Raw genomic sequence first — 144,179 nt, forward strand, 5'->3', positions numbered from 1 at the left:
TCCTGCTGAATTCAAGGCCTGGTGACAGTTATGTATTTTAAGTTCACTACTAGCGCTCTAGCCCAAGGAGCACAGTGTGACTGAATGCAGCTTTTGATAAAAAACAGAAAGTGAGAAGTCTAGACACACATTTCTTTACAAAAAAGAATTTTATTGTTGCAGCTAAAATGAGAACTGAAAGTCTGTATGAGAAATTGAAAAACTGTACAGTTTTACTGAAACTGTGAGGTCATCGCAGCGCCTTACACAAAAGACAATATACCTGAAAATGTATTATACCAAAACATTTAGCTTGTTTTTTTTTTCAAATTTTATTTTTTTAAAAAAAGATTTCTATGGCAATCTGTAAAAAAGAAAGACCTGATGAGTAAATATTTGCTTAAGGCATATAGCAGAGCAGCTCACTAACTTTCTAATGAGTTTAAACATGGATTCTTTTTTTTTTTCCATCCCGCCCCCCAAATAGGTTAACCAATACATCCACTTTGAAACGCTACTGTATATACACACCCAAACTACTACATACATATACAGGACATCAAAACAAAATACTTACAGTTCAGCATTATAAGCCTTATACACACCTCACTGGGCTTTACTAGGGCATTCGACTGTATGTTTTCACTGCAGTACATGTCTACCTTTAGTTCAAATAGGTACAAGGGCAGACAGTGACCCTAGTTAGCATAAGAGGGCACAGGTAGCCAGAGAGATCTTTTCATTCTTCCTGTTTGCAAATCAACTACAATCAAGTCACTGTAAAACTCTTGAGACACATTCTGAAATTCAATAGGTTCCTCCCTAATGAGGAAGAATGTTACAATGCATTCATCACCCATTGCTATTTTTGAGAGCTCTGATTTCTCTCTCTCTAAATCTCTTGATGTCTGTGGAAACAAAGAACATGCTTTTTAAAACAACTCTCACTTTGCTTCCAGAGGCCTTTGCAAAAAAAGCTATTTGTTTGGGACTTCTGAAGCCAGACCGAAGCACCTTGATTTTCAGCTGTTTTGCTCTAGAATACTTGTGTATGTACGTTGTGTGTATGTGTGAGGTGTGAATATGGCTTTGTATACATTCTGGAATGTCTGTACTATATTTAATTGGCTGAAATATGTGGTATACAACTGGGCTAACATGGCATACGTATAAAACTGAATAGAAAATTCATGCCAAGTAACTAGGCAAGATACAGGGTTCTGTTTTTTGTTGTTTTTGTTTTTTAAAAAAGAGAAAACACCAACCAACCTATTTGGCTGAATGAAGAAGACATCTCAGCAACACCCTTTGAACCACGGCCATTTAAAATGATCAGGTCATGCAAATATAATCTGGGCACATCAGGAAGCAGAAATACAAGTTTCTTTTCAACTTTTCAAACACACAAGGGGTTTTTGTGTGTGTGTGTGTGTTTTCTTTTAAATCAGGATACTTTTAAGAGACTCTGCATGCATTTGAATTAAAAAATGGGGTACAAATGCTGCTTCTGAACAATACCCTAGTAAGTGATAGGAGACCGACGGGACAAAGCAATCACATACTGTATTGCAAATCACACAGATGAGCCTTTATATATTATATCATTTTCTATACTCAGTATTTTTCATGTTTCCAATACTACTATATATTGACTGTTTAACAATATTCCTTTTCTTTCAAATTCTGGTCTGACCAACAGTCTCATAGGTAAAATTTTTATAAGATTCCCAGTACTACCTGAGGATTTATTATTGTACTTTTGCAAAGCCCTTGATGTAAGCATTTTAAAAAAACCCAAAAAACAAAACCCCAACATTCTCGCTCTCCTTCAAAAGACCTTTTATTAATACCTAATTGGTTCAAGGATAAAAAAAAGAAAAAAGGAGCCCCAGATTGAACAAGTGCGGAGAACAAAAATAAATATGGAGTGAAAAGTATATAATGCAATATATTTCTAAAAATTGAAAGGACAATGTCTAAGTGCTTTGCTAAGGAGAATACAGATTTTTCCCCCAAAGCCCTGATTAGCCACAAATGAGCAATTGTCATTGTTCTTTTCAAAACAGCTACAACTTTAATTAATGAATTTGTCTCTAACCTTAGCATTACAAAGAAGTATTCTTTTGATTTCTATAGCTTGTTCAATTTTTTTTTTTTTTAATAAAAAGTGGGTTTGACAGAGTTCAGCCTAACTATCCCCAGCCTTACCAGTATCTATCTGGCAAAAAACAAACAAACCCCAATCCCAAAACAAAGGACAAATAAAAAAATTCCCATAATTGTAATTTCTGCTGCCTTTTAGCAGCTATGGCAAGTTAACCTCAGTTCCCACATAACAAAAATACCTCAAATCTTCATCTAACGAAGCAACTACAATAGCTAGGACCACAAATATCTTCTGAGGGGGAGTGACCACTCCTCCTCCTTCCTGTGAAGATATGTTGCAGACACTTAAGCCTGGCTACTGAACGTACCACCCTGAGCCAAATGGAAACCAATCATGAAATCCTTATTTTCTTAAAAGCCCAACAAAATGCTAGAGCCACTAACCCAGTCACTTACATTTTGAAAGATGACTGGTTCTGCTGGCCACTTCTCTGGAGGAAGCTATTCCAAAGCCTTGGCTACATGCAATTTATGGAGAACTACTCCCAATAGATCTCTCTGTCCCAGAGGACCTAGTTTGTCTTTTGAATTAATGTTCTCTCATTTTCAGCTTGAACACAAAGCATTCTTCACAGGGCAAATACAGCATGAAATTGCTTTTTACATTCCAAATCACTGGGGGCGGGGAGACCTTGAATCCAGTTATTTTGGAACAGTTACCTGAAAGTCCTACTTAATGCTAGTAGAAGTGTTCTGGTTGCATCTCTCTCCTCTGACAGAAACCCCCTCCCCTCCAATTAAAACAAAGCCGATGCCACAGTGCAACAGGTATGCATCATGTGCAACAAAAGGGGCAGTGGTAGAAGGAAGCACAGTTCATCATTTCTGAAGAGGAGGTGAGAGGAGGGAACAGAAGTAGCCTTTGACCTGCTGGGGCATCCTGAGCAATGGGTGATGCCCATCGTAAGAGACATGAAAGAAAAGCAACAATCATTTCAGAACAGACCAACCAACAGATGAAGTAGATTTGTCACTATCTGCACTGCCCAAAAACAAACTGGGGGGAAATGCAGGGCACAACCCACCAAGAGGCACCACTAATTAATCTCTGTTCAACTCGGGCTCCTGAGCAGCAGCGGTCAGTTTACCTAACAGAGGATGCATGGAAGTGGTTCTTCACAGACTCAAGCCCCCAGTCTTTCAAAGGCATCAAGGAAAGAGCTCTCCCTTTTCAACATTTCATACATTCTTGGGTGTTTCTATGGGTAGTGGCGTTATTTATTATTTTAAAAACCTCTAAATCATGTATTTGGCTACAAACACATGAAGAATTGAAGCAATTTCTGTGCCTAAAAGTTCCTTTTCTGGAGGAAAAAAATGATAATAAAAATTTAAAAAAAACTGGTTTTTAAAAACACTAAAAATAAAATAAAAGAACAACAATGTGTTGTAAACTCTTATTATTCCATTAAAAGTAAGGAAAAAATAATAAAAAAACACAAGACTTATTTGGCATATTCTCTGCTTACTCCTGAATATCTCAAGGCCCTGAGATTAGAATATTAAATTCTTGGGACCACAGGGCTAAAAATTAAACCCTAGTGCATCATTTTTTCTCTTTTAAGCCCTAACCAAAGTTCCAGCTTCTCAAAATTAAGATAAACTTCCCACTGGGACAAGGCTTGGATGCCCCCCTTTAGCTTTCTTTTTACAGAAACGGGTTTAAACGCCAGCTGTGTTACTGGCATTTCTGGTACCGGCGCTGGTTATGTCCATCAATGAAAACATGCCCTGTAACAGAGGTATGCTCCGGCTGTGAGGACGGTGAACACACAGATGTTGACCAGAAATGGTTTCCAAGTGGCCACAATATTATCCTCCTCCTCCTCCTCTTCTTCTGGCTTCACCAGCTCTTCACTGTGTGGTGAAGCGTCAACAGTTCTCTTCCTAAGTTCAGTGTCTTGACTAGTGCTGAGAGACAAGAGTAAATAGATTCTGATTAGAATTTCATCAGTGTGGGAAAAGGAGCAACTACACGAGCCTGGGCAGACGAGGTAATTGGGTAGATATTTACTGTACCTTTTGAACAAAGTTCGAGTCCAGGGGCACCTTTAAGATCAACAAAGTTTAATTCTGGGTATAAGCTATCGCGTGCATGCACATGTCTTCAGATACCTTCTGTTTATACTGTAAGTTAGCCACTGTACAGAATGCAAAAGCAATATGGCCTTTCTCTCCTGAATGTTTAAAGCCAAAGGTGGCCTCACCAGTCAAAGAGAAAGTCAAAAGGGAGGGGTTGAAATAATAACAGGAGATAATAAAGAACAATTACTTGGTATCTGACAGTCAAAATGCTTTACAATGGTTCAGGAAAAGTCTTTGCAGTGCAGAAGAATACAGCTGGTAGGACAGAAAGAACGCAGCCATTCCACATGTGCAAAGCAGAATTTAGCAGAAGGACAAGGTGGAAGAAAGGAACAGAAAGCATTGTTTCATTTACAAGATGAACTACTAATACACACTGAGCATCACATTGCTTTCAAGAGGAGACTTAGAATTTTGGTTCCTTGTTAACTCTGATAGTCCTACCACTGAAAACCCAGTTATAAGGACAGTTAAAATTTGGCCAAAGCTGAACTCCATGTTTTGCTCTTGATGAGGAGAGGGGATTCAAAAGACCAAGCTATAAGTCCTCCTTTACTATCCCCCAGCACGGTCTTGGGAAAGTTGCCCCTTGTCTTCAAACATCTTGTTTTATCTTTGTGTGATGAAAGCAATTCTGTCTTGCATCTGGAGATGGGAATTCCATCACCAACATATGGAGCAGTGGTCCATCAGTGGCTATTAGCCACAGAGTATTGTTGGAACTCTCTGTCTGGGGCAAATGATGCTCTGAATTCTTGGTGCTTGGGAGGGGCAACAGTGTGACGACTTCTAGTGTCCTGGCCCCACTGATGGACCTCCTGATGGCACCTGGGGTTTTTGGCCACTGTGTGGCACAGAGTGTTGGACTGGATGGGCCACTGGCCTGATGCAACATGGCTTCTCTTATGTTCTTACGTTCATCTCACATTCCTGCCTAGCAGTACAATGGTCCCGCATATTACATTAATTCCCTGACCTGAGACACTCTATTCTTGCTTTAAACCTTCTTCTGACTTTACTAGGTGCAGCTGGCTACTCCATGCATGGTTTCAAGCATCAGTTTTATGCTGCACTGTTTTCCCTTTCTCTTCCCTGTAAGCCTCTAACCAGGGGGTGTCAAACATGCAGCCCAAGGGCTGTATCAGGCCCTCAGAGGGCTCCTATCAGGCCCGCGAGCAACTCACTGCCATCTGCTTCCCTCTTTCTTGATTCTTTCTGCATCACAGCTTGGTTCAGACCTTGGAGGTTCATCTTGGTTCAGACCTCCCCCGGTTTGCAAACTGATTTGGGTTCGTAAAACTCATTTAGAGGGAACATTCCCTTTAAATGAGTTCTACGAACCTGAAGAGAACATTCCCTTTAAATGGGTTTTGACATGGGCATAAAGTCCAAGTGGTGAATTCATGCGGTGCCCACTGTCAAAACACACTAAAAGTGCAAGCAGCAAATTCATCATGGGAGGGAAAGGGAAAGGCATTGCCTTTTGCTACCCCTGCTTTTACAGGAGGGGAGAAGTGAAAGGGATTGCTGAACTGGCTTCCATCTAACAGATGCAAGCCAGAAGTTCAGCCATGCTTTTGCTCTCCTCTACCCGCTTCTGTGGAGGTTGTGGTAACCCTCGCAAGTGAGCTCAGAGAGCATTTAAATGCCTCCTGAGCTCAATCACATCACGCTGGTGGCACAATCTGAGCTCACTGTCAAGCTGCACTGCCCAGATGGCCACAAACCAAATGAACCACCACAAAATCAAACCACTACGAAACTCCTGGTTCATAATTCAATTTGCACCCATCTCTAGTCGGGAACCCTCAAGGACTTCCAAGGGAAACATCAGTTTCCCCTCTATCCCCTTCTCCACACATTTTCCTTTTCCCACTCCTGGCAGCCCCTGTATTCTCACCTTTCCTTGCTTCTTTACAGTTTTAAATTTACCCATGATTGTGACCAGCTCACAGAACTTACCTAAGAACAGCATGCACATTTCACAAGGAAAACGGCATCAAAGGAACAGCAGTGTTTGCAACAAATGCATGAAAGCACTGAAAAGGGGGAGTAGTAGTTTTGTTAAGAGGAATTCTCTTAATTCCTTTTTATCACATTTCTCCCTGAGGTCCATCTATCAGTCCCCCACCCACCCCCTTTTGAGGAATGTGGAGTCTGTTTCAAATAATGTTTTGGCCAAGAGAGAAATTTGAAAAGAGGTTCTACAACCTTGCATGATTTTATTATGCAGAAGCTCAAACCTCCTTATCCTTCTGCTAAAGCACCATGTGATATGTAACATTAAAAAAAACAAACTCTGCAAGGACTGAAGTTACATAAGAGTATATAAAGGTGTAACAACTACGAAGAGAATTCTGTCTTTTAAAAGAGAAAAAGAATAAAATGAATCAATGGCTCTATTTTTTTTTTTTTAAGTAAATTTTGGGAAAGTAATTTCACTTCCCCTAACGGGGTTAGAGAGAATTCACTATCACGAATGAAGTAGCACCGCCCTCTAGTGTTCAGAGATGCACCTTTCTTTAGATGATTCAAGGGGTCTGTTTCTGTATCCTGACCAGAATAGTCCACACAATCCTGATTTCATCAGATCTCGGACTTGACAGCACCTCTCTCTCTCATACACACAACCACACCAGAAGCCTCTCCATTCAGTCGCTTGGACTGACAAGCAAGAAGACTTCTGGCCAAGAGTTTAACCCATACTAGAGTTCCTCAAGGGGTGTGGTAAAACCTTCTGCCATGTCTGGTGGTTGTGAAAAGGGCCGTCAAGTCAAAGCTGACTTATGGCAATCCTGTAGGATTTTCAAGACAAGATATAGAGGTGTTTTGCCATTGCCTGACTTTGTGCAGCACCCCTGGACACTTCCTTTAAACCTCCCACCCACCCTCTAACTGGAGCTGACCCTGCTTCGCATCTGAGATCTGATGAGATCAGGCCAGTCTGCCCTCTTGGCACTGCCCTTAAAGCGAGACTGGTATTTTGCAACTGCCATCTCTGAATGTTTCAGTTCCCCTGAGAATGTTTCAGTTCCTCTGAGAAAAAGAAACTGCTAAAAAGGTGACTATTTTGTTGAAGTCCAGAACTATGTTTTAAAAGGTGCTTTTGAAACAAGCGCAGATGAACTGCAAGGCACTGGCCATTCAAAGCACATATTTAGTGAACTGACCTAGTTTCCAAGCAGTGTTGCAGCATTTGCTGTTTCCAGACATTCTGAAGGCATAGAAAAATGTCAACAAATCAGCTGCTTTCAAAACTATTATTTTGACTTCTTTAAGAATTATAAATTTATAACCTGGTCAGGAATATAAAGAATACTGCTTGTGATGTTTGTTGGTTGAATTGTTATCAGAAAGTATATGCAGGACTTGTACTCAGAAATAAGAAAAGGTTATTATATCCTGCTTTCCGCTACCACGAGGAGTCTTAAAGTGGCTTACAATCACCTTCCCTTCCTCACAACAGGCACCTTGTGAAGTAGGTGGGGCTGAGAGAGTTCTCAGTTTGGTGTAGTGCTGAAGTGTGCGGACTCTTATTTGGGAGAACCAGGTTTGATTCCCCACTCCTCCACTTGCAGCTGCTGGAATGGTCTTAGAATCATAGAGTTGGAAGGGACCTCTAGGGTCATCTAGTCCAACCCCTGCACAATGCAGGAAACTCACAAACACCTCCCCCTAAATTCACAGGATCTTCATTGCTATCAGATGGCCATCTAGCCTCAGTTTAAAAACCTCCAAGGAAGGAGAGCCCGCCACCTCCCGAGGAAGCCTGTTCCTCTGAGCAATCGCTCTAACGGTCAGGAAGTTCTTCCTAATGTTGAGCTGGAAACTCTTTTGATTTAATTTCAACCTATTGGTTCTGGTCCTATCTTCCGGGGCCACAGAAAACAACTCCACACCATCCTCTATATGACAGCCCTTCAAGTACTTGAAGATGGTGATCATAACACCTCTCAGCCACCTCCTCTCCAAACTAAACATCACCAGCTCCTTCAACCTTTCCTCATAGGACTCGGTCTCCAGACCCCTCACTATCTTTGTCACCCTTCTCGGGACCCATTCCAGCTTGTCTATATCCTCTTAAAATGCGGTGCCCAAAACGGAACACAATACTCCAGGTGAGGTCTTACCAGAGCAAAGCAATACCATCACATCACGTGATCTGGACACGATACTTCTGTTGATACAGCCCAAAATTGCATTTGCCTTTTTAGCCACCGCATCACACTGTTGACTCATGTTCAGCGTATGATCCACTAAGACCCCTAGATCCTTTTCGCACATACTACTGCTAAGACAAGCCTCCCCCATCCTATAACCATGCATTGGATTTTTCCTACCTAAATGCAGAACTTTAGATTTACCCCTGTTAAAATTTGTTTTATTGATTTTAGCCCAGTTTTCCAGGATGTATCCTGTTTCTGTCTTCTTCTGTGTTTGCAACCCCTTCCAATTTAGTATCATCTGCAAATTTAATAAGCATTCCCTCTATTCCTTCATCCAAATCATTTATAAAGATATTGAACAAAACAGGTCCCAGGACAGATCCTTGAGGCACTCCATTTGTCACTCCTCTCCAAGAGGATGAGGAACCATTCACAAGCACTCTTTGGGTGCGATCTGTCAACCAGTTACAGATCCACCTAATGGTAACAGGATCTAAACCACATTTTACCAACTTGTCAACAAGGATATGTGGAACCTTATCAAAAGCCTTACTGAAATCAAGATAAACGATGTCTACAGCATTCCCCTGATCCAGCAAGGTAATCACTTTCTCAAAAGGAGAGATCAGGTTAGTCTGACATGACTTGTTCTTGAGAAATTCATGCTGGCTCTTAGTAATCACATTCATTCTTTCTAAATGTTCCAGGACCAACTGTTTGATGATTTGTTCTAAAACTTTTCCAGGTATAGATGTCAAGCTGACAGGTTGGTAGTTACCTGGATAAACAGGTTGCTTACCTGTAACTGATGATCTTCGAGTGGTCATCTGTGCAGTCACACACATGGGTCTTGCCGCAGGCAACGGATCCATACCTCGGAGCTCCAATAGCTCGCCTATAACGTCTTTTGGCGCGCTTTCCTCCCGCTCTGGGGAGCAGGCAGCGACCGCGCATGCCTGGAGCGGGGGGAGAGCGCCCATTCCACTCAGTTTCTTCCAGCCGCCGCCGGCGCTGACACTATACAAGGTTAAGCAACAATTACAAGAGGCCAGCAGCGGGGAAGGCTGGGTGGGCGTGTGTGACTGCACAGATGACCACTCGAAGATCATCAGTTACAGGTAAGCAACCTGTTTATCTTCTTCGTGGTCTCTGTGCAGTCCCACACATGGGTGACTAGCCAGCTGGATGACCTGGAGGAGGGTGCTGGTAAAGAAGAAAGTTAGTCACAGGAAGCAATCAGATCACATGCAAGCAATCAGATCACATGCAATCACGCAATCAACCATCATGGTATGCAGCGTAAAGATGGAAGCGGATGCACTCACCCCTGGCTTCAGTGGAAGATGGATCTGAGGACTGCTTGACCGAAGGAGGCGTCACGTCTCGCACGAACGTCCAGCGCATAATGGGAGACGAACGTGGATGGAGAGGACCAGGATGCAGCCGCACAAATGTCCTCTAGAGAAACGCCTTGTAGAAAGGCTGAAGACGTCGAGACCGCCCTAGTAGAGTGGGCCTTAAGGCCTTCGGGCAAAGGCTGTTTAGCCAGTTCGTAGCACAACCTGATGGCACTGACTACCCACTTCGACAGGCGTTGGGTAGAAATTTTAAGACCCTTGTGAGGGTTTCCATAGGCCACAAACAGGTTAGGGTCCTTACGGAAAGGTTGTGTACGGTCAAGGTAGAAGGATAAAGCCCTTCTAACGTCCAAGGAATGCAGGGCTCGTTGACCCTGGTCGGATGGGTTGGAGAAAAAGGTTGGTAGAGAAGTTGAAGTTGATAGGTGGAACTGGGAGACAACCTTAGGCAGGAACGCAGGGTCCGGTCGCAAAACAACTTTGTCCTTGTGGAAAATGGTGTAGGGAGGATCGTAGCGGAAGGCGCATAAGTCACTTGCCCGTTTGCCCGAGGTAAGGGCTACGAGTAATGCTGTCTTCCAGGAAAGAAGGTTGAAGTCTATGGTAGCCATAGGCTCAAAAGGGGCTTTCATCAGGCAGGAAAGGACTAGCGATAAACTCCAAGTCGGAACAAAGGGCTTAACAGGTGGGTTGAGGTGCAACATGCCCTTGAGAAAGGACTTTGATAAAGGATGGGAGAACACAGTCTTGCCATCAATCGGATTGTGGAAAGCAGAAACCGCAGAAAGGTGAACCTTCAAGGAGGAATAACAGAGTCCCGATTTCTGTAGAGAAAGCAGGTAGTCCAGGATTAGGGGAAGTGGAGCCGTTTCCGGCTGCAGATGAGCAGATGTCGCAAAGGAACAGAAGCGCTTCCATTTACGTTGATAAGAAAGTCTCGTGGAAGGCTTTCTTGCGTTGAGGATGACATTGGCTACCTCTGTTGAGAGGTAGGTGGCTGTATTCTCCAGGCAGCCAGGGCCAGGACTCGAGGGTTGTGATGAAGAACCTGACCGTTGGCTTGAGAGAGGAGGTCGCCCGCAGGAGGAAGCCGGCAGTAAGTGTGGCGTGACAGTTGAAGCAGCCTCGTGAACCACGGTTGCCGAGGCCACCATGGCGCAATGAGGATGCAGTCTGTGCCATCCCGAGCTATTTTCACCAACACACGTGTCAGAAGGGGGGTCGGTGGGAAGAAGTAGTGAAGGGGACCTGTCCAATTGTGCAGAAATGCGTCGTTGCCCCTCCTGCAATAAAACTGAGGACACTTGGCATTGTCCCTGGATGCAAAGGCGTCCACCTTGGGTGTTCCGAAGCAACGGAAGATGCGCCGAAGGTAGATCGGATTGATGGACCATTCGTGGTCGTCTATGCGAAACCTGCTGAGGGAGTCGGCCAAAATATTCTCCACACCGGGAAGATGAATGGCAGTCATGAATATGTTGTGCTTGACACACCATTCCCAGAGCAGTACGGCTATACGGCAGAGACGGAGGGATCTGGTGCCCCCTTGCTTGTTTATGTAATAAACAGTTGCCATATTGTCCGTAGAGATCTGAACATGCTGGCCCTTTATTAGTGGAAGAAATGATTGAAGAGCTCTGTGCACCGCGATCAGTTCTAAGCAGTTTATATGCATGAGGCTCTCGGTGGGCGTCCAGAGCCCTCTGACAGTTTTGTCCTCTAGGTGGGCTCCCCATCCCCACTTGGAGGCATCTGTTGTTATTGTGGCCGTCGGGGAAGTCGGTAGAAACGGCTTGCCCTCGAGGAGATTGTCGGGTACAGTCCACCACGTGAGAGATAGAAGCGCTCTCTGTGGAACAGTGAGCAGAGTAGCTTGCGGTTGCGTTTGAGGGTTGTAGGCTCGAACAAACCAGATCTGTAGTTGTCGCATTCGCAGTCTGGCAAAATGAAGGACAGATGTCGTAGCGGCCATAAGGCCCAGCAGGCGTTGGATTGTGAACGCAGACTGACGAGGTTGTTGTTGAACTGACTTGGCTAGGGAAATAATGGTGTGTGCCCGATCCTCGGGGAGAAAGGCTCGATGCAGTGAGGTGCAGAGAAGGGCACCTATAAACTTGAGGTCCTGGGTAGGTGTGAGGTGCGATTTTGATGCATTCACGCGAAGGCCCAGGGAGCTCAGAAGAGTGAGAGCTGTGTCGAGGTTGTGCTCCAATTGCTGTTGTGTCGGGGCCACCAGGAGCCAGTCGTCGATGTATGGGAAGACTGGGATGTTCCGAGTGCGAAGCGCAGCTGCCACAACCGCCATGCACTTGGTGAACACGCGGGGCGCAGTGGAAAGGCCGAAAGGTAGGGACACATATTGGTAGTGGTCCCGGCCCATGGCAAATCATAGATACTTCCGATGTTGAGGTCGAATGGTCACATGGAAGTAAGCGTCCTGAAGGTCTAGGGAAGCCATCCAGGAATTCCTGGGAATAAGGGGCAGGATGGACTGCAGGGAGATCATTCTGAACTTCCTGTATGCGATGTGCTTGTTGAGCTTCCTTAGATCTAGAATGGGACGCCTTCCTCCATCCCTCTTGGGAACTAGGAAGTATCTTGAATAGAAACCTGTCCCCCGATGTAGGGGGGGGACGGGCTCTATGGCTTCCTTGTGGAGCAAGTCCAGAATCTCCTGACGGAGGAGAGAAGACGGAGGGGTAGCTATGAAGTAGTGGTGGCGAGGTGGAGAAATGAACTCGATTGCGTAACCTAGACGCACGATGGTCAGCACCCAGGAGTCGGTTGTTATCGAGTTCCAAGTGGGAAGGAATGGTGACAGACGTGTGTGGAAAAACGGTTCGGGAAAGTCAAAGAGACTGTTTAGAAGGAAGGGAGGATTTTTTAGGCTGTTGTGACCGCGGCCTTTGTTGAAACTGAGGTTTCTGCTGGCCAGTCTTTCTCTTCCAGAAATCAGTACGCTTGGGTGACCTTTGACGCCTTTGAAATGATGGTCGCCAGGGCTTTGCACGGTTGAAATGCTGGGAGAACGGTTGGGAAACTCCCAAGCGCTTAGCACGCTTGCGGCCGTCATCCACCGAGGCTAGGACCTCGTCAGTAGAAGCATGGAAAAGGCCGAGGCCATCGAAGGGGAGGTCTTCGATCTTTTGTTTAATGTCCGGTTGTAAATTTGTGGACCTCAGCCAGGCGTGGCGACGTAGGGCAACAGAGGACGCAAAGACCCTGGAAGAGCAGGAGACAGCATGACGTATGGTGTTGATCTGTTGCTTCGACACTCTAGACAGCTCTGATACCAAGCCAGAGGCCGTTCTTTGGGAGGGTTCAGGAAGGGCGGGAATAAGAGGCGTAAATTGGTTGGCCAAGTTGAAAACATAAGCCGAAAAGTAGGCTAAATAATTGTTCAGTTTTGAATTTGTGGAGGCAAGGTTGAAAATCTTCCTTGCCAGGGTGTCTAATTTCCTGCCTTCACGGTCAGGAGGTGTCGGGTGTCTGGATGGCTTAGCCTTAGTGGCTGAGTGCACAATAATAGAGTTGGGTGCCGGATGAGAGGCAAGAAATTTAGCCTCAGGAGCGTGAACTCTGTAGAGAGAGTCAAAGCGTTTGGCGGTTGGTGGGACCGAGGCAGGTTTGTCCCAGGTTTCGCGGAGGCCCTCGAGGTGCACCGGAAGCATAGGAAGCAATGAGCCAGGTGGAAAGTCCGTTTGCACAAGGTCGTGTACAACGTCAGAGACCTTAGGTGAGTCCGACGGAAGAGTAATGTTGAGGGCTTCGACCATGGTGGTAATTAGATGGAGATAGGCCTTGGACGCATCAGATGGAGAGAGTCGGGGCTGTGGTACCGAGTCCGAGGCTACCGAGTCAGGGCGGTCCTCGGAGTCTGACGATGCTGACGATTCAGGTTCGGAGCGGGAATCCTCACCCGAAGGAGGATGTGGAGGCCGGATCGGGTCCGAAGGAACGGTCTTAGGTTTCACCGGCTGAGCAGGTTGGTCTGTAGGAGTGGAGACCGGAGGAGCAATAGAGGCCGAGGCTGATGGAGTGCGCGGTCTAGCGTCCTCTGCCTGGTAGTGGTCCCGGGATCGCTGTAGATCGGAGTGACGTACGCATTCCCGAAGCCTATCACGGAGTCGAGGGGAATAGCGAGAGTAATCAGGCTCTCGGATCCGATCCCGAGGAAAGTCATGTTCTCGGGTCCGATCTTGATCACGGGATCGAGAAGAGAGGTCACGGTCGAAACCACGGGTGCGTGGCTCTCGGATCCGATCTCGAGAGTAATCACGGGGTCGAGGAGAAGAGAGGTCTCGGTCGAAACCACGAGCCCGTGGAGAATCGCGGAGTCGTCGGGAGAAGTCACAGAGTCGATCACGGGGTCTAGGAGAGTCCTCGTAGCGGTACGGGGAATAACCTGAACCCTCCAGAGATGGAGACCGAGAAGGACGATGGAAGCGAGAGTAGTGCCGGTCGTATCTGGGAGTGGCATAGTAATCGCGATAATAATCCGAGGAGTCGGAGTCTCGGCACCGACGTGGTGATCTGGAGCGGTCCTTGAGGAGCGGCGACCGGGATCGGACCCGACGTGAGGGTGAACGAGAGCGACCCTTGTTTGAGGCCTGAGCGGCCGAGTCCTTGTACAGGGGAGAAATCCCGATGTCTCAGAAGTCCTTATACAGGGGAGAAATCCCGATGTCTCGGAAGGATCCGATTCGAAGCGGAGGTTTAAGGTAGGTCTGGGTAGACTCGGTGGTGAGATCGGGTTCAAGAAAGTCGGTCGGGACCACGCTGTGCACCGAAGGCGAACGAGAGTGGACTGGTATAACCTCCACTGCTGTGGATGTGTGAGGTGTCAGTTGGGGCATGTCGGTGATGACGTCCGACGGAGTCGACAACTCAGGCGGAAGAGTAGGTTGTGTTAGAGTCGCAGGATCCATAGACGTCGATGTCGAGATTGGAGCTTGAGGCTGCTTGGGAGCCGAGTGCGAGTGGAGTTTTCTCGGAGCCGAATCGGCCGATGCGGAATGACGAGATTTTTTGTGCGCCGGATCCGTAGATTCCAAATGGCGCGATTTCTTCGAAGCCTTATGGCCGGTCTCGGCGTGCTTCGAAGACTTTTTATCGGACTTGTGTTTCTGTTTGGAGAGAGACACGTCCGTAGAAGCCGAATCTCCCGCTTGTTGTTGGGGAGGCGGCGAGTCCGATGCGGGCATAGCCCTTAAGGACAACTCAATCAGGAAACTCCGGAGCCTTGCCGCACGGTTTTTCCGGGCCTGCTTTCCGAAGTTCGCACAATGAGGGCAGGAGTCAACTCGGTGAGATTCCCCCAAGCAAAAAAGGCAGTGGCTGTGGCCGTCTGAAGTAGGGATTTTGGTCCCACAGCGCGTGCACTTTTTGAAGGTAACTTTCCCTTCCATGCGCTCCGGACAAGGAGGGGGGGGAAGGGAGAAAAGGGGAAAGATAGCGCAGAAACGGGTTTTTTTTTTTTTTTTTTTTAGATTTTTCGGGACGAAAGGCGAAGATATAAGAAAGAAAATACGATACCAGGTGAAGGAAAAAGGTCGAAAGGATGAGGTAATGGACGAGCTAAGGAGGAACGCAGCGAGGAAGGTGTTGTCCGGGCGGCGGTAGGAAAGAAACTGAGTGGAATGGGCGCTCTCCCCCCGCTCCAGGCATGCGCGGTCGCTGCCTGCTCCCCAGAGCGGGAGGAAAGCGCGCCAAAAGACGTTATAGGCGAGCTATTGGAGCTCCGAGGTATGGATCCGTTGCCTGCGGCAAGACCCATGTGTGGGACTGCACAGAGACCACGAAGAAGATCATCTTTTTTCCCCTTCTTGAAGTTGGGGACAACATTCGCCCTCCTCCAATCTTCCGGCACCTCTCCTGTTCTCCAAGAATTCTCAAAAATAATAGCCAGAGGCTCAGGTCTTGGGTCAGCCATAGCTTTTGTAGGAGTTGTCCTTGAAAGGGCAGCTACTGTAAGAGCTCCCTCAGAACCACCCACCTCACAGGGTGTCTGTTGTGGGAGGGGGCGGAAGGTAAAGGAGATTGTGACCGCTCTGAGATTCAGAGAGGAGGGCATGATATAAATCCAATATCTTCTTTAATATCTTCTTCTGAGAGAACTGGGACTTACCCAAGGTCATCCAGCTGACTTCATGTGGAGGAGGAGTGGGGAAGCAAACCCAGTTCTCCAGATTAGAGGCCACTGCTCTTAACCACTTAACCAAGTTTTGGATTGCAGCCACCAGAACTCTTCCAGCTTGAAATCCTTCCCCCCATGCATTTTGAGTTGCAGTGGGAGGTGAGGAAGTTATGCTCAATGGGTGGAAATCCTTGGACCCAAGGAAAAACGTGGAGGCACCCAAGCCATTGCTGTTTGTGAAAGACACTCACCCCTACACACACACACACAGCAGGGCCAGGTCACTACCCAAGTAGGTGCCAAATGTGCAAGGCAGAAGATGGCAGGTGTGGCTTACTCTTGCTGTGGCCTCCTGTGCTGGTGCCACTGCTTGCCTAGGGTCCAAGGGTCTTCCTCTACAGCTCACCTAGGATCCTGCAGGGGTGGTAGTGGCACCAGTGGTGGCTTCCGCCTTCTCTCATGTCTCTGCTAGCTCAGACCCACCCTAGATGAACTGCAGAGAGAGGCAAGCCCTGTTCTTCCCCATTGGTTTCTTCAAGTAATAGTTTCAGCTGGGTAGTTGTGTTGGCTTGCAGTGTAAGAGCAAGATTCGAGTGCACTAGGACATTCAAGACCACATGTGGCTCTTTCGCACATTTTGTGTGGCTCTCGAAGCCCCCACTGCCCCATTGGCCAGCTTGGAGAAGCCATTGCTCTCTTTAACTCATTTGTCCAAGCCAAGCCAGCTGGCAGCTTGGAGAATGCTTTTTAAAGTTGCTTTCTTTCTGCCTCTCCCATCTATTTGCCTGCCTGCCTGCCTGCCTTCCTTGTCTTGCGGCTCTTACACATCTGACATTTATTCTATGTGGCTTTTACATAAAGACAGTTTGGCCACCCCTGTTCAAGACCAACAAGATATCCAGAGTATTAGCTTCTGAGAGTCAAAGCTCCCTTTGCCAGTCTCTAATGAAGGCTCCTTCAACCCTTGAAAATCTTGTTGGTCTTTACGATGAAACCGGACTTGAATTTTGCTCCTCAATAATATGGGAGCTTCTTTTTTATTAGAAAGCTTAGAAGGGTTTCTTTACCCCCTTTACCCTACTGGTGATCCCTGGCCTGAGAGAGAAATCCAGCTGTCCTCAACCAGGAGCATGGCCTTTTCAGCCTTGGCCCCAACCAGGTGAAACTCTCTATTGGATGGAGCATGTAAAGCAGAGATGTTCTGCCAGACATTTGGTTGAGGCAGTGATGGCATACAGAGTAGTCTTCCACTCTCAATGCCCACCCCCCCTCCCCCGGTCTCCATAAGCTTCCCTCAGGAGGCACTGAAGAAATATTATGTTCGCCACTTTGTAATATAAGGAATAATTTTACTATTATGTTTTAAATTTAAGATATTGTATTGTACTATGTTGTCAGCTGCCCTGAGCCCTGCTCACAGGGAAGAGAAGCGAATATAATAAAAATAAAGTGAATATAATAGAATAAATTCTTCTCAATCGTCTCATCTCTGTTTCTGTGCACTGGCCCCTGAGCATGCCTTCATTTTCATTTAGCCAAAAAACCAGAACACAATTCCCCAAAATTCATTTGAAGCATTAACCTGAGCTTGGAATGCTACAAAGTCAAGGCGACACATCGCCTGCGAATCTGCCCTCTGTTTTCGAAGCAGGCCTCAACGGCATTACCTCTCTACGTCTAGCGGCTCCCCATCAGGCACCTTCTCGTGAACGCCGGCGACTGTACACTTGACCTCCACCTCCATCACCTGACGCTTTGGAAGGATGGGCTCAGGCACTCTCCCGTTTTCTGAACCTCGTTTGGGAGGTCTCGGTGGTGGGGGAGTATGCTCTGGTGGTGGGTCCAAGTCCTCATTGGAGAGCTCTTTCCATTGCTCCTTCGATGGATTAAAATGAAAGGAACTTATTAAGGTTCTACAAATGAAAAGCATTACAAACAAACAAGATGCCCCAAGGGATTAGGAGTCTGGCATGATGTTAATGCTGGTATTGGTGGAAAGGACCATCAAGTCACACCTGACTTCTGCTGACCCCATAAGAATGCCAGTTTGCTGTAGTGATTAAGAGCGGCAGACTCAAATCTAGAGAACTTGGTTTGATTCCCCACATGCAGCCAGATAGACGACCTTGGAAGAGGAAGAAGATACTGGATTTATATCCTGCCCTCCACTCCGAATTTTAGAGTCTCAGAGTGGCTTACAATCTCCTTTACATTCCTCCCCCACAACAGACATCCTGTGAGGTGGGTGGGGCTGAGAGGGCTTTCACAGCAGCTGCCCTTTCAAGGACAACCTCTGTCAGAGCCATGGCTGACCCAAGGCCTTTCCAGCAGGTGCAAGTGGAGGAGTGGGGAATCAAACCCGGCTCTCCCAGATAAGAGTCCACGCACTTAACCATTACACCAAACTGGCTCTTGGGTAAGCTGCAGTTCTCTCAGAGCTGTTCTCTTAAAAGCAGTTCTCTCAGCCCTACCAACCTTACAGGGTGCCTGTTGTGGGGAGAGGAAGGGAAGGAGATTGTAAGATGCTCTGACTCCAAGTGAAGGGCGGGGTATAAATCCAACTCTTCTTCAAGATTAGAGACGTTCAGAGATGGTTTGCCACTGCCTACCTCCGCACTGCAAGCCTAGACTTCCTTGGTGGTCTCCCATCCAAATACTAACCAGGGCCAAATGTGCTTCGCTTCTGAGATGTGATGAGAAAGGCCTAATCTGGGATATCCAAGTGCGGGCATCTTAAGTGTAATTTGAATCCTGAACAATATTTATCCAGTTAGGATAGGATGCTGCTGAAGCAGTGGCCTGCTACAAAGCAAAAAACCCTCTGGCTCAAGTCTTAGGGTCAACCAAGATGTGATGGCGTTCCTGATGCTTGCCATTTTAAAGCCAAATGCTGGTTGTTTAATAATGCTGTGAAGGCCTAATCCTGATCAGGCTGGCTGTGCCACAGGATGAGGCACTCTTGACCTCCTACATGCTGGAAGGGGGGGGGGAGTTTTGAAAAGACACGATGGGGGGGGGGGGGCGAAGGGAGGACAAGAATGCATCACCAAGCTGGGCTGTGGGCTGCACTGCTATTTTTAAATCGCTAGCATTAACTCTTCCAAACGGTGGTGATGTCCAGCTCACACCTCTGAAAATGAGTCACTGGAGGATCACAGCAGGAGCTGGCATCCTGACCCAACATTTTGCAACCCTAGCTTAATGTGAACTGTTTTGAAATCAGGACCTGAAAAACCCTTCATGTGGCATCCAGTAATTTAGTTTACATTGGGACTGTTTGGTGTACACATTCACCTACAGCAGAGGTCCCCAACATGGTGCCCACCCAAGTGTTCTTAGAAAGCAGGTAGGAGACCGGTAGGAGACTCTTGCCTTCCAGGGCTTCTAACCTGCTGGTGAAGAACTGATATAGATTACAAGCCAGTTTGGTGCAGTGGTTAAGTGCGTGGACTCTTATCTGGGAGAACTGGGTTTGATTCCCCACTTTTCCCCATGCACTTGCTGATGTGACCTTGAATCAGTCACAAGTTCTCTCAGAGCTGTTCCTCTCAAGAGCAGTTTCTATCAGAGCGCTCTCAGCTCCACCTACCTCACAGGGTGTCTGCTGTGGGGAGGGGAAGGGAAAGGAACTCTCTGTCTGGGGCAAGTGATGCTCTGTATTCTTGGTGCTTGGGAGGAGCAACAGGGTGAAGGCTTCTAGTGTCTTGGCCCCACTGATGGACCTCCTGATAGCACCTGGGGTTTTTTTTTGGCCACTGTGTGACACAGTGTGTTGGACTGGATGGGTCATTGGGCTGATCCAACATGGCTTCTCTTATGTTCTTAAGGAGATCGTAAGCTACTCTGAGACTCCTTCGGGTAGTGAAGGGCAGGGTTTAAATCCAACCTCCTCCTCCTCTCCTTCAACAGCAGTACTTCAGCAGCAGCTGTCTTCATTCTCCCTCCTCATTCCCAGTGTCATTTTGCATGGGGGTGCCCTCTGTGTGTGGGTCTGCCTCCTGGCACAGCAATTTTATAGCTGCAACCATCACCCTGCGCCAGAATTCCAAAGGTGCCCACAGGTTCAAAATGGTTGAATATAGACTCATCTCATCTTATGAGAAAGAGCTGGACTTATATCATCTCTGGAATCCTTTTAACCCCATGACTGCACTTGATTCCCAACACACCTGAGCCAGGCCACACATCTAAAGGCAGCCTGGCAAGAAGGAACACTCACCTGCACAGAAGAATCTCCCATAATAAATTTTGCTCCCTCTATAACAGCCAGATAAGAGAAACGAAGTTGGTCGGCGGTCTGTATTAGTCCCATTCTGTATTTCCTCATTTCTAAGAGAACCTGCTTGATGTCGACAGAAGAAGGGTCTTTCCTTTTGTCCATCTGCACAGAAGAAAACATGAGAGACTGAGCGTGTGCTCCACTCATACCTCCAAAGCGACATCACAACGACTCACTTGCAGAATTGCTGGAAGATGTTTTGATATCGCTGCACCTAAACTATCTGAAATGCCCAGATTATTTGAACTTTTACCAGATCCACACAGTTCAACAGTTTCAGAATATCTGTCAGTGTTGTTGCCACCAGACCCATGCTCTGATTGTCACCCCAATGCTTTAAAGGCAGTCTAAATTATGCAACATGAACAATCAAACTCTGCAGCCCCATAAGAGCCACAGGAAGAGACACAACAACTACTGAATACCCCCATTCTTTTTCCAAGTCTTGGCTCAGCTTTCCAATTTGCCTTTCAAGTTTCAAGCAGGTACTGCCACCAACACAGCCAGAGGGGCTAGAACAGGGATGGCCAAACTTGCTTAAGGTAAGAGTCACACAGAATAAATGTCAGATGCTTGAGAGCTTCAAGACATGAACCTCAGACATTTGAGAGCTGCAAGCAAGGAAGGAAAGTAAATAGAAGATGACGACATTGGATTTATATCCCGCCCTCCACTCCGATCTCAGAATGGCTCACAATCACTTGTATCTTCCTCCCCCACAACAGACACCCTGTGAGGTGGGTGGGGCTGAGAGGACTCTCACAGCAGCTGCCCTTTCAAGGACAACCTCTGCCAGAGCTATGGCTGACCCACGGCCATGCCAGCAGGTGCAAGTGGAAGAGTGGGGAATCAAACCCGATTCTCCCAGATAAGAGTCCACACACTTAACCACTACACCAAACTGGCTCTCAAATGGGGAGGGAGAAGTGGAAAGAAAGCAACTTTAACTTTAAATGTGTTCTCCAGGCCACCAGCTGGCTTGGCTTGAGGAAGTGCTTTAAAGAGACAAATGCCTTCCCCAAGCTGGCCAACTGGACAGTGGGGGCTTCAAGAGCCACACAATATGTGTGAAAAAGCCACAGGTGGCTCCCAAGCCACAGTTTGGCCACCCCTGACTAGAACATTGCAGAATTCCAAGCACTGCCAAATGGAAGGTGCTGGTGAGTCTTTCCTGTCTTCTCCTTCCTGCAGAGGCCTAAAAATAAGAAGCTGAGGGCCAGGAGAATCTGCATGGATAGAAGGCTGCTAATTAGTGGACAAAATTGCCTCTATCACTTAACCTAGTGGATCTTTTTGTGGTAGCACAACAGGTAAAGAAGCCATTTTGCCCGGCTTTTTGTCCACACAAACCCCAGCATTGCTTTTTTGGCTTGGGCTGGGAGAAGGGGGTTGGGCTGGGAGAAGGTGAAAAACACACCAGATGGATGTGCATAAGATCCAACTCCTTGCCTTTGCTAATGCAATCTCAGAAATGTGTAATAGACAGAGACCTATCAAAGATATATGGTACTGGTCAAAGCACATTCTTCTGAGATTCATCCAATCCTCTGCACCTTGCAGGTAAATTTTCTTGAATGCACTCAAGACTTCCTTCCAAGCAAGTGTGCCTGGGACTGGTGAGAGGTTGAGGACCACGGAATGCGATTCTTCTGCTAACAAGGACGGCACTGAAATTAAAGTTGGGAGCAACTGTACAAAATCACTGCAAATACATGAAAACGGAATAAGTATTTGGATTTAAAAGGACAGAGCTCTACATCTTCGCACTTCCACTGGCAAGACAAGTGACGTTTATTGAAACAAGGCAGACGGCGGATTGGGGCAGGGTGGGAAAGTTGACTAACAAACCACAAACCTCATTGACAGCTTGATTTCTTCTAGGATTTGAAAAGGAAATTTATTATTACTGGGGGAAACTGAGATTTTGGGTAGCACTCAAAATATTTATTGACAGCTTTTCAACAACCGTTTGAACACGCCGCTCTGTTTGTTAGGTGCCATCCCTTTCTTTGATCAGGAACTGGATGGCCTCCACATGCTACCCAAGAGCATGTGCTTGCTCCACTGATATGCTGACTGTGGCCACCCCAGCACACTTCTAAACTGGGACTGTGGTATAGTAGAGTGTGACAATAGTGTCAGGGCAGAAGTCCAAATGACACCCCCTACAGAACTGAAGTTTCTGAAAGATGTTCAGCTCTCTGCCCACTCCCACTGAGCCACTTTATTACTGCAGTAGACGGCTTCCAAAATTTCCTTTACATTTAGCTATGAGCAAACGGATCTTACCAGGAGGAGGCAAGTATCAACCAAACAGAACGTTCCTGATCTTCCGATTCCTGCACTGCAATGAACTACAATGGGTCCGTGTTCGGGGTTCAGTGACCCCGATTCTCTCACTTTGAACAGGAAGTTGAGGAATGAAGCTGGAGATTCGGGGACTCCAAAGTCAGGCCACGTTGTATAGTGAAAGTGCAGAATCTCTCTGGTTTCATGTGTCTGCAAAACATTTTGGTGAAGCTATTAAGACGCTTGCTTGTTAGGAATCCAACATTCATATTTACACAATCCTCGTTAAACCTGCCTCCACGCAGAATATTAACACCTGAAAGATGGGGACAACAACTTTTTCAAAGGCTGATGTTTTTATAGCTTACAGATTCACAGTCGAGGTTGTGTTCAAATGGGTTTACTGCAAGAAGTACTACCACCACTAGTTTGTTTATATTTGTCCTGAGATGAGGCGTTCCACAAAGTACACTACTATGGACCCATTTGGACTGGTTTCCTCCCAGTTGCTCGTGGGTCGGATAAGAGTCCTGAACGGGCTGCTTCTGGCCCCCTGGCCATGTTTGATATGCCTGGTCTATGCTGCTGTGTATGGTACCTATTATCCGTTTCTTGTAAGTATTATCCTGCTCTTATTACATTGTTGCCTACTTTTGAAATTCAATTCTCTGCGCTGTTTGGCATATTGTGTCATCTTCTTTGCACAGTTTCTAATTTTTTGTAATCCAAGTCCTATTGCACTGCTTATTAAATGTCTCGTCATTCGATTGCACTGTTTTATACCGTGTAATTTGCTTTGAGCCTCACTGAGAAAAGAGGTCTTATAAAGTAAATAAATGAATAGCATTTTGCAGATGGGAAGGATCTCCACCCACAGACTGTGACTTTCTCACCTCCCCTTTCCCATGGCAGCACAAGCTGCAGAGAAAGGGAGGAGGTGAGAAAGCCATACTCTGTGGGCAGAAATCCTTCTGTCTGCGGAAATGCTCCAAGCAAACCAAGTCAATGGAATGCAGAAGAGCTGAACCTTGAGGTACTGATACAATGCGGTTCCTTAAATGATCTTATTTGCCAGTTATATTTAAAACACTAAAATCTTATCATTAAGTTCATTCAAAAGAGAATACTGTATTTTTACATTTCTAACTGCATCCATATCAGACATGAGCACAGTCCAGTGGCACACTTAAGACCAACAAAGTTTAATTCTGGGCACAAGCTTTCGTGTGCATATAAGTGTGCATGTACATGAAAGAAGACGACAACGACATTGGATTTATATTCCGCCCTCCACTCAAGAGTCTCAGAGCAGCTCACAATCTCCTTTATCTCCCTCCCCCGCAACAGACACCCTGTGAGGTGAGTGGGGCTGAGAGGACTCTCACAGCAGCTGTCCTTTCAAGGACAACGTCTGCCAGAGCTATGGCTGACCCAAGGCCATGCCAGCATCTGCAAGTGGAGGAGTGGGGAATCAAACCTGGTTCTCCCAGATAAGAGTCCGCACACTTAACCACTACACCAAACTGGCTCTGAAAGCTTGTGCCACTGGACTCAAACTCTGTTCTATTGCTTCAACCAACACGACTACCCACCTAAGTCTATAGTCATCAGCAGAGAATGTCTGTGTCCGTTCATTCAGTACACCAACTGCTCAAAAATGAAATTTGCTTCAAGAGCAAGAATTTTTATATTAGCATCTTGGGTCTCCTGGAGCAATGACCACTGAGAGGGAGGGAGGGAGGGAGGGAGGGAGGGAGGGAGGGAGGGAGGGAGGGAGGGAGGAAGGAAGGAAGGAAGGAAGGAAGGAAGGAAGGAAGGAAGGAAGGAAGGAAGGAAGGAAGGAAGGAAGGAAGGAAGGAAGGAAGGAAGGAAGGAAGGAAGGAAGGAAGGAAGGAAGGAAGGAAGGAAGGAAGGATGCGAGAAAGAGAGACAGAGCGCGAGAAAGAGAAAGAAAGAGAGGGACAGAGGAACAGAAGGAAGGAAGGAAATTAGGCATCAGCTTTCCCATAACTTACTGTCAGGTTTTCCAATTGTAACTGTCGTACTGTATAGTAGGATTTTATATCTTCTGATATCAAGATAAGCTTCAAGTCTGTCTCTTCAAAGAGCATTTCTTTCTCTTCTTTTTGTGGCCAGTACTGTGCACATTTTATCTAGAGATAAAAAAATAAAGCAGAGGACAGACCTATTCACAAGCTGTTTATTCGTCATTAAATCAACCCTATAACACTATTATCGGGGATACAACACTGATGGCGGAAAGTGCTGTCAAGTCACAACTGACTTACGGAGACCCTGTAGGGTTTTCAAGGCAAGATTTACTACTGCCTGCCTCCACACCATGACCCTGGTATTCCTTGCAGGTCTCCCATCCAAATACTAGCCATGGCTGACCCTGCTTATCTTTCAAGCTCTCAAGAACAAGAGAGAAGTCACTTCAGGATTAGAACAAACACAACCACAAAGGTTACAGTGACCCAATAATGAAATGATATTAAAGTACAACAATCATAATATACACAAAATACAATTGAAATAATAAAGAAAACGGAGTCCCAGTGTGCAGAGAGTCGACTTGAAACATCCCGTTTCGCTCTTTCTTCAAGCATGCGGTGCTCCTTCCATAATAGTTATACAAAAAGTTCCTACTTCAAAAAACTTAATGATTCATCCAACGCATCTTATAACTGTAAATAATATAAACACTTTCAAAAAGGCACTACAAAGGCCTTGAGCCTGTACGAGCATTGTGCCTGCCTTGAACTTTTGGAAACTTTGTAGTGCCTTTACGAAAGTGTTTACATTATTTGCAGTTATAAGACGCATTGGATGAATCAAAGTTTTTTGAAGTAGGAACTTTTTGTATAACTATTACGGAAGGAGCACCCCATGCTTGAAGAAAGAGGATGTTTCAAGTCGACTCCCTGCACATTGGGACTCAGTGTTCTTTATGATTTCAATTGTACTTTGTGTATATTATGATTGTTGTACTTTAATATACTTTTATTATTCATTCACTCTTTTCATTATTCATTCACTATAACCTTCGTGGTTGTGTTTGTTCTTATCTTTCAAGCTCTGGCAACATTGGGTTAGCCTAGGCTATCCAGGTCAGGACTGATATAACACTACTGGAGATTTATATTCCCAGAGTCAGTCTCTGGGAGAAATCCCAGTGATCACTGGAAGAATACCATCCCTGACAATAGCAACCCAATACCTTCGCACAACGAAAATATTTCCATTTCTTGGATATATTACTAGCTACCCCCTTCCTGGAACTCTTCTGGGATTGCAAAACACGGGCCATTTATGCAAAACTGACCAATGTAACAAATCAACAAAAACAACCCTAATGACTGATGTGGCTTTATTAGGAGAACTGTTGGAAACTCAGCATGCACAAAGCTTTTAGCCTTTAATTTGGAAGCAAAAGACAACTGCAATTGAATTGTCCGGTTCACCAAATCCCCTCCTCCAAAAATCCCAGTCTTATGAGATCATTTTGAAGCCATATGGGACAGCTTAAAAGGTTATGTTTTATTCTAACTGAAAATTGGAGCTAGCAGGCATTCCAATTACCAAACATCTTGACAGATCATAATAATTTTCTCAATAATAATTTCCTAGGAAATCCAGTGTTTGCATCATTAGAATGCATGCACGGTGCAAACTTTAGTCAGTCAACTGTACAAAGATGGCATCCGGAGCTTGAGGAGAGAATCATGGAGTTAATAATATACATGAGAAAGTCCACAACTGTAATCACCAAAAACATGCTCACTGAGAACTGCATCTCTGTGGAAGTCAACACCGTTTCTCTGGCTAGGATTATATCAGTGATGCACGAAGAGGGAAATGTTATTTTTAATGTTACATTTTCAGTGTCTTTTTGTCAAATGGGAGAAAAAGCAGAAACAAAGGCATGGGTTATTACACCACTTTAACTGATCAAAAGACATTATGAATCGGATGGTAATGCTGGAGACCTTTTATAGAACTGAAACCTGAGTGAATCACAAAAGAGTTTCAGGCAACAGGCTATCAGCCCTAAAAGCATTTTATGCAGAGACAATGATCGAATCCCACATAGTTCAGCCCATTACAGAGGTTTACCAATGTCTTTCTTCCTTCAGCTCCCAAACAGCAGGACAGTGCTGGATATAGCAAGAAATTATAATTTTCTGAAACCTCTTTTTTAATTATAGTTGTGTAAAGAACAATTTTCCCCAATGTTCAGTATTTGCACCCAACGGCTCAGCAAATAAAGACCTGCCAAGTTCCTATTGAGTATCTCCCCTCCCCATCCCCCCAGTTTCTCAAGAAGCATTTGCAGCCTGCCCCGGGGGACCTTAATAATTCTTTGCTTTGTTCCTGCTTACTGGCAGTGGAGAATGGGTAAACGGGGGTGGACGGGAGAGGGAGGAACGGCTCAGCCTGTGGTTACCACACTTCTCTCTTTTTAGATTTATTTCACTACTCATATTCATGTAAAACTGGAAACGTCCATTCAGCGAGGCAGAGATCACTTCTGAACACTCTTCCTGGAGGAGAGAAGTCTTCCCTCCATAGTGTAAGGAGCATTGTTCACTTGCCCCTTAGGACCAGTAACCAATACTTCCAAGAAGTGCTAGCCTCTGGATAGGTAGGTCATTTACTGCAAGCAAGCATTATGGGATGGAAACAAGGGATGCACATATCTGGCAATACCTTTAATGGTGAAGAAGACCAGGGCTTTTTTGCAGCAGGAACTCATTTGCATATTAGGTCACACACCCCTGATGTAGCCAGTCTTCCAAGAGCTTACAGGGCTCCCAGTGCAGGGCCTGCTGTAAGCTCCAGGAGGATTGGCTACATCAGGGGTGGGTGGCCTAACATGCAAAGGCGTTCCTGCTAAAAAAAAAAAAGCCCTGGTGAAGACAGACATATTATTGACAAAGATATAACTAGCAGCAAAGGGTGTCCCTCCCAGAAGATCAAAAATCCTGGTTGGTGGGTGGGTATACAGGGCTAGGGTACACGTTATTGCAAACTTCCTTATGCCAAGGTTTGCATAGAAATTATTAACAGTTCACCCTGAAATGGATAAGCCCAGGTGAGCCCAATCTTGTCAGATCTTGCAAGCTAAGCAGGGTTGACTCTGTCAAGAACTTGGATGGGAGACCTCCTTGGAATATCTGAGCTGGGAAGCAGCGGCAGGTTTTATACATTCTGCCTTTCAGAACATCCTGCAGACCCCCAAGAGGGGCCAGTCACCAGAGGTTGCCATGATTTCCAGGTGCGCACACACACACACCTATCTCTCTCACAGACACACACACAAAAAACACCACCCCCCCTCCAAAATTAAAGTTTTTAAAAATGGGAAATAATAATTTCAAAAAGAATGGACATATGAAGCTGCCTTATACTGAATCAGACCCTTGGTCCATCAAAGTCAGTATTGTCTACTCAGACTGGCAGCGGCTCTCCAGGGTCTCAAGCTGAGGTTTTTCACACCTATTTGCCTGGACCCTTTTTTGGAGATGCCAGGGATTGAACCTGGGACCTTCTGCTTCCCAAGCAGATGCTCTACCACTGAGCCACCGTCCCTCCCCAATAAGTAATACCTGCACATAAAGATGTAGAGCAAAAAACACCTGGCCAATGTGTTGGGAGTACAGAAATCTATAATGCTGCACACATTTCCCCCCCCCCCCCCAAAGGGCCTGCTAATCAGGTGTTTTAGGGATGATGGAAGAAATGAACAATTGGGCAGGAGACAAAAAGAGGCGGACAAGAGGGAAGGAAGCAGGGACTCATGGGAGGGAATGGGATTTCCCCATCCCTGCAAGTCCTCACGGGTCCTCCCTTTTGTTGTACTCAATCATCATAATCATCTCCTGGTGCATTCTTTAGTCATTGGATGAATCCACTCCATTTCACAACAGAAATGACAGACACACGGACCTACAAACTGAATGCCAGTGATGCTATTGACTGTAGCTCTTGCCTAGGCTTTTTAATTTTTTTACATATGCCACATAAACACGTGTTCTCATCTATTCACTCCCTGCCTTATTTAATTCTTTTAGGATTTCTTTTAAAACTGCAGTTATTATTTTCCCCTCCCCACACAAAAAACAACTTGCTTGATGACATCATGGGGGAAGCTAATTACTACTTGCAGTTCTGCCCCAAAGAACCATTTCTTTTTTCATCGCTTAATTCTGGAGAATTGTTTGGACTGAACGCAGCAAGAGTGCTTCCAGACTAATACCATCGCTCAGTACATGCTGTGTCTGCCTTCTCCCTAAGATAAATGGAGCAGAATGGTCTCTTAACTAAGACTGGACAATGGCACTCCACCAGCACTTCTTTCTCAATAGCCTGCGGTAAGATTTTAAAAAATGTTCAAGGAAGTAATAGACAATAGGGAAGTCCATGTACAGGAATACAAAAGGAAGTCATGGCTGAACTAGAGCTAGCTAGCCAAGGCACAGAAACCTCCAGTGATTCTGAAAGCTTTCTAGTTGAAGGGAGCCTTTGGCCACATTCACTGCTGAGGTACAGGACCAGATCTTGGGGGCGGGGGCAGAGGGGGGTGCTTGCCCCGGATGCCACTGAAGGGGGGGTGCCAAATTAGGTATGGGGTCCATTCTATTCTATGGGCCCATAAGGGGGTGCCATTTTTTTAATTTCACCCCCCCTCAAAAAACCCAGGTTTGCTGGGTCACGCTATTGCCTTGTGTGATCTAGAACATATCTGACATTCTCTTTGCTTCAGGCCTGCTGTAGTAGGAAGAGATTCAGATTGAAAGGGGAGCTGTTTTTCCATGGCAACAGTATGTGTGAAAAAAACTAGGGGTTTTAGTGCCATGCACTGAACATGAATAAGCTGTGTGATGTGGTAGGTAAAAAAGCAAATGTGATTTTGGGTTGTATCAACAGAAGTATAGTGCCAAGATCACACTAAGTGATGATATCACTTTATTCTGCTCTGGTTAGACCTCATCTAGAGTATTGTGTTCAGTTTTGGGCACCACAGTTTAAGAAGGATATAGACCAGCTGGAATGCATCCAGAGGAGGGCAATGAAGATGATGAGGGGTCTGGAGACCATGTGCTATGAGGAAAGGCTGAAGGAGCTGGGGATGTTTAGCCTGGAGAGGAGACAACTGAGAGGTGATATAATAACCATCTTCAAGTACTTAAAGGGCTGTTATACAGAGGATGGCGTAGAGTTGTTTTCTTTTGCCCCAGGAGGTCAGATCAGAATCAGCTGGTTGAAATTAAATCAAAAGAGTTTCCGGCTAAATATTAGGAAGAACTTCCTGACAGTTAGACTGGTTCCTCAGTGGAACAGGCTTCCTTGGGAGATGGTGGGCTTTTCTTCTTTGGAGGTTTTAAAATAGAGGCTAGATGGCCATTTGACAGCAATGCTGATTCTGTGAATTTAAAAAAGGTAAAGGTAGTCCCCTGTGCAAGGACTGAGTCGTTATCAACCCATGGGGTGATGTCTGTGAATTTAGGTGGAAGTATTTGTGAATTTCCTGCATTGTGCAGGGGGTTGGACTAAATGACCCTGGAGGTCCCTTCCAACTCTATAATTTTAAGTCTGTTTCCCTTTTCCTGACCTTCTCATTCAGATAAATGGGTATCTCAGGGTACAATGGAATATGGTTTTGGAAAATCGGTCCTGAAGCAAGTTCTCAACCAGATCACACGAATCCCAAGTGGTTAAAAAATCAGCAATAATCGAAGAAAAAGAATACAGATTTACACCCCGCCCTTCTCTCTGAATCAGAGACTCAGAGTGGCTTACAATCTCCTATATCTTCTCCCCCCACAACAGATGCCCTGTGAGGTGGGTGAGGCTTTCAAGGACAACTCCTGCGATAACTATAGCTAACCCAAGGCCATTCCAGCAGCTGTAAGTGAAGGAGTGGGGAATCAAACCCGGTTCTCCCAGATAAGAGTCCCCACACTTAACCACTACATCAAACTGGCTGCAGAAGAAGAGTTGTAGAAGAGCTGGTTTTTCTCTCTCCACCTTAAGAAGTCTCAAAGTGGCATACAATCTCCTTTGCTTCCTCTCCCCACTTCAGGCTCCTAGAGTTCTGAGAGAACTGTGAATGGCCCAAGGTTACCCAGAAGGCTTCATGAGAAGGAATGGGGATTCAAACCTTGTTCTCCAGATTAGAGTCTGCTGTTCCTAACCACTACACCACGCTGGCTCTCAAAAGCAAATGCTGTGAAAAGTCAATATCTGACAACAATCCACCACATGTCAGATTGGCTTCCATGGTAAAAAATGTAGATGATTTTTTTAATACAAGACTTTTCCCACACCATGTCTAGCACTTCTGAGCACAATTGCTATAAAAATTGAATATATGCTTTACAGAGGAACATGATTTCTCCTTAAGGTTCCCAGGGTAAAACTTCCAGTCAGTAGCATCCTATGCATACCGCTCTCTTGACAGTGCAAAGGGGCTAGCAAGAGGACATGTATTTGGAAATTAGCAGAAAAGCACAGATGATGAATCAGCATGAAGCCTAACTGCTGCAAACACCTCTTTACCGACAGAAAAGGAACTATACCAAATTCTGTTTATGTTGCATACATGTTATATGTTTGTCATGCAAACTGTAGAGGACCATTTGAAAGGAAACCAAAAAAAGATCAAAAAAGGCAACAGCAGTATTTGTTCCATATCTGGCCATCAAAAACTGCACTAAGAGGACTTCTGTAGTACCGTATTTGCCGGCGTACAAGACGACTTTTTTGCCCAGAAAAACATGCCTCCAAGTGGGGGAGTCGTCTTATATGCCGGGTGCAGCGGCAGCCAGGTCTAGGATCTGTGGTGAGACGCCATCAGATGAACAGCCGTAGCGAGGCAGGGACAGGTGTTGCCGGGCTTCTTCAGCGCGCCCCCTTTCCCGGCAAACGGGGGAATGGGGTCAGGCAGGGCAGAGACTGAGGGAGGGAGGGAGCGAAGAAGGGGAATCCGAAGGTCCGAAGAACGGCTCTAACTCGGAGACGTGGAAACCCGCCCACGCGTTAGAGCAGATCCCGGGCTGCGAGGCGGGAAGCCGCCGACCTGTGCCTCTCCGTGGCGGTCAAGACGGGGGTGCTCGGGCTGGCTGAACGCCTGGTGCATGGAGGGAAGAGGTCAGGAAAGCAACCCGGTGCCTCTGTGGAACAGACCCTTGCGCCTTGGTTACAGCGAGAGAAGAGCAAAAGAAAGCAGCCATTGACTTTGTGTGAGGCGCTGTCGCTAGGAAGGCAGCTCGGCGAGGCGGCTTCCGCTGGAGCTCTTCTCCAGCGGAAGCCACCTCGCCGAGCTGCCTCCCTAGCGACAGCGCCTCACGCAAAGCCAATGGCTGCTTTCTTTTGCCCGCGCGGCCAGGCGGGGGAGCTGCTGCTCTCGTCGCCCTGTTTGGATGCTGCCGGCAAGGAATTCAAAAAGATACTCTATATTTTGAATGGAAATGTTGGGGGGTCGACTTATATGCCCAGTCAACTTATACGCCGGCAAATACGGTAGCTAAGATATGACTCTTCCATTAGTGCTGCACTGATTTTTTTCTCTCTCACAAAGATTGACTTTTGATACAAAAGTTGCCTTTTTATAAAGGCATAAAGGGTATATGGCCCACCCACCCTGTCCCCTTATGCTATCTGGCAGTCATTTATCCTTAATAAACAGGTGCCAGAACATTAGCATACTTTTTAAAAAACTGGAAACAGCTTCTTCTGTCAGTGATCTCAGTCAGTCTGGAAGCAAATAATGAATGCAATTGCGTTGCTGACCTCTGACTGCAGCCAATCAGAACAGACTGTGGAGAGGACATGCTAAACCCTTACTCCTTTTTCCAGCTCTACTGCTATGCACGGCAGTGTATAAAAAAAATCTGCATTTAAGAAGCCAAGCAGACAAGCATCAATATTTGGATTAAAAGAAACCTCTTGGATTAAAAGAAATGCCCACTACTGTACTCATATTTCACACCTTTACAAGAATTGTCATCCCCCTGGAATCACTGGAAATGAAGGAGAGTTGTGCATAAAATAGTCATGGAACTTGGCCCCTTTTCAATTTAGCCCTGGCTTTAATGCCTTAGTGCTCATCTATGAACTAACTAAAAACCAGGATGGAGTGGGATGAAGCCCAAACAAATATCCTCAGTCTAGCTATACCCAAATGCTGACAAAGCAGAGAAGTTAAGTAAATAAGATTCTTGAACTGGGTTGCTGTGTGGTCATACTGTACTCACAGCACAAACTTTTGAGAGCTTGGCATATTCCATCTTATTCCCACACGACTTAACCTAAATCTATTCTATTTTTTTCTTAGTCTTTAGCAGATGCATTACTGGATAAAAATTCTTAAAATGCATTTCTTGGGAATTGTATTTGCAAGATTTTTAAAAACATACACATCCACAGCACACTTACACACACAGACACACAATACTTACTGATCCCTTTTCCATAACTCTGTTGAGCATGACAACACCACGGCTTTTCTGTTCCCAAACCATCTCCCAAAAGTGACCACAAGTATTTGGCAAGGGACCCTGCAAAGATACAGAACCTTCAAGAATAAGCAGTACTGATTATGGCATACAAGTTCACAGTGTAGCCCAGCAACAGTTCTCTAGTACTAAACTCAAACACAGTTAGTGGCTTCTGTTTTTAGGTTTTTGAAACACAACATGCTTTAAGTGATTTTTTGTCTCTCTCTCTCTACTGTGGAGTTGCCAAAATGAATGCTTTATCATCTCCAAAATTTTCCAGTTTCTCTGCAACACATATGGAGTTCAAGGTCTCCAGAGGAGAAATTAAGAAGAGTAGTTCTAAGAAAACTTGGGTATGATGCTCTACAGGATGAGATGCTTGCAGAATCGGTGGGAATTTCTGATTTGCAGAGAAGGGGAACATGAGAACGATCTGCTAGGAAGTTTATTCATCTTTAGCATCTCATGAAAAAATCCTGGCATTGCACTGGTATGGAAGGTCAAGAACAGTTTGCTGTTCCTGCTAGATGTTTACCCTATCCATTTTCAAAGTAGCCTCTCTTCTAGGTCAAAGGTCCTTCCTTTCCCACCAGTCTCTCATAGATCAATCCATAATGCCCAAGGTATTAAAACGTATCTACAAAAATTTGCCCAGGATTCAAACATTACCCAGAGATCGGGTCGCTCCCACAAGGCTTGCAAGTGCAGTGACTTGACCCTTGGAAAAAAGCAAGAAGGACTGCTGAGTGGCCGAATGTCAATTCCATTAGACCACAACTGATGGTTAATATCAACCGTATGTAAGTCTTATCCTCTAGCAGTTAAAATAAATAATCCAGCTATTGCCAGGAAATCGCAGCCAGAGGGACTTCAACTGCCAAAGCTGAACTTAAAACTACTACAACTGAAAAGTACAGAAACTCAGACACAAAGCTTTTTAGGCCCCTTAACTTGTTTTACAGGGGATGGTCACATGACTCACTCTTGACATTACAGCATGTCCAGTGTGATGAGCTAAGCAACTACAGTGCATTTGCTTTGCTACTGCTTGCACCACAATGGTGTTCTAACAGATTTATTTGACTTAGAATCATAGAGTTGGAAGGGACCCCCAGGGTTCTCTAGTCCAACCCCCTGCACAATGCAGGAAATTCACAAATATCTCCCCCACCCCATACACAATGACCCATGTTCCATGCCCAGAAGATAGCAAAAAAAAATCTTCAAGGTCTCTGGCCAATCTGGCCTGGAGAAAAATTGCTTCCTGACCCCAAAAACTGCTTTCTGACCTTATGCTCAGCAACCCCAACTGTGACCCTGTGTTGTCCTAAAGTAAAGTCTGATATAGAGATGGAACAATTCCCCTCAGCTCCCCGATTTTACTCGAGGATTCAATCCAAAGACATTTCATTAAATTGCAAGGATCTTTGTAGCGCAGAGCCAAGGAATAAAGTAAACTTCCCCCTGAAAATCTAATGAAAACCTGGATGTGCTTTTCTGGTGATCCCAGAAATGCATGCACAGGGGTCTAAAAAAAGAAGTGTTCAGACTTGGCGGATACTGAGGAACTTTTATATCTGAGTGTATATTGACGTTGACTCCTCAGTTGCAGGATCCAAACAATATGCAATCTAGTCACTTAACAATCCTCAATGTGTGAGGTCTCTGTTGACACAAGGGAGATGCTGTGGCTCAGTGGCAGAGCATCTGCTTGGCATGCAGAAGGTCCCAGGTTCAATCCCTGGCATCTCCAGTTATAAGAACCAGGCAGTAGGTGATGTGGAAAGACCTCTGCCTGAGACCATGGAGAGCTGCTGCCAGTCTGAGTAGACATTACTAACGTTAATGGACCAACAGTCTGATTCAGTATAAAGCGGCTTCATTTGTGTTCATGTGAGCAAATGGGGGGGTGGGAAGCACAAACAGGGGTCAGGCTGCTAAGAGGTCTCATGAATTTGGATTCAACTCAACAAGCATGCAATCAAGGGGCACTCAGATTCGACTACAAAATCCAGACATGATATTCTGATCATACCTAGTCTGAAAAATATAAAATTTAAGTTAACAGCTCCCAACATCAGATATCAAACAGTCAACTATGGCTATACCATGCAGATTAAAAAACAGCAGCAGCAACAACACTTCTGTTTTTAGATGTTTATGCAAACTCAAGGAAAGTTCCAGGTTTGAACAATCTTAATATTAAAAAGAGAAGATTTTTTAAAAATCCGTATTTCTGTAAATTGAGAACAGAGTGGCTTTGCCTAAGGTCACCTGGTGAACCTTGGTGAAACTGAAGGATTGCTGTCTCCTTTACGAACCCACACAGCCACTATAACCATCTTTGGCCCACAGCTTTAGGTGCCCTTGCCATCTGAGATTAGGAGGGTGGCAACCTGGGAGACTGCCTTCTTGGTAATGGCACTAAAACTATGGCACTCTCTCCCCAGAGAGATTTGTGTGCCCCCTTTGGTTGCCATCTTCCATTATCAGAAGACTTTTTTGTTCCATCTGGCATTTCCTCCGTGATACCTCCTTCCTGACCAATGTTTTAACTGTTCTTATCTTTGTATTTTAATTCTAGTTTTAATTGCTTCAATGGTCTACAGGGGGGGGTTAATAGTTTAAAATGTGATTTTATTATGTATATTTTAATTTACTAGCACCTTGGATGGCCCTTTGCAAGGGTAGAAAGGTGGAATATAAATTTTGTAAGCTAAACCAGAGATCTAAACCAGAGACCCCATAATGACAAAATTTTCTGAACCACTAAGCTATGCTATTTCGTCTAAGGATTCTACTAAAAGGAAATGGCTTTGGAAAAAGAAGATTGCTGAATGACCAAACAGTGACCATTATCAACAGGAAAGTGGGGGCAGCATAACATCCTGGATTGTGCTACCCAAAAGTAAGCAGACTTGATCCTCAAGGACATGGAGGCAGCACTGCTTAATAGAAAGGCGATTTATAAATAAATGTTCTTCCAAGACTTTGAAATTCATACTCCATGTCAGAAACTATCCCAGGTTCAGCCCACAAGATCATTTACAGACCTTCTTTCATAGACACCTCCCCCACTATTTTCTTGACCACTCCCAATCCCTGTTCTTTTTCTCATGAGGTCCAATGGCAACCCTCCTTGTTCCCACCAATCTTAAATTTATCTAGTAGTTCCACATTTATTCCTTACTTTAGCCCACTCCTTTGATTTGGTCAACATATGCTAACTTAGCTCTACTGTTAAGGTGTGATATTAATGCTTCTACATAACTAGGAGTACAAGAAAAATTCAATTGGATAAGGTTTCCCAGAGATGTGCATATACATTTATGATGTCTACATATACAATGTGTTTCCAGGTAATACTGGTGGAGCCAATTAGCACATTAACAAAGGTACCAAGTACTAGCAGCTATAAAGAAACTTTTACAGTAGCAAAATAGCAGACAATAGGAGAAAGAAGTGTATCGTTCCCTTCTTCTCATTCTAAGTTAAAATTATGGGCTAATCAGCTCCAAAACTGAAAAGAAAAGAGAGTAAATTGATCTTCTCTTCTTCCTCCTCCCCCCACCACACTATTACCTGTGTAAGGATGTAGCTCCTGTGTGCCTCTTCCATTTTAATCAAACTAGCATTGATATAATCATTATCATCTTGCTGCAGCTTAATTCGACTGTGGTCAACTATAGAACGGACAATTAGAAAACACTGTTGAACACCTATGCGGTAAGACATTCATTTCATACCACTGACCAACTTACTCAAGAACCATGTCTAAACATTGTTCATTTTCAAATAACGGAGTACAAAACAGCATCCATTAAATATGATTCTGGAAGAATTCTTCTGAAGGAATCATGGCTTTCAGAGCAGCTGTCTCATGCTGTGATGCCACTGACAGATATTACAATCACAATTTCTTCTGCATTCTGGGTAGTTTTAAGGTAGCTCTATATCAAACTAGAGTTGCATATGTATTGTAAGAACAGTGCATTTTTTGATTTTAAAAGTAACATTTTTTTTCAGGGAAGAGATCAGAATACCAACACCTGAAACTGAATCTCTTCACTTACATTGTCATATCATTTATCAAGTTAAAGTGTCTCCCAAGATACCCAGTTATCATCAATATCCAAACCACTTTGACAGTAATTCCACTCCATTTTTAAAGATCTGAAGTTGGCCCTATTTAGCCTACCCAGATATAGAAGAATCCCCACATTTTACAGGAAAACCAAACTGACTGGAAGCCGTATAATCTAAAACAAACAAAAATCAATGGTGGTTACCACAAAAAGAACCCCTAAAACTGATCAGTAAGCAAAATTATGTGCAACATTACAGCTTCTATTGAGTTTTCCTGGAAGACTCAACTGATTTTTAGCCTATTAAGAGATTGCAGAGGTTTTCCAGTACATGGAGGTACTGAATCTTCAGTTTTAATTTAGATAGGAGACTTGTGACTGCTGCACATACAACAACCTCCCTGTTTTAACCTTTAGTGAAATACTGGTGGTCATTACTATGCACTTGGAGAGGAAGCAGCTATAAAAACTGCTTCATGATTTGCTTCAGAGCATATGGGAGAGGAAGGACTTGGGAAACAGGGAATTGACACCACATCTTCCCAGTCTTTCTCACAGCCTTACTTGTAAGAATTGTTCTGATGATAAAATGAGATACAAGCAGCACTCTGCTCCTTGGAGAAGGGACAGGGTCCAGAGATGATATACCAAGACATCAAGAAGAGGCATAAATAGGAATGCCAGGTAACCATGATTTAAATTGTGAAGTGACCACAACATTTTTTTTTAAGCAGAGCTTGTTCCTGCCTGGAAACTTAACCTACGTATGTGAAGACGCAGAGTTTATTCAGTGGTAAAAAAAAAGACATCCTGAACAAGCTAGAGCTGCAAAACTCTGAACTAACTGGGCTCATCTACCTTTGCTTATGAATTGCATTTGCCTCACACATGATTTTATCTCCACATTGTATAAATACCCAACCTCAAAAGTTGGTTACTTAAACAGACCAATTGTGCTGTTTTGGGTAATTATCAAAAATCTATCAAGCAACCTATCTTGAAATTGTTTTAACAGGGGTTTTTTAATTGCTTTCAAAAAGAACTGTGTACATTTTAGGAACGAGTTTTAACGTTATAGCCATGTTAGGATGTTGCAACATATACAACAAAAGAACTCTAAAGGCACCTTGAAGGCAACAGATTTTTGTGTCATAAGTCTTCACAGACTAGAGCCCTCTTTTCCTTGAAATGCCTGATAGGATTATTCAGATCCAGGAAAACAGTCATAAAATAGCTAAATGAGATAGCAGCAGGCATTCCAGTAAGAAACAAGCTCTTCAACTTTGGATAAGCTTAACTTATTTACAGCAGCTTATCTGTACGTCATCCTTTTCCTATCCACCCCCCCCCCAACAACTCGAACACAGAAGAACACTGTTCTTTACAAGCTGCATCTACGGAAATGATGTCACTAAAGCCCTTTAAAATTCTACCAAGCTTCTAAAAAGTAGCACAAACCAACTGTGGGGTCTATTCCAGCTAATGCAATGGAAGAGCTCCACATCCTACTCTCTCCCTTTAAGTGTTTGGTTAAATTAGTGATGTTGAGTAAAGTTAGTTGGCAGGAGGCATGCTGACACAGATGTCCCATTCAACTAACCAAATCTTTGTACTGTGCTGGAGTTCAAGCCCTTATCACCTAATGTTAACCTACCATGACATTTTAAAGTTGCAAGCCTCCCCATCTGTTAACACACACAATGAAAGCTTTATTTTCTAAAAACCACTTTATGAGAACAGTAACCTTATAAGAGGTTATCAACCTATTAGAAATAAATTATACTTACAAGGGCTGACATCTCTGTACCTGTTCCGATTTTTGTTTTTGGGAAGTTTAGCCACTTTGCAAGGGAAGTCACCGGCTTCATGTCTTATGTCCTAGAAAAAAAGAACAATTAAAGACAATTTGTACCTGCTGCCAGTATACAAGGAGCAGCCAGAGTTTCATGTGTTTGTGTTTTGCTGTGTTTTTGTTAGTTCATAAAAATCACTGGAAGTGGTTGGGGTAATTGTGGAATTTGTTCTTTTTAGAAAGTGCGCACTGCAACTATTCAGAGCAAGCATTTTGTTTTATTCATTTATTTCAGATTAAATAAACTAAGGATGGCCTCTGGATGACACAGGCTAATATAACTGGCTGAAGTCGGTACCATCTACAGAAATTGAACCTGGACAGTACAAATAGTGGGCTGCGACCATGTGGTCTGCTAGACACCTCTGATGTAATGCACAGCCCCAAGTATTCTTCCACGGTCAAAACAAACTGGATCTATGCTGGTACATTTTAACTGCAGAAAGTTCACTAAAAGAAGGTAGGATAGTTAAACAGGGATATCTGGAGTAACACATTTGTTCATCGATATTCAGCACACCACCACTGCATAAATACATATTAATAGCTGAAGGCAACACATGTCTGGTGGAGATAAGAAGCCAAGTTTTTCCTTGAGTCATCACCAAGCTGTACTGGTGCTGCAGATTTAAAGAGGACACTTTGTACTCAACACATTTTTGATACCAAGACAGGAACACCGTTTCAGGCCTTTCACAAACAGAGCTCTCCAGCTTGTGTTCCAGCTGCTCACCTCTTCTGCATCTAACAAATCATTCATCCACTGAAATAATATAAGGGTTGCCTCAAAAAATTAACCAGAGTCTCATTACATACAACAAGAGCACACTACAAAAAGGGTACAGCCTAAGAAAAGAAAAAAAAAACCTTGTGCAGACTGAGAAAAGAAAGAAAGAAAGAAGGAAAGAAGGAAAGAAGGAAGGAAGAAATAAATAAATAAATAAATAAATAAAATAAAATAAATAAATAAATAAATTTTATTTTTATATCCCGCCCTCCCCCACCAAAAGGCGGGCAGGGCGGCTCACAGACATGACTACGTCATGATTCAATTAAAAGCAGATAAACATTATGAATACAATACAATTACATATATAGATTAAAATACATAAAAATAGGTGCTATAATTTCTGGTGTCACAATTACATATTATCAGCTTCAGTTACAACATAAGATGGCTAGAGTTAGAATGATTTTATCGAGTTAGTCTGGTCCTAATTCAAATGCGAGTTGGAAAAGAGAGGTTTTGCAAGCCCTGCGGAACTGGTTCAGGTCCCGCAGGGCTCGCACCCCCTCTGGGAGTTGATTCCACCAGCGCGGGGCCACTAATGAGAAGGCTTGCTCCCGAGTTATCTTCATTCTAGCCTCTCTTGGCCCAGGGATTTGTAGGAGGTTTTGGGAGCTAGATCTTAACGCTCTCCTGGGGATATATGGGGAGAGGCGGTCCCTGAGGTAGGCAGGTCCTCGGCCATATAGGGCTTTAAAGGTAATAACCAGCACCTTATACCGAACGCGGTAGACGACCGGTAGCCAATGCAGATCCCGCAGCACCGGCCGCACATGTTCCCACCTAGGTAGTCCCATCAACAGCCTGGCCGCTGCGTTCTGCACTACCTGAAGTCTTCGCGTTCGGCACAAGGGCAGCCCCATGTAGAGGGCATTGCAGTAGTCTAGTCTTGAGGTGACCGTTGCGTGGATCACAGTTGCTAGGTCGTCGCGTTCCAGAAAGAAAGAAAGAAAGAAAGAAAGAAAGAAAGAAAGAAAGAAAGAAAGAAAGAAGCTGCACGGTTGTCACTCCAGGTGCTACCTAAAACCAGCTGTTATAAGGAAACAGAAGAAATCCCAGGACAAAAATCTTGCTTGTGTAGAATGAACAGTAATGCTCAGCTTGGAAAAGGCCATCCAAGACAATTAAACAAAATTCTGGGCCAAATGCATCATTTTCCACTAGGACTGGACTGAAGCCATTTTAAAATTTATTTTAACTAAATATAAAAAAGACTTTACATGGGTACCATGCAAGCCTATTTTGTTTTCCCTAGTCTCTTTAGACATAATAGAGATTGAGTGCCAAATCCCAGTCAAAGCAATTTTCATGGAAAACACACCATGGAAGACCATACACAGCCCTGTCAAGAACTGAGCTAATAAATGGCACTGTGGCATTATACTCGTGTTATAAAATTCTCTTAAAAGATCGTCAAGTCAGACCTCCAGCACATATATAAAAAAGTGCTCTAAGTATAGACATATGAAATGCTTCTGAAAGAGATTGTGCAATCTGATTCAACTAGGGTGGAACTTACTTCTCGAATCCTGCAGCCGCACTAGCTCCTATATAGTCACACCTCAGCCTTCCCGGACCACAGTATCCTGCTTTCACTTCAATTACAGCATCCTCAGTTCTATCTGTACTGCCACTTAAGAGAGGATGAAACTACTGGAGTTCCTCTTATACCATCCTCCAATACTTCCATGAAAAGAGGATTCAACTATTATCTTGCAACAGGGCAGCCAACCAAAAAACGGGAGATCACAAACTACAGTAAGTTTTCTGAAACATCAGTTCTTGGTCCCCAGAGTCCTAAGACACTTGCCAATGTTTTTAAAATCCTCATCCCTGCAATAAGAAAGGTGGCATATTTAACTCTGCTCTGTCAAGGAACAGAAAACTTGAAAGACAACAGGCAACAACAGTGCAAGATTTTCAAGCTTAGATATGTGTGCTTTTGAGTATGAGTCACTCAACAGCAATAACCTCATGTGCTCCGTTCATTTCGGAAAAACAGATATGGCAACAAACGCGACTTGTGAATTGGGAGGAAGTGGGAGCTTACAAGAGACAAATCACTTTTTCCCTTGAATCTTTATAAGCAAATCTAGATGTAAGTTTCTCATTTCCTTTGTAAGAATTCTGCTTAATATTTCATACAAAGGATCTTTAGATTGAGATGAAAAGAGGTCTTATTCTCTTATATCAGTTCCTTCAACCAGCCCTACTTAGCTGTACCAGCACTTCTATTTATAAATAATACTACCAATGTATCATAATGGGCCATCACTTGCATAAATATCTGGTAAGAGTTCAGGAAACAATCCTAAAATGTGTTGCTAGGTTGGGAAATTGTCCTTTCTGCCAGTACTTAAGTGAAATCCTGTACACAATTTTGAGTGGTCAACTGTGTCTCCCTAATTCCTTAAAATTAAGTCACTAAAGAGGATACTCATCAACATTTTGTAAATGGATGCAGGGATGTGCTTGGAACACCAGAATTCTAACTGTCCAGTAATCCTCCCACACACTAGTACACATCTGCAGAAAACTTTATTCATCTGTGTCTTCCTCCGCATTCGTTTATTCTCCATTTGCTTAAAAGCCAAGAGGAGATTTTTCCCCCTCTCAGTTAAAGACATAATTGTTTGATAATATACTAACATGGTTCAAAATATACATTTGCACATCCAAGACACCCCACTGTTTGTATTATGCATTTAGATAGATATATGAAATAGACATGACAGAGGCCTATAAAACATTGCATGGTGTGGAGAGTGGACAGGCTTCTCACTCTCCCCCAACTGGAACCTGGAGTCATCCGATGAAGCTGAAAGGTAGGAGATTCAGGACAGACAAAAGGGGTGATTCTGGGGTAAGGAAGGAGTTTTCCTCCAGGTCAGATTGGCCCGGGGACCCTAGAGGGTTTTTTGCTTTTTTCTGGGCATAGAACAGAGGTCACTGGGAGTGTCAGGGTGGGGAAGCTGTTAATTTTTTGCTTTGTTCTGAGAGATGGACTTGATGACTCCTGGGGTCACCTCCAGCTCTTTATGTTTCTAACGTACTTCTTCACACAGTGCATAGTTACAACTGTGGAACTTGCTGCCACAGGATGGATAGATTTATTTATTTATACAAATTTATAACTCATCCTTCCCAAGTGGGCTCTGAGTGGGTAACAACAATCCATCAATACAGAGTTAAAATCAGATTCATATAATAAAACAATATAATATTCTAAAAAACAAACTCCATTTCTCCAGTGTAGTGATGGCTGCCAACTTGCAAGGCCTTAAAAGGGAACTGGGCACATTCATGGGGGACAGAGCAGCACACCTCTTTATGCCAGCTGCTGGGAAGCACAGATGGGAGGATGCTGTTTCAATCTTCCTGTTTGTGGGCTTCCTGGAGGCAGCCGTTTGGCCAATGTGTAAACAGAATGCTGGACTAGATGGGCCGTTGGTCTGATCCAGCAGGGCTCTTCTTATGTTCATTATCCACAGATACTTTTTTTTTAGAACCTGCGCAGAGACCTAAACTTTAAAGAATGACAAAATATACAGATGGGAAGAAGCAGCAATATTTGGAGTGTCCTACTACCGTTACTGATATCTTCTGCTTGGAAATGACCCGAACATTTTCCATAGAGATTCAACACCATTGTGAAGTATAGTACTTTTTTAAAAGTCACTACCTCCACATTCACATCAGTGACGCAGTTAAATACCAGCAGCACAGATTTCCATTAAGCAGACATGCTTTATGACGGCTGGCTTTATAGAACTGCAATGTCTTCTGCATTCACACAGTCATCAATTGCAAGAAGAAACCAACAGAATCACACAAAGTATGAAAATGGCAGCATTGTAAACTACATACCACCAGACAGATCCTGGTGAGTGGCTGTGTTGATGTGAAGCAGTAGAACAGATTTTGGGTCCAGTGGCACCTTTAAGACCAACAAAGTTTATTCAAGGTATGAGCTTTTGTGTGCCTCTGCTTTTCTCTTTTCTCGGCTTGACTTCGCGAACGAAGATTTAAGAAAGGTGCATGTTAGCTTCCATTTCTACATATCTGAAAATTTGTGCATGCACACGAAAACTCATACCTTGAATAAACTTTTGTTGGTCTTAAATGTGGCACTGGACTCAACATCTATTCTACATACTATCAAGCAAAAAGCTTGGTAGCCAGATCATAGATGAACAAAATGAAGCTTCGACCTTAATTGTGGTCACTAGAAAGAAAGCACAATTTAGCATGCAGCAACCAACCACTTCTTTTCTTACAGAAGTACACTGCTAGCTACCACTGGTGACCAGACATAGCTTTAATGCAAAGTTTTAAGGAGACAGATAGTATCTTGTACCTTGTGATTTAATGACGTGCAAGTTGGAGAACAAGCATTTCGGTTCTTGCAGATTTTCTTTATCAGATTACTTTTTATTAGCCTGGCTGCTTAATGTGGAGGGGAATTAAATAAGCAATTGTAGTCTCGCTGCTATAAATGTACCCTTGCAACATAGTTTTCCTAGAAAGCCCCTTGCTGATTCAGTCCTAAAGAAGTAATCTGACACAAATTGCAGTGAAGCAATCCAAGCAGTACTCCCATGAACTAGTAAGCAGCCGGCAAGAGTCGTGCTGAAATACCTAGCTGTCAATATGTAAACTAGGTAGGAAGGGTTAAATCTTGTCAGCACTTGGAAGTGGCTTATGTGGAAAATTCTCTCCCTCCTCCTACTCACCAGCTCCAGACACTTGGGAGGCAAGTACTCATGCTGAAGTCTACCAACTGTTCCTGTCAGAACTGCAAGGGCACACAGATGGGTTATTGACACCTACCCCCTCAGCTGCGAAGTAGCCCCCTCCCCAACACTGGAAGTGTTCCAAAGCATATTCTGGAAGCCTTATTTTGCCTGGTTTTCCAAGGCCACTAATGAAATGATACTGAGTTTTATTTCTCCATAGTGCACTATTTTCATTCATTGGTTTCAAATTAATATATTACTAACCTACCTGCACTAACGTGATTTCTTCACAAGTAACAGAGTCAATCCAAGTAATACAACTGGGGTCATAGCTCAGGGCAATGCATGTGTTTTGCATACAAAAAATTCCCAAATTCAATCCCAGCAACTCCAGCTAAAAGAATTTCAGGTAGCGTGGCTGAATAAGAGATTTTGGGGGGCAACTGTTGCAGGCTGGGTACTTAATCATCTCCTTAAAATTAACTAGGACAACCAGTTGCTACCTGAACCCAATGTACAGGGCAGACTGTAACTTAGAGTTGTAACATTAAGAATGACAAAAGCTGTGGCCAGGCCTTTTTTTGTAGCAGGAATTCCTTTGCACATCAAGCCACACATCCCTGATGTAGCCAATCCTCCAAGAGCATACAGGGCTTTTCTTACAGGGCCTAGTGTAAGCTCTTGGAGGATTGGCTACATCAGGGGTGTGTGGTCTAATATGCAAAGGAGATCCTGCTACAAAAAAGCCCTGGCTATGGCTATCTAGACCATTATGGTACAACAACCTGTTTTCCTTAGTTCGAGTAGACTGTCACAAGGAAATCTGTCTGTGAAACCATCAACGAACATCCCTTCTTCCACACCAGATAAAAAACAATCACCAAAATTGTCCTTTGAAAGTGGAATGACATTGTAACCTAATTGGGATGCAGGAAGCAGAGGACACATTATTTCCAGACTTTTCTGTATTCTTCACCAATGATGGCCAAACTTTCAAGTGCGAACTTGAAAGAAAGAGCTCATGATTACTTTCCCAGTCTCTTTTTCTGACAGGAAATTTCCAACTGCTTCTCACAACTTCCTCCAGTGAGTCAGCCATTCCTCATGCCATGCACAGATACAAGGGCTTGTGAGCTGCAACTCCAGAAGTGGTGTCTTTTTGCATGCTCTCTGAGAACTCATAGGGGCACAGTGGATGTCACTGCCTGAAAAATCATGTTTATATATGTATGTTTATGTGTGTATATATAGATGGATGGATGCATGCCTTCAGCTGTCTTTGACTGCCTACCTGAGCAGAAAATTGTTTCTGGAAAGTGGAAAAACAGCAAGATTTTTCACTGCCCTGACCGGAAGAAACAGGAACACTGTGTGCTATGGATGGCATAATTTTGGGCTTGATTAGATGTTATAAGAATAAATTAATATAGTCAACCATGCTATTGAAGACACAGGAAATTGCAAACCACGTTTCTCTGTTAAATGTATTACCCCCAAAATGCTGCTCATCAGATTTCAACAATATCTTCTGCTGGGCATGTTGCTAGCATTGAGAAAAGTTTATAATAAAAAGTTGGCAGTGATCAAAAAGGGGAAAAAATAGAACCTGTAGCAGTTTATACATCTGTAATAAACCCCATTCATTACTAGACTTCAGAGAGTTTCAAATTAATGGAATATCCTACCCAGCTGTTTAAAAACTAACACAATTAGCCTTAAACTAGAACTATAAAAGAACTGCCTATACACAACAGAATTCAGACAAGAGTACATGCACGGAAATATGCAAATTATTCCTTAGCTGCCCCCCTTTGCTAGGTACAGACTTCCTTGGGGATCGTACTACTAAAAATACTACTTTACACATATTGGTAGAAAACAAGGGTGGGAGTCTTTATTTAAATGAAGTTACATATTATGGCTTGTTCCACTTCACTGAAGTATAGTTTGGATTTTATATTCTGAGGGCTGCTCCTTTTTTTGTTATGGTAACACCACAGAATCCTTAAGTGTCAAGGATTTTCTTAGTTTTAAGTAAATAAAGAAGGTTAAGCACAACCCAGTCCTAAAAGAACAAGGAGTACAAGAATCTCTCAACTAGCAAGAACAAAACACATCCTTAGAACATTCCAGTAGGCCCAAGGGTGATGAAATACAAGTGAACAAACATCCAAAATATAACCCTACCATTTCCTCTGAGCTGCCAAAAAGTCAGATGCGAACAGAGAGGGGACAGGGAGGGCAGAATGAGAAATTGGCAGTGCTAAAAAAAACTACCCACAGAGATTGGATTAGGGACCCTCCCTCTTGTAGTAGTACACAATTGAAGACAGTAAGGAGACAACACTTGAAGAAGACTGCAGATTTATACCCTGCCCTTCTCTCTGAATCGGAGACTCAGAGCAGCTTACAATTCCCTATATCTTCTCCCCCCATAACAGACACCTTGTGAGGTAGGTGGGGCTGAGAGGGCTCTCATAGCAGCTGTCCTTTCAAGGACAACTCCTGCAATAGTTATGGCTAATCCAAGGCCATTCCAGCAGCTGTTAGTGGAGGAGTGGGAATCAAACCTGGTTCTCCCAGGTAAGAGTCCGCACACTTAACCACTACACCAAACTGGCTCTCTAATACTCTCTTGAGTATTAAACGGTTACCAATTGCAAAAAACTATGTAAACTCTCCTCTATACATGCAAAAGGAACAACACTGTACATTCTGAGGTACCAAGCCAATCAAATGACAGACTGTTGCTTGAAAAAAATTGACCAGTTATTTGACTAGTGAAATCTGGTTAAATTTAACGTAAAACAAAAAATGCCCCTATTTAGGTGAAGGTTTCCTTTTTGCCCTGTGGAGCAGAGTGGTAAAGCTGCAGTACTGCAGTTCAAGATCTACTCATGACCTGAGTTTGATCCCAGCAGACGCTGGGTTCAGGTAGCTGGCTCAAGGTTGACTCAGCCTTCCATTCTTCCGAGATCAGTAAAATGAGTACCCAGAATGCTGGGAGGAAAGTGTAGATGACTGGGGAAGGTAATGGCAAACCACCCTGTAAAAAGTCTGCCATTAAAACGTTGTGATATGACATCACCCCATGGGTTGGTAATGACCCAATGCTTGCACAGAGGACTACCTTTATTTTTTCTCCCTTTTTGCTCATAAAGGCACAAATTAAGGCTGTTTTCCCTCAAATGAAGGGAGATGATACTGAGGACAAACTTGAGATGCTGCTGGAAGTAGAAGACCAGTAACAGCTGAAAGTAATTGAAGAAATGGCCTTCTGCCATGTAAATACTGTTTGTATAATTGCTGTCTCAATGTAGACTTTTAAATATATGTTGGTGTGACCTAAACTGTAGACCTGTAGAGTAAGAAAGAGGGAGGCTGGATGCGTGAGAGAAAGTATAGTTGTACCATATGGGGCAGAGTTGATTGTTTTGTTCTGAGAGAAGCTTTTGTGTGGGAGTGGGGGGTGGGGGGAAGCAGAACTTGGGTGAAGTGCTGAAGAGCTGTAAGAGAAATCTGTGTTCTGTGTGGAAGTTATTCGCCTGGGTGGTAAGTTGGGATGTTAAGCTGTATGGAAGTAATTGGCCTAAGTGGCAACTGAGAAAATAAGCCTGTGCGGCGAACTGTATTTGAGGAACCATGAATTTGCTGGGGGCCTTAGGTTCATCCGTCCACTGTACCTCCTCTGATGGGAATATTGGGGGAGTATGCACTGTGTCATGGCCCAGCAGCCCCACGGCGCAGAGTGGCAAAGCTGCAGTACTGCAGTCCAACCTCTCTGCTCATGACTTGCGTTCGATCCCAGCGGAAGCTGAGTTCAGGCAACTGGCTCAAGGTTGACTCAGCCTTCCATCCTTCCGAGGTCGGTAAAATGAGTACCCAGCTTGCTGGGGGGGAATTGTAGATAACTGAGGAAGAAAATGGCAAACCACCCTGTAAAAAGTCTGACGTGAAAACATTGTGATGCGACATCACCCCAGAGTGCACAGAGTGCCACCCCCAGAGTGCTTGCACGGGGGACTACCTTTACCTTTATGCACTGTGCTGCTTTTGCCTGTTTGCTTTCTCTTTTGTTTGTAAACACATGAAGTACTCGCTCTACCCTGTTACATCTGGAATCCAAGGACATGATACCTCCTAGGTTCTCTTAGTACCTGGTAGAACACAATGGGGGGGGGGCTAGGTGAGAAACTATTACTGTTGCTTTGTGTGGGCTTTTTGCTCTGAATTCTGGTAGGCTGATAATGGCCCAGGAGAGGGTATATAGATCTGGCTCTCCCAGGTATAGCCAGATCTGACATGGAGAGTCATACCTGCTGCAATGTGTCTATCAATAAACCATTTCTGAATCTCAGGAAGAGGCCTGATTATTGTGGACTATTCAGGAATTGACTTTACATACCTATCTGAAATCGTTACACTTATTAACCATACAGAAACCAGCTGATTGTTGTCTTAGCACACATCTTGTACTTTGAGTCCAAATAAGAATTTAAAGGCAAGAGCCTTTGGTAGCAGTGAAAATAAGGAAGGCAAAGGAGGCAGCACAACACACGTCACCTCAGAATGCTACAGAGAGGTGCCCTTTACAGAAGTTATGCATAAAGGGCTTACACAAACAAAACAGCAAAGTTAACATGCTATTTAAAATGAACTTTCATTTATCTTTTAATTTTTGGTTTTTTTCCTAAGAAAAATTGTAATGACCATTAATATTCCAAGAGAGAAGTAGGAGGAAAGAAATATGGATCATCATGTTCCAAAACAGAAGCCAAAGAGGGGAACTATACAGAAAATGTTCACATTTATAGAAACATTGTTAAAAGTTGTCAAAGCTCAAAAGATTTTTTTTTTAAGTTAATGCAGCTTGGCATAATTCTCTCACTTGAGCAAAGTAACGTGAGTTTGAAGAGGCTTTAGACCAGAAGCTAACTACTAACCCTGATTTTGAAGGGGAAAGGCCCTGTAAGAAAGAGGCAGTTGGGACCATTCACTCCATGTGTCTCAGAAACTCCGAGTCCCAAAGAAATTTAGAATCCAATCATTGCAAAGAGGGCAGATCCCTTGGTTTGCATAAGGAGTGCATCTTCTCCCTATCAACTAATATGCTAGCCTGAGAGGCAACATAGTAAGCAAAACAACTGTGTACTACAAAATAAAGAAAATAAGGGGGAAAATTGTTAGTTTTTCTGTCTCTATTTCTTATGTAAACAATACAACAGTAAACTACAATGACAATTTCCCACTAGCTATCTGAAGAGACCACAGACCAGGTAAACCACTTGCCATCTAACCTATGAAGGGGAAAGTCCATGCCTTTTTTCAATACAGCCTTCAGCCTGGGAAGGTCAGGCTCCATTTTCTAATACCCTTTTCTAAATAGCAACAATTTATTTATTGCCTGCCCTTCTCATTGAAACTCAGGGTGTTTTACATAGAAGGATGCAATAATACATTATACGACATCCATTGAACAAGATAATAGGACTAGGAATGCAAAATTAAATGACAATCTGAACAGCAAATGCTCCATGGAGGTATAGTGTGAGCTGTGCAGAAAGCGGGATTACAAAGCGACTAGGCAATTTAGTACTCACTCCCCACTTCCATATAAAAATCACCCACCACTACTAATACAATTTACTATTAGATCAAACAGCACCTACCATTGTTGTATGATATTTTCTATGATGTATTCTATATTTTAGTGTAAGACTTACTAATACTGGTTTTTATGACCTTTCAATGTGAGCCACCCTTCGGTGGGGAAGATGGAATACAAGTCAAATAAATAAATAAAATGCCCTTCCACTTCATTCTACCTCACTACAGTGCTAACTCCATTACAACTAACTAGTTTTTTTTAATTATACAAAAGCTCTTTTTATGCACACGCAAGCATCAAAATAATACAGAGGTCAAACAAAATTCTCCATTTTAATTTCAAATATTTCCAGAACGAAGAAATACAGTAATTGGTAGGTCATTAAATACAGCTCTAAAACCAAAGAGGTACCCCAAAACATTTGCTAACGTGACACACAAGACATTCTTGGATATAAAGGCAGGCATTCTTCTTGGGCAACAGCAGACTATAATGATCCACAGAGCCTGATGGTGATTAAAGACCACCCTAGAGTGGCCCTAACAGCCAGGAAGCTATGACAGCGGTCCTCCTTCAATATCATCTTGCTGCCATTTCCCAGCAGTTGTACAAGATGACAAATTTGGAAGGGGTTGTGGCTCAGTGGTAGAGTATCTGCTTGGCATGCAGTAGGTACTGGATTCAATCCCTGGCACTTCCAGTTAAAAGGACCAGGCAGTAGGTGATGAGAAAGAACACTATCTGAGACACTGGAGAGCCACTGCCAGTCTGAATACACAATACAGGGGTTGGACTAAATGACCCTGGAGGTCCCTTCCAACTCTATGATTCTATGATAATACTGACCTTGATGGACTGATTCGGGATAAGGCAGATTCATGTATTTAACATTTGACACAACACATTTGGCTAAATTTAGAATACTGTTAACCTAAACAATCTTTCCTATTACTTGTTCTTTGCATAGAAAGTCAGGCCATTTGTCTGATAGGACAAAAGATTCAGTTTCAACTGTATTAGTTAACATCACTATACTAAATTTTGAATTTGCTCTTTTTAAAAGAAAAGATTTATTATAATACAGAGTATCTTTAAAAATATCAGCCCTCAATGCTTCTAAATTAGAAGCCCAGAAAGTACATTATAGAGGAAGAGGAAAGGGTATAAGATACGAATAGACAACATAATTTAAATGCCCAAATGTCACACAAAGGACTAAATATTTTGTAAATGAAAGCTGCATGTTGGCACTTGCAACATCAACCAGGAAGCTCTGCCAGGAAAAAGTCAAACTTTTCTTGAGTATCAAGATCAAATACAAAAGAAACATCTAGATAGACTAATGAAGTCCAGAACTGAGCCTGAAAATGCCTGCTTGGCTCTATGATTTAGTTAACGCTGCAAATCTAGCGGACATCTGAGAACTTTGTTTCGTTTCTTTGTTGTCACATAACATATCCTCCAGCAGCTATGCACAAGTTTAAAAAAATTATATCGGCAGGGAACACTGCTGTGTCATCACTTTTGGCATAATAGTAATAACAATAATAATAAATGCCATCAAATCACAACTCCCAAGCCAACCCAAAGACCAGAGGGCAAGAGATGAGCAGAGGTGGTTTGTCATTGCCTTTCTCTGAACAGCAACCTCTGTTTCCCCTGGGGATCTCCCATCCAAGTACTAACTGTGGCCAAGCCTGTTTAGCTTCCAGACTCTAATGAGATTGAGCTAAACTGCGGCTATCAAGCTGCTTCTTTTGGCATAGTCTCTAGAATAATGCTGGTATTTTCTACTCTTTTGACTATTCTAGTAAGTCCTAGAATACAATAAATGAAATTTCAGAAGGTAAGCACTGTTGATCTTATTCAATGTATTTTCTGGGTGTCCTCTCTTACGATTGATGTATAACCTCTTAGAAGAAAAATATTTCTCTTTATTACTTAAAACAGTGATAGCACACATCTACTAAGAATCCTACTCAGGTCTATACAATGAAACTTACTCCCAGGAAAGCGCTCTTAGGATTGCAATGCAGGTTCTTAGGACTGCAATGCAAGACTAGATAATATAATGTCACAGGTCATGGTTATTTAAATACCAGCTTAACAGTAAACTGGCTGGCTTTATGTGGATAATCAAAGTCGCACAATGCTGTTATCCAGAGAAAGGTAGGGTCTGTACCTAGATAGCTAGGACAGCCTACCCACCCCCCTAAGGAGAAAAATGGGGCATTGTAAATTAACTAAAAGGATAAACCTCTCAAGTTCTCAAACTATCAAGGAAGGAAGGTGTTCTAGGAGAAACAGAATCTAGAGAACAGTGAGGAGTTTCAGCTAAAGGAAAAAAGTGAGGAAGGAGAAAAATTGGCCTGTTTAAACCCCATAATGATGATGATATTGGATTTATATCCCACCCTATACTCTGAATCTCAGAGTGGTCACAATCTCCTTTTACCTCCCCACCGCAACAGACATCCTGTAAGGCAGGTGGGGCTGAGAGAGCTCTCACAGCAGCTGCCCTTTCAAGGACAACTCCTACAAGAGTTATGGCTGGCCCAAGGCCATTCCAGCAGCTGAAAGTGGAGGAGTGGGGAATCAAACCCAGTTCTCCCAGATAAGAGTCCATGCATTTAACCACTACACCAAACTGGCTCTCATGAGGTGGTAGGGAGGATGGGGTACAAAAGTATGTCACATGGTGATGCTGGTGGAAAGTGTCGTGTTGTTGCAGCTGATTTATGGCAACCCCACAGGGTTGTCAAGGCAAAAGATGTTTAGAGGTGGTTTGCCATTGCCTGCCTCTGTCATGACCCTGGACTTCCTTGGTGGTCTCCCATCCAATACTAAAACAGGGCCAACTCTGTTTAGCTTCTGAGATCTTATGTGATCAGGCTAGCCAGGTCTACCCAGGTCAGGGCAGGAATATACTGAAAAGGTGAATGGGGGGAGGCAGCAAAAAAACACAGTAGCAAGAGACCCTGAAGGATAAAAGTCGAATGGGTCAGGTTAGAACTTCATTTGATTATTAAAACAGGTTAAAAAGCAGAGAGGGAAAGAATGGGAAGTACATCTTGACCAGCTGCAAAATCTTGCTAAGCTTTTGGTTTTCCTTTCCTATTGTAGATAAAAGAAAGGTTGGGCATGGCCAGAGGTGCCATGGCTCAGAGATGGTGTCTTTGGGTGAGCCAACTTCTGCATCTCAGACCAGCCCAAGACACAGCTTGTTGTTTCAATTGTCAGATTATGTATACTGAACTTTCCTCACAGCTTTTTTGGTTCTCCTTTGGAAGAAAAGCGGGATACATATATTTTAATAAAATATTGTTAATAAAGTGACAAAGAATTTGATGTAGAAAAAATTAAGACAAATGTTTAGCAACAAAGGTAATTGCTTCAACAGCATCATTGATTGGGTCCAGTTACAGAACAAAGGCAGAAAAATGATACCATTGCTAAATCAATTCCATTTTTGTAGTCACTGCCACAACAGCTATCCAGTTTCTGTATGAAAGAAAATCTTCGGTGATTTTAGAATTCTCTATCTGTAAATAGTCACTCTCCCCGCAATACATTCTATTCTTGCACAATACCAAACCAAGAACTCTAGTAGAAAGCCAAATTCAACAGTGTCTTTAGCTGAAAATCATGGCAGAGCACTCTGCAGCAGCCAGAGATGTTTCCAATAAAATCCATGAGGATAAGATTTAAACCCTGCCTCCTTCCATTATTTGTGAGCAGACAGAGAAAGGGAAATGGAGGAAACAAACAGAACTACAATAAATTAAAAGGTCCACTGATATAAATCTCTACAGTTAAGTCTACAATTAAGTGTTTGGTTTTATTAAAGGTAAAGGTAGTCCCCTGTGCAAGCACCAAGTCATTACTGACCCATGAGGTGATGTCACAGTATGACATTTTCTTAGCAGACTTTTTGTTATGGGGTGGTTTGCCACTGCCTTCCCCAGTCATCTGCAAAGTCTTCAGTCTTTGTTCTACTTGTCTGGGTTGGGGGAGATGAAGGCTACAGACATGCCTAAGAATAAACCATTATTCTCATTATGAGCAACCTGGAGTTTGAGACATCTGAACGCCATCATTGGGTCTTCATGGGGACTTAAGGAGTAGAGCACTTCCTTAGACATGCTGTTAATTAACTTCAGATGTAGTCATACATCCTGATTCCTGACACTCCTGGAATGTGGCAGAGCTATATCCTCATCAAACGATGGTTAAATTTTATCTCTAGACTGTTAAGCTCATCTGCCTTAGTGCTCTCAGCCTGCACCTTGATTCTGGAATATGGCAAAGCATTCAAAAGCAGTGCTAAATTTTCAGACAGTAGCATTTGGCAAGATTCTAAGCAGAGATTACTTTTGTCTACAAGAACCATGGCAGCTGATCTGCAACTGTCCATTAACAAAGGAGACTCTGAAAGCTGTACACCAACTGTAAATTGAGGACTTGACAATTGTCTCTCTTTTACAGACCATTTTCCTTCAGCAGTGAGAGAATAAATTTTTACAATGCAAAATATATCCATGCAACAAGGAGCGTTTGCCTATTTCACACTGCAAGAAACAGCTGGTATGTTTAGTGTTAATACTGCACTAATGAAACAGACCTAGCAAGTTCAGACCCAGGAAGGCAAAAGTTAATGCTTGCTAAATAGTTCCATAGTTTTGTAATTTATTCCTATAACTACGGGTGAAGTACAGGCATAATTTGCTACACTGATATATGCATAAACAAATCAAGATGGTTTTCAATTTAGACTGTGAATCATTGCTTACACTTCCCTCTTTCCTCCACCCATTTCTCATGCAACTGAACAAATCATTTATACAGATTAGCATTTGTTTAAAATTTTTCAGAATAGCTGTGCAGGGGGGAAAGTAGTGTATGCTACATTTCTTTTTTCTACTGCAACAGCCAGAGGAAATGAGGAGCAAAAGACTGACCAGGTCATACTTCTGGTGTCACTTCCTGATGTCCCAACTTATTTAGTTCATGGTAGTGTATTAACCATAAATTGTTTTAATTTGCTTTTGTTATAAATCACATTCCGAGTTGGCTATGGCTAAAAGTTAGTCTATAAATATAACAAGCATTAAAGAAGTCAGTTTCTCTTCACCCTCTGTTCTCATATCGACAATAGAAGCATTTATTCAGTGCCTTAAGACAGACTGAAGTGAGGTGGATTTATCTGCCACTTCCAAGGAGCCACAAATTAATGTTCAAACTGCAGCAAGCCTGGCTCAGTTGCAAGAGGTTTGCACAAGAAATGCCAGTACTCCAGCACAGGGAATGCTGCATCAGCAAGGCGAATAAGACTGGAGGGATGAGAGCAGGTAGCCATCAGCAATAAACAGATTAATTTGACAACTTGCCATCAGATTGAATCAAGGCAGTACTACACATCTTCTGCCTCTTCCACCAGAGCATGTAGACAAGCAGCATGGGAACAAAAGTAACGCCTTTTGCAACAACAAATTAACACAGGCACTCTTTTGAACTACTTTTTATTTATTTATTTAGGATTTATATCCCGCCCTTCCCACAAGCGGCTCAGGGCGGCTTCCAACAATTATTCGAACATAAAAATTGAACAATATTTAAATATGTAAACAGTTAAACATTTAAAACAGATAAAACCTTAAAAACTAATAAACAATCCAAATATATATAAAACAGAAGTCTGGCAAGCTACATTGAGTTCTCATCTTAGCTAGGTGTAAGCTAGCCGGAAGAGGGTCGTCTTACAGGCCCTGCGGAACTGAACAAGGTCCCGCAGGGCCCTCACCTCCTCCGGCAGCTGATTCCACCATGTAGGGGCCATAACAGAGAAAGCCCTTTCTCTGGTGGATTTCAAGCAGGCTTCTTTTGGCCCAGGGATAGTAAGGAGATTTTGTGTTCCCGACCTCAGTACTCTCTGGGGAACATGTGGGGAGAGACGGTCCTTCAGGTAGACAGGTCCCAGGCCATATAGGGCTTTAAAGGTAATAACCAGCACCTTGTACCGGACTCGGTATATCACTGGAAGCCAGTGCAGGGTCCGAAGACCCGGCCGAATGTGTTCCCACTTTGGGAGACCAAGTAACAGCCGGGCCGCGGCATTCTGCACCAGCTGCAATTCCCGACTTCGGGACAGGGGCAGCCCCATGTAGAGGGCATTACAGTAGTCCAACCTCGAGGTGACCATAGCATGGATCACTGTAGCTAGGTCGTCGCGCTCCGGGAAGGGGGCCAGCTGCCTTGCCCGCCTAAGGTGAAAAAATGCGGACTTGGCAGCGGCTGCTATCTGAGCCTCCATCTTTAGGGAAGGCTCCAATAGCACCCCCAAGCTCCTGACCCTGTCCGCCGCTGTCAGCGGCGCACCGTCAAAAACTGGTAGGGGGATTCCCCCTCCCGGGCCGCGGCGACCCAAGCAAAGGACCTCTGTCTTCGCAGGATTTAGCCTCAGCCCACTCAGTCTGAGCCACTTTAATGCTTGCCTTTAATGCTTGCTTTTAATACTTGCCTTTAATGCTTCCGTGAAACTGGGCTCTATGCATGCTTCCCCGTGGCTGTACTGTCAAGAACAAGGCAGGGACAGAAATCTTTACAACATCCCTTCCAATTTGGAGCTATACTCTTGGCACTCCTACCATGTAAACAATAATAAGAAATTTAATCTGTGTCAGATTAGTCCAACCACATCAGATTTCAGAAGATGAGAGGCCAGAGTCACTTAGGGAGAGGAAGGCAATGGCAAACCACCTGCGGATGTTTCTTGCCTTGACAGCTCCACAAAGTTGCCTTACACCACCAGATTGATTACGGAAGGACATGGAAAAAGAGACTGATGGAATGAATTAAGGGTGAGAAACTAGCATCTCCTACTACTTATTTTAGATATTTCATACCTCGCTTTTCACCCCAATGTAGACTAAGCTTAAGAAGCATTTGGAGGAGTATACAATAAACATGATGATCTGAGAGAATTTTCTGCTTTGATAAAACTTGAAGAGGGAAAACAATGTCCCTTGCCACTTGATGGGAAAGTCCGTGGGCTCAAATCTCTGGGTGTCATGGGTGAATCTCTCATAGGTCCTAAAATTATTTAGGAGGGGTTTCTAAAGAAATGTAGAGAATGTGTTGTTTTGTTTCTAGAAATCTTTCCATATTGTCACAATAATTATTTAAGGCAGCCCTGCAAGTGACTGGAGAGTTGGAAGTTGTCCAAAGGAAATGAAACCTACTCATTAGCCCAAAGAAGCATTAAGCACGCTAATTAAGGAAGACCAAAAAGAATGAATGATGAAAAGAACAAAAACTCCCTCCCCCCCCAATCTCTTCAAGGAGACTTGCTTACTTAATTTATACTCCACCTTTCTTCCTAATAGAAACCCAAAGCAGCTTACATCATTCTCTTCTCCATTTTATCCTCACAACAGCCTTGTGAGCCAGGTTAGGTTGAGAGTGTGTGACTGGCCCAAGGTCACCCCATAATATTCTGTCTTCCATTCCCTAGTGTGGCACTCTAACCACTATAGCACACTGGCTCTGAGAAGAGGCAAAGGTCCTCTTCTTACTGCTGATGCTCTCGCAGTAGTAAGAAAACCTGACTAGGGGATCAGTGGTCCCATCTCTCACCCAGTATTAGAGGGACTAAGACTGAATGGGAAATAAATGGGAGGTTGAACATTTATTATTTCTCTTCTGAAACAAATGCACAAGAGGGTAGTGTGCTTTCCATGCTAAATTTTATTAACTTTATTAACTACCTCTCAATGCAACGTCTCTGTAGCAACACATCCAAGGCAGTAGGCAATAAAAAACAACGGAAACAGCTGGAGAGAAGCAAACCTCACACTACCCATTAAGAACTAAACTGACTTAATTCAGATTTTACATATAAAGACACCTGAGTCAATTAAAAATATTTTAATTGTATGCCCAAACTATAAGGCAGCCACCTAGAAGGTCACCCACAGGCAGCTATTCCATAAAATCGTGCCACTGAAAAAGCTCTAAGCTGCTGCCAAACTGCCTAATGGGGATGGCGACAAAGAGAAAAGAGGCTCTGGGCTGTAAAGTTTATGGGCACTCACAGTTCAATTTAATGAGTGATGCACGGACACTCGCATATCAGTCCTGAACAAAATGTGAAATAAGCCTTGTTGAGTTCAGTGGAACTCATTTCTCTGTAAAGATGCTCCAGATAAACCTTTTTCTGCTTCAGCTGCAAAAAAGAGTACATTTCTTCTGAATATGTTCACATTAACCTTCATTCTCCAGAGAATTTTCTCTCTGCTTATGTCAAAAATAGTTTATTTGCTGCCAGCAACCCCATTTAGAGAGCCATATAAAGAGCTGAAAATTTTATCCAAGGCCAGACCCTCTACTTCAGTCATCATGCAGCAATATTTACCTGACTAGGATTAGTACTATTTTTATATTGATGTGTAGGACTGGACAAACAGCATACGAGCAGTATACTTTTTCAGAATTACATGCTTTTTGTTGTTCTCTTGTGAATGATCTGGAAAGCATAATCAAGTGATCTAATATCAAACACCCGCTCAACACAGCCAAGGTGCAGAGAAGATGCAAACTCACAATTATTTCTACCCTGAATGCAACATGCAAACAACATATTCACTGCTTTAGGGCTGTCAGTGCAATGCTCATGACTTGTGATAGTTCACCTCTAAGGTGCTGTTCACACAATCTGTCCTTGGCTTGGATCCTAAGAACAAGCTTTGTGTGTGCTACAGTTTCTCTGCCACAGTGCACTTCCTTCTCTGCCAGCATTTCTGTTTGTGCACAGGGCCCCAGCCCATTGAAAGCCGCTAAACTTTTGCAAACTGAAGTTTTAGAGGAAAAGGAAGCATGCTCAGCAGCACAGACCATCCACCATGCATGGATTTGCCCACAGGATCCAAGCCTGTGTTTCCAGTTCAAACTCCTTCAAGGCCTGCAGATTTATAAAGATAAAGGTAGTCCCCTGTGCAAGCACCAATCAATTCCAACTCTGTGGTGACGTCGCATCACGACATTCTCATGGCAGACTTTTTACGGGGTGGTTTGTCATCTACGCTTTCCCCCAAGCAGGCTGGGTACTCATTTTACCAACCTCGGAAGGATGGAAGGCTGAGTCAACTTTGAGCTGGCTACAGATTTATGGTGATGTATAAAAAGTGCAGAAAAGGCCCCCCAAATTACTACACTGGGCAAATATTGCTGAAAATCTGATCAAGCCATTCCGGCTGGAGTGCGCTCTATCCTAAGAGAACAGCATGTTAAGTGTTACAGCTACCACAGACGCCAAACTTTTATACTTCTCCCTTTCTTCAAAGCTTAAATAAGCTCTTTCTCTTCAGTTTATATTTTAAGGATTAATGTGCAAGCAGTCAATGTAACAAGGTTTGATATGTGGGGGGAAAGTACATGCTTGAGAAAATCCTGGCAAATTAACTTCACAAAGACATAAGTAAGAAGGAGCAATTCACAGTTTGTGGTTGCATATATTTCATTGTAGGAACCAAATTTCACAAAATATTACTTCTCCAATTTATTCAGACAGATCTGAAGAATGATACAAAACCACAAATTTGTTCTTGACTAGGCAATCTAAAGACATCAGAACAGAAAAAGGAGCAAAAGATACAATTCAGGCCCGTACCCCAAAAGTCAAGTTGGCAACCCTATGAATGAATGACCTCCAAAATGTCTTGTTGTTAACTGCCATGCTTAGGTCTTGCAAGCAGAAGGCCATGACTTCCTCGATTGAGTCAATCCATCTCATGTTGGTTCTTCCTCTTTTCCTGCTTCCTTCAACTATTCCTAGCATTATAGTGTTTTCCCCAGTGACTCTTGTGTTCTCATAATGTGACTCAAGGAGGATAGCCTCAGTTCAGTTATTTTGGTTTCTAGGGGAAGTTCCAGCTTGATTTGACTTACTGGTCTTTCTGGCGGTTCACGGGATCCATAAAATTCTCCTCCAACACCACATTTCAAAATGAATCAATTTTCTTCCTGTCAGCTTTCTTAGTTGTCCAACTTTCACACCCATACACAGACATGGGGAATACCATGGTATGAATGAGTTTGATCTTGGTTGCCAGGGACACTTTCTTAATCTTTTCCATCTCATCCATGCCTGCTCTCCCCTGGTATATTTACACACTCTAAAATCAACATTTTAAATTTGTTGCCTCCCCTCCCTACATACAGATAATAGTAACTGCCTACAAAGTTACATTGAGGGAGAGCAGAAAATGACGTGTTTTTGTCAGGGCTGAGATGAGAATTTTCATTACTTTGGGCATACACAGAAATATTTAATTTACTTACCATCTTCACTTGTGGGGATGTGGCACTTGGGATATCTTGTTTCATTAAGATATAATTAGCACGTTCCTTATTTCCCATCATGCTCCCTATTAAATGTTTCCTATTATAGCACTGCTGCAATTAAATCACAGAGGTGTCCAGAAATCTTGCTTAACTTCCAGTTTAGTCTCTCTTTAAGAACTACACACTAATGTATACTCTTCAAGGTTTCCTCCTTGACATATAGGACTGCTTGCAGGTTACCGTTCTAGGACCTTGGGGTTAATGCTTATGACTTTAAAAAATACCAAGATTCCATTACACTAAGGGTTGTCAGCTTCTTAGGTCACACATACTAATGTATTCGGACCCAGATGTTTGGAGGCTGCAAGAGAGCAGAACATACAAACCAAGAGCAAGTCTACAGGCATGCTGTGGATTCTGCCAGGGGAAGAGGTGCAAGGTCAAAAAGTAGCACACAAATTACAATTTCTGATAAGATACAAAGTGAAAACAAGTCTCAGGGCACTGCTCTCATTTTGTTTAGGAAATGGCATCTGATTGGGTAGAGGCTGCATGTAATCAACAGTCTCCTTCTGGCCTGGGGAGAAACAGATTCTCATGACATTCTGGGTACCATCAACACCCCTTGGAGCCAACTCTCACTTTGCATGGGAGGGATGGGAGACATATGGAATTCAGAGAGAAACTGGATGAAGCCTGTAGGTTGAGAATTAGTCACAGCATTTACCCAACAAGAACATTTGTGCTTAGTTTCTCTTATTTGCAGTCCAATCATAGGATGTGGTCTCCAGCCTGTTGTCACTTCTACCACGCCACTATTGTAATCATTGCATTGTTCAACTTTTGGGGAAGTCGGCCAATTTGCTACTGGAAGGTAGCAGAACCCTGCCTCCCAGCACTCACAAATTTTGCCATTTGCTGTGATCTCAGGAACTGATCCCCCACAAATGGCAAAAGTCTACTGTATTATGGTGCTTTAGTTATAGGCTGGCTGCCATACTACCACTTCATAGTTTTGTTTTTTTTTAAAAAAGGTTTAAAAAATACGGTGCAACTAAGTGCAGTATATTCAGTAATATGTACTTTGCATGTAGCTTAAACAAAAAAAGCCCTCAGACCACTGCTGATGAAAATATTAGCAATATTTAGCAATATTAACAATCTATGCGAAACTGAATGATTCAACAAAGTTTGAATTCAGTGGCACATTTAAGACCAACAAGGTTTTATTCAAGGTATAAGCTTTCATGCGCGAGCACACTTCAGATATAGATTCTTTAAATACAGATTTCCGTGCTTGCACACAAAAGCTCATACTTTGTTCTACTGCTTCAGATCACGACAACTGCCAATCACAGAATCTATTACCTTTCCATAGGTAAGAGATGTTCCACCCGGCAACTGGCAGAGATGTTCCGCCAGGCAATTGGTTGAGGACAGCAATGGTTTGACACTCTCATTCTTCCACCTCTCCCCTTTCTCTATATTCCTTTCACCCAGGGGGCTGGTAGATACTGAAATTATCCATCATCTTGGATATAGGATGCAGGACTGTTTTTCAGATTAACTGTTTTAATGTATCTTAATATGGTTTTAATTCTACTGTAGATGTATCTTTTTCTGATGTTAGCCACCCTGAGCCCAGTTTGTAGGGAAGGGTGACATAGTAAATAAAATGAAATGAATAAATAAATAAACTCAGCTGCTCACCTGAAATATTCAAGAGGGCTTTTCTGCACAGGTAATAAGGCTGGACAGTACAAAGGGGTTCCACAAATTTACTTGGATAAATGACCAGGACTTGGGGTCTTTACTGCTGTATATAGCATATTGTAAGTAGGATCCTATTATTTCATTTCTGTACCACTTACTGTGTCATGTTAATACTTTTTGGATGTTCTCGTGATACCCACAGATGAAGCATTTGCAGGGTAAATAGAAAAGTTTCAGAGTCTATGAAGTCTGAACTATAAAACTACCCCTTTGCCTGAGAAGGGGCGGGGGGGGGGGACCCACCATTTTTTATGGCTGAAGAGCCTTGTGAGCCAGCTACTAGAGCCTGTCAAAGCCACACTGGAAAAATGAGCAACATCTTAGGCCAAAAGTAGGCTGCCAGGAGTACAGTTTCACTTCCCTCATCTGATTTGGATGTGGTAGGCTGGCTCTGCATACACTGAAAAGCTTCCTAATTGAATAACAGGCAAAATCCTTCCCTAGTTTGACCGCCACTGCATGCCAAGTATAGACACTTCCCAGGATGAATATTTCTACCAAATCGATTCACCAGTAAATTAAAATACTGACAAAAACAACAATGATTTTTAACAAATAAGCCACATGATACAGAGAGATTTAATTTTTTAAAAAGGCACACAGATCCGTGCACAATGCTTTTTTCGTTTTCCACCCTGAAATGTGCTCATTTTAAGCATACAACCTTGGAAGTAGATAAAGTAACAGTAGACAGAGTCCTTGGGTTCTTTCACACTGTTTTTCAAGGCTCAGCAAAAAGCTTATGTTTCTACACTTGAATATTAGCCCAGAGTTCAGAAAATAGCAAAAAGAAACTTGTTTGTGGTATGTGTATTCTTTTACCTCTTCCCTAGGAAAGTACACTTGGCCTTTAATCAACAAGTACAAAACAGCATTTTATCCATGTAAGCCAAATATATCACTCAAGCACAACCTGTAAGAATCAACCCAAGAACTTAATAAAACAAAACTAAATTTGAAGTCTAGAGTTTGGACAGTTTGTATTCAGTAATTAAATATGGGGCTTTTGACTCTAATTAGCAACATATCTATGCTATCCAGAGAAATGGGGTCAAATAATCTCAGAAGCTCTTCAACAATAGAACCAAATCTATTCTTAATGGCCTCCCAAATACAGTCGTAAATGTGGGACAAGAGGGAAGGGAGGAGGAATGACCAGTAAAGAAATGGCCATGAATTTTGCTTTTTTTAATAGGACCACACAGCAGTAAAAATATCTAGTGGTCTCGCAGCCAAACGTCTGGCTGGCAAATTCAAATTATCATACAAAATGGCACCCCTTCACAAAACCCCCAAATTTGTCCTTCCTTCTTTTCCAATTCCACTGGTGTCGACATCTCAGAATTCATCTTGTGCCTAGCCTAGGCTAGATATCCACTTTCTCACTGGCTACATCTCCAAGTGCAAAGCTTTCCTTAGCTCCCTGCTTCATAGAAAGCAATCCACTTGGGTATGCAGAAAAAGAGCCCAGCCAAGATCACAGAGTAAATGATGTCTTTCCAAGGGCTTCATTTATGCTAGTGCTCACCAGTAATGAACCCAGGAACCTTTAGAGGAAATCCCATAATATGTGAGGGAGAATACTTCTAAGCATACAAGAGCCCATTTTCCTCGCTACTGCAGTTTACACACAGCTCCCCCCCCCCCTTTGCACCAAAGATACAATTAAAAGATCCCCCCTGCCTTCCTTGCTCTCTCTCATGTTCTTAAAGGACTGGAATTAAGCATATCCAGATATTTTGCCAGCATAAAATACAGAGAACCCAGCACCTGCCACAATAGTTCCAATTCCCTTCTCACAAAGAACTTTTTCTTTCTAGCACCCCAGTAAGTTTCAATTCTTTACTTAGAGCTAATGCCATGCTAGGGCTCAGATCAGGAACTTGTATTTGGTTATTAGGACTAAGCCCAGACAAGAATGTTTACTGAAGGTCACACCCCCTATGTGTGCACCCCGCCCCCTCTTTCTGGTTGTGTCAACCTGAGCCTTCCTGCTCCAACCCGTGCATTATTTCCTACAGGGGTTTCCACAGTCACAAGCTTATTACAATGAAGTTTATGATGAGGCTGAATTTCAAAAACTGTATGGTTCAGTATGAATGCAGTTCTGTTCATTCCTTGTGAAAGAAGATAGTGAGAATCAAGTTTAACAGTACAGTACAAGCCGCAGCTGAAAGTCATGAGAATAAGGCATAAGGTCAAAACCTGAGGGATGTAAGGAGTGGGTCACAGCCAGTGGAAACATCGGAAGTAAAAATTCAGAGTACAAACAATTTTTGAACTATTTAAGGACACAGGCTGGAGAACATGTGACAGACCAAGCTAGCCTATCAGACCTCAGAAGTTAAGTGGTGTCAGCTCTGCTTAGTATTTGGATGGGAGACCACCAAGGAATAATAGGGTTACTGTGCAGAAGCAGGCAACGGTAAACCACCTCTGAATGTCTCTTACCATGAAAAACCTACTGAGTGCTACAAGTTGGCTGCAATATGATAGGAATAAAAAAAGGCAGGAGATTTTGAGATGCATCATGGGACCATATCACCGAATCTACCATGTTAGAAGATTTTCCAGCCCAGTGACTGGGAAAAGCAAAAAAAGTTGCTTGTTACTCCCCCCCCCCCCCATCTTTAGAGGAAATCATCACAGACATTTCAGATTATCTGACAATAGACAACACCAAGTATTTGGGGAAGGGATGGAGGAGGGTATAGTGCCAACTCTTACAACAGGAAATGTTGATTTCCTGAGGATGCAGTGATGGCCACAGGCACAGACTGCTTTAAAAGGGGAGATTCATGAAGGATAGGTCTTTCAGTAACTACTAGGCATGATGACTAAAGGGCACCTCTACAGAAGCAGTAAACCTGTGAATACCAGTGCAGACTCTATGTTGTGCTGTTGGACCACCAGATTGTGTGAAACAGGATGCTGGACTAGATGGATCACTGGTTTGACCCAGCAGGGCTTTTATGTTCTTATGATTTTGTGAAAGAATGGAGAAGAACAAACGTCCAATGATACTCTCAAATGTCCTATCACTTTGCTCAGTGATGTTTGAGCCTAACCTAAGAACCAATCTAAGAACCACTTGCATTGGAGAAAGGCTTCAAACTTTGCTGAATAGATAGCAGCAAGATACATACCACACCAATGACAATTAAAAGCCTTAGCAGCAAAGTTGATAAATACATAATTATGAACTTTACAGAGGAAGGTGCTGTTAATAACTTGTGAATTGGGTAAGCTATCCTACCATCTTGCTTGCTATACTGTTAATCAATGTGTCAGAGTTAAACACTGGCATGGGCAGTTATAATCCTATGCATATAACAGCAAATGACCACAGCAGCTGCTGCCAAAACAATCACTAACACAAACATGCCTGTGTCAGTCTCAGAAATTCCATCACTACCCAATCACAGTATTTGTTGTACTTGAAATATACTATCCACCTTTTTCTCCATGCTGGGAAGGCACTAATTAACAACAGAGAGAAGAACACCCTATTCTTATACATTCAATACATCTTCATGCATAAGGTACAAGCAAGCTTTCCAGGAGTAAGTTTTGTTACTCTTTAGAGGTGCCACTGGATTCCTGTGGAACAAATAAGGAACAAACAGCAGCATCTTGTATCCCACCTGTTAATGTTACTTGTATGTAACTGAATATTGATAAATTTCAATAAAGATTGTTGTACATTAAAAAACAACACAGCAGCACCTCGCCTAAAAGTGGTTCTTACAGGCTGAATCCAAAGACTGCCCAGAAGAAGGGTGCAAGTCCAGTTGAATGCCAATGATCACACACACAGACTTCTGTGACCGAAGAACAAGCTTTTTGGAAGGAAGCTACATGAAAGAAGAAGAAGATATTGGATTTATATCCCGCCCTCCACTCCGAAGAGTGGAGGGCGGGAGCGGCTCACAATCTCCTTTACCTTCCTCCCCCACAACAGACACCCTGTGAGGTGGGTAGGGCTGAGAGAGCTCACAGCAGCTGCCCTTTCAAGGACAACCTCTGCCAGAGCTATGGCTGACCCAAAGCCATTCCAGCAGGTGCAAATGGAGGAGTGGGGAATCAAACCCGGTTCTCCCAGATAAGAGTCCGCACACTTAACCACTACACCAAACTGGCTCTCAGTTAACCACTAACCACTCAGTTAACACTTAACCGCTACACCAAACTGGCAAAGGATACAATTTAGAACAAGCTTTCAGCTGCCCAATTACACAATGGGTAAGGCAAGTGACTGGAGTGCTGTGCTCAAATCCCAGCTCAGAAGACTTGCAGCAAAGTTCACTTCCTCCCTCAGGTCAACACAGCCAGTGCCATGTAGTGGTTAGAGACATGCACTAAGATCTGGTAGAACCAGGTTTGAATCTTTCTTCTGCCACAGGAGGAGGGCTTCAGACCAGGCATTCTCTCTCTCTCAGGCTAACCCACTTTACAGGGTGGTGATTGTCAGGATAATATGGAGAAGGGGAGAGTAAAGCTGTAAGCTCCCCATGGGGCAGGACAGTGGAGTATAAATAGAACAACCATCATAAAGTTGAATACTGAAGGTTCTCTATGTGGAGCCACAGTACTGCTGCTTTACAACACTGCGCCACAGTGCTAAAAAGTCACATTTATAAAGATGAGACGCTTGCTTATCAGTGGCATTCGTTTTGTAATCTGAACTGTGCATTTCACTGTTTTGTTTTAGGTAAGGATTCTTCTGGTTAATAGGCACTGACTGAAGGATTGTGTACTTACCTCCTTTCATAGCAGAATGCTTTTTATTTAAAATGAGAATTACGTTTTTCAAACTTATGTTTAAAACAAATGCCTCCCATGGGAACAAAGAAGCTGTAGACTTAATTTACTTTTTTCCCTACATGTTAAAGGTAAACAACAGGATTATTTTCCATTAATAGTGGCTTTAATCCAGTGCAGGAAAATAAAAGGATCTCTGAAAATCAGAGCCGGAAATAAATACATTTCCTTTGAAACGTCTTTTGGCAATAGAAGAATCTAAAAATAATCTCTCTTTACTGGAAAACACCGCTCTCTTGTGACCTTATACAAAGATCTAAAAATGAAGAATGGAAGTGATTGTGTTTCTCCTATGGCATGTTAATACTGGTTTGGGTGAAGGCAACAGCCCTCTTCAATGACATACCAGCAGCATAAATAAGATGCAGAGACAAGAGGACAAACATGATATCTTTGCCTGTGTACAATTGGCTGAACATAAGCCTGGAGCCTATACAATGTGCAAATCTGTTTATAACTTTAAACCATTTCCTATACACTTTACAATGTTTGTCCCTCTTTACCTTCATTTTCATGCAGTTTATTTGCACCAGCAAAGACAGGCAAAGTTCTCGAAGTACATATTTAATCCACTATTATCAAAGATTTCAGGTTTTCACGGCTGGTAACATCATTAGGGTTTGTAGAATCTTTCAGGCTCAAGTGCCATGTTCTACTGGAGAAAGTTTTTCTTCCAGACGTTTCATTCTCAGCTGCGGAGAACATCCTCAGTGGCGTTGCAGCCGGAGCAGGCGCTCTGACCTTCTTGGCTGCTGTGCATTGAGTGAGGCCAGGGCTGCTGGAGAGCTGCTATTTCTAGGCTGGAGGGGGTGTGGTGAAAGGGCAATTGGTTTGTGGATGTGCCCATTGTTTGGTGGGGCTTCCTGGAAGGGTAGTGATAAGGAAACTGGCTGTTGAATGTGACCATTGTTCTGTGTTAATTGCTGGGAGGGTTGGAAGGGGTGTGAAGATAAGGAAGATGGTTGTTGACTGTGCTGATTGTTCTGTGAAATGTGCTGGTTGTTCTGTGACTTTCTGCAATTTCTGCAATCCACTATTATGTGATCTAGAATCTGCCCCTCTCAAGGAGAGGCTGTAGCTCAGTGGAACAGCTCTGCTTTGCATGCAGAAGGTCCTAGGTTCAATCCCCAGCATCTCCAGTTTTTTTTTTAAAGGACCAGGCAGAAGGTGATATGAAACACCTTCACCTGAGACCCTGGACAGCTGCTGCCAGTCTGAACAGACAATACTAACCTTGATGGATTGATGGTTTGATTCAGTGAAAGGCAGAGTTACTACTTCAAGCTTTCTTTAACACATTATCTCATTGTTTCTGATGCTCACACAGTAGTACAAAACCCAAACGTCTAACCTAAGGTGACTTTGTTAATGAACAGGGAAGTGGAAGAAAGTAGCTATTATAGGAGCTACTTGGAAGATAATTTAGTAGTATTTTGTTAATAAGAAGATGCAAAAGTACTTTTTAGACTGCTACTGAACATAAACTAGTCTGAGGCTGATCAATAAGTTGTGAACAGTTTAGCTGAAAGGTTTGTCCAGGCTTCATGTCCAGGTTGTTCAGCTGAAAGGACTGTCCAAATGGCAATCCTACATGTTAAAGCCACTGTGAAGCTTTCCCCCCACCCCCAACTACATTTTAAAAAATATTTAAAGAGTTCAGGAGGATTGGGAAAGCAGAGGCATTTTTCCTCTTTAGCACTGGCAGAGCTGTTTGTGTTCCACCTTCCTGGAAATGTCCTATGCAGATTGGAAATGAGATTCTGGATTTCTAAGAATTTCAGATTGATAACTGGATTTGGATCTGATTACACATATTTGCTGGGCAGCCTTGGAGAAGTCATTAATAATGACCTATTTTACATGAGTGTTGCAAAAATGAAGAGGAAGTTACCTTCCTGTAAGCATTCAGAAGAAAAACTTTTGCATAAGGCTACTTCCCGCCCAACACACGCAAATAGAAACATTCTTGTAACTGCACCCTGACGGTACCTATCCAGTTGGAGAGCATAGCACACTCAAGATCATAGGAAGGGTTGCAGCAGAATAGCTGGAGAGAGACTGTCCCTCATTTGCCCAGGGAGGCAAACCTCAAAGCACAAGACTCAGAATGAAGTTGAGAACGACCACTGGATACTTACTGTGAAGGGTCCTTCTCCTCTGAGGACAGGAGGACATCTTGTGGGTGATTCTCATCCTACTTGTAGGGAGGCAGGAACAAATTTCTTCACTTCCTGTTCCTGGTGGGAGTCACCCTCAAACCTCAGTTCTTTTGCTGCCTCAGTAGGGAGAGCAGCTAGGCTAGGCTTTGCCTAAACCTATTCTGTCTTTCTACTATCTGAATGAGAGAGTTTCTTTTTATCTTCTGTTTACCCCTTGTCTGTTCTTTTCATTTTCAGCCAGTTTTGTTGTGTTGTATGCTGCATTTCCCCCTCCTTATTCCAATCTTTCCTAGGGCCTGCTGGTGAGGGCTGTTTTCTCCTGCCCTGTGGTGGCCATTTTCTTTTTCCCTCAGTAAGAGTAAAAAAGCACAGCGACGCTAGAGATCTAGTGTCTTGCTGCTTCAAAGCCTTTTGGGGCTGACTTAACGGCACAGAGGCTGGCTACGTTTCCCTACCAGAGGCTCTGTACTTCAACTGGCATTGTGGAGCCGACAAGACCCTGTAGTGGCTTGTTGCGGACTCCCCGACAGGCCAGCCATTAGGCGGCAAAAAACTAAAAGGCAGCAAAAGTCAGTGCAGTGTCCTCCGCCTCAGAGGGAGAACTCATTTTAATCGCACAGACCATCAGCAGGCTGATCACAAGAGAGACTTCACTTTGAATAATCCAATAATAAAAGGAGACAACTTTACACATCAAACAAATTAGATTCTGACACGGAACATTCAAACCTGTGCATACTAAAGCAATATTATCCATGTGTCTGAATGGCTGTAGGAATTCATTCCAGCATCAGAAGGTTGAGAAGTTACTGGAATTTCTGAAGAGGAAATTGTGAACTCTAAATTATCTTTTAAAGGTATATTTCCTGCAGTGGTGAGAAACACCTTTGGATTACTTGTATAATGTAGGAACTACACTTACTTCTCCAGACTGTATACAGCAGCAATCTCCCTAAAACTCATTAATTTTTAGAATTCATAAAAATAGCAACCACAATGAATGTCATAATCCATGCACATTGGGAAGGAATCCATACAAATCCCACACATGTCTCTGAGGCACTGAAACTGGCTATACAGGAGGAAAGCTATACATAGACCTAGGTTACATGCTTACAACAGACCAACCAGGCACTTGTATATGCACACTACAAGCTATGGGTGCCTGTTAAGGCACACGGGCTGGCAAAAGAAAAAGTCAATTTGCAAACCTAAAATATCCTCACCAATTCATGATCAATGAAGAGACCCAGTGTGCTGTCATGGTTAAGAGTGCTGGGAAATGTGAGTCTGAATCCTGACTTGAACCATGGAAGTTTGCTGGATGACCCTGGGACAGTATAACTCTTTCAGGGTTGTTAGGACACTAGAGGAGAGGAGAACATGTAAGCTGCTTTGGGTCTTGATATGGGGAGAAAGGTGGGGTACAAATGAATTAAATAATATAAGTTGACATTGATTCTGTTTTCAATTTTTTAAAATAAACAGATCTTGTAGGCTATATAAAATATATAAGGCTCATAGTTCTTTGACCCTTATAATCTCTGCTTTCAAAGGGGGAAAAGGGGGGGGGGGAAGAGAGAGTAAATATGGGTTGAATTCAACTGAGTTCTCTGCTGGAAAGGAGGAGGAGGAGATCCTCTTTAACACCCCAAAATCATTATGCTGGGGATCATGGGACCTCCAAGGACAAAAGCCATTTGGAATTTAGTAAGGAGAGGAACTAGATAAAATAAATAAAATAAAGCTAGCTGGATGCAACCCAAGAAATAGCACTAAAATAAATCTGTATAGACTGCAAAAATTCCTATGCACACTGAACAAGTTTCCCAAAACAGATCTCACCATACCCCAAAGGAATTTCTGCTTACAAATCAGAATGACTGCTGACTTACACTTGTCATTTATTTTGCAGATTTCTCGGCTCACATACTTGATCAATCTGGTTCTATTCTATTAAACTTGTTTCTTGTTATGCATGAACAACCAACACTAGCTTGCTCTTATCAACCCTACAATTCTAAACTATATTTTCTTATAGATTTAGGTGAGTAGCCATGTTGGTCTAAAGCAGAAGAACAAAGTTGAGTCCAGTGGCACCTTTAAGGCCAACCAAGTTTTATTCTTGGTATAAGTTTTCATGTGCATGCACATTTCTTCAGATACCTGTGTCCTTCTCTTGCCAAAAGTGCCCATGTAGATCACATTACCTTTCAGAAAGATTGGCTGGCAGATTTTCTGCTGAAAGACATTAACAGATATGCACATTTGTATAACAGCAGGCACCGAAACTTCCTTTAAACCAGATGAAAGTATTTTGCAGTAGTGCTTCAATTGCATGCACTTGCAGTTCAAACTAGATATTTACCGTATTTGCCGGCGTATAAGACGACTGGGCGTATAAGATGACTCCCCAACATTTCCACTCAAAATATAGAGTTTGTTATATACTTGCCGTATAAGACTACCCCCTCTTTCGCACACCATTGTACGGCCGCAGCGCGATCACAGTGCCTCCAGCCCGCCCCTGCATCTCCCTGTGACTGGCACTAGTGCGCATGTGCGAGCTCTGCGTAGACAAGGGGCGGGCCGGAGCGCCGCTGCTTCCTGCCAAGCAGAACGGGCCGGTCACGCCGAAAAGGCTGGCACCCCTGTCTCGCTACTGATGCTCGCCGCAGCCACGCTGATGACCCGCCGCGGCCGCACTGGATACTGCGCGATACTGGACAGTATGTAGAATGAGGTGGGCGGGCATCGGGAGGCCACTATGGGTACCAGGCGAGCATCGGAAGGCCACTATGGGCAGCTATGTCTATCCCAACTGAAGTGCTCCCGGCGTATAAGACGACCCCCCCACTTGGAGGCATGTTTTTCGGGGCAAAAAAGTAGTCTTATACGCCAGCAAATACTGTATTTACAAAGAACAGCAGCAAATGGTTCTAAGAAAAATCAATATTTTCCTTCAATAAGGAATAAAGCCTTACTATCAAATACTATCAGTCGAAATGTAACACCACTTTTCATAATAGCGAGTCATTCACAGAGAAAAACAAACTGGGTCACACGGAAAATTGGCTTCTCCCAAGAAAGTTTCTATGCTTTATGACAAATAATTAACTTCTGAGCCATGTACAGATTCAGTTTAGTCTGACCACTGTTATGTCTTCAGCTCTCATTGCTGGGAGGAACTGAAGAACAAGGGCAGCTTGATCCGAACTATAAAGAAAATAAAGAGATTTCCAAAAATATCATGTCAATTTTTTAAAAAAGTCAGATTACTTCAGCTTTCTTATGGCCAGGGGCCAACATACGTACGGGACTGCCTCTCCCCATATGAGCCCTGTAGGTCTTTATGACTGATAAAACATCTCTTGGTGGTCCCTGGCCTCTGCCTGGTGGATTGAGCTTCCATTAGAGATCAGGGTCCTGCAGGACCAGCTGCAGTTCCGCAGGGCTTGTAAAATGGAGCTCCTCCACCAGGCTTTTAGTTGAGGCTATGGATATCTCCTATTAGGAGATGTCCAAAGGCCTCTCCCCCCCCCGCCAATCAGCTGATCAACGCGTAAAACCACACTGTGGCAGTAGCGGCAGTAAGGACGAGGCAGCAGCTTGGTCATCCTTCCCGCTGCTGCTGCCCCCACACGGATTGTGAGTGTGCCGGAGAGGCAGCATAGGAGCCGCCAGCCCCCGGCGCGGTTTCACCCACTGATCAGCTGATGGGGGAGGCCTCTAAAGAGCCCTGGGAATGCGTTGCTTTACTGCCGGTTTCCAGGCATTAAAATCGAGAGGAAGGGAGGGAGGAGGAGGCTGGGGAGGCAAACAGGCATTTGTCTAGGGGGCGGGGTGGGCGGGAAGGCCGAATTTGGCGCTCCCACCCTGCCGGCGCCCTAGACAATTGCTTAGTTTGCCTAGTGGGTGAGCCAGCCCTGATCACAAATGTCCTTTAAACTCTACTCTGTGCATGATTATGGGAGCAAAGAAGTCCATTGCTGTTGATTAGCTGACAATGAACTTTTCTCTATCAATTATCCCAACAATTTCAGATGTAAAAGTAAAAATTAGTACTAAGATGTGTACATGAACATCGTGTGGGGAGACAAGGGAGAAAATGCAACGCAAATATTGGCGAGGAGGAGGAAAGTTATATGGAAAAAATAGAAAAGAGAAGATACAACACAAATGGCACAGAAATAATATATTTAGCAGCACGTATCCCAATATGCAATCTAAAGGGTTTAAAGAGGCGGAAGTGATTTTTGCCAAACTGCCCTCCTGCTGCAGACCACAGGATTGACCCATATATTGTTCTTTCATGGGGGCTCAGTGGACTACAGCTTGAGGAGGAAGTAGGCAAGTCCAGTTCAGCAGCACCTGCAGATGGTTGGATATAACCCACTGTCAATAATCTCAAAGAAAAGCATTAATACACCAGCTGGCAAAAAGAACTAGGTCTTCAATAAATTATAACTCATTAGGGATTAATTCAGCATTAACATTAGTCACCAGATTCCTAAGTGAGTGACAGGCAGTGGCTGCAAAAGGCAGCATGGCTGTATTTTTGTGGTCATATCCATTGCTCTCCTGCACTGAAAAGCAGACGTGTAATGAAAGAGCAGCAGTGATGGCAGTTCAGATAAATGGCAGAATGGTAGAATGAAACAAGCTAGGAAGACATCATAAGAAACTCTTGAAAGATACACTATAAGAAGCATCTTTGAATATGCTCCGAATGATCCTGCAAGCGAATAGAAGATGCCAGTACTATTAGTCCAATCTACATAAATAACCATCTCCCTTAAGATCTTCAGAAATGAGAGTCTTGACCCAATGAGAAGCAATGCCTTGAACTGAGATTAGTTCTGTCACTTTTGGTTAAGAAGGAACTGAGTTTACACCATCTTTGTACTATATGAAGAAGAAAAAGTAGTTATCAGTGTCATAGAGTACTCCAGATGGTATGTAATCTGAGGAATATTCTAGCCAGACAAAGAACCTGCTAAGGACTGTTCCATGTCCATGTTTCTGCATAGCAAAAATAAAAGCCAAGATGAAGCACATTTTGCCCACGCACAATGATTTCACAGCTCAGTGAGGTTGCATGAAGAAACAGTGGGATGGTTCAGAATGTTTAGTGGTTACCATCCCCCAAATTGGCCTTTTGAGAATTGCAAAACTGAATATTTAAGTTGATTTTCAAGAGATTGAATTTAGACAAGGGCACCTACATATATTTTAAAAACACATTTTTACTCCTTTCTTTTTAGAGAAGTTGTATGCCACCTCTCCAGGCCAGTTTTGAGGCACCTTGCAACAATAAACCAAGCATACAATAAAAACAATCCAAGTCAAAATGTCATTTAAACCCATCACTAAAAGCAAGCCAAGATATAAAAAGATACTGATGCAAGGTGGCATAGAAATTATTTACATAAATAAGTAAAAATGCATTTTTTTAAAAAACAAAACAAAAAAACAGAACATCCTTAAATGACATGATTAAAGTAGTCCTTAAATTCCAAAATTAAAAGCCTGGGTAAAGAGAAATGTTCTTAGCATGATGACTAAAGGAAAGGAAAGCGGCTGATGGGTAAGCTTCAAGATATGCCTCCAAAAGCATGGGGCCACCACTAAAAAAGCCCTCTGTTTGGTTGCCACTTGTAAGTGGGGCACAGAGACCAGGGCTTGGGAGGAGGACTTCAACTGGCAGTCTGGACTGTATGCAGGAGGCAGTCCTTCAAGTATCCTAGGTTTATGTCATTTAGGACCTTGAAAGTCAGAATCAGCACTTTGAATAGTGCCCCCAAAACAGATGTGCAGCCAATGTACAGCTTTCCATACAGGGGTAATATGATTCCAGTATCCAGCCCCCAGAATTACCCTGGCTGCCGCATTCCAGACCAAGTGAAACTTAAAAACAGTATTCAAAAGCAGGACCACGTGCAGAGCATTACAGTAATCGAACCTGGATATAATCAGAGCATGATCAGGATGGCAAACTTACACTAATATAACCTTTCCTCCATTAGAGCCCCGTGGCACAGAGTGGTAAAGCTGCAGTACTGCAGTCTTAAACTCTGCTCACAACCTGAGTTCAATCCCAGTGGAAGCTGGGTTCAGGTAGCCAGCTTGTTGACTCAGCCTTCCATCCTTCCGAGGTTGGTAAAATGAGTACCCAGCTTGCTGGGGGGAAAGTGTAGATGACTGGGGAAGGCAATGGCAAACCACCCTGTAAAAAAGTCTGCCGTGAAAACATGAAAGCAACGTCACCCCAGAATCAGAAACGACTGGTGCTTGCACCTTTACCTTAACCTTTCCTTCAGTGAGCCAATGATGGCACACATGGTGCTTCTGCTTTAATTCTGTAAGGCAGGTTAGGCTCAGAGATGACAATTGGCCCAAGTACAGTTTTGTGACTAAGTGGGAACTTCAACCTGTGTTCCTTCACTGTACCCAACATTCTAATCACTATAACACAGAGACTCAATCTTAGTTGGTGCTGGTTTACAAGTTCATTACAGATGCTGCAGTTTGGGCCTGGAAAATCTTATGTAGATCGTTATCTTTAAAACAGATATTAATATTACTATTTACACAGCTTAATGATCCACCACTCCCTCCCCGTCGCCAGAAACCACCACCAACCCTTTTCTAAGTTCTTGGGCGCCACTCCACAAAACTGTCTATAGAGTCAGTCTCTAATGATGTTCCCATTGTGATCGCATAAATGAGAGGGGAACAGAATCAATTCTCTCTTCATTGTTGGAACTCTTGGATCTCACTGCTTTCTAAAACTCTCATGGAGGACCTATGATGGTCAGAAATAAGAGTTTGTTTTTCCTTGTAATGTGTATACTTCAAACCCAAACCGACAGAAGCAGACGCCTGCTCCCTTTTATCAGTCATATCGCTTACCCATTACTTAGCCTCTCATCTCATCACCTTAGCATTTCATTTCAAGGTCCTCCCTTTCCTGTTCATAAGCAACACAAGAAGATGCTGAAAAGGCAGTTAAAGGGAAAATCCCTTCAGTTGTCTATCAAGTCTTGCCCTAGATAGACATTTGCCTGGCAGTAAATTCTATCCGGCTGTCACCGTATCATTTACAGCAGTGATTTTTAATGGGAACCATAGCCTTCCTACCAGGGGTGAGCTACAGAACTTGGGAGTGGGGTATTTGGGGACAAATGGAAAGCATTCAAGACATTAGGTTGCTGCTTCTTCTCTGGAATTTGGTGATAACAGTCTGTAAACATGGTAATGCAGATTACAAGGACACAAGCAGGTTGCGTTGTGTCAGCCCAGTCTGATACTATTAATAGAGGGATATCATGCACTATTTGATCTTCTGAAACAATTCAGAATAATTGCAGATCCTTGCTAGTTGTTTGGTTCTGCAAAATGGCTTGGAGTTCTTCAGAAACATTTCTTCATTTTAATTAACTGACCAGAATAACATTATTTGCCCACAAAGCATAGTTTTCCTGGGGTGTGTGTACGTGCAGGCAGGCATGAAATACATCCACATCCTAGTAGATTGTCTCTTGTGCCTAAAAAGAATTTGTGTAAATCCATGGTTCCTAATCTTAAAATCAATATCAACCCACCAGTGCCCAGAATGATCATCAAATGCCTCCTGAGCCACAAGTATAAAATTAGGCTGTTAAAATCATCATTCTGGAACCAGCAGCTTTATTTATGTAGGCATACTTATGATACATATGCATATGATACACAGATTGCAGGCATACAGTCAATGAGATCCTTATATCTGATGGCCCTTGGCCAGTTTCTCAATGTCAGGCTGGAATCCTATTTGCTGTGTTACCACTCTCAAGGGCCTACGGGGAGAAATCTGGGATTCTATCCTCTGGCCAAGGTGTTACTACTCTCAAGGGCCTGGGATCGAAATCTGGGATTCTAACTACTGAGTAGAGTGAAGAGCATAATTTTTTGCCCCTTTGATCGCTACAGAAATTGCAAGTGAAGAAAAGGACAAGAGTCCTCAAATCCTTGCTGACAGTCTGCAAAAATGTAATGCATCCAGTGAAGGAAGCAAATAATACATACATGTGCACACACATGGAAACCCACCCTCCCTTCCAAGTACAAAAAATTACAATTTTTCTAGTTCTGAAAGTTGAACTTTACAACACATTTTCTAGTGAAGGGAAGCATCTCTAAAAGCAGGCAAGTAGAACAATATAATCTATATAACTTCGTACTTGAAAAAAAAATGCAAGGCACAAGGTACCATTTGTGAAGGCAAAGGAAAAATTATGGGATTGACATTACAACTAATAAGTGGACAAATGTTAAGCACCCTCTCTAGGACATTTTAGGTATCTCCGCACACACACACACACACACACACACACCCGGGTTCCTGAAGCATTCTTGTTGTCTCCTGTCTCAATTCCCTATAGGTTGAATTCAACAAGGGCAAATTAGTCCAGCCTGACTACATAATTCTATACTCTAGCAACCCACTTCTTTGTATGTGTGCACCAAGGCAATTGTTAGGGTGCAGAGAGATATTAAAAAACTGAACAGACTGCATTAAAAAAACCTTTTCTTAGTTCATAATGTTATTAATTATACAAAAAAGAAAAAATAGAACAAGCATCTATTTATAACAACGGAGAAAAGCAAGAAAAAGTATGGAATAAATACATCCTTTCTTCTAAACCTTAAACTTACCCTAAAGATGAAAGGAATGAAAATAAGGAAAAATGCCAAAACCATTATATTGCTTTTTAAACACAGAGTTGTAAGGAATAGGACTTTCTAACAGCATTTCTCTTTCCACCAAATAACCCAATGAGGTCTCCTGTACTTCCTCCTCAACTTGTTCCACTTCTCTACACCAACTTGAGATGGATAGCTGTGTTAGTCTGTCTGTAGCAGTAGAAAAGAACAAGAGTCCAGTAGCACCCGTTACATACCAGGAGGTAGCATGGTATAATGGACTAGGATATGGGAAGCCTAGGTTTGAATCTCCAGTCTGCCTTGGAAACACAGATGGTGGTGACCTTGGTCCATTCTCAGCTTAACTGATCTCACTGGATTGCTGATGTGAGGATACAATGGGGAAAGGGATGACAATGTTGTGAGCCAGTTTGCGTTCCCAATGGGAAGAAAAGCAGGGGGTAAATATTTTAATTACAACTCCTGCCCAGTAGTATGTGATGGGATTTTCCAAGGGATTCTAGCAGCTTCTACTAGTTGGGGGTTTTCTCTATCCTTTCTCTGTGCACCTGACACTCAGCTATCACGCTGAGCAGCCCAAATCCATTTTTCAATTGCTAGGCTTCCTGAGGCGTTGGATTCCCAGCTGAAATTCAGCATGGAAAATCTGGTTTCTCAACAAACCTGTTTTACTTAGAGAGGCAGTTTAAAGTATATGAGAAAGTATATGAACATTAAGTATATAAGAAATTTTCTACCACAGTTGTACATTCTACAAAGATTAACCCCACCCCAGGGGGGAGGAGAGACAGTCTACCACACATAAACACTAACCTAAACTTTATACTCTGCAGTTTCCAATTTGGTCTACTGTACTTTCTTAAGTTCCTGGGACAAAAATCAGAAGAACTCTACAGAGCTGAGGTGTGATCAACCTGGGATACAACAAATACAAGCTCTGCGAAGTGAAAACTTCTTTAACTGGCACTCTAAACACAACTCTGTAATATTGACTTTTCATTTTGGTACTCCACACTAACAAAATTTAGGGATTAATTTGCCTCAGCAAAAGTATTTTAATAATGAAAACTGGCTTCAATCACACACACTAAATAACGCACTTTCAATCCACCTTCCAACTGGATTTTGCCAGTTCACACAGTAAAATCCAGCTAGAAGGTACACTGAAAGTGGGTTGAAAGTACATTATTTAGTGTGTGTGATTGCAGCCACTGGCAGTAAAGTGTCTGGTTTAATTGGTAAGCACAGGTGATCTGCCATTTTCCCACATTATATGCATCCATGATCTACCTTACTACATGCAATACTGTTACTATGTCAACCTATCCTATACGTTTTAACAGGAACTGTCACACTACTTTTCAAAGAGAGTGACAGTTTTTCTAGTACATTCTCTCTCTCTCTCTCTCACACACACACACACACACACTCAGTCAAAAATTATCAGAACTATTACTGTGGTCTTTGGCATGAAGAAAGAACATGAACAACTCTATAGTGACCTCAACTTGCACAAATCTGCTATGGCACAATTTAAGTGGTTGTTTGTACTTTATGAAATGGGCTCCAGGTAACAGAAGGATATATGCCACAACACACGTCAGACTCTTTGCTGGGTTTAGTTTTTCTTAGTACTAAACTCTCATTCTCTTCTCACTTAAGTTTTGGTTACTGCCTCTGAGGCTCCTTGTCTCATTTGCATGTCTTCCTGCTTTGAACTCTCTTCTGCATAAAGTGTACCACAGAGCCAGAGTCAGGTTTTTTTCTAGACTACACAGAGGAATGGAAGTCTTCAGTGCCATATCAGTTCCTCTCGCCAGAAAACAAGTTAACCCTTTCTTCTTTTAAACGCACTGGCTTGTTGGATGTGAATCTATTATATTCTTCCTTCAAACAGCAACTTTGATTGATGGGGCTGTATAAGTTTTTTGTTAGAAAATATTTCTCAGCAGCTGAGTTACAATAAGCATGCTGAATGTGACACACATTAGAGGCTCCGTTACATACATGTGTGGCATCTGTAAACCCACAGCAAACACAGGAAAGTGACAAACATAATTTGAACACGAAGCCTGCATTTGGAGTATGTTGAGCCAGCAATAATAATGAGCCAGGCTAGCCGGTATGGATCTAAATGCTCAGCAAAAGACCTGGCCCAGTCTGAAATGGCCCAGGATGCAGATTTATCACCTGATTGCGTGGGAGAACAAAACCACAGTTGCACCAATTTGCTCGCTCTCATTTTCCGGGAAGGAGAAACCTGTATTTTCCATGGCTACTTCAGCATTTGTCTTTGTCTCATGCTTTGGTGACTGGAGAGCGCACACACCAGAAGGAACAGCTGAATCAGCGGACAGAGGGACAGCAGCTGCATGAACAGAAGCAGTGCGACACCCGTGTTGCAGAAGAAAAGAGACAGCTGCTACACACAGCATGCTTCCAGCTCAACAGATCTTCCCAAGACAACATACAGCATGTGTGCCGGAGGGGAAGGTAAATAGAGAAACTCAGCAAGAACAAGAAGAAAACTTCAAACACTAGGTTAAAAAGGCCAAAGGACAGATAACAGAAAGACTGAAAGGTCTGACCACATGATGTGGCTCTCTTTTAGAAAGGAAGCAACTGAGAAGAGATGATGCCTGACTAACAAAAGAAGGAAAGATTGAGCCTGCATAGGTACACAGCCTCAGTAACAGGGGCTCCACTAACATAGCCAACAAGTTGACACCAGTATTCCCACTGATTAGTGTGAGCTAGCTCACAGTTTTTTGGCCTCCAGCTCACACATTTGTGTCTTAGCTCAGGAAAAACGGCCCCATAGCAAACTAATTTATGCAATAGCCAAATTGCTTGCTCATAACTTTAATGCCAGTAGCTCACCAAGTAGAATTTTTGCTTACAAGACTCTCCAACTTAGAGGAGTGTTGGTTGACACCTGAATACACTTACATCAGATCTCTGATTTCAGAGAAACCAAGTTTAAATGGAGCTTTTATTCATTCATATGCCAGATTCATACTCTCCTTTCTATTGGCCCATTATTAAAGATTTCCTTAAAAAATGTATTGCTTAAAGAAAGAAGTACAATTCTGGCCAAGAAATATCACTACAAACAGAACAATTGTGGAATTTCAACTATCATGTTCTGCTGCCAGAATGGGTCCTGAAATCCCTAGTACTACCTTTCGTGGGTCATGGAGAGAAGCAGAGAACTGACTCATTTCTACTAGCAGAAAACTGATGGAATCAAAGCCTTTTGCGGGCCCCCTTTGATGAGCAGCCTCCAAGCCATATGGCTATTCGAATGAGCTTACATTGTCTGCTGGGCATTTGTGACCTACAGCTGATTACAGACTGGGAAATCAATGGACTCACAAACAATCTGGTTCTGTTGATCAGGCAGTCTTCTGGAAGTAAGGTCATAATTGGGCACATGGTCAACTCCAGTAAAATAATGGTCACAATCAGGTACACAATCAGATAAGTAGTTACATCCTCCCAGGTGCTCTAAAGAACATAAGAGAAGCCATGCTGGACCAGGCCAACAGCCCACCCAGTCCAACACTCTTTGTCACACAAATGCATCTAGAAGAGGCTACTAGACAAAGAAATGCTTCTATTCTATGTGAATGTCAGTGTCTATAATTGTATGTTCATGTTCATATTATGCAGTAAAAAAGAAACAGTCATGTGATGAATATTATGCAGTGAAAAGGAACTATTACTATTTAGGCACCACTAAGATCCATGCTCTGAGAAATCACATTTATATGTGATTTTTTTTCCACAGAAAAGATTAATATGGGGGGAGGGAGATCAATATGAACTTATTTATTCATTTCAGCATCATATAGACATATACTTGCTAGTGTAAGTGTGCTGTAGGGACAGAGGACTCATGTTCCTGAGGTTCAGTGTGGCCCTGAAGCCCCTACTTCTATTATGCTCCGTGGCTCAGTCTTAGAACATCCACTTAGCAAGAAGAAGGCCCCAAGTTAGAAGAACCAAATAGTAGATGATATGAAAGATCTCTACCCAAGACACTGAAGAGCCCGAGTAGACAATACTGACTGTGATGGACCAATGATCTCATGCATTCCAGACTCAAGCACTGGGGCTCTAGCACACTGTCCCGAGTATTAACAGGTACCAAAGCTCTCCTCTTAGGACATCTGAACTGCTGTCTCTAATACATGAATCCAGTCACAGACAATGCATAAAGCAGAGGCCTTTGCTGCTCTAATTCTGCTCCCATTTAGTGTCTTTGTCCATGCTTTGGTTAACGCTGGAGTGATTTAGGTCTGACTGTTCTAACATTCCTCAATTCATAGAGTGAGCTTTCAACCAAGGGCTAATTGGAGTTTTGGTGAGGGAGATGAGTAACAAGCCTAGAAGTGAAATGCCTTTAGCTCTTTTAGTTGCATTACCACAAGTGTACATTGCACCCCAATAAGAAAACTCCTCCCAGCTGACAAGGGAAGGGATGAACATGCCCATAGAAGTAATTCAGAGGTGGCCTCTTCCTTAATGTTTTGTAGTGCTTCTTTAGGTTTCTCAAATCACTATTTTTATTTGAATTTATGGTAACAGAAACAGAAAGAACTAATTAGGCTTTGTTTTTCTTTGTAAACGGCAGGGAACATTCAATTAAATTTTGCAGCAGAATATTTGGAAACTTACACAAGCAAGTCACTCACTGACCACATTTCACATGAACAAGCCTTGCAGAACCCATGGCAAGTAATTTGTTCCAAGCATAAGAACATAAGAGAAGCCATGTTGGATCAGGCCAACGGCCCATCCAGTCCAACACTCTGTGTCACACAGTGGCAAAATTTTTTATATATATACACACACACTGTGGCTAATAGCCACTGATGGACCTGTGCTCCATATTTTTATCTAAAGCAAAGGGATTGACAAAACCAATACAGAGAAGTCACTGTGTGGAACACCTGTGGGCAAGGAATGAATGTGGGTCAAGCAGTGATGTGGGTTTTCTGGAGTTATGAACTGGAAAAAAATTCCTGGAAATTTTCTAAAACCATAAATAGACTGTGATTTATTTGGTCAATGTATTTGATTCTTATATTTAGCAAAGAAAACTTTAGAAATACAAAAATGTTATAGGTTGTATTAATATCTTGAAACTTTGAAGAGTCACAACTATTTTATGATAGCTATCCTTTAGAGGATAACCCACAGATTTTGGCTGTTTTTATGAATGATACAGCCCTAGCCACATATTTTAAAAGTTTAATATTTAATATTGTTATTACATGGTTCTTTCCTTATTTATATGGTTTTAATGCTGTAAGTTGCCACGAGACTCTTCGGGTGAACAGTGACTAAAACAGTCAAATTTTTAAAAAATATCTGAACCTTTGATAAGGGGAAAAATTAAGACCAATCCAAGTGGTTGCGCTGTTATATAAAATTACTTTTATCAGAACAACTGTAAAAGCTTAAACATATACAATAGCTTGCATTTGCTCACTGGTTTGATTCATTGCAAATGAAAGCACTGAAACTGACATGTTCATTTTGACTCTGAAGAGAGAGTCACCAACCTTAAGGCAGAGCTTGGAGCTTTCCAGGAATTACAACTTTTCTTCCAATTACAGAGTTCCATTCCCCTGGAGAAAACGGCAGCTTTGGAGGGTACATTCCCTCCCTGAAAAAAATCTCTTCCCTCCCCAGACACCACCCCTGCATTCCAGGAATCTCCCAAGCTGGAAAAGGCAATCCCACCCATGATTACCCTATGCCTCTGTTGGTCATTCACCTTCTTCAACAAAGTTTAACCCTCTCTCAATAAGGGCACTGGGGAAAACTTGAGTTTCAGACTGATTTCACACTAAACTTGCTCCACAGCAGGCTTCCCTTTTTCTCCGGAGCAAGCTTAGCTATTTCGCACAAGCTTCTCCACGCCACCATTTTTCGTTCTGGCAACCCCCAATTTGACGTGCGGCAATGTAAACCTGAAAAAACACGTTTACGTTGCCACGCATCAAATTGGGGGGTGCCACAACTAAAAATGGTGGTGCAGAGCAGCTTGCGTGAAATCACTAGCTTGCTCCAGAGAAAAAGGGAAGCCTGCCGCGGAACAAGGTTAGTGCAAAATCAGTCTCAGTGTCTGCAGAAGCACTCACATCAATCCTTAGTTCTGATAGAGAAAAATGACCCACTTTTAACTACATTCTCTTGCTAAAGGAGATTCCACCAATGAGTTATACAGGAGACACATTTTTATACAGTCTCTGACCAGCTCAACAGAAGAAGCAAGCTATTGCTCTGTGTGACTGCTAAACTGAAGTGAAACGGAAGCTAAAAACAGTTTTCATTTGGGATTTGTTTCACAGCATTATGATTTGTAGAAATGGAAGCTCTTCCAAGGGCTGGTGAAGATTCCCCACCCCACTTCACTGGTGTCAACTAGTGTTTCTGGTCATAGTTAAGTCAGTGCTATTAACAGCCAAGCCTGAATCATATTACACTACCAACCAAGGCACTTTGATTCCAATATACTTTACATTATATCATCCGATTTGTCCTCAGACTCACCTTGTGAGACAAGTTGTTCTTATTCTTGAAGACTAGGGAAATGTGACCCTGATCCACAGATCTGTTTGTCAGTGAAAATGCATGCATGCACTGCCACTTTAACTCTCAGCAAAGACTGCCCTCTCCATATTAGGGCAAATGGCTATTACTTCCTCTCTTGTGTTTAAAAGCAAGCATAGATTTATTCAGCACTGGTTTTACCATCTAATCTCGATAAGTGATTCGCCCCCCTGCGCCGCCCCTCGGAGAACTGCAAATGTGTAGGGTAATTACTCAGCATTCAATTCCTGTAAGTAAAGGATGACAGTATAGTGCACTTCTCATCAGTTATAATAAATAGCATGGGCAAGCTATTTGGAAAATAATTGAAGTTTTACACCTACACAATCAGGTAAGAACAATGTTTTGAGAACCAGCTTGGAGGTGGTACTGGGAAGTGTAAGCTACTGGGCATGTCCACCAGTAACTTTTTTGTCATCCACTGAAATACAGCAAATTAGTAATTGTTCCCACATAAATTGTATTTACTCTCAGAAGCTGAGAAGCACCTGCCTCCTCCCTGTAAGCTGTCAGAACATTAACAGACCTCTTGTCCAGGAAGGAGAAACTAAAGTAATCAATCAGCAATGGCGTACTAACCCTGGGATGCAGGGGAAGAGGGGGGTGGGAATACAATTTGCTTGCTTTACTGTAAACTGTTTTCAGCACTAAGGAAAAGTGGCATAGAAATAACAAATTATGAAAAGTCAATGTTGTCTAAAATGACAGAATATGGGATGGGTTCAAATCTGTGGGCAGCCACAAACTCACTGGCTAGCTTTGTGCAAATACGCAGCCTCTCGACATGAGAGGTCCAGTCATCCTGATGGCACATGATCCACCAACCTTGTTCGGAAATCAGGACTGGTGTAACAATTGTACAAGACTTTGTTCCTTTTAAGTATCATATGGCAATGCCATGTATTACACACAGAGTACTGACAATTGTATTTGTACTGTAGTATTTAATAGTTTCAAGCTCTAAGGCTAAACCAATTTTGAAATGTTTATACAAACACAAGAGTAAGGCTTCTCATTATCTCTTACACAGTAGGTCTCTGTTTATTGAACATATTTTGGTAAAAAATGAATCTCGCAGTCCTAAAAGAAAACTTGAGCATGATTATGCCTAGCCCAATTCACTTTGCGTTACCAGTTTAGCATAGCATTTGGTCTAATGAAGTGCTTATCTCCAGATTACTAGAAAGACACAATGCAACAGGCACATTAACACCAAGTTAATTATTTTCATGGCAAGTCTAGAAAAATATTTTAAAATGTTTTAAATAAACCCCTTGTATGGGAAAATAAAGACATGATCTTCATATCCTTATTTACGCTACCATAAATTCATTGCATTCAGTAATATACTCGTTTTCAGAAGGTTGGACAACCAAATACAGTGCAATCCTGTACATGGTTATTCCTGGAGTAACTCTGCGCATGACGGCGCATAGGATGGAACTGTTAGGCTACAAACCTAAGAATACTTTACTGGGAGTAAGCCTCCTCAAATAAAATGGGTCTGATTTCTGAGTAGACCTCTTAAGATTTCTTCCTTCCTCCAGCTAGACTTGATTACAGTAATAAAGGGGTGTCAAACATGTTGTCCAGGGGCCGAATCAGTCGCCCAGAGGGCTCCTAACAGACCCCCGAGCAACTGGCTGTCATCTGCTTCCTTCTGCATCACAGTTTGCCTTCCCAGGCTTGCTCAATTGCACAGGAGCTACAGAGCAAAGCCTGTTTTCTCATTTTATATCATTACTATCTCTAACCCATATGATATTTTCCAATCCCCCCTCCCTCCGTTACTAGACTCCCGCCGAGGTTATACACTTAAGTTCAGAGCAAAGCCTGTTTTCTCCATTGGTTGAGGATCCTTCCTTGGGGAGGAAGTTGAGAGAAATAGCTTGCTTCGCCAGGCTCTCTCAATTGCACAACAGAGCTACTGAGGCAAGCCTCTCTACCTTCTATTGGCTGAGACTCCTCCCCCCGCTGCTCCCCTGGGTAAGGGGAAAGAGCCACAGCTTCTTTTGCCCAGTTCTCTGGATCCCATGGGAGAAATACAAAGAAAGCACCTTTAAGACCAACAAGTACTAACGTTTTAAGCATGTTTTAAGTTTTTAAATTGTGTTTGTGTCCTTTATGAAGTTTATATCTCTACTACCTTATCTTAAATAGGAACACACATGACCTGGCCCGAAATGGCCCGGCCCAACCCGACATGGCCCAGCCCAACAAGGTCTCATTTATGTCAGATCTGGCCCTCATGAGTTCAACACCCCTGCAGTAGTACCTTAGAGGAAAACCAGATTTTCAGGATATAAGCATTCAAGATGCAAAGCTCCCTTTGTCAGCTTATATCCTGAAAATCTTGTTTGTCTTTAAGGTGTTGTAGGACTCCAATCTAGCTGCTAGGGTTGCCAGCCTCTAGGTGGGGCCTGGAGATCTCTTGCTTTCACAACTGATCTCCAGCTGGCAGAGTTGCTCCCCTGGAGAACATGGCTGCTTTGAAGGGTAGAGTCTATGGCACTGTCTCATGCTAAGGCCCCTCCCCTCCCCAAACTCTGCCCTCTCCTGGATCCACCCCCCAAATCTCCAGGTTTTCCAACACAGACCTGACAACCCTGCTAGCTGTTCTACTGCAGACCAACATGGCTACCCTCTGAAATTCTCTTAGTCTACTAATATTTAAGAGATTTTTGCTGAACAAGCAAATGCTGCACTATTGACTGTCTGCCCACGGTCACATCTACTCCCTAAATTGACTCTTCTCTGTTGACTGGATAACGCTACAACTCTTTTCCTAATACAAATTATCACCTATTCAAGTTTTATTAATAATTAACAACAGCGGTCAGAAGCGTGCATAGGATATAGAGATTCCAATTAAGTGTGAGGCTAACATTCAAAAATGATTTTTTTTAAAAAAATTCCTATATGAATTTAAAATGGATTTTAAAAAACTAAGCTGTCTTCCATGTTTGGCATTTACAGCATCACAGAGTTCACCACTAATTAATTTTATTACCATGCACTAAGAAAATGACATATTTCTCTGTGCATAATTTTACTATGGGACTCCTTTGCAAGAATCAACCATCTCAAGATACTTTAGGTAGGGAACCAAGGTGAGGTAAGTTAATTGTAAGTCCACTGGATTTAGAAGCAACACTAAAACCAAAATCAATTCTTGGTCATTAAATCCAGCAACAAAATGTTGAGTCCTTGTTTGACTACTGAAAGCCATGCAATAGTCCCATCCACAGACAACACATGTGCATGCCGGGGTAGGGGTCATGTGGGGGGTGTCTATCTACTAAGGGTGCTTTTTAGGTAGGCAAAAGTATGTAATCTTGTGCATTAAACGAAAGGAAAAAAATGATACTGAAAATGTTCCAGGAGAGACAGAATGCTGAGAGTAGCTTTTAAAAATAAGAGGGAAGCAAGAAGATATTAGCTCTCTCACATCTCTCAGATCTGATAAATTTACCTTTTTAAATGCTTATCGACTTTAAAACCTGCAGCAATGCAGCATTCATTCACCATTAAATGGGGTGGAGAATTTTTTTTCTGTATTTTGATGTACATTACAATGCACCTGTTGTATATATGCCACAGTTGAAGGGTAAATCCCTGTATATAGCTACAAATCCCAGGCAACTGTTTCAACACAGAAGGGCTGGTGGAAGACATGCAACTTAATATAACTAAGAGGGCCAATGTACTCGAAGCTGCATATATAGTGTGCTTGAAAATAAAATTCTATGCCAAGGTATTCAAAATATATGCCAAGAAAAGCTGAGTTATACTAAGCATATAGATTAAGCATATTAATCTGACTGCACTGATTTATTTTGCTTTTAGATTCAGGTGGGTAGCCGTATTGGTCTGAAGAAGTAGAACAAAGTATGAGTACAGTGTGCACAAGAACGCTCACACAGTGAATAAAACTTTGTTGGACTTAAAGGTACCCCTGGACTCATACTTTTATTTTTAATCTTGCTTTTGTTATTTTATTTATTTCAGTTGCACCCTACACCCCTATGCAAACAGCAATTGAGGTTTATCCCAAATTATTCAAACAAACCCTGTGAGTCACATTATGCTGAAAGAGTAAACTTTAAGAGTATATAACTAGTCCAAGGTCCTGGACTACAATTAGTACTGGTTCCAGACTATAAGACAGCCATACCCACTCTGGTAATATTCAGACTGCTGTAACATGCTTTATGTGCAACTGCCATTCAGAATCTACCGGTAGGACGAAGTGTGGCTACAACAGTTCTCACTGGGATGCAGTGTAACCTAACACTACCTTAGACACACTAGCTTCCGCTTTGTTTCTGGGCTCAAGCTGGCTTTATCTGAAAAATCACTTCTATCTGTATCAATGACCCTAAGATGTAAGGTCACTGGAAGTGATCCATGGGATCTGATATCAGTCTGAGGCCCTCAGAAGACTTTCTCAACTATCACCCACAAACTGTGGAATTCCTCTTCCAGGAACTGACAGTGACAGCATCCCTACATGTTTTTTTAACGGAACTGAAGACATTCTGGAAGGTCATCCAAACTGCCTGGCATGCAGAAGTTCCCAGATTCAAGCCTAACATCTCTTTTTAAAAAGGATCAGGTAGCAGGCAGTGTGAAAGACCTCTGCCGGAGACCTGGAGACTCATGTCCAGAGTAGACAATATTGACTTGGACTGACTAATGGTCCAAGTTCATATGACACAGCTTTGTGTGTGTTCACATGCAAACAAGACAGCTTTTGGTGCTTTATCTCTGCAAACTCTTCTTACTGAACAGTCTGATGGTATGATGAATTTTAGCAGGCTGTATTTTAATTATATATTTTAAATTCTAACCTGTAAATTGCTTTGAGGATTTATATGGGTAAAAGGATGATATAAGTGTAAATAAAAATCTGAACATGAGCGGGATAAAGTGCTATGCACAACATGGAGGCCCCATTCGTTAACAGTTGGAAATCCTGCTCAGAACACACTTATAATGCTGAGACTGAGCACTACCAATATATTTTAAATTATTTCTGCAGCCTTAAAAGGTGTGTGTGGGGGGAAGGTGGATTTATACCAGAGATATTCCAAGATGCTGAATTCCCCCCCCCCATACAAAATCCAGTGCTTAAATAGCATAAGTATAGAATACATACAGTCCACAAGGTAATCAATAAGGACTTCAATAAACCTTGTTGCCCATTTACAGTCAAGCCCTGAAAGATATTAATTTCAACTAATTATATCCTAATCAAAATTTTTGAGGCAAATGCCATGTCACAAGACCAAGGCATTGATTTCTGGTAATGATTTTATGGCTATGAATAAACCATTCAATAACACAAGAGTTAGCAATGGATTATCACTAGTGGCACTGGCAATTAGTTATGTTAAATCACTGCATTCCATTAACACTGTACAATCTAGCCATGTCATTAAAAAGTCGTCTTCACCTAAGAGGAAAGGTGGGGTATAAATACTTTAGTAAGAAATCGAAATGAATATAATCTTCTCATAGAAGCAACAACTAGAACACTGTAGATCTATTTTTCATAATACCATCCTTAGTTAAGTCTGAAGGTGTCACCACTGGCTATATGCTGCCAGTCATTCAGCATGTATCATTTTGCAATATTCCAGGATTTTGCAGATATTGTCATTCATATCTTCTGGCAAAAAAAGAGCCAGTGCACAAAAGAACTGAGCTCTCCTCATTCAACAGGATAATGAGATATCTATCATTTGACAAAAGATTCTCAGAAGCATGTGGAAGTCCCAGCCTAAACGGAATAAACTCTGTATGCATTATATGCCATCAGAAGAACGTTAAGAGAAGCCATGCTGGATCAGGCCAATGGCCCACCCAGTCAAACACTAACACAATGGCCAAAACCATCAGGAGGTCCACCAGTGGGGCAAACAATCTGCTTTTGACTTATGGTGACCCACTCTATGAATTAATGACCTCCAAACATCCTATCATTAACAGCCTCACTCAGGTCTTGCAAACCGAAGGCCTTGGCTTCCTTTCCTGAGTCAATCCATCTCATGTTGGGTCTTCCTCTTTTCCTGTTGCCTCCAACTTTTCCTAGCATTATTGTCTTTTCCAGTCAGTCCAGTCTTCTCATGTGACCAAAATAAGATTGCCTTTATTTAGTCATTTTAGCTTCTAGGATTGATTTGATCTAAGACCCATTTATATGTCTTTTTTGGCAGTCATTGTATTTGTAAAACTCTCCTCCAACACCACATTTCAAATGAACCAATTTTCTTTATTGCCAACTTTCACATCCCTACATACTATTCTCCATGGCATGAATTATCTTGATTGCATACTCTCTACAGCTATGTACATAGTCTGAATACTCTCTCTAACTTTGTATATAGTCCACCAACAAGAATTCAGATTTAATAACTACATTTCTTTCCTTTCCCTGTGCAGTTAAAAATAGGGGGAGGGGAGGGAAATACAGGAAGGCCTGCAATTCTGCTTCCTACCGCTGATATTTTTTGTGATTTAACAGAAACCTCCTGAGTATCTGTGCCTAGAAATCTAACACAGAATTTACTTGACAACAAACAGCGACCTTCAGCTTATCCAGTGCTAATTACAGTAAGCACTGGATAAAATCAATAAATGTACAAAAGTTATACTGTAAGAAGGACTCAAAGGCACATTATAAAACAGAATTTTAAAGTGCGAGAAACAAAGCTTAGCATATTCTGCTCATCAATAAACTTTGCTGGATGACTCTGAGACAGCTATGCTCCCCTAGTCTAACTATTTACAAAGACTCTGCATCAAGCAAATCCAGTGTTTATAGGAAAGGAACACAAATGTAAAGTATAATAAAGTTACCATTAAAAAAAAATCCACTGCAATAAACATTTTGAATGCTGTTCATCCAGCATCACATCTCAAAAAAAAAAAAAGATATCACAATTCTGGAAAATGTGCAGAGTAAGGTCAAGTGAAGAGACTGAAGAACTGGAGTATTTCTCTGTGGGCGTTTTCGCACTCACGTTCAGCCGGCGCGACCCTCCTCTTCACCGCGCAGGATCTGCGCGGATTTCGCACTAAATGCCGCGGAGCAGCCTTTTGCGCCGGAAACTCCCGGCGCAAAAGCCGCTCAAACGTAAACCGCCAAAAAGCAGTTTCCGTTTGCGCGGCTTTTGCGACGGGAGTTTCCGGCTCTTCCGGCTGCTCCGCGGCATTTAGTGCGAAATCAGCGCAGATCCTGCGCGGTGAAGAGGGGGGTTGCGCCGGCTGAACGTGAGTGCGAAAACGCCCTGTGAGAAAAGGCTGTGGGGTTCTGTCATTTTTGAAAAGGAATAAAATAAAATTATAAAGACAGACACAAATTTCCCACCCACCCCTTCCTTTCTCAAACTCAGAACTTGGAGTCATTAAGAATAGACAAAAGAAAGTGCTTCACACAAATGCAAAATCAACATGAGACAACAGCTGCTAGCTTAAGGGGCTTTTTTTAAAAAAAAAGTCAGACAAATTCAGGGTTCTATCAATATCTAAATGAGATATTGAGATTTAGCAGCATTCTGGATGCTGGAGACAGGTTAACAGGGGAGGTCTACAGTCTCCATGTCTTGCTTCTGAACTTCCTAGGAACATCAACTCAGAAAAAAGACTGTCGAACTAGAGAGATCTTTGGTCCAATCCAGCTGGGTTTTTCTTCATTTCTTAAATTATGCAGTGTCATCACACTACACATCTAATAACTTGCAGAATACTTCATATAGCTTGCAGTCAAGATAATAAAAATCCCTCTTCATTTAAACAAATTATATATTTTGCGGTCACTGAAGCCAACTTATAGGGTTTTCAAGATAAGAGACAATTAAGAAGCATTGCCTGTTTCTGCACAGTGACCTTGTACTTCCTTGGTGGTCTCCTATCCAAATACTGACCAGGAATGACTCTGCTTAGCTTCCAAGAACTGATGAGATTAGGACAGGAGTCCCCAACCCCCGGACCATGAACTGGTCAGTGGCCTGCTAGCAACCAGGCCACGAGTTGTATAATTATTTCATTATATATTACAATCTAATAATAGAAATAAGTGCACAATTGTATGATCCTGAAACCATCATACCCCCCTACCCCTGGTCCGTGGAAAAATGGTCTTCCATTAAATCGGTCCCTGGTGCCCGAAAGGTTGGGGACCGTTGGATTAGGCTAGCTAGGTCAGATCCTATAATCAAATTTAGATACAGTCTATCCAAGTCAGAGCCTATAAACAAATCTAGGTACGTAACATGATAAGGATTTTACAAAACTGATTAAAGAACCCAAGCATTTGAGGAAAGGTATTTAACATACAGTATGAACATATGAAGCTGCCCTATACTGAATCAGACCCTGAGTCCACCAAAATCAGTATTGTCTACTCAGACTAGTAGCGGCTCTCCAGGGTCTCAAGCTGAGGTTTTTCACGGCTATTTGCCTGGACCCTTTTTAATTGGAGATGCCGGGGATTGAACCTGGGACCTTCTGCTTACCAAGCAGATGCTCTACCACTGAGCCACTGTCCCTCTCCCATGGACGAACAATGCAAATGTATATTTCGTTGTTACATTGATGCCAGAAAGGAAGAGAGTTTTTAAGTACACAATTCAGGAAGAGTTGCTGTCATTCTAGAAAGATTTGGCCAAAGTACTAGGTTTAAGTATACTTCTCAACATTTTGTAGTTTTTAGGAACAAATTTGCATGTGGCATTTCAGTTTGGAGAGGATGAGTCACCCTAGCTTTGAGCAAAAAATGATGAATTCATTTTAAAAATAAGAACCCATTAAAATTAACACTGGAAAACGTACAGGCAGATTAGAGGGTTCCTTTCAAAATTAATGGGTCCCAAACCTCCCTCTCCTTCACTAGATTCTCACAAAGATTTTTGAGATACAAGTTTCCAAATAACACATTCAGTAAAATGCTAGTTTCCAATTGAAAAAAAAAATACCCATTCCAGGACCCAACACTGATGGCCAGTAGAAAATTGTGGCCATGAGAAACAAAATTACAGCTGTACAATCTGTGCCTTTAATCTTCTATAGAATCCAAGCTCTTATTTTTCAAAAAGGCCTGCTCTTACTATTATAGATCTTTCCCATGTATGAGTAAGTCACATAATAAATCCCTGCCAGAACTACATCAGAAGAGTAAAGTGTTGTTCATGGTCTATTTTGTCCTACACTTTAATGAATTTTGGTATATTTCAACACCTGTGCCCAGAAAAGAAGTTAGCGTAATATCAGTCAGCATTTCAACATTTTAAAACCATAATCAAGCCTTTCAGCATTAAAAGGTGCCAGACATACTTTTCACATCTGAGAACTTCTACATAACACCCTGTAAAGATCACCACCAGCTCTTTCAAAAACATTTTAGGTGATTATAACTTACAACAGTATTACTTCACATTCCATAGGACTTCTATATTCAAAATTATCTTTGCCATTGTGATGCTTGAAAGACAAAATGATTGCTCAGGATTCTAAGATCCTTGTTGGTTTCACATGGATCACAAGCTCCCTGCCTCTCTATATACTAATATTTCCCCTGCTACTATGATTGGAAGCTGTCTTCATATATTTCCCATTCCCTCTCTCCCCCCAGATAAAAATATTTAAATACCTACATAAAAGGCCAGGTCAAACTTTAAAGTTCCCCTATCTGCCAGTTATTGCTCAACACCTTTTCTACCTGGAGTGAATTCTCTTCATTCCTAAAGAAATACTACAGATATTTGTGTACTGAGCATGTCAATCATCAACCCCTGAGATACTGATTTTCTAATCTGTGTACGCCATTACTATGGTTGGCCAGTGCATCACATATCATTGCGCCCATTTCATTGGTGTATTAAGTATACAATTCAGGAAGAGTTGCTGTCATTCTAGAAAGACTTTGGTGCTAAACACCAAAAACTAAATATCAGGGAGAAGGGTCTTAGGCTAGCCTTCACTATGCCATGCTAGTATTTAAGTATTTTTTTCCTATCAAAGGGCAGCATCACATGAATCTTTTCCTATAAGATCACACACACTAAATAATGGACTTTCAATCCACTTTCAATGCACTTTCTAACTGGATTTTACTGTGTGAACTGGCAAAATCCAGTAGGAAAGTGCATTGAAAGTGGATTGAAAGTGCATTATTTTGTGAGTGTGTGTGTGTGTGTGTGTGATCACAGCCTATATGTAGTTTCCAAAAACGAGACCCCAGTTGCCTTAAGAAAAGTGGTACACCACTTAAGAATTTTTTCAAGACACTGGTACAGCCTGGAAAACAGACTGGTTTCTTTGCTTTTGTCCCAGGCATCCTTCCCAAACTCTGATGCCCTGGAGAATTTGTGGCTAACCATCTGGCACCCAAATGCCAAAGTACTGCCACTGAGAACTCTATGTCATATTCATTCCTGTCACACCATGTAATAGGAATACGAAATGAATATGTTATCCTTCTCAGAAAAAAATCAGGTTTTTTTTGTTCTTTACACTGTTCCTCAAAATACTCAATTTTCATTGTTTTGCAAAATTACTGCTGTTATTGGTCAACTGTAGTTCACCTATGTTAGAACCAGAAAGGAATAAAAACTTAAGTTCTTTACAAGCAGCTTCGAGAGTATGAATGGAGAAAGGTGGGATGTAGATAAAATAAGATAAAATGTTGGAGCTATCCCTGCCAATCATGAATCTAGGTATCAGTTTGATATCAAAGACTGGCTGCTTCCAATGCCCAGAACCGAGATGGCCATTTATTTATTTAAATTTTTAGGCTGCCCTTCCCTGCAAGCAGGGCTCAGGGTGCCTCTATAGACAGCTACAACTTGCCCTTATTTGTATTTTTATCCTGCCTTTACATCAAAACTAACTGCCAAAGCAGGTCTTAAAAATAATAATTTCTTAAAAAACTAACAGAAAACACATTAAAATTAAATAGAAGTGTTCTGTGGGAGAGAAGTCTCATCTGAGTAATCCAGGCATAAGGGATGGGTACTTGTTCTGTTTCTAAGTCAGCTGAAGGCTGGGGTGAGGCTCTGCTGGATTCAGGCATGATGGGAAAGTGATGGCCTCACTAAAGGCAGCTGGAAGCTTGTAAGCTTACCTTCTATCCTATGGCAAATAAGAATCACCAACAGGCGACAAGGTAGAAAGCTTTTGCAAACAGGAAGACGGCTTGTTCTTTTCTAACCCCTGACTTGCCACACATCAATGACAGATACGTGGGAAGGTGAGTTTGTGTAGGCTTGAAGCTTTTGTGGACATGCTTGCAAGTCTACTTTAAGCACTCCTTACCCGAGCTTTAAATTAAAGGTTATAAACACATACTCCAGGACCCCCAATGACTTGACTAGCTAACATGAAAAGCTCCATTTGAAGTTCTGCAAGGGCATAAGGCCTGCACTATGCTCCAAGCTGTGTAATAATTATCATTATAGGCCTTCAACTACAGAAACCAGTGTCAGGTTTTTTATGATTTCCAACAGCAAAGCAAAAGAATCACCAGAAAATGTCACTGTATCTAACATCTAGCATAGTATCAAACATATGTCTCGAGGGCCAAATCAGGCCCCCAGAAGGCTCCTATAAGGCCCTTGAGCAACTGGCTGTCATCTGCTTCCTTCTCTGTCTCTTGCTTCCTTCTGCATAACAGTTTGCTTTGCAAGACTTGCACAGTTGCAGACACTGCAGAGCAAAACCTCTATTTTCTCCATTAGCCGAGGAGAGGAGGGATAGCTTGCTTTGTCAGGCTCTCTCAACGGTACAGCAGAGCTACTAAGTCAAGCCTTTCTTCCTTCTATTGGCTGAGGCTCCTCCCCCTCCTCATCCCCTGGAGAAGAAAGGAGCTTCCTTTGCCCAGTTCCCTGGATCCCATGAGAGAGCTACACAGAAAGCACCTTTAAGACCAATGAGTGCTAATGTTTTAAGGTTTTGTTTTTTTAAAAAAAAAATCCTTTAATTGTATTTGTCTGTGTTTTTTATACAGTTTATATCTCTGCTGCCTAATCTTAAAAAGGTACACATGGCCAGGTCCAATATGGCTTGGCCTGGCCCAATATGGCCCGGCCCAACAATTCCCATGCTGGTTTATGTTTTGGTAATAAACCAGAAACAGGGGGGAAAAGAGGTTAACTGAAGTGGATTTTTGTGTAACAGTCCTTTTTGCAGAATGACATGATGTCATGCCAAGTCTTCACACTGCCATGTCTGAACTAGCAGGGATCAGCACAGAGATTTCCACAGGTTATGACTGCGTACGCCCAGAAAATCCACTTGGAAAATCTTAAGATGGGCAGGACAAAGTCGATAGATATGAGAAAAAAAACGAGGGATGACCTATTGCTAGAGAGGACACAAGGAAAAGGAAGCTACAAGCAGTTTCTCAGGAGCAAAATGAAGGCAAAACAGAAAACTGGCTTGATGAAAGAAAGCATGCAGAGGGGAACGGGCAAGCTGTCCCAAGCATACCACTATGCCATCCAAAACCAATACAATGAGTGTAACCTGTACACAGCCCAACTAAAGGGCTATGTAAATCTGAACACATATAGTTTTGATGTTTGTTGATTAATTAAAAGGAAGGGTAGTGTTACAACTGCGAAGCTAAGCCTTCATCTGGCAATGGTGAGAGCTAAAACAGTCTTCAGGTACATGATATACTAAAATACCAGACATTCAAGCCAAATGACACCCAGGTGTGTTACTGTCCAGAGCTGAACCAGAGTTTAAAATACATACATTTTAAAGAGACTAAGGCCTGCACTGTATTCCTAAAAACACCTACTGAGCCTTTTAATAATATTAGACCTCTCAGAGAGCATTAAGGAGCAATATGGCACAAAGCTCATGGTATAAAAATATAAAAAGGAAAGCAGCTGGCTTTACCCAGTTTCTTAACTTTTGCTAATATGATTCACCATCTGAAAATTAGCATACAGTTTAGCCACACCAGCCTAATATGTTATGCAAAGTCACATTCTGAGTATTTTTTCCAGTACAATCTGTTTCAAGAATTAGCAACCCCCCCCAACAACCTCCCCCACCCATATATGGCTCAACACCAAATTCTGAAGTGAAAAGCAGGAGGGGGGAAGGGGGGGACAGCTGAACCTTCTCTGTCCCTCTGCAATCCCCAATTTCAACTCCAATTATACACCCCAATCCTATATTCAGATAGGCTATGTAGCCTAGTAAAAACCATGTTCTGGGTCTTTATGCAGCCTTAATTTGAATCAAGTAAGCACTTCCCTATTGAACCAGTTTCACAAAAGGTTTTCCTCAGTCCTTCATAATATGACTGAAGGCAAAAAAAAAATTGATTTTGCAAGTTTTCCATTCCCTAAAATCCCCACGGCAAGGGGTAAATTCATTCACCTTCCCCACAGAGTGAATAGCGGCAAAGCCCAATATCAAATATTGATTTAGCCTGGCAGCATATGAACTAAAAACCCATCAATATCCATTAAAATGGAGTTTATAAAACTCCAAGCCAAAAAGAGACCATTAGAGGACTGGAGTATGTACCAACCCTGTCAACTCCCCCTTGTCTATTCACAAAAAAACCCTGAGGCAGCAGAACAGTAAAACAGGTCACACAATGCTAAAAGATATAAAATTAAATCGTAGAACCAGCCCACCTTATCTCTTTGTATCAGGCTAGATATGTGTTTTTGTATGCTACCTTCTATCACATGTAGCTTATTTGGAGGGGAATACAGCCCAGGACACTTATTGAATATACAAGCAAAGGAGGAAAAAAAAAATCTTTCTTCAACTTCATATGAATACTGGTACCTTCAGAGAAATAATCTTTTTTTAAAATGTCAAAATTATAATGACTGACAGAATCCCTACTGAAAAGAAAACCCACTTACAGGATTATATCCACACCTGTCAGAAATAATTTTTCAAAATATTAAGATTATTCAGATATCAGGTTGTAATTTTCTATCCCCCCGGAAGGAGAAAAAAAATGCTCAGTGAAGTAGGAAGATACCACATAAAGATGTCTGTGGAACGGAAGCGCTTGGAAATAATATCTAGCAATCCCCAACAGATCTCTTTAGCAGTTGCAGACTGGTGGGAGAGTCAGCTTCAGAAAAGACACAGAACATGCTATTCAGTGGAGAAAAGCATAGTACAGAAACAGACCAAATGGGGAGCTCTCTCTACCATCAGCAGGGGGGAAAAATTGCCAGAAAGGGATTATTAGGAGGATTATTGTTTCCCCAAGCAGAGTGAAGGGATAAGCACACTGATCATTATAAACCTGCTCCAGGGCTCTGTGCAGAAAGCTATTAATTAGAGAAGCACTAATGGAGGAGTTACCCCAAGCAAACTGCACACAAGGATGGTGAGAGCCATCCAAGACTCACTAGCCCTAGGATTCCCATATAAAGAAAAAGTCTAGAGAACTGAAGCCGAATTTCACCCAGAGGGGTGGATAAAGGCAAAACAGCAGAAGCCCCACACACATGAGAGCAAATGTGCATACAATCTGTGTATAGTGTACACGTGTTCTTTTTTTTCTTTGTAGGCACACTGGGTAATTCTTAAGCTACGCTGCACGGAAGTATGGCTGAAAGCACAACTGAAAGCCCACATTTCTCCAGGTACTGGTCCCTGGTTTTATTTCACTTTCTTAGAAACAGATGTACACTCAATTCACTGTAACAGGGCTGCTTCCCAAGAGAGGGCACGAGGCAGGGTTCTCCTGAAGACCCTTTATTTTCTGCTGAGAGTGGACCTGCGAAAAGAACCTAATAAAAAACAGGCATCTTTCCTGTTTGGATTTTTAAAAAAAAACAAAAACAAAAACCAAACAACCCCCCAAACGCTATTTTTAACACGATGCATCTTCTACAAACCGAAAGCACATGCCAGGCCCCACAGCTTTGTATACAAGAGAGGTGGAAGAAGCGCACCGCGGAGGGAGCGGAGGTCTCCTTCCCCGCACCCCAGACTGAAGCCGCTTTTGAGCTGGAGCCTGGGGGTGGCGGCGGCCGAGCACAAAGACCAAGGACCAGAGCTCAGCCGTCCCCACGGCAAGAAACTCAGCGGGGAGGCAAGAGGAGGGCTAAGCTTGGGCCGCCTGCCTGAGGGGAGCAGCCGCCGCCGCCAGAAGGGAAGGGTCCCTCTCCCGAGAGAGGCTGGACAATGCGGGAAGCAGCAGCAGCAGCTGCCAGTCAGGCTGGCTGCATTCGCTCGCCCTCCAGGGCCCGCCCGGGTGCCGCCGCCTCGGCTTCCTTCTCCTCACCTGGTAGATGGCGGCCCAGCTGTCGGCCTGGTCGAGCCGGTGGAACTCCTTTTCTATCTCCATGGCGCGGGGGGCCCAAGGCCGGGCCTGGCCGCCCCCGTCCCCAGTCTCGGCCACTGCGACCCCCGCAGCAGCTCTTCCCCGGGAGCGCCGCCGCCGCCGCGGCTCCTGCTGCCTGCTCTGAGCCACCGACAGCACCTCCCCTTTCCTTGCGCCTTCCTCCTCTTTCCCTTCCCCAGCCCACGGGAAGCGACGCAGCCTGCCCGGCCCACACGCCTTCCGGGACGGCCTCCGAGCTGAGGCGGGGAAGGGAAGCCCAGCCTCCGCTCAGAAGGGAGAAGCGAGGGGAGCGAAGCGAATCGCGGCGGGCGGAGCTAGGCTGCTCTTCCGAAAAGGGGGCGTTGAAACCACTCGGAGAAAGAAGGGGGGGGGGGGTGTAGGTGCTTTTGACACCAGCGGAATAACTAGCAGGAGAGTTCTTCTGAGCGCGTGCAAAGTGTGTATTTCATTTCTCCTCCCCCCCTTTGGGAACTGCAACAGACTTGCTTTATAGGGTTGCCAATACCCAGGCGGGGGCAGGGGATTCCCCAATTTGGAGGCCTTCCCCCTGCTTCAAGGTCATCAGAAAGCAGGGGGAGGGGAAATGTCTGCTGGGCACTCCATTATTCCTTATAGAGACCGATTCCCATAGGGGATAATGGAGAATTGATCCATGGGTATATGGGGCTCGTGGGGGGGGCTATTGTTTGAGGTAGAGGCACCAAATTTTCAGCATAGCATCTGGTGCCTCTCCTCAAAACATCCTCCAAGATTCAAAAAGATTGGACCAGGGGATCCAATTTTATGAGCCCCCAAAGAAGTTGCCCCTATCCTTCATTATTTTCAATGAAGGGAAGACATTTAAAAGGTGTGCAGTCCCTTTAGCAGGTGTGATGGCCAGAACTCCCTTTGGAGTTCAGTTATGCTTGTCACATCTTTTCTCCTGGCTCCACTGCAGTATGTCCTGACTCCACCCCAAAGTCTCCTGACTCCACCCCCAAAGTCTGCAGATATTTATTGAATTGGATTTGGCAACCCTGTCGTCTAACCGGGGGGATTCGTAGTCATATAAGCAAGCGGATGGGGAGGAGTAGGGTAAGGGTTGCCAGGTCTGTGCTGGAAAATACCTGGAGTCTTTGGGTATGGATCCGGGAGAGGGTGGGGCTTGGGGAAGGGAAGGGCCTCAGCATGGTCCAGTGCCATAGCCTCAGCATGGTCAGCCATTTCTTCAGGGGAACTGATTCCTGTAGTCTGGAGATCAGTTATAATTTTGGGAAGTGATCTCTGTTAGTCTGGAGATTGGTTATAGTTCCAGGAACCACCTGGAAGTTGGCAACTCTAGGTAGTAGGGATCGTGCCCAGTGTTCCCTCTAAGCTGAGTTAGCGTGAGCTAGCTCACAGATTTTTAGCCTCCAGCTCACACATATTTGTCTTAGCTCAGGAAAAATGGCTCCAGAGCACAATAATTTATGCAGTAGCTCTCAACTTTAATGCCAGTAGTTCACAACTTTAATACCAGTAACTCACAAAGTAGAATTTTTGCTTACAAGACTCTGCAGCTTAGAGGAAACATTGATTCGTGCCATGCTTCATTCGTGATATAAACAAGGGAGTCAAATAAAAACAGCCACATTATACCTTTTGTTAGGTCCAGCCAAAATGACATAAAATACAGACACAAATGACCCCCCCCCAAAAAAAAGATTAGAACAGGGATGCTGGACTCATTTGTTATGAGGGATGAATCTGACATAAATGAGACCTTGTCAGGCCAGGCCTTGTATGTACTTATTTAAGATTAGGTAGCAGAGATATAAACTTTATAAAGGACACAGACAAACACTTTTTTTTTTACATTTTAAAAGGGATTTTATTGAAACTTTCATAAGCAAGTAATATAAAATTGAATGACGATAAGTAATGGTAAGCAAAACGGAAACAATGAGAAGATTTTAATCCTGAGATTAGGCTGTCACGTTACAAGGTTGAATAAAGGCCTTAAAAGAACATTGCTATAAACATAATATTACCAAAAATATTACTAATAATAATAATACTGCACTCCACTACCTAAGGTACTTTGCAAATCTAAACTAAATAACTAAATAGAAAAATTAATGAGGACCAGTTACAATAAACTCAAATACAATACACACACACACACACATATAGATACATAAGATTCAAGGCTTCATTTATGAAAACAATCAATGCGAGGTTATTAATGAAAGATATTCATCTTGTTGTAACGTTGAAGTGTGAAGGCAGGAACCAAAATTCCTTTTCAAAAAAGCTTCCCATTTATGCAACATAGAAGGAGAAGATTTAGACCCATAATGGGATTGAAAACTAACTAATTTATCTAAAATAAAATATTCCCAAAGTTTAGAAGCCCAAGTTTGGATAGAGGGAGACTCAGGTTTTTTCTAAGTTAAAGCTATAGCATATTTGGCAGTAATGAATAATAGGGAAATAAATTCCCTTTGTGATTTAGAAATGAGGAAATCCCCCCAAATATTTAAAAGGATAACCTTAGAGTCAGATGGTATTACAATGCCTATTAACAATAAAACCTTTGACTGAATTAAAGACCAAAAAGGCCTAATCAATGGACACAACCACCAGCAGTGAAGGTATGTGCCACGATTGCCACACCCCTTCCAACAGAGGGGGAAACTAGATGGGAAAAGATGAGACAAACGTACCGGTGTTAGGTATCACCTAGCTAACATTTTATATTCCTTTAATTTAATATTCATTGATCTCGATTTAAGAGAAGGGGATTGCCAAATGCTGAGCCAATCTGTGTCATCAAAACTACAAGATAATTCTGATTGCCATGCATTCCTACAAGATGAATTAGTATAATAGTCCCTATTAAGAAGCAAATTATAAACTTTTGAGATCAGACCTTTGATCTGATTGTCCTCGGTACACAAAAGATGTTCAAAGTCCGAAAATTTTGCCCTCAACGCAGGTTTAAAGGAATAACGGGCTAAGAAGCTTTGTACTTGTAAGTATTCCATCCACGGCAAAGCAGCAGTGGATATACGATCAAGTGAGATTTTAGGCTTTAGACGTCCATGTGACATAATGTCTAAAAATCTGATGAGATTAGATTTACGCCACATACTAAATGAATTGACGATAGTACCTGGTATAAAAGGCGAGTAATTTGTAAACTCCACTAGTAATGAAGTAGGAGGGGCAATCCTAGCTGAGCATCTATTCCATACCCTAAACAAAGCTTTTAAAAAAGGGTTAGAGGAAGAGGTAAAACATCTACGATTACTGTTCCAAAGAGCTTTCCTAAAACTATAGTGCAACAGACCTAAGTTTTCTATCGTCTTCCATTCAGCAACATAGTAGGATCAGTAGAACTTAATTATATTGGTTAACACAATGGCTTCATAATACCTCCAAACGTCAGGAACTGTCAGACCACCTGCCTGATTGGATAAATGTAAAGTAGAAAAACATATACGGGGTTTTTTATTTTGCCAAATAAAATTGTTAATATCTTTTTGCCATTTTCTCAAAAGAGATCAATAGGAAGAGCGCGAAAATAAAACATCATTTTGGGCAAGAGAATCATTTTAACCATTAAAACTATTTCCAAAAGTGTGCAACAAGGTCAGAAATAGTTTTTGAAAGCTCCTTATGATTGAATTTTAATAAGTCAGACATTGAAAGTGGAATAAAAACACCTAAATACTTCCACTTAGTATTCACCCAACTATAATGATATTTCCCTTTAATGAATGAAGAAACATCAGGATCCAGATTTATAGGATAAAGAGTAGATTTATTTTGATTGATTCAAAGGCCTGTTTCACTACCAAAGGACTCAAGGTGCAAATGAAGTTTGGGGAGAGAAGCTATTGGATCTGAAATAAAAAGAACCATGTCATCTGCAAATAAACTAATTTTTATATTAGAACACCCTACAGGAATACCCTTAATAAGATTATCATTTCTAATTAGAACTGATAGTGGCTCTATTGTGAGTGCGAAGAGCAGAGGTGACAAGGCGCAATCTTGGCATGTACCCCTGGAAAGGGATATAACAGGTGAATTGACAGGATTAACACGGAGAAAAGCACAGGGAGATAAATATAATGCTTGTAAGACAGAGCACAATTTAGGACCAAATCTCATAGCTCGTAATAAAGCTTGCAGATAAGACAAACACAAAGGTTTTTGGTTTTTTTAAAACATTGCTTAAAACATTAGCACTTGTTGGCCTTAAAGGTGCTTTCTTTGTATCTCTCCTGTGTGATCCAGGAAACTGGGCAAAGAAAGCTTTGGCTCTTTCTTTCCTTCCCTGGGGAACGGGGGGAGAGGAGCTTCAGCCAATAGAAGGAAAAGAGGCTTGACTCAATAGTTCTGTTGTGTGATTGAGAGAGCCTGGCAAAGCAACCTACTCCCCCTTCCTCCCCAAGGGAGGAACCTCAGCCAATAGAGAAAATAGAGGTTTTGCTCTGTGCAATTGAGCCAAGCCTGGCAAAGCAAGCTGCAATGCAGAAGGAAGCAAGAGAGAGGGAGAAGGAAGCAGATTACAGCCAGTGGCTTGGAAGCCTGATAGGAGCCCTCCAGGGGCCTGATTTGGCCCCCAGGCCACATGTTTGACACCCCTGGATTAAAGTGTACATCAATGTGGTGAAGTGGTTACACTTTTGGACTAGGAACCAAGAGACCCAGGTTTGAATGCCTGCTCTGCCAGGGAAGATGGCTGAGAGAATGTGAGCCTAACTCATGAAATGGTGTTGTGAGGATAAAACGGAATAGAAGAGAATGGTTCAAAGCCATGTGGGGGGGAAAGGCAAGACGCAAAATGTAAATGAAGTAAGTAAATAAGTAAAATGATCTTGGTTCCAATTTTTTTAAAAATATTACTTGGTTTTTGCTTTGGGATATCTGCAGTTCTTTTAAACATGGCAGCAACGTCAGTTTCATTGTTGGGTGTAGCCTAATCATGAAGCAGAATGAGGTAGCCAAGTACTGACTGTCTGCCTTGCGGGAATATATTTTTTAAAAAAAATCCCTCTGCATTAATAATTTCCTGTACATGGAATGTATCTGGCATTGTGTGCATGTATACAAAAGCTTATACCCGGAATTAAACTAATGTTGGTCTTAAAGGTGCCAATGGACTAAAACTTTGTTATATGGAAAATACAGGTCTTACCTTGGAGAAATAATCATTGTTGTCCATATATTAAGAAAATTATTATCAATTCCTTCCATAATGACAACCGATGATGGTGTATGTTTGCATTTTGCAGTAAGATAGTAAAGAATTTACACCACATTTTAGACAAAAGAATGTTCTAAAAGAAGTGTCAGAAGTGTGAGATCTCATTTGTGTTTGGGGGAGGTGCCCTTTAAAAAGCAGGAGTCCTGGAAACCTTGCTTAAGGCAACAAGAACATCAGCCAGGTGGTGACGTATGGTGACCTATGGGGCCAAGAGATGAACAGAAGTGATTTTCCATTGCTTTCCTCTGCATTCTGACCCTGGACTTCCTTGGTGGTCCCCCATCCAAATACGAACCAAACAGACCAGGAGACAATATACAATGCAGGTTTAGGGGCCCTTGTTTCTAACACATCCTTGTTTTAAAATGTACATCCCACCTTTTGGCCTGCCAAAGCCTTCCAAAGTAATTTAGGCAGTAATAACTACAACAATAACAATCTGAAAAAGTGCAGTACATTTTTAACTTGATTAAAAGCAGACGGCTAGAAAATGTCATTAAAAAGCAGATGGCTAGAAAAGCAACCAGCCCTGTAAAACATTCTTTACTGGTTTCCTAAAAAGTTCCAGGGGAATGACCTTGGCAGGCATCTCTCAGGAGTGAATTTTGCAGAATGGAGGTCACAGAAAAGGAAGCTTCATTGTTACTGATTAGTCTTGTTTCATGTGATGATTGGCAGGGGCAGGCCCGTAGCTACATTAGGGGCACGGAGGGGCATGGCCCTCTGTTTAAGCCCCCCTTCCCTCTATAGGGCCCCTCCATTGGAGCCGCCCTCTAGGAACCCGACGCACTTTCTTTCCGAGCAGGGTCTGCTGAGCGGAGGTGGTGAAGCCGAGTTAAAAGGGGGGCGGGGAAACAGCGAGAGAGTGAGCAAGAAAGAGAGAGAGAGCAACAGCGCGAGGGGAGGGAAGCGAGAGAAAGATGGACAGCGAGAGAGCATGAGGGGGAGAGTGAGAGAGTGACAACACCTGAGGGCTGCGAACGCCACAGACATCTTGGGGCCCGTGTGAACAGGGGCTCTGTGCTACCACAGGCCTTTCCCCAAACTGTCCTGTGCCTCTGAGGCGGCGGTGGCAAAGATCTGAAAAGGCAAGCGAGCTGAAGGAGGATCTCAGGCTCATTCAGTTGTTCCTCTTCAACATTATATATGCCATTAAATGCCAATAATGCCCTTAAGTTCTCTACATAGGGCAAACAGGACAAACCCTAAGCCAAAGGATAAATGGACACAAATATGACATTAGGAATTACAGGACTGAGAAATCCTTCCCCGCCTCAGCTCATGCTACTCAGATCAAAGGTTTGCTCAATTTTTTAATTTTACTGCATACTACTGTTTTGTTGCTTTCACATGCTCATGCTACTGAGATCAAAGGTTTGCTCAATTTGTTAATTTTACTATTCTGTCATTGCACCATTTCACATTCTAAACCACTGCCTACCAGATAATTTTACTTCACCGTCATTGGTTCTTAAATCTGTACCATGTTGCATTCTGGGCCACTGCCTACCAGCTATGTATGGCTCTGTTCAGCTATGTATGGCTTTGCTCACTATGCCGGATTCCTCGTCTGATGAAGTGTACTTAAGAGCACACAAAAGCTTACGTTCTAAATAAAAATTGGTTGGTCTTAAGGGTGAAATTTGACTCCTGCTTTGTTGAAGGAGGAAGTGGTTGCCTGTTGGGCTAAACAACTTGCATCCTAAAGGGAGGGGGGAGAGTTATGTCCTTCCTGAAGCCCTCAGCAACAAATGAAAGTCTGCTCAGCATGGCATGACTGTTTGGCAGCGGTCACTCAGCACTAGCGGTTTAGTTAAAACAACAGCAACTTTGCCAAGGACTGAAACACACCATGATATCTTGCTCCTCCCTGCAGGTTCCAACCTGACCTTCTTAGAAGGCTGAGAGCAGTAACAAATGTTACTGCCTGAGCAGAGAGGGAGACCGAGGGTCACTAGAAGCCTAAACCCCACCCATCAATGGTCCATCCCACTTCTGTAAGTGGCTGACTGTTCCGCGGACTGCCAAGCGATTCATGGGGGAAAGCATCATTTTTCAGTACAAGGATTTTAGCTGCCTGCCGTAGCAGACTGAAAATTAGTCATTTGTGTTCCTTCAATGTAACTGGTTTTGTAGGAGTGCTGCAAATGCACATATTAGGTGTGACAAGGTTGGGGGGGGGGCTTCTTCCCTGTTAGCATTCCTCTGTTCCCCCCCACCTCACAGTCGGACTCTGGCCTGCTGCAGGCTGCTCAGGCAGGCATGGGCTTTCTCTTGAGTAGTAGGGGGAAGTGATCCTCGCCTGGGGGCAGGTGGAGGTCGAAAGCAGAACCAGGAAGAAGCAGCCAACCCTGTGGCCCCCCCACCAATCTTTTTTTCACCTGGGTCCCTCCACCCAAAACGTTCTGGCCACGGGCCTGGGCAGGGGTGGATTGGCCATTTAACTAACAGGGACATTTCCCAGTGGGCCACTGCTTTAGAGGGCCAGGAGCAAGTGGAGCCAGGCCCCAGTAACTCTTTCAGAGCCTCAGAGGCTGATTGGCCCAGACCCCTCTTCAGCCATGGTGGTTTCTGTCAACTGACCAATTGTGTTGTTCTATACTGCTTCCAACGGGGGGGGGGGGGGCGTGATGCAGTGAGTGAGGTAATGCCCATTGCTGGCCCCACTGGGGAGGGACGGTGGCTCAGTGGTAGAGCATCTGCTTGGGAAGCAGAAGGTCCCAGGTTCAATCCCTGGCATCTCCAAAAAAGGGTCCAGGCAAATAGGTGTGAAAAACCTCAGCTTGAGACCCTGGAGAGCCGCTGCCAGTCTGAGAAGACAATACTGACTTTGAGGGACCAAAGGTCTGATTCAGTATAAGGCAGCTTCATATGTATGTTCATATGAGCTGAGTGGCCCTGCAGTGTTGGTTAATAGCACAGCAGGGGACATTCAACTTGACTTGCTTCAGGGCCCAGCCTGCTGCTAGTGATTAGCCTGTTTTATTGACATCACTTGGCTGGGTGGTGTTCATATGAGGAAAGAGGAATGCACTCTGACTTAAAGTGGACTACAGCCGTTGCTTGACCACAATTTTCTTTCTCTTTAAGCTTTTTTATTTTAAAGAGAAAGATGGTGGAAAGTGCTGTCAAGTCGCAGCTGACTTATGATGACCCTCTAGAGTTTTCAAGGATATTCAGATGTGGTTTGCCGTGGTCTTCCTTGATGGTCTCCCATCAAATATGAACCAGAACCAATCCTGCTTAGCTTTTGAGATTTGATGAGATCAGGCTAGCTTGGTCAGGGCAAAAGGGAAAGACAAAAGATGACAAACTGCAAAGCAGGACATGCTTCCTGTACCTTAAGCAGTTGCACAGAAAAGGAAATGTCATTAGGTGTGGCTTTTCTCACACTGCAAGAGAAGCTGCATATACCTGTCAAAAGGCCCTCTTCCGAGAAACTTAAAAGTGCACGAACCCTATCCTTGCAAGGCATGTGTTCGATCTTTGAGCTATGGCCACTCTGAAGGACCCATTCATCTCCTGAGGAGCCATTCTACACCTTCATCTGACCACTGCCATACTAAACTGAGTTAACAGCCTTCCAAATCCATTGAAGTCAATGGACTGTGATTGCTCAGGGGCAGGGGTCGTTTTGTAGAAAAATAAGTGGTGGAGCTCATCCAGGGATTGTTATGCAGCTGCAATACTATTCAATGGACAAGGAGGTGGAACTCTCAGAAAGGTTCAGGAGCTGCGCTCCTGTGAGCTCCCTCTGAATCTGAGCCCTACTCAGGGGTATAACTGCGTTTAGGATTGCTCCACAAGAAACTCAAGCAAGAAGTGGATTCTCCAGTTTCATGTTGCTGATTGTAGTTAAAAATAGACCTTTGATTGGAACAGGTTTAAGACTGCTTTTCCAAGGTATCCTGGATCTGGTGCAATTGTTGCATAGAATCATACAGTTATTTATGTCTGTTTATAAACTTGTACCCTGCCCTGCTGCCCCATCAGTGCCACTGAGGCTGCTAAAAGAAGTGTTCTAAAAACACATAAGAACACAAAACCAAAAAGTAAAAGCACAGACAAACAATAGTTGAAACATAGGGCAAGAAGAAGGAGTTTAAGAGTTAAAACCAATATGATATTATACGCCTTAGGTTTCTAGACCCAATTCTGCTCAATATGACAAGTTGCTCAGATGCTGCAAAGCAGGGGTGGCCAAACTGTGGCTCTGGAGCCACATGTGGCTCTTTCACACATCCTATGTGGCTCTCAAAATTCCCGCCACTCCATCAGCCAACTCGGAGAAGGCAGTTGTCTCTTTAAATCACTTCTCCAAGCCAAGCCAGCCAACAGCTTGGAGAATGCATTTAAATTTAAAGTTGCTTTCTTTCCACCTCTCCCTTCCCTCATCTATTTCTCTTCCTCCACTACAGCTCTTAAACATCTGACGTTCATGTTTTGTGGCTCTCAAACACCTAATGTTTATTCTATGTGGCTCTTACATTAAGCAGGTTTGGCCGCCCCTGCTGCAAAGGTATGCCATCTTCTGAATGATTTGTCATCTGAAATAACTGAAAAGTTTGCTTTATTCTTGAGTCTGGTAATCAAGGATCAATTGTCCAATGTATAGCTGTATATGACTGGTTTATTATGTTACTTCTGTATCTCTTTTTTGCCTTATTTATAATCTGATATATGCCAATAAAGGCTTGTGTTTGTGTTTGTTTGTCTGGGTAAAGCCAGTAGGTTTAGCAGAACAGGGCAAGACTTAATTTCTGGCGCCCGCCCCCCCTCCTGCACTGATAATGTCACTGAGTCACATGGGGAGCACCCAATTCAGTGCCCGCAGAAGGCTGGCGCCCTAGGCAATTGCCTAGTTTGCCTAGTGGCAGGGCTGGCCCTTAGCAGACAAGTCATGAAACTAGCAGATAATATGAAATCACAAGTATCTTACAACGGGGTCCTAAGCAGAGTTACACCCATATAAGTCCATCAAAACCAGTTGGCTTGGAAGGCTGTGAATGGCGCTACCCCCTATCGATCATCCAATCTGAGAAGAGGGGAAGCTTGTCAACCTACTTTCCCTTCCACTTTTTACACTAAAGGACAGATGAGAAAATAATTAGATGTGCATGGTTTCAAATCTGGAAGCACAGAGAATTTAGTTCCCTTCAGATCTTAGTGAAGACAGGAATTTTTTTTTTAAAGGTAACCAAAAACTAGGATATGAAAAGTTGATGCTTTGGCAAGAAACCTGTCCCCATCATCCTATTAGATTCCATGGCAGACGAAATGGATCTAGACACTTCCTGTGTTGCAGTTCAAAGTGATAAGGTGCAATTTCTCTGCATAAGAAAAGACAACATAACCTTGCAGATTTATGCTGTTATGTTGCCTGGGCTGACCCAAACATACTGTTCAGTATCCAATCCAGTTACAAAACTACCAAAATGCTTCTGACTCATTGTCCCTTCCCACCAGCCTCCACGGAACGATTGTTTGAATGCCTGAGGATGTTGGCACATTCTTGTCCCCCCTCCCTTCCTCCAAGGAGTGCATCAGTCTCTCCACACCTCCCCCCCCCCTTGATTCTATCCCCTCAGAACCCTGTGGTATGGGCTTTAGGCTGAGCCCAGGGTCACATGTAAGCTTGATGGCTGAGTGAGGATTTGAACCTGGGCCTCTGAGGTCCTAATCCAACACTCTGAACTTCTACAGCACAGAACAGGATGATGTGCCCTGATCAACCAAATCTGCAGAGTCTAGAAGAATAATCTGAAAGTCTGAAGGATGATCAGTGTGTGTCAGAATGGTCCTGGAACATAAGGTTGACAATCCCCATTTGGGGGCAGGGGATCCCTTGGTTTGGAGGTCATCCCCCCACTTCAGGGTTAGCAGAAAGCAGCAGCAGCAGTGGTGGAAATGTCTGCTGGGCACTCCATTATACCCTATGGAGATTGGTCCTCATAGGATATATTGGAGAATTGATCCATGGATATTTGGGGTTCTGGGGGGGTTGTTTTTTGAGGTAGAGGCAACAAATTTTCAGCATAGCATCTGGTGCCTCTCCTAAAATACCCCCAAGTGTCAAAAAGATTGGACCAGTGGGTCCAATTTCGAGCCCCCAAAGAAGGCAACCCCTATCTTCCATTATTTCCAATGGAGGGAAAGCATTTAAAAGGAGCACCATTCTTCTAAATGTGATAGCCAGAATTTCCTTTGTAGTTCAATTGTACTTGTCACAACCTTGCTCCTGGCTCTACCCCCAGAGTCTCCTGGCTCCACCCCCAAAGTCCCTAGATATTTCCTGAATCACGGGCAACCCTACCTGGAAGATACACCCACGGTCCTACAGCCAGATGCCAAGTTAGCTTGTGTGGCTGCGCGTATTATTTGCCACCCCTGCTGGGGAGACCTTTCGCCAAAATATTTAATGCTTACTGAGGCTGATGAAGGATTGTGCTGGTGTTGGCAATAACAATGGACTCAAAAGGCCCACAAGAAACCACATATAGAAACAGCTATGAAGTGTCAAATGACTGCCAGAGTTCTGGTGTTCTGAGCCTCATCCAAGTCCTGATGCAGTGCTTCAAGCTGTGTCTACGGAGTCTGAAGCCACAATTGCCTCAATGAGGAGACCCAGGACATGGCTGGAGAAATAGTCAAGCCTTGCCTGAACAATTACACCTACTATCTTCTTTGCCCTAAGTTGCTTACCCTACATACTGCTTCTTCCCAGAGAGCTATATCGACTTCAGTCTCTAGTTTCTTCCTAGCATTGCCTCCAAGTCGCTCTTCTCCCCAACTTTAATTTACAGACAGATGCCTGGGCTAAAATGCATGCACTCTTCTTGTATGCATATTACTTATCTTGTTCCAATTCTCTCTCTCTCTCTCTCTCTCTCTCTCACACACACACACTTTTCTAGATCTACAATTGCAATTGGTCCCTTTCTGGCTCTTTCAGTGATTGCAAATGGATTTTGCCATTTCACACAGCAAAATTCAGTGGATTGAAAGTGTATTCTTGAGTATACATGAAAGCGCCCAAAATTCCAGAAATAACAGAGAAACACAGGAAACAACTATATCAGGCCTTCTGCTCATACTGGTTTTCTCTGTCAATGCCTTTTTTTAATCCTCCGTAGAACTTACAGCAGCATTTTAGCTTAATAACAATCCTGGGAGATTGGTTAGTTAGTGGGAGGAATTTTGATAATGAAAATGGAACTTTGTTGCCTTGCGCCTGCTGGAATGTCCTTGGGTCAGCCATAGCTGTGCCAGAGGTTGTCCTTGAAAGGGCAGCTTCTGGGAGAACTCTCTCAGCTCCACCCACTTCACAGGGTGTCTGTTGTGGGGGAAGAAGATAAAGGAGATTGTGAGCCGCTCTGAGACTCTGAGATTCGGAGTGGAGGGTGGGATATAAATCCAATATCATCATCATCATCATGTGATGAATCACTTATGGGTTACATAGGCAGCCAGTGATGTAGACACATCACTGCACATGAGACCCTGGAGAGCCGCTGCCAGTCTGAGTAGACAATACTGACTTTGATGGACGGAGGGTTCAGTATAAGGCAGCTTCATATGTTCACATTGGATGGCTCTCTCTCTTTTTCAAGGGAAGGACCTCTGCTGGATCTGGCAACCTTTGTTGGGAAGTCTCATGGTGACTGAACCAGGCCATGACCTGCCTTCCTTTAACTCACCCTCAAATGTACACTCAGGGCTTTTTTTTTAGCAGAAATGCACAGGAACACAGTTCCGGCTGACTTAGTGTTGGGGTGTGTGGCCTAATATGCAAATGAGTTCCTGCTGGGCTTTTTTTTACAAAAAAGCCCTGTAAAACAATGGTGAAGCCAGGGGGTGTGGCCTGATATGCAAATGAGTTCCTGCTGGGCTTTAAAAAACACAAAACCAAAAAGTCCTTTGTACACTGACTGGCAAATCTAGCTTTAAAAATACCTTCAAGAGTGAACTGCTGTCAGTCCCGAGTCTCTAATGATTTGTTGATGTGAACTGCCTCAAGCAGGTCTGGAGAGGCAGTATAGAATTTTTCAAAATAAATAAATGCTGGGCAGACTGACAGCCGAGGCAGGACGAAACTCCTCTGAGCTGGGTGCAGTGGGAATGTGGCTGTTGTGAGACCTGGAAGTCTTGCAGCAGGGGTGGGGAACCTTTTTTCTGCCAAGGGCCATATGGATATTTATAACGTCATTCATGGGCCATACAAAATTATCAACTTAAAAAACAGTGCTTCGCTGAGGGAGAATGATTCAGGCCAGCAAAATTAATGCAAATAATTATTTTTCTATTTGAAGTCATGTGGGGAGAGCCTACTCTGGCCCACACACACACACACAGCCCGCCGCCCTAGGCAAATGCATAGGTCCAGGGCTTTTTTTGTAGAACTCAGTAGCATATTAGACCACATCCCCTAATATTAGCATATTAGGTCACACACTCATTAGCATATTAGGCCACATCATCTGAGATAATCAAGTGCAAACTAAACTGTGACAGTAACTTTTCCAGGCCCTGCAGCAATTCTGGCCGGCCAGCCAGCCAGGCCCCAGGGAGGCTGCCACACAGTACATCTGGGCCCTGTGATCACTGCCTGGCCCTGGGGAGGCTGCTGCACAGCGCAGCTGGGCCCCATGATCCTTGCTGGCCAGCCAGGCCCCAGGGAGGCTGCCACATGGCTCCGTTTGGTCCAGCAATTCCCAAGGGCCACACCAAGTGACCTTGAGGGTTCCCAACCCCTGTCTTGCAGGATGAGGATAGGGTTGCCAAGTCCAATTCCAGAAATATCTGGGGACTTTGGGGGTGGAGCCAGGAGACATTTGGGGTGGAGCCAAGATCAAGGCTGTGACAAGCATAATTGAAACTCCAAAGGGAGTTCTGGCCATCACATTTAAAGGGACGGCACACCTTTTCAATGCCTTCCTTCCATAGGAAATAATGAAGGATAGGGGCACCTTCTTTTGGGGCTCATAGAATTGGACCCCCTGGTCCAATCTTTTTGAAACTTGGGGGATATTTCGGGGAGAGGCACTAGATGCTGTACTGAAAATTTGGTGCCTCTACCTCAAAAAACAGCCACCCCCAGAGCCCCAGATACCCGCAGATCAATTCTCCATTATTTTCTATGGGAATAAATCTCCATAGGGAATAACAGAGTTCCCAGCAGACATTTTCTGATGATGCTGAAGTGGGGGGAGGGCCTTCAAACCAGGGGATCCCCAGCCCCCACCTGGGGATTGGCAACCCTACTTGAAAGCATTCCCCAAAAGTTCAAGTCTTTAAAACACACACACACACACACACACACAGCCACCCATGACAAGCACAAGAACTGAGGATACAGGACAAGGCATGGGAATCCTTTGAGGTGGAGATGCTAGGGACTGAACCTGGGGATTTCTCTGCTCAGAGCAGATGCTTTGCCACTCATCCCTCTCTTAAGTGGTATGGCTGCCATCTTCAAATTGGGAAACACTTGAAGATTTTGGGGGCGGAGCTAGGGTTGCCAAGTCCAATTCAAGAAATATCTGGGGACTTTGGGGTGGAGCCAGGAGACTTTGGGGGTGGAGCCAAGATCTAGACTGTGACAAACATAATTGAACTCCAAAGGGAGTTCTGGCCATCACATTTAAAGGGACTGCCGGGAGGCTGGCAACTTTGGGACCCAGGCAGCGTGGCTTGGAGAGGGCTGGGCCGCAGCTGCTGGCTGAGCATCGGAACACCTCCCCCCGCTCCCTGGCCTCCTCGTCGGGCCACCCCAGGAGAACCGGCCCTGCTGCTGTGCTCCTCATCCCAGCAGGCAGGGGCTGCATTCACCGCGCCCCCCAAACTCCATTCCTCCTCCTCCTGCTGCTGTTTTCAAGCTGGAGTCCGGCTTGCAAATGCAAAAGTGTGGGGCCCGGCTTGCAAATGCAAAGGATTGCGGGATCCTCCGCGTCACCTGGAGCCCCTCCAGCCGCCTCTCCTGCTTCCTGGTTCGTGAAGGGGCAGCCTCTCCCCACATTGGTCGGCCAGGCCAGGTGGCAGAAATGCCAGCAGAAAGTTTGGGCTGCAATTTTACCTCAGAGGCAGAGCCATCCAAATGCCCCAATAGCGCTGTGAGTGGCACCAAAATTGGCGCCATTCCCCCCCCTCCCCCCGCTTCCAGATTTTTTGTGAGCGGGGGAAAAGGCTGCAAATTCAGGGGTCCCCCGCCAGGGCGGGAGGGTTGGGAAGCCTAGATGAGGGGGAAGGGGGTGGGAATGTTGAGGCTGCCACTGCCAGAATCTATTTAAGTGCCTCTCACCCAGATAGAGACCAAGGAGGTGAACCTAAGCAATATGCCTTCTGGTTTCTCTTCAGGTAGCAATATGCCCTCAAAACATTTTAGGTATACATATATGATTTATGAAGGCAGCTCTGATTTTCATAGCTCACTTCATATTTGAACTGTTCTTTCCATACGCAGACTATGTACCTTCTCTGCAATTGCGGCACATGTAACTTGACTTATAGGAAAAATTACTTTAATTCAGTGCCTTCTGCTTTCCATCTTACCCTGTAGAGCTTTAGAGAGCCACAAGATTTTAGGGGTATATGTTTTCAGGAGTCAAAGCTACTCAAAACATACCCTGAAAATGTTGTTGATCTTTACAATGTTTTGGTTTTTTGGGGGGAGGGGCTGTCAAGTTGCTAGGGCTGCCAATCCCCCAGTGAGAGCAGGGGATCCCCCGGTTTGGAGGCCCTCCCCCCACTTCAGGGTCATCAGAAAGTGTGTGTGTGGGGAAGAAATGTCTATTGGACACTCCATTATTCCCTATGGAGACTGATTTCTATAGGGTATAATGGTGAATTGATCTGTGGTTATCTGGGGCTCTAGGAGGGCTGTTTTTTGAGGTAGTGGCACCAAATTTTCAACATAGAATCCAGTGCCTCTCTTCAAAATACCCTCCAGGTTTCAAAAAGATTGGACCAGGGGGTCGAATTCTATGAGCCCCTATCCTTCATTATTTCCAATGGAGGGGAGGCATTTAAAAGTTTTGCTGTCCTTTTAAATGTGGTGGGCAGAACTCCCTTTGGCGTTCAATTATGCTTGTCACACCCTTGCTCCTGGCTCCACCTCTAAAATCTCCTGACTCCACCCCCAAAATCCCCAGATATTTATTGAATTGGGCTTGGCAACCCTACAAGTTGCAGCCAATTTATGGTGACCCCATAGTGATTTCAAGGCAAGAGGACATTCAGAGGTGGTTTGTCATTGCCTATCTCTTACTAGCTACCTTGGATTTCCTTGGTGGTCTCCTATCCAGGGCTTTTTTTGTAGCAGGAACTCGTACAGGGCCTGCTGTAAGCTCCAGGAGGATTGGCTACATCAGGGGTATGTGGCCTAATATGCAAAGGAGTTCCTGCGGCAAAGAAAGCCCTGTGTCCCATGCAAACACTAACCAGGGCTGACCCTGCTTAGCTTCCAAGAGCTGATGAATCTGGGCTTGAGGTCAGGGCTCTGCTTGAGGCCTCTCTTCTACTGCAGACCAACACAGCAGTCCTCCTGAAACAATCTTATTTTATGTAAGCCCTGATTCTCAGGGGGAGGGGGATGTATTCTGTTTATTCAGTAACAGTTTAAAAATGCAAATTATAAGACAACCCTAAAACCATGTGCAATTTTGAAACCTGAAAATGGGGTTCTTAGATGGATGACTTTCGTATACTTTGCATATTTTTGTCCTTCTTTGAAATTCATAGTGTAATAATATTCTTGTAACATATGTGCACAAATCAGATCCATAGTTTTCCTGAACAAAGTTGTGATGAATATAACATTATTTTGCGTTTTTACTAACAAGAAATACTTTCAGAAGGCAGTACAATTGTAACAAGGTCAATGGGCTTAGGAGGATGTGAAAGCTGAAACTCTGCTTAGGTTTACATTGAGAGTCTCCATTTTCGGACAGCAAAGTTGTCATTCCTGATCATTCTTGCCATCAGATTGTACATAATTTGTTCCGTTATTCTACATCAGCATCTCTGTTATTTAACAGGAAGAATAGCCTTGCGTTAAACAAGGCTGATAACACGTTGGCAGCTCTTGACTCATCCTTGGGGTATTGGGAGCCTCCAGCGTGTTCCTTATTTTCTTTCTTACCGCTGATGGTAACTTACATTTGCACAATGTTTACTACAAAGAGCCAACATGATTCAGTGCTTCATTCAGCAATGCTGTAATTTCCAAGAAAGCATTTGTGGCATATGCATTACAAACAAACAAGAGCCAGGATAGTATTTCCCAAACTTCTGCTAGCTGAAGTAGATTTTTTTTCCTGAATTAAAATTGGTGGCATGCTTCACTGTTATATCCCAAAGGTTTGCTTTTAAAGAGTGACTCATTCTTGGAGTAGCTGCATCTACCATTTTTTCAAGAGCCCGTGTTCTGGGTGTGCCTCCTCTCAGGGCAGGTAAATCTGCTCCATCTTTGCATTAGTTATTAGGAAATTATTGAATCACACAGCAAAGGCTGGTTGGAAGGAAGGCCTGAATGGGTTATTAATTCAGAGATGCAGCCAGCAGGTGGGTATTTTGTGTTCACAGGAGCCTTTAACTATTAAATTAATTAATTACTAAATAAATATTTATATCATGATATTGTATGTTAAGACATTACTTTTTTGTTAATACATTGGTTGCACAGACTAAACCTCTTTCTCTCATCTAGTGAAACAATCAATGGATTATATAGACATATTTCATTCCCTGTAGTCTGTACCCAAATCCTGAATAGGGTTGCCAGGTCTGTGTCCAAAAATACCTGGAGACTTTGGGGGTGGATCTGGGAGAGGGTAGAGTTTGGGGAGGGGAGGTGCCTCAGCAGTAGGGCTACCAAGCCCCCAGTCTGGGTGGGAAATCCCCCACCCCGGAGGTTCCCAACTTGCCGGCCCACATTGCGTTGCCGGTACGATGACGTCACCTGGAAGTGACATCATCAAAATGGTGGCGCGGACGCAGGGCTGCTCTAGGCATTTCCAGGAAAACTCTATGGTTTTCCCAGACGCTCTAGTCATTTTGGAGGTAAAACTCTATGGTACAATAGGTACCATAGAGTTTTAACCTCCCAAATTCCCTGCCCAGACCGGGGCCTTGGCAGCCCTAATGCTGAGGCCTCTCTTCAAAATACCCTCCAAGTTTCAAAAAGATTGGACCAGGGGGTCCAATTCTATGTGCCCCAAAGGGAGGTGCCCCTATCCTTCATTATTTCCTATGCAAGGAAGGCATTGAAAAGGTGTGCAGTCCCTTTCAATGTGATGGCCAGAACTCCCTTTGGAGTTCAATTATGCTTGTCACAACCTTGCTCTTGGCTCCACCCCCAAAGTCTCCTGGCTCCACCCCCAAAGTCCCCAGATATTTCTTGAATTGAACTTGGCAACCCTAAATCTCCAGGCCCCACCTGGAGGCTGGTAACCCTAATTCTTGAAGCACAAGATGTGTCCCATTAGTCCATGACTGTAATGTTTATGGTTGTCAACTCTGGGTTGGGAAATTTCTGAAGATATGGTGGAGGGCAGGGTTTGAGGAGGGACTCATAAGATATGGGGGAGGGCAGGGTTTGAGGAGGGACTCATAATGTTGCCAGACTCCAGGTGGTGGCTGGAGATCTCCCATAATTCCAACTGGTCTCCAGGTTACAGAGATCAGGATTGTATGGCTAATTTGGAAGATGGACTTCATGGGATTATAACTCACTGAAGTCCCACCCCACCTAAAACCCTGCCCTCGCCTGGTTCCACTCCCCAAATCTCAAGGAATTTTCCAACCCAGAGCTGGCAACCCCAGAGGGGAGGAACCTCATGGTATAATGCCATAGAGTCCACTCTCCATAGCAGCCATTTTCTTCAGGGAACTGATCTCTAATGTGGAGACCAGTTGTAATTCCAGGAATTCTCCATCCCCATCCCCTGGAAGTTACCAACCCTAAAGTTATTGAACTGAATTTACAGGAACTCTGAAAATATCCTCCCATCCATGACTGCCAACTTCCAGGTTGGGCCTGAAGGTCTCCAGGAATTATTACTGGGAATATTTGGAACACGAATATATACAAATAGGATAAATTGGTACAATTGAAGTATTTACCCATTTTTTAAAAATATAACTGTATACTTTAAGGCACACAGCCTTTGATACTGCTGTTGAAATTCTATTTTCTCTGTTGTCTGAATTTTCTCTGCTCTTCCTGGGTTAAAGAAAGATAAATAAACAGATGCCAGGAAGAAGGCAGAGCTCTAAAATAAACGGTTACAGTAATCTCCTTATATAGAAAGCTGACAATGAATCTACAAATGTCAATCAATGGAACTCGCCAAAAATGCAGTTACCTAATGTGGCAAAAACATGGATTGTGCCGTTTCCTCTAGCGACCCCACTTTCCTGGAAAACTGTGTGGGCCCAATAAAAATACAGAAAGTAAATAAACCGTAAAAACATTATTTGAAAAATAATGTTTGGTAATTGCCGCATGTCTTGACCTGAATAGACCAAACTAGCCCAATCTTGTCAGCTCCCAGAAACTATGCAAGGCCAGCCCTGGTTAGTATTTGGATGGGAGATCACTAAGGAAGCCCAGGGTTGCAAAATACAAGGAAATTTTGGGGGTGGAGCCTAGATAGGTTTGCCAGTCCTCAGGTCCCAGCAGGGAATCCCCAGGTTTTGCAAGTTTCTCCCCAACAACCACCATGTGCCTTTCCACTTTGGAAGGCTAGAAGAGCTTGGAAATTGTTTACTTTTTGGAAGGTGTGTGTGCCTTTAAAATTTCTGTAGTAACTAGGCTGAATGGGGGCAGATGAGACAGCAGAACAACATGGCTGTTCCCAATGAGCTGTGAGAAAGAAAAGGAAACCAGCACAGTCCTTCTGTTTAGTTTACATTTGTTTCAGAAGTTGTTTGCATAGTAACATAGAGAGTAAAGAATAAACTGGAATCTTTGGTTTCCCTGTGTTAGTCTGAAGAACTTGGTTGAATATACATCCAATGGTTACATTCAACAACTCCCATGAGTAAATTGCCCCAGTGAGATCACAGAAGTGTGGACTTGCAAAACTGTTTATATTGGCTGCTTTGTGTGTGTGTGTGTTAATTTTCATTTAGCGGACGGGCAGCTGCAGGGGAATGAGGAAATGAAAACTTTATTCAGAGGAACTGGATTGTTGTATTTTTTTTTAATTTATTTTAGGGAATGGGAAAGTCTTCCAGCTCCATCCCCAAAGTCCCCAGATATTTTCTAAGTTGGACCTGGGAACCCTAGGAGGTTTGGGGGAAAGGAGGGACCTTGGTGAGGCATAATGCAGTAGAGTCTACCATCCAGAGAAGCTGATTTTGATTGTCTGGAGATTAATTGTTATAGCAGCTCTCCAGTTGCCACCTGGATTTGGGTAACCCTAGTTGTGACACAGAGACAGCCAATGGCAAACCACCTCTGAACATCTCTTGCCTTGAAAACCCCATGAGGTCACCATAAATCAGCTGTGATTTGATTAAAAAAAATCTCCATAGTTCCAATTTATTTAACATATATCTTAGGTATGCTAAACATGCTAAAGGATAATGTCCTAGCCAAACCTGACGCCCGTATGTAGTAAAATCCTCTCTCAAGTGTCCTCAAATGGAGTCGAACTACAACTAAATATTTGTCCAGCTGTCAGCCCCCGACTATAAAAACTACACAGGCATGCCTTCCCTTTTGGGCTCCAGCCTCAAGCTCCTAATTCTACATGGATGCACAAAACCAGAGGATTGTTGACCTTTGTGACACAGTGGCAGCTCTGTCATGAGATCACCCCAGCTCATCTGCAATATTCTTTGCACAAATTCATTCTTTGCACAAATAGAGATTTCATAGAGACATGGGCCACCCATTCCCATGTGAAGTTATGTAAGCATATTTAAATAGAAAAATTGCTTGCAAACATCCCAAATAGAAGAAGACGACTGTAGATTTATACCCCACTCTTCTCTCTGAATCAGAGACTCAGAGCGGTTTACAATCTCCTATATCTTCTCCCCCCACAACAGACACTCTGTGAGATGGGTGGGGCTGAGAGGACTCTCACAGCAGCTGCCCTTTCAAGGACAACTCCTGCGATAGCTATGGCTAATCCAAGGTCATTCCAGCAGTTGTAAGGGGAGGAGTGGGGAATACATAAATAACTTGCCTGATTCAGTTGTTGAGGTCTCCTTTTGAGACAAGGCTTTTCAAGCATCTAACCTACCAACTTCCTACTATCCAGTTTATGTGGGCATTTTGTGAAATATCTGGAGAATTTGTTACAAACAAAGGCTTCAAATGTTCAGAATAAAACATACTATGTAATTCCTGTAATTAGGGATCTGGAATGGTATGATCTAATCTCACCAAATCTTGGAAGTTTAGCAGGATTTGTACTTGAGTGGGAGACTACCAAGGAAGAACATAGCAATGGCAAACCACCTCTGCTTCTCACTTGCCTTGAAAGCTTCTTGCTGGGGTCACCATAAGTTAGTTGGGACTGGACAGCACATGCGTATGTAATTCCTGAAATTAGATTTATGAATACACACAGATTTCATCTAATTGGTAAAAGCATAAAAATCAGAAGTGTCCATAACCTGTTCAAGCCCAGTGCGCTATCATAAGGCTAGCCCATGCTTAAAGCTGAATTTGAAAGCACTCTGTTTAGATCACAGACTGATCCAGAGAAGAGGTTCATTGCTGATGCTGAGCAACTATCTGTTTTCCAGAGGTGTTGTTGATAGGGGTGTTCCTTGGCACCCTCTGGTCCCCTTTGAGAGGATTCTGACCCCTTCATTTACCAGGAAGCTGGCATCTATTAAGAAGGTAGAGAGATAGCTAAAATGCCATTGGTGGAAAACTCATGCTGAATGAGAGAATAGGGCCCATTGGATGCCCTATGAGGTGGTAGTGATGGCAGCAAAGAAGGCTTTCTTTTCCACTTCAGTTACAGTCACAGAATCATTGAATTGGAAGGGGCCATACAGGCCATCTATTAGGGATAGATCCAACCCCTTGCTCAATGCATGATCAGCCTAGAGCAGTGGTGGCAAATCTATGGCACAGGTGCCAGAGGTGGCACTTGGAGCCCTCTCTGTGGGCACTCGCGCTCCCTCACTCCCCCCCCCCCCCATGCACGAGGCTTTGGAGATATATCTCATTGAAGCTCCTCCTCTCCCCAAACTCAGGCTTCTTCCCCCAAATCTCCATGTATTTCCCAACCCAAACCTGGCAACCCTAACTGGGCCTCCTTCAGAGAGACAACAGGGCACTCCAACCTTTTTGAGTTCATGGGCACCTTTGGAATTCTGACGTGGGGGGGCGTGCAACCACAATGCAGCCTCCAAGCACAACACACAGAGGAAAATTCCTTGCAGGTGTTCCTGCAGTTTTAGGGAGGGGGTTAGATGGGACCCACTAGGGCAGGGGTGGCAAACTTGCTTAACAAAAGAGCCACATAGAATAAATGTCAGATGTGTGAGAGCCACCAGACACGAACATCAGATGTCTGAGGGAAGGAAGGAAGGAAAATAGGTGGGGAGGGAGAGAGAGACGTGGAAAGAAAGCAACTTGAACTTTAAATGCATTCTTCAAGCCAATGGCTGGCTTGGCTTGAAGAAGTAGTTTAAAGAGACAAATGCCTTCTCGGGTGGGGGCTTCAAGAACCATATGATGTGTGTGAAAAAGCCATATGTGGCTCCTGAGCCACAGTTTGGCCACCCCTGCACTAGAGAGATGGGTATAAGGCAGCTTCACGTTTTCATGTGGCCAAGGCCTGGTTGTGTGTCATATTTCAAATCTGTTGTGGCACAGTCCAAGCCAAAGGGAAGAAGAGAGCATGGATGTGTGGGGAAGGGGGAGGAGAGATCAAGACCTTGAACCAAGCACGTTTTTTTTTAAGGGATGTGGGTTTATTACAGGAAATGTTGGATCCCAGTAATCTGGCAGAAACAGCGGCCAGGATCACCTCTGGTTTAGGAGTGGAAAGGGAGGAACTGCAGGCTTCCTTACTTTCAAATATGATACTTCTGATAGCAGTATCTGAGAAGAGGTATTTCAGGCTACAGGGACCATAAGGCAAATTGCTGATAAGCTGTTTTTTGAACTGTTGCACTGCTGTTCTGGTTTCTCAGAGCATCCCTGACAAGTATTTGTCCAGCCACTGCTTAAAGACTGCCAGTGAAGGAGGTTGATTGCACTGTTGAACAACTCTTACTGTTAAAAAGTTTTTTCCTAGGCCAGTTCTCTCCTCTAATGCCAGCAGGAACAGCTCTCTGCCATCCTCTAAGTGGCAGCCCTTCAAACACTTCAAAAGAGCAATCATGTCTCCCCCCTCAACCTCCTCTTCTCCAGACTGAATATCCCCAAGTCCCTTAGCCTTTCCTCATTGGGCGTGCTCTCCATAGTTACTCGGAAGTAATCTACAGTGAGCACTGCGGCACCTTCTCTCTACACATGCACAGGATTGCAGTTTTAGTTTAAAGAAAGAAGAAGATATTGGATTTATATCCCGCCCTTCACTCTGAATCTCAGGGTCTCAGAGCAGCTCACAATCTCCTTTATCTTCCTCCCCCACAACAGACACCCTATGAGGTAGGTGAGGCTGAGAGAAGCTCTCCCAGAAGCTGCCCTTTCAAGGATAGCTCTGTGATAGCTATGGCTGACCCAAGGCCATTCCAGTAGCTGAAAGTGGAGGAGTGGGGAATCAAACCTCCCAGATAAGAGTTCACGCACTTAACCTCTATACCAAACTGGCCCTCCTTTCTCACATCAGACTTTCTAGTTAATACAATTCAGACTATCCCTGAACTTTCCAAGTGTATCCATGCTGGTCCATAATAGAACAACTAGATTCGAACCCAGGAGCACCTTAGAGACCAACAAGATTTGGGGGAGGAGGCACAAGCTTTCCAGCATTAGAGCTCCCTCGATTAGATAAAAGGAGCTTTGACTCAGATTTAGCCATATAAATCAGTGGACTCCTTTCATCAACTTAATTTATTAACTAACAGCATGTATCCCCTGTCTTCCTCCCCCAAAAGGACACTGAAGTGGTTTGATACACTCTCCCCTTCTCTTTCAACCTCACAACAAACCTATGAGGTGGGTTAACTCAGAGTATATTACAGGTCCAAGGTTTCTCAGCAAGCTGCCAGGGCAGAGTGGGCATATGAATCAGGACCTCCCAGATCTGATTTGGACACCCTAACCACCAGCTCCTACTAAACACACTATATTTTAATGTATTCTTTTTCCCTAATGGCAAACTAGACTGATGTTTATAATGTATGTTACATGTTCAAAAGTAAATTAGATGGACAGAAACACCTCTGGGAAAGGCATGTTCTCAGTTTAACCCAGACTTGCAAGCAACAGAGCAATGAACAGCCTCCATTTATTGCCCTATGACACTCTCACTATCATTCTCCCATTCTGACATGTTACTATTTTGTTGATTTCCTATGCAAATGCTACCATATGCTCTTTCAGTTTGTTAATTTCACTATGAGTTGTTTTTTTCTAAACTAAAACCTCAGTATTCAGGTTAAATTGTTGTGTTGGCATTTTGCGATAAATAAGTGGGTTTTGAGTTGCAGTTTGGGCACTCGGTCTCTAAAAGGTTCGCCATCACTGACCTAGAGCATCCCTGACAAATGTTCATCCAGCCACTGCTTAAAGACTGCCACTGAGGGGGAGCTCACTACCTTCCTATGTAGCTGATCCAACTGTTGAACAACTCTTACTATTAAAAAGTTTTTCCTAAGATCCAGCCGGTACCTTCCTGCCCTTAATTTAAACACATTATTGTGAGTCCTCTCCTCTGCTGCCAAGAGGAACAGCTCCCTGCCCTCCTCTAAGTATCTAAGTATCTGCCCTTTAGATACTTCTCCAGACTGAACATTCCCAAATCCCTCAGCTTTTCCTCATGGGGCTTGCTCTCCAGGCCCCTGATCATTCTAGGGTTGCCAATTATCAGTTGGGGACAGGGGATCCCCTGGTTTGGAGGCCCTCCCCCCGCTTCAAGGTCATCAGAAAGTGGTGGGGGGGAGGAAAATATCTGCTGGGCACTCCATTATACCCTGTGAAGATTGATTCCCATAAGGCAGGGATGGCCAACGGTAGCTCTCCAGATGTTTTTTTTGCCTACAACTCCCATCAGTCCCAGCCATTGGCCATGCTGGCTGGTGCTGATGGAAGTTGTAGGCAAAAAAATCTGGAGAGTTACCGTTGGCCACCCCTGTCATAAGGTATAATGGAGAATTGATCCATGGATATTTGGGGCTCCAGAGGGGCTGTTTTTTGAGATAGAGGCACCAAAATTTGCAGCATAGCATCCGGTGCCTCTCCTCAAAATACATTCCAAGTTTAAAAAAGATTGGACCAGGGGGTCCAATTCTATGAGCCCCCAAAGAAGGTGCCGCTATCCTCCATTATTTCCAAGGTAAGGAAGGCATTTAAAAGGAGCATGGTCCCTTTAAATGTGATTGCCAGAACTCCTTTTGGAGTTCAATTGTGCTTGTCACACCCTTGCTCCTGGCTCCACCCCCAAAGTCTCCTGGCTCCACCCCCAAAGTCCCCAGATATCTTAAGTCAGACTTGGGAATCCTAGATCATCCTTATCACTCTCCCCTGCACTTGCTTCCATTCTGTCTACATCCTTCTTGAAGTGAGGCTTCCAGAACTGCACACAGTACTCCAGCTGAAGTAACTCAGACCAATTTCGCACTCACCTTATGCCGCTCTCACGTTCATCTTCTCAGCACGGCTTTCTTCCGATTTCCCACTATTTGTCCCGGGGCTGCAGCAAGGATTGACATTTTTGTGCAGCAAAAGAATAGACATTTTTGCTGCGTGAAAATGACGATCCTTGCTGCAGCCCCAGGGCAGATAGTGGGAAATCGGAAAAAAGCCGGGCTGAGAAGACGAACGTGAGAGCAGTGTAAGGTGAGTGCAAAATCAGTCTCAGCCTTATGCAATAAAATTATATAGGATGGTTCAGGATCTAATGTCATCTGGGCCTAACTTTTTTTATTCTGATCTGGGTATTTATTAGCTCTGCTGTATTCTTCTCCAATAAAATCTCTCTCATCCAGACCAATTTAGATGCCTGTTTGAGTTTCAGAGGGTACCCATGTTGGTCTGTAGAAGAACATCTGGATTTGAACCCAGTAGCACCTTAAAAACCAACAAGATTTTGGAGGTATAAGCTTTCAAAAACCAGAACTCCCTTAGTCAAATCTGATGAAGGTGTCTGCTGAAAGGAGTTTTGACTCTCAAGAGCATAAACTCTTAAAACATTATTGGTCAGCAGGGCTTTTTTTTTTTAGCAGGAACTCCTTTGCATATTAGGCTACACACCCCTGATATAGCCAATCCTCCAGGAGCTTATAATAGGCCCTATACTAAAAGCCCTGTAACTTCTTGGAGAATTGGCTACATCAGGGGTGTGTGGCCCAAATCCAAAAGGAGTTCCTGCTACAAAAAAGCCCTGTTGGTCAGTAAAGTGCTCCTGGACTCAAATCTAGTCTGAATGTATGTTTTTGACTTGTAGGTATGAGTGGCAACCATTTTGTCAGAGTTTTACAGATAATTTCAGGTTGGACTCCCGACCCTGACAGATGGTGATAGGGTTGCCAAGTCCAATTCAAGAAATATCTGGGGACTTTGGGGGATGGGGAGCCAGGAGACATTGGGGGTGGAGCCGGGAATAAGGGTGTGGCAAGCATGATTGAACTCCAAAGGGAGTTCTGGCCATCACATTTAAAGAGACCGCACACCTTTTAAATGCCTTCCCTCCATTAGAAATAATGAAGGATAGGGGCACCTTCTTTGGGGGCTCAAAAAATTGGACCCCCTAGTCCAATCCTTTTGAAACTTGGACAGCATTTTGAGGAGAGGCACTGGATGCTATGCTGAAATTTTTCTGCCTCTAACTAAAAAAAACAGCCCCCCCAGAGCCCCTGATACCCACATCAATCCTCCATTATACTCTATGGGAATGGGTCTCCATAGGGAATAATAGAGTGCCCAGCAGACATTTCCCTCCATCCCCTGCTTTCTGATGACTCTGAAGCAGGGGGAGGGCCTCCAAACCAGGGGATCCCCTGTCCCCACCTGGGGATTAGCAACCCTAGATGGTGAACAGAGCGCTCAGGGCTTCTGCATACTGTATATCCTGTCTATTAAGATCATGCCAGATGAAAGGGAAAACAGTGTTTCCTTCATAGCTGAACAAAGCTGTGATTAGATGTTTCCAAAGAAAACATCTTTGGAAAAGAGCGTTGTGGGCAACTATCAACCTGGGACCAGTCTTCCCTTTGGGGGCAAGGATATTCAGCAGGCTGTGGCAGATCATCTGCAGATATTTCTGCATAAAACATTTGTCCCTGACCAGTCTTAGTCTGGCTTCAGGCTTGGCTTTGGGACTGAAATAGAGCTATAGGCCCTGGCTAATGATTTCTGGCTGTTGGATCTGTTAGCAGCATTTGATACAGTTGACCATGGTATTCTGGAGGATTACTGTAATCAATGTTTTGGATAAAAAGGGACATCTCTCTGTTGGTTTTGTTCTTTTCTTGTTGGCAGGAAACAAAGAATTTCCATAAGAGAGGCAGAATCAGCTAGTTGAGACCTGATATATGGGGTGCCCCAAGGGTACATTTTACTTCCAGTGCTCTTTAATCTTTGTTTGAGTCTGAGATCATCTGGGGTTTTGGATTGTCACCAATATGTGAATGGCATCCAGCTTTATGTCTCATTATCAAACTGTAACCACATTGCTGGAACTAAGGGGGAGTTCAAGCTCTAGGGTCTCCATTCTTAAATCCCCCCTCCCTTTCCTACTCACTGACCTTTGTTAAAGCAAAACAACTGTCTTTATTGTAACAGAGGGAAATACTATTTTCACCCAAACTATTTCCCCTTCTCAAACCAAAGGCCCAGAGTCTGAAGAGGAGTGATGGCCTATGAAGTCAGGACCTTATCCATGATTTGTCAAGAGTGCAGCTCTCAGCTAATGTCCTGGGTTTTGAAAGTACTGTCTGTTGGTCTGGCAGAGGATGATGCTTGTGGTCCTGTAACCAATGTCCTGGAAGTTGAGTTACCACATCCCTCCTGGCAACTGGCAGGAGGTGGGGAGGAACTTACTGGGAGCAGCAGGGAGGCCCAGCCTACGTACACTGATGTGTCTACATCACTGCCTATGTGACCTAGAAGTGATATCATCACTTTTGGGAGGTCAGGGTGACACTCTGGTATTTGGGCAAAAACTCTTATCATGTAGAGTTGCCATCCCCAGCAGGGGGCGCTCCTCTTGCTTCAGGGTAATCAGAAAACGCGGGGGGGGGGGTTTGAATATGCACTGGGCACTCCATATACCCTGTGGAGGCTGTTTTTTGAGATAGAGACACCAAACTTTCATCATAGCATCCACTGCCTCTCCTCAAAACACCCTCCAAGTTTCAAAAGGATTGGGCCAGGGGGCCAATTCTATGAGTCCCAAAAGAAGGTGCCCTTATCCATTATTTCTACTGAAGGAATGGCATTTAGAAGGCATGTGGTCCCTTTAAATGTGATGGCCAGAACTCCCTTTGGAGTTCAATTGTGCTCTTCAACCTTGCTCTTGGTTCCACCCCCAAACTCTCCTGGCTGCACCCCAAAGTCCCCAGATATTTCTTGAATTGGATTTGGCAACCCTGCAAGTGAATGATGGTGAACAAGCTTAATCTAGACAAATTGGAGGTAGAGGTTACTGTTGCCAGGTCCTACCTGCCTCTCAGCAGGGGAATCCTGACAACGGAAGTCTTCTTTACTACAAAACCATAGAGTTTGCCCAAAACCCAGAGTGTTGTTGCTCGACGTCCCTGGCCTGATGATGTCACTTCAGAGCAACATAATTGCATCAGGACATCATGCCACAATGTGCCTGCTTGGGGGTGGGGTGATGCTGTCTGAGAAAGCAAAGTGTTTGGCTGGTGTTGATTTATTAGATATAAATGGAATTCTCTCTCTCGGCTTGGCTTCGCGAACGAAGATTTAAGAAGGGTGCAATAGTCCACGTCTGCTGCAGGCACGCTGGTGGCTGACAAGACCAATGCGGGACAGGCAGGTCCGGCCACAGTGGCTGCAGGGAAAAGTCTGATTTAGGGTTGGTGCTGTAGCAGTGTGATTCTTCCTCAATCTCCTTTTGTCCTCAAGACCAGCTATGCGTGCGTTCTCAAAAGAAGAGACAGCCTGGTGGATGGTGTGCCTCCATGCTTTGCGATCTGAGGCTAGGTCAGACCACTGGTGATGGTTGATGCGACAGGTGCCAAGGGATTTCTTCAAGGAGTCCTTGTACCTCTTCTTTGGTGCCCCTCTATTTCGATGGCCGGTGGAGAGTTCGCCATACAGAGCAATCTTGGGAAGGCGGTGGTTTTCCATCCTAGAAATATGCCCTGCCCAGCGCAGCTGCGTCTTCAACAGCAGTGCCTCGATGCTGGTAACCTCTGCCCGCTTGAGAACTTCAGTGTTGGTCACAAAGTCACTCCAGTGGATGTTGAGGATGGTGCGAAGGCAGCGCTGATGAAAGCGCTCAAGGAGTCGCAGGTGATGATGGTATAAAACCCACGATTCGGAGCCGTAGATGAGGGTTGTCATCACAACCGCTTTGTAAACATTGATCTTTGTGCCTTTTTTCAGATGCTTGTTGCTCCACACTCTTTTGTGCAGTCGGCCAAAGGCACGGTTTGCCTTTGCCAGCCTGTTGTCAATCTCCTTGTCGATCTTAGCATCTGAGGAGATGATACACCCCAGGTAGCTGAACTGCTGGACTGTCTTCAGAACTGATTCACCCACAGTGATGCAAGGAGGGTGATAATCTTCCTGCGGTGCAGGCTGGTGGAGAACTTCTGTCTTCTTCAGACTAACTTCTAGGCTGAATAGCTTGGCAGCCTCTGCAAAGCAGGACGTCATATGCTGCAGAGCTGATACCGAGTGGGAGACGAGTGCAGCATCATCAGCAAACAGTAGCTCTTGGATGAGTTTTTCCATTGTCTTGGAGTGGGCCTTTAGTCGCCTCAGGTTGAACAGGCTGCCATCGGTGCGATAGCGGATGTAGACACCATCGTCATCATCTAGATCTACTGCGGCTCTTTGAAGCATCATGCTAAAGAAGATCGTAAAGAGAGTTGGCGCGAGAACGCAGCCTTGCTTTACACCTGTGCCTATTGGGAAGGGCTCCGAGAGGTCGTTGCAGTGTCTGACTTGGCCTCGCTGGTCTTCGTGTAGCTGGATGATCATGCTGAGGAACCTTGGGGGACATCCTAAACGTTCCAAGATTTGCCACAGGCCTTTCCTGCTAACGGTATCGAAAGCTTTGGTAAGGTCGACAAAAGTCACATACAGAGCCTTGTTCTGTTCCCTGCATTTCTCTTGGAGCTGCCTGAGAACAAATACCATGTCGGTGGTGCTCCTGTTAGCTCTGAAGCCGCACTGGCTCTCTGGGAGGAGTTCTTCTGCAATGGCGGGCACCAGTCTGTTCAGGAGTATTCTGGCAAGGATTTTGCCTGCGATGGAGAGCAGGGCTATCCCCCGGTAGTTGGAGCAGTCTGACGTTTCCCCTTTGTTCTTGTATAGGGTGATGATGATTGCATCGCAAAAGTCCTGTGGTAATTTGCCTTGTTCCCAGCAGGTGACAAGTACTTTGTGAAGTGAGCTATGTAGTACTGTGCCCCCATGCTTCCAGATCTCTGGTGGAATTCCATCAACTCCTGCTGCCTTGCCACTTTTCAGTTGCTTGATGGCTTTAACAGTCTCTTCAAGAGTGGGGATCTCATCCAACTCTGTTTTCACTGGTTGAAGTGGGGTGAGGTGAATTGCTGAATCTTGAACTACGCGGTTGGCACTGAAGAGAACCTGAAAATACTCCGACCACCGGTTCAATATGGATGCCTTGTCTGTGAGGAGCACTTGGCCGTCTGCACTACGCAAGGGACTCTGAGTCTGATATGATGGACCATATACTGCCTTCAGGGCTTCGTAGAACCCTCTTAAATCACCAGTGTCTGCACACAGCTGGGTTCTCTCAGCAAGCTTGGTCCACCACTTGTTCTGAATGTCTCGAAGCTTGCGCTGGAGGTTGCTACATACAGCGCGAAAGGTTGCTTTTTTCCCAGGACAGGAGGGCTGAGCAAGATGTGCTTGGTAGGCAGATCTCTTTTTCGCCAGTAAATCTTGGATCTCTTGATTGTTCTGATGATGCTGAAGTGGGGGGAGGGCCTTCAAACCAGGGGATCCCCAGCCCCTACCTGGGGATTGGCAACCCTACTTGAAAGCATTCCCCAAAAGTTCAAGTCTTTAAAACACACACACACACACACAGCCACCCATGACAAGCACAAGAACTGAGGATACAGGACGTGGCATGGGAATCCTTTGAGGTGGAGATGCTAGGGACTGAACCTGGGGATTTCTCTGCTCAGAGCAGATGCTTTGCCACTCATCCCTCTCTTAAGTGGTATGGCTGCCATCTTCAAATTGGGAAACACTTGAAGATTTTGGGGGCGGAGCTAGGGTTGCCAAGTCCAATTCAAGAAATATCTGGGGACTTTGGGGGTGGAGCCAGGAGACTTTGGGGGTGGAGCCAAGATCTAGACTGTGACGAGCATAATTGAACTCCAAAGGGAGTTCTGGCCATCACATTTAAAGGGACTGCCGGGAGGCTGGCAACTTTGGGACCCAGGCAGCGTGGCTTGGAGAGGGCTGGGCCGCAGCTGCTGGCTGAGCATTGGAACACCTCCCCCCGCTCCCTGGCCTCCTCGTCGGGCCACCCCAGGAGAACCGGCCCTGCTGCTGTGCTCCTCATCCCAGCAGGCAGGGGCTGCATTCACCGCGCCCCCCAAACTCCATTCCTCCTCCTCCTGCTGCTGTTTTCAAGCTGGAGTCCGGCTTGCAAATGCAAAAGTGTGGGGCCCGGCTTGCAAATGCAAAGGATTGCGGGATCCTCCGCGTCACCTGGAGCCCCTCCAGCCGCCTCTCCTGCTTCCTGGTCCGCGAAGGGGCAGCCTCCCCCCACATTGGTCGGCCAGGCCAGGTGGCAGAAATGCCAGCAGAAAGTTTGGGCTGCAATTTTACCTCAGAGGCGGAGCCGTCCAAATGCCCCAATAGCGCTGTGAATGGCACCAAAATTGGCGCCATTCCCCCCCTCCCCCCGCTTCCAGATTTTTGGAGAGCGGGGGAAAAGGCTGCAAATTCAGGGGTCCCCCGCCAGGGCGGGAGGGTTGGGAAGCCTAGATGAGGGGGAAGGGGGTGGGAATGTTGAGGCTGCCACTGCCAGAATCTATTTAAGTGCCTCTCACCCAGATAGAGACCAAGGAGGTGAACCTAAGCAATATGCCTTCTGGTTTCTCTTCAGGTAGCAATATGCCCTCAAAACATTTTAGGTATACATATATGATTTATGAAGGCAGCTCTGATTTTCATAGCTCACTTCATATTTGAACTGTTCTTTCCATACGCAGACTATGTACCTTCTCTGCAATTGCGGCACATGTAACTTGACTTATAGGAAAAATTACTTTAATTCAGTGCCTTCTGCTTTCCATCTTACCCTGTAGAGCTTTAGAGAGCCACAAGATTTTAGGGGTATATGTTTTCAGGAGTCAAAGCTACTCAAAACATACCCTGAAAATGTTGTTGATCTTTACAATGTTTTGGTTTTTTGGGGGGAGGGGCTGTCAAGTTGCTAGGGCTGCCAATCCCCCAGTGGGAGCAGGGGATCCCCCGGTTTGGAGGCCCTCCCCCCACTTCAGGGTCATCAGAAAGTGTGTGTGTGGGGAAGAAATGTCTATTGGACACTCCATTATTCCCTATGGAGACTGATTTCTATAGGGTATAATGGTGAATTGATCTGTGGTTATCTGGGGCTCTAGGAGGGCTGTTTTTTGAGGTAGTGGCACCAAATTTTCAACATAGAATCCAGTGCCTCTCTTCAAAATACCCTCCAGGTTTCAAAAAGATTGGACCAGGGGGTCGAATTCTATGAGCCCCTATCCTTCATTATTTCCAATGGAGGGGAGGCATTTAAAAGTTTTGCTGTCCTTTTAAATGTGGTGGGCAGAACTCCCTTTGGCGTTCAATTATGCTTGTCACACCCTTGCTCCTGGCTCCACCTCTAAAATCTCCTGACTCCACCCCCAAAATCCCCAGATATTTATTGAATTGGGCTTGGCAACCCTACAAGTTGCAGCCAATTTATGGTGACCCCATAGTGATTTCAAGGCAAGAGGACATTCAGAGGTGGTTTGTCATTGCCTATCTCTTACTAGCTACCTTGGATTTCCTTGGTGGTCTCCTATCCAGGGCTTTTTTTGTAGCAGGAACTCGTGCTTGGTAGGCAGATGTGCTTGGTAGGCAGATCTCTTTTTCGCCAGTAAATCTTGGATCTCTTGATTGTTCTCATCAAACCAGTCCTTGTTCTTCCTTGTGGAGAGCCCGAGGACTTCTTCAGAGATCTGCAGGACGGTAGTTTTTAGGTGTTCCCAGAGTGCTTCTGGAGAAGGGTCTGTGGGGCAAGTGGGGTCCTCAATTCTTGACTGGAGTTTTGCCTGGAAGGCAGCTTTAACTTCGGCTGACTGGAGACTGCCAACCTGAAACTTCCTCCGAGGGATACCTCCTCTCCTGGGTGTGGGTTTAAAGTGAAGACGGAGATTGCAGCGTACAAGACGATGATCCGTATGACATTCTGCACTGGGCATTACTCGGGTGTGTAAGACATCTCGAAGGTCTCTCTGGCGCACCAGAATGTAGTCGATAAGGTGCCAGTGCTTGGACCGTGGGTGCATCCAGGTTGTCTTCAGACTGTTCTTCTGCTGGAAGATAGTGTTGGTGATGGTGAGCTGGTGCTCCATGCAGAATTCTAGCAGGAGGCGCCCGTTGTCATTGCAGTTGCCAATGCCGTGTTTGCCAAGTACTCCTTTCCAGGCTTCTGAGTCTTTACCTACTCTGGCATTGAAGTCGCCAAGGATGATCACCTTGTCCTCTGTAGGGATCTTCCGTACGAGGTTGTGTAGATCAGCATAGAACTTGTTCTTTTCTGCAGGATCTGCTTGAAGGGTTGGGGCATATACACTGAAGAGTGTTGCATGCTGCTTGTTTTGAAGTGGGAGGCGCATGGACATGATGCGATCTGAGTGACCTGTTGGCAGGTTTTCGAGTTTGGAGGCAATGGAGTTCCTGACCATGAAGCCAACACCAGAAAGGCGGCTCTCAGCCTTTGACTTACCAGACCAGTAGAGGGTATAGCCAGCACCGTGTTCTTGAAGACTACCTTCCTCAGGGAAACGGACCTCACTGAGAGCTGCTATGTCGATATTCAACCTGAGAAGTTTGTGGGCAACTAGAGCAGAGCGTCGTTCAGGGCGACCACTGTCTACTGTGTCAAGCATGGTTCTGATGTTCCAACACGCAAGCTTTAGTCTTTGCACACTTTGTGAGGCAGGTGCATGCCTTTTCTTTGTTGTTATTTTTTGACCGCAAGTAAGGATGCCCGTTGACTGCGGCTAGCCAACTGGGGTGGAGGAGACGAGCTTTGTTTAGGCCACCTTTTCTAGGCCCCTCTCCGTGTGGAGCAAGCAGTGCTGTCCCTAGATAAGGCTGCTTGGTCGTTCAGGGTGCTGCCGAAAAATGCTTTCGTCTCCGGGTTAGCATCAGGCGACCAATACCCTGAACCGCCTACATGCAGGATCGGGACTGTGGCTTCCAGTGGCACCTTCCACCTGCCGTTTCGCCCCTTGCCCATCGCTGCAGGACTTGATGCGTTGTGGGTTGTGTATGTGGATATGCCCTTCAGGCCTGCGCAGAGGAATTTTTTAGGTGAAGCCCAGTGTGCGCGGTACTGGCTCCACCCTTTCACCTGGGGGTCATTTGCCATGGCCCAGTAAGCCGGGACGCCGGCAGCGAGTCCTCCAGGTGGTAGGTGTTACATTAACGAGCTCTAGCTGCCCGGGTTTGATGTTAGAGTTTTCCTTCTCTTAGGCTTGGAAGGTTGGTGGGCCCAGCCTGCCCATCCGGTTATACCGCCGGACAATTCGGTCGCACCATGACGTAGCAAACTCTGTGAAAAACGGGGGGGACCAGCGAGAAGGTGTTGCTACGGATGCAGTAATGCAGGAGAGGCCATTGCAGTGACCATCTGCCAGGCATAGCCAGACAGTGACCATGCGGCATTCACTACACCGGGAGAGGAGAGGCTATGTATTGCGCATACACTTTCCCTGGGGGGGTAGGATACCCAGAGGGAGCCCACCCCCCACCCCCCATGGAATTAAGCTCTTGTTAATAGGCCGAGAAGATCTGAAGGGTTCTCTTGGACCCAGTCTTGTTGATGGATAAACAGGACATTATTATTAGCCATGCCCAACTTACATCTAAATCTAACCTATTCCTCTATTCAGACTATGTCAACCTAGGCACTCTGATCCATGCTACTATAACCACATTGGTCTACTGTAATGCACTCTACATGGGGCTTCCTTTGAACACATATAGGAAGCTTCAGAAAATATAAAATGTGTCAGTAAGACTCCTGTCTGTGGTCAACTTGGAACCTCTAACTCCAGAGCAGTATTAATTGTACTGCTTATCTATTTGCGTCTTGGCTCAGTTCAAAGGACCAAGATCTTTAAAGCCCTTTATAGCCTGGGGCCAAACATCATCATTTGGTATATTTGCATGTAGCAGCTGTGTTTTTAGATAGCTTTTCCCTCAGGGTTTTCCTTGCAGCATTAGGTCACCATCTTTCTCTGTGTTATTGGTCCAATTCTCTAGAATGGCTGGCCAGATTGTGTATGGAGGGTGCCTTCAGTTGCTGCATTTAGGCATGTGTGTAAGACACTTGTATTCTATAGGGCATTGTGAGGGGGGGTCAAATTGGTCAGCTTTGTCTGCAGTTTTTAAATCTGTCTTTTTAATCTGTATTGATTATAGTCAGGGTTTTTTGAGCAGGAACGTACATTCCAGCTGGCTTGGCCAGGGCTCTGGCTTAAAGAAAGGTCTCCGGCAGAGGGAAGGCAGCCAGACTGTGCACTCCATCCCCTCTGCCACCTCCAGCCCCCAACAGGCTTGTGAAGAGAGAAAGAGATGCGGCGCTGCTCACGAACACCCCCTCCGAGGAAAAGCTGGGTCTACTGCTGCCCGCTCCGCTGCACGTGGCTCTCTCTCTCTCCAGTCATGTTGGGTGTGTGTGTGTGTGTGAAACAAGATCTCTCATTGGGCTGTGTGAAATGTAGATGATGGCATTGTACTGTTCTGCGTCACTGTGCGGAAAGTAACCTACTGAATGGGTAACATCACTTCTGGTGACATCAGGGGGTGTGGCCTGCTGGGGTTTTTCTAAAAAAAAAAAAAAGCCCTGATTATAGTCTTCTAATATTGATATCCTTCTTGACTCTCAGGAGATAAAGTGGGATATAAATATATGAAACAAATAAATCTCTTACAGAAGTATCCATTGTGGTTGTTTTTCACTCATATACTTCATATATTCATATACTTCATAGTTCATACATTGAAGTAGGCCAATTGTAAAGGAAGTACAAACACTCCTCCCCTGAAAATTGTGTGGTTCCCCCTGCAAAAAAAAAACCCTTTAAAAGAAGAAACTAAACAACTAAAATATAAGTTATTGTTCCCTGTTTGGAAAAAGTAAGATCACTCAAAAAAGGGAGTTTGGTTATGATTATCCTGCTTAGTCCTAAACAGAGTTATAACCTCCTAAACCTATTGATGGATTTGTGGATTTAGGAAGTTGTTCACTGTTTAGGATTGTACTGGAGATCACTTGAGTTGGTACCCACCAATTTTAGGACTGAGAATTCTATCTCTGCTACCACATGGTTGAGGTTTAACTGATGCTTGTGTGGTTTTGGTGCAGTTAACATCCATGGATCATTTCAGCACCTAATGAAAACCCAGGGTTTGGAAGCACGGCCTTGGGTTACCACAAAATGACTCTTAACGTTTTCCTCCACAAAAATGGTATTAGTCTTGATATGCTCTAACTGCTTCCTGACTTTCTCTAAATTATGGTAGTTTTAACCACTTTTCAGGACCCAGCCATTTAACTTGGCGATAAACTGTATTTGTAATGGAGAGATGCAGTGTGGGTGTGGGGCAGGGTGTAGCAAAAACGAGACGAAATCATTGACCATCTTTTTTTTCTTTTTCCAAATAAAGTTTATTGAAATAAACTGAGCACAGTTACAAAACATCAAGTAAGAGCTGTTAAACTACATAAACACAGTTTAAATTTACAGTACTATTACTGCATAAACAACGTTTAATGTTAGGAAGGAAATAACTTCAGCATAAGCAAAAATATAATCACTGACCGTATCCTAATTGACATGTACGATAGGATGGTTGACCCAACAACTTCTGAATGTACCATAAGTGCCAAAACTCAGAATTCATCAGGAATTGGGATGGAAGAAACAAATTATAACAGAGAAGAACAATCTGCTAATTCTTTCCATATCTTATCTAGAATAAGAGACCATTTTTCAGACGTTCCAGTGTAATACAGTATATTTTCTGCGTTCATAATACTATCAGAAGCCTTATAAAGAATACAATATTCTCTGAGTTTGTTGTGTCAGTGTTGTATATTAGGGACAGTTTTGTCTTACATAGCCATAAGACAGTTTGCGGCTGTTAACATTATCATGAGCAATTCTTTATATGGTTTAAGGGCTCTTGGAATATCCCATAAGTTAAGAAGAACAGTTTCTGGAATTTTCAGAATGCTGTAACCTGTATAGTTTTTAATCCTTTCCAATATTTAATTTAATTTTTCAATTTATACCCCACCCTATTCCTCAAGCAGGCTCAGGGCAGCTTAAAACATTAAAAAACAACATTAAATGGCTGAAGAAACTGGGTATGTTTAGCCTGGAGAGAAGACTGAGAGATGATATGATCACCCTCTTCAAGTACTCAAAGGGCTATCATATAGAGGATGGTTAGGAGCTGTTTTCTGTGGCCCCAGAAGGTCAGATCAGAACCAACGGGTTGAAATTAAATCAGAAGAGTTTTCAACTAAACATTAGGAAGAACTTCCTGACAGAGAGAGTGGTACCTCAGTGGAATAGGCTTCCTTGGGAGGTGATAGGCTATCCTTCTCCAGAGGTTTTTAAACACTTCAGAAACATCAAAACCACAGATATGTCGATCAGATTTGAGACTTGAAGACTAACAGACTTGCTGTAGTACAAGGTTTATCAGACGGGTACTTGAGGGTTCATAGGATGCATGAAGTCAGCAGGTATTAGTAGACAAATTGAGACAGTAGGGAAACTATTCTGAACAATGGTTGTTACAAAAGGCCAAGAAGGCAAGACGTACATGTTGTGGCATTTCTGTGAAAAGCCAAAAGTACAAGCTATGCACAGTGAACCCCCTCATGACGACAGCTGCATCTGTGTTGAAATTCTGGCTAATACCGTTCAGTTCTAATTCAGTTATTTATGCTGCAATAAATCAGTTAGGCCGTTTTCCCACTGAGCTTACCTCGGAGCGACGTCCCTCTTCACCGCGCAGCGTCTGTGCGGATTTCCCACCAACTGCTCCGAGGCTGCTCTGAGGAACCAGGAAGTTCCCGACCTTTTGCATCGCAAATGGAAACCGCTAAAAACCAGTTTACGTTAGCGATGCAAAAGCCGCGACTCTACTTGGTTACTCGGAGCAGCCTCGGAGCAGTTGGTGGGAAATCCGCGCAGACGCTGCGCGGTGAAGAGGGACGTCGCTCCGAGGTAAACTCAGTGGGAAAACGGCCTTAGTCTTTGAAGCAATTGTAACACTCAGTCAGATCTGGCTTACCAGGTGTCCTGCTTCAGTGGAGGGCCTCTCAGCCCACAAGATTTCTTCTGGTGGCCAGCCTTGGTCTGGCACTCTGATAAAAATGCACCCAACCACTGTGTTATGACAGACAAGCTGGAACATGTCCAGAAGAGGGCAATGAAGATGGTGAGGAACCTGGAGACCAAGTCCTGTGAGGAAAGGCTGAAGAAACTGGGTATGTTTAGCCTGGAGAGAAGACTGAGACGTGATATGATCACCCTCTTCAAGTACTCAAAGGGCTATCATATAGAGGATGGCGAGGAGCTGTTTTCTGTGGCCCCAGAAGGTCGGATCAGAACCAATGGGCTGAAATTAAATCAGAAGAGTTTTCAGCTAAACATTAGGAAAAACTTCCTGACAGAGAGAGTGGTACCTCAGTGGAATGGGCTTCCTTGGGAGGTGGTAGGCTATCCTTCTCTGGAGGTTTTTAAACAGAAGCTAGATAGCTGACAGCAATGCTGATTCTGTGAACTTAGGCAGGAAGGAGGGCAGGAAGGGTTGCATCAGTGCTTAGTTCTTGTGGCTCTTTCTTACATGCCCAGGGAAATGTGGTTTGCCCCTTTGGAGTCAGGCAGCAATTTTTCTCCATCCCAGTCATGCCAGGGATCCTGGAGAGTTTTTGTTTTGTTTTTTGCCATCTTTAGACCCTGGGGTCACTGGAGCTGTGTGTAGGGGGGGAAGTATTTGTGAATTTCCTGCATTGTGCAAGGGGTTGGACTAGATGACCTTGGAGCAGTTTTCCCTCTAAACCAAGTTAGCATGAGCTAGCTCACAGTTTTTTAGCCTTCAGCTCACACATTTTTGTCTTAGCTCAGGAAAAATGGCCCCAGAGCAAACTAATTTATGAGTAGCTCACAACTTCAACGCCAGTAGCTCACTAAGTAGAATTTTTGCTCACAAGACTCCACAGTGTAGAGGGAGCAGGTCCTTTCCAACTCTATGATTCTATAATCCCTTGAAATTAACATCATACAATAAATGGTGATCTGATCAGGGCTTTTTTTTTTTAAAAAAAGCAGGAATGCACAGGAATGCAGTTCTGGCTGGCTTGGTGTCAGGGGGTGTAGCTTAGTATGCGAATGAGTTCCTGCAGGGCTTTTTCTAGAAAAAAGTCCTGTGTGAAACAATGGTGATGTTGGGTGTGTGGCCTAATATGCAAATGAGGTCTTGCTGGGCTTTTTCTACAAAAACCGCCCGGGATCTGATCATGTAAGGCTTGAAGATCTCCCCCCCAACATCCATTCTTACTCCTTGATTCCCAGTGTTATATAATCTGGCCTGAGTGATATAATAGCTGCATCATTTGAGTAGCAGCAGTAAAAAGGGGGAAGGCAGTGAAATCGCTCTACCCTTCCTCTTCTGTCAGTGTAGCTCCATTGGCAGAAAAGGCAGGAGTGGGTGACTTTGCCCCCTTACTTCTCCTCACCGTAGCCCTGCTGTGTCCTGCATGGCTGTTAATTCCTGCAAGTCCCATGACTCTAAATATCAACTTTCCTGGGATTCAAAGAGAGCGCTGGAGGGGTGAGTGGAGGGAAGGATTGGCCATCATTGATGGATTGCTGCAACCAATAGACAGAAATGGAAAGAAGAAAAAATTATATTCCAAAAACAGCAGGGTATGTTCCATGAACATATGCAGTGCTGTTTAGGAAGTAGCAGGGGATGAGGGCAACTGCAAACCTGTACCTTGTGTGTGTGTGTGTGTGTGAGAGAGAGAGAGACACAGAGACACAGAAAAAGAGAGAGTGAGACAGAGGGTGAGGTCAGACGTTCATAAAATCCCGCTACGGGCATGAGTGGAGTCCGGAAGCATGTCGGATTTTAAGCGGTTGTCCAAACGTCAGCATCTGCGAATGGTGGTTAGCTCGTTCGAGTCCCGCGTTGAGATGACTGGGGCGCAGACTAATTTGATACTGCTTTAAATCAGGAACAAAATCCTTCTGACAGTTCCTGAGCGGAGTTTCTCTGTTTGAACGCTCCATCGTTGGCGACTCGTCAGAAGCGCACCACCGCTTCCCTCCCAAAGCCCCTGCAAGTGATATCACTGCGGCAGTGAATGAGCGAGCGAATGTTGGCTCGATAAATCATTTACCCGCCCTTATGTCCGGAAACAAAAATCACTTTTGAAAGTAGATGTGAACTAGATGTGAACTGATTTGAATTCCTGGGTTCTTTTCTGCACGCGTAGTGCTCGTGCTGGAAAAGTAATGCCAATGGACTAGCAAAACTTTAGTGATCTGACCCATTTAAAAGCGAAGCGCTGCAGATAGCGGGCATCACTGCGCCTGCGCTAATGCAGATTGACGTCTCATGAAACGAGGTCCGGTAGAGCAATCTGATCGACCAGCGACAGGACCCACATGGGACAGAATGGGAGCCTGTTGTCTGATCGGAAAATTGGTTGTGCGGATTATAATACAGGCGCGTTGCAGATGGATTTAATGGTGAGTGTGACCGCACCCAGAGACACAGAGAAAGAGGTCTTGAAAAAACACATGCATTCTACTGCTCAGAGATATAGGGTGTTTTTACATTCAGTTTGATCCAGAGTTTTAGAGTCTTCAAATCGCCTGCCACTGTTCCGCTTTAATTATTTTCCTTTTACATTTAAGTGTTTCAATTTTTGGGCGGGAATGTGTGATCAGAGGGCAGTCGGAATACCAGTGCTTAGTTAAATGTATACGATCGCTTGGAAATCATGTCAACGCTGCAAAAACAATACAAATTTAAATTACTAAATGAGGCAAGCAATGATATGTAAAAATTTCAAGTGCTGTCAGTTCTCACGCAAATTACTGGCTTTTGGAGGAGTCTTTTAAAAAGCATGAAAATTTCTACAATACAAGTTTGAAACACCTGTAGAGAAAAGACCAGATCAAAACTAGTGTCCAGAAAAACGTTGCAGCAGCAGCTCCGAAACTCATCTCACCAAAACAAATGTAGATGCTTCGGGCAGCAACGATGCAAAACAGTTGTGAGAACGTTAGATAATGTAAAAAGTGACTTTCCAGAGTGGTGATAGTCACAAACTGTCAGTGTAAAAATACCCATAGCTTCTGGATACCTTTAGAAGGGAGGTAAGCCCTGAGAATGAAAGCCCTAGTAACTGGCGAAATTTTAACAGGGTGTCTCTAAAAGGCCAAAATAGGAACTCTGTGGCACAGAATGGTAAACTGCAGTTCTGCAGTCCAAGCTCTGCTCACGAGTTTGATCTCGGCGGGAGCCAGGTTCAGGTAGTTGGCTCAAGGTTGCCTCAGCCTTCCATCCTTCCAAAGTTGGTAAAATGAGTACCAGCTTGCTGGGGGTAAAGTGTAGATGACTGGGGAAGGCAATGGCATGCCACCTTGTAAAAAGTCTGCCAAGAAAAAAGAGCAGAACTCCCCTCTTGCTCATAAATGTTCAGTTTTTTTAAAATGACCTCCCTCCCTCCCTTAGATGTGAGCAGAGAAATACAATAAGATTCCACTTCATGTCTAAGTTGGACCTTAGAGAAACTACTATTCTCTCATGTGACATAACTCCATGGGTTGGTAACAACTCGGGGCTTGCACAGGAGACTACCTTTACCTTTAAAAGGCAAAAGTAGAACAAAAACAGAAGGAAGTGATGATTACTATGCAAGTTACTAGAAAAACTGGAGTATCCCTAATGAATAGGAATAGTTCACAAATGCAGTATACGCTGTTGGTAGACCTAGCTGCACTCCTAGGTGCTTATGTGGAAGTAAGCCCTTAGGATTCAGTAACATGGGACTACTTCTGAGCAGAGTTTTTAAGGATTGTTCCCTTGGTGACTTAGGGCAGTGGCTCCCAACCTTTTTGGCACCAGGGTCTGGTTTTGTGGAAGACAATTTTTCCAAGGACAGGTGAGAGTGCTGGGGTTTTTGCTTCCCCAAGCTGCCCCCACACCCTGTCCCTGCCTCCTCACAGGGTCTTTAAATGAGGGGTAGGCAAAGGTCACTTCCGTGCTGCCCCTTCTGCCTGCCTGGGACGAATGAAAGAGGTAGTGCTTTGGAGTGTAGCTGCGCTGCCTCTTTTGTCCACCTGGGACCCAGACAGGCAAAAGGGGCAGTGCGGTGCCTCTGCCTCATTCCACGGCCTGGTTGCTAACAGGCCACGGACTGGTATTGGTCCATGGCCCGGCAGTTGGGGACCTCTGACTTAGGGGCAGTCATTCTCTCTTAGTCTGACCTGCCTCACAACGTGGTAAGGAAGGAGGATGAGAGGGGGAAATCATGAATCCTGCCCTGAGGTCTTTGCAGGGAAAGTGGACTTTAGAATTTCATTGATAAGAACCCCAGTTCCAGTAGGGTTGCCAACTTCAGGTTGGGAAATTCCTGGAGATCTGAGGTGAAGGAAGGGAGTTCAGGAGTGAAGTCATGCCATGGAGCCCCCCCCCCCAGCAGTCATTTTCTTCAGGTTGATCTCTGGAGAACACTTGTAACCCCAGAGAGCTCCAGCCCTCACCTGGAGGCTGGCAGCCTTAGAAAGCAACACACAAAAGCTCATAAATGTTCAGTTTTTAAAAATGACCTCCCTCCCTGTCTTAGATGTGGGCAGAGAAGTACAATAAGATCCCACTTCATGTCTAAATTGGACCTTAGAGAAACTACTATTCTCTCAGCCTTGGGCTCACATTTGAAATGAAGAAAATAAAAGTGAATGCCAGTACTAGGAAGCAACATCAAGGCAGGCCTGGAGATCTCTTGGAATTACAACGGATCCCCAGTCTACAGAGATCAGTTCCCCTGGAGATAATGCTTGCTTTGAAGGGTGGACTTTGTGACATTCTACCTTGCTGAGTGAATTAAGTGGACAGTAAACTGGGGGAATTTGTCTGCATTTTTAACCAATGCATTTTTAAAATCTGCATGTTGTTTTGATCTTGTTAATAGACTGTTATGTTGTTTTTAGCTGCTTTTAGCCTTACAGGCAGATAAGGCAGAGTATAAATAATTCAAATAAATGAATAAATAACATTCAGGATCTGGTATTTATTTATATTGATTCCAAATAAACTATTTCTTGTGGTTGTTCCGGTACAGAATTATAGATGCAGTACAGATTTTCAACAGTGTGACTGCACTTCCTCCAGAGTGAGTCCCAAATGAAAGTCAATGACAGAACGTGGGTCCAACGCTGCAACAAGTCAAGATGCCAACTCTGTCCCCATAGCCATGCTGACAATACAGTAATGGGACCTAACAATGTCATCTCACTCACTTGAGAGCCAGTTTGGTGTAGTGGTTAAGTG

At 43.7% G+C, this 144,179-nt stretch overlaps 1 protein-coding gene and 1 non-coding gene across 2 annotated transcripts; one reads left to right on the forward strand and one right to left on the reverse strand.

Moving 5' to 3' along the window:
- Nucleotides 1-451: 451 nt before the first annotated feature.
- PTPN1 (protein tyrosine phosphatase non-receptor type 1) lies at nucleotides 452-99,927 on the reverse strand. Its single transcript, XM_060230800.1, has 9 exons — nucleotides 99,727-99,927; nucleotides 38,833-38,923; nucleotides 36,543-36,643; nucleotides 32,922-33,020; nucleotides 24,474-24,611; nucleotides 22,459-22,668; nucleotides 20,110-20,271; nucleotides 17,558-17,766; nucleotides 452-4,056 (listed from the first exon to the last, which is right to left on the reverse strand). The coding sequence occupies exons 1-9, from the start codon at nucleotides 99,787-99,789 to the stop codon at nucleotides 3,861-3,863; spliced, it is 1,269 nt and encodes a 422-aa protein (XP_060086783.1). The 5' UTR covers nucleotides 99,790-99,927; the 3' UTR covers nucleotides 452-3,860.
- TRNAA-GGC (transfer RNA alanine (anticodon GGC)) lies at nucleotides 34,639-34,713 on the forward strand. Its single transcript has one exon. It is a non-coding gene; the product is annotated as a tRNA-Ala (tRNA).
- Nucleotides 99,928-144,179: the final 44,252 nt, after the last annotated feature.

The sequence above is a fragment of the Heteronotia binoei genome, chromosome 2 (assembly GCF_032191835.1).
Source record: "Heteronotia binoei isolate CCM8104 ecotype False Entrance Well chromosome 2, APGP_CSIRO_Hbin_v1, whole genome shotgun sequence".
NCBI lineage: Eukaryota > Metazoa > Chordata > Lepidosauria > Squamata > Gekkonidae > Heteronotia > Heteronotia binoei.

Bases quoted from the DNA above. Each gene is read 5' to 3' on its own strand.
- PTPN1 (XM_060230800.1), bottom strand. From the start codon at position 99,789: ATGGAGATAGAAAAGGAGTTCCACCGGCTCGACCAGGCCGACAGCTGG. The intron at 38,924-99,726 runs GTGAGGAGAAGG...CTTTTTTTCTAG, and splicing joins GCTGGGCCGCCATCTACCAG to GACATAAGACATGAAGCCGG. The intron at 17,767-20,109 runs GTGAGTGTTCCT...AATCCATCGAAG, and splicing joins TGGGAGATTCTTCTGTGCAG to GAGCAATGGAAAGAGCTCTC.